General features: G+C 35.9%; 5 protein-coding genes across 9 annotated transcripts; 3 read left to right on the top strand and 2 right to left on the bottom strand.

Moving 5' to 3' along the window:
• The first annotated feature begins 33,927 nt into the window (after positions 1-33,927).
• On the top strand, positions 33,928-34,589 carry LOC141394297 (cuticle protein 7). The gene is made up of 2 exons (XM_073968508.1): positions 33,928-34,044; positions 34,124-34,589. Exons 1-2 carry the CDS (start codon positions 34,033-34,035, stop codon positions 34,463-34,465), a joined length of 354 nt encoding a protein of 117 aa, XP_073824609.1. The 5' UTR covers positions 33,928-34,032; the 3' UTR covers positions 34,466-34,589.
• LOC141394294 (uncharacterized) lies at positions 34,539-67,558 on the bottom strand. 3 transcript variants are annotated; one of them, XM_073968501.1, is made up of 8 exons: positions 66,823-67,558; positions 53,949-54,120; positions 53,716-53,883; positions 53,491-53,657; positions 50,032-50,203; positions 48,701-49,962; positions 44,271-44,504; positions 34,539-35,084 (listed from the first exon to the last, which is right to left on the bottom strand). In XM_073968501.1, exons 2-8 carry the CDS (start codon positions 54,102-54,104, stop codon positions 34,958-34,960), a joined length of 2,286 nt encoding a protein of 761 aa, XP_073824602.1. In that variant the 5' UTR covers positions 54,105-54,120; positions 66,823-67,558; the 3' UTR covers positions 34,539-34,957. The 3 variants fall into 3 exon arrangements, with proteins under 3 accessions (XP_073824602.1, XP_073824603.1, XP_073824604.1); XM_073968502.1 differs by lacking the exon at positions 66,823-67,558 and adding an exon at positions 66,536-66,694; XM_073968503.1 differs by lacking the exon at positions 66,823-67,558 and adding an exon at positions 66,552-66,694.
• On the top strand, positions 67,497-131,819 carry TbCMF46. Of its 3 annotated transcripts, none has more exons than XM_073968505.1 (8): positions 67,497-67,844; positions 67,915-68,023; positions 92,241-92,458; positions 92,527-92,810; positions 105,187-105,365; positions 105,506-106,082; positions 106,805-107,139; positions 131,630-131,819. In XM_073968505.1, exons 3-8 carry the CDS (start codon positions 92,242-92,244, stop codon positions 131,751-131,753), a joined length of 1,716 nt encoding a protein of 571 aa, XP_073824606.1. In that variant the 5' UTR covers positions 67,497-67,844; positions 67,915-68,023; position 92,241; the 3' UTR covers positions 131,754-131,819. The 3 variants fall into 3 exon arrangements, with proteins under 3 accessions (XP_073824606.1, XP_073824605.1, XP_073824607.1); XM_073968504.1 differs by having other exon boundaries at positions 67,534-67,840; XM_073968506.1 differs by having other exon boundaries at positions 67,582-67,840; positions 67,920-68,023.
• Positions 131,750-132,895, bottom strand: LOC141394296 (enoyl-CoA delta isomerase 1, mitochondrial). The gene is made up of 3 exons (XM_073968507.1): positions 132,580-132,895; positions 132,373-132,519; positions 131,750-132,304 (listed from the first exon to the last, which is right to left on the bottom strand). Exons 1-3 carry the CDS (start codon positions 132,817-132,819, stop codon positions 131,840-131,842), a joined length of 852 nt encoding a protein of 283 aa, XP_073824608.1. The 5' UTR covers positions 132,820-132,895; the 3' UTR covers positions 131,750-131,839.
• An 8,512-nt stretch (positions 132,896-141,407) lies between these two features.
• Positions 141,408-142,444, top strand: LOC141392962 (translocon-associated protein subunit gamma). Its single transcript, XM_073965926.1, has 2 exons — positions 141,408-141,706; positions 141,773-142,444. Exons 1-2 carry the CDS (start codon positions 141,553-141,555, stop codon positions 142,195-142,197), a joined length of 579 nt encoding a protein of 192 aa, XP_073822027.1. The 5' UTR covers positions 141,408-141,552; the 3' UTR covers positions 142,198-142,444.
• Positions 142,445-144,179: the final 1,735 nt, after the last annotated feature.

Here is a 144,179-nt window from a genome sequence, read left to right as displayed (position 1 = left end):
CCAGCTTCTATTGTTTAATAAACGAATTATTTGCATTATAATTTTCAAAAATATGCAAAAATCCGATGTCTAATTATATTTAAGTACGGTACCACTTTAGTTCGATTTTCAAAATAAAAAATCAGCTGTATCTCACCCGTACGTACACATCAACAGCGAGACACAATTGTTGAGGCATTTTAATTAAGGGCAATGGTACTAAATTTAGTACAACATGGATTTGGGTGAACAGAGAGAGCTGAAAACCTGAAATTAAGATTACTGTTGGATTGTAGGAGTAAGGTAGTTTTGGAAATTCGTACTTATAGGTACGAAAAGTGCTAAATGGTACTAAACTTGGTACAATTTGGATTTGGGTGATCGGAGAAATTTGGAATTAAGATTACTGTTGGATTGTAGGATAGAGGTAGTCTTGGATATTCGTACTTATAGGTACGAAAAGTACTAAATTTGGTCAAATTTGATTTTTTGGGTGAACGGATAGAATAGGATATCTGAAATGTGGGATCAAGATATAGGTACAATCCTGAAATTTGAAATTCAGGTTACTGTTGGAGTGTAGGATTGAAATATTGAGGTTTGGGAACCCGTACTATTGTGTACTAAATGGTACTAAATTTAGTAAAATGTGGATTTGGGCGAACGGATAGAGCTGGAATTCTGAAATTCGGATGAAGAACAACAAAGAATTACCGTAGGGTTTTTGAAAATTCGAACTATAAATGTACGAAAAGTGGAGTGGATTGAAGTGGATTTTTTTAACTTAAGTTTTTATATCATCTGAGAATTCAAAGTCCAAATTTAAAACAAAAGAAATGGGACATTATAGGTATGTTATATTTTTAAAATTCCCAAAGTCGATATGGAGACATAGAAAACGTGGATTTCTATAGACATTTTGAATACCGACAATTTTACTGACCTATTCGGATTCTTGACGCAACCGCTGAAACTAGAACTTTGAATTTTGAATGTGCGCTCTTGTTGTGAAAGGGTAAGATAAAATTTCTATGGTGAAATATTTTTTCAATATAAAATATTCTTTATTTATATTTTGTTCCCTTTCCGCATACAAGGTAGCAGGTATTTGCTAGTTTACACATAAATATGTACATAAAATCGAATTTCATAAACCTCCTCCTAAAATTTCAAACATCCCTGCTAGCACTTTTACACAATAACAAATAATCCAGACTTAAGCAATCACAATAACAAACTATATATCAAATTCTGTACAATTTATTACTTTTTACAGTATGGATTTCCAAAACCATCTCCATATCTTAACCTCACATACCAACAGTGATTCTAAAACCAGCTCTGTTCCTACACCTGATACAACATTTAGACAGCTTAGGTATTTTTCTTACTATTTGTTGTAGTCAAGCTTAATCTAATATTTGTTGTTTTCAAATTTAAAAAACAACAAGTTTAAAGTGGGAAGTAGTTAAAATTGATTACTTTTGGGGATGGCAGAGAATACTAGTTTCGTCCAACGCCACTTGGACTCATCAGTTCTCTTAGTTCTTTGTATTGAAACAAAGAACCCTTCCCCAATTTTATGACGACTCGAGCTCAACAATAAGTGTGACTGATGAATTCGTTTCAATGCGAATTCAACCGAAAACACCTAAAAACTCTCGTAGCCGCATATGTAAACCAAATTAACTACTCCCACTGTCATGTGTCTCCACATTAAACTTGTTGTTTTTTAAATTTGAAAACAACAAATATGAGAATAAGCTTGACTACAACAAATAGTAAGTAAAACACACATCTCAACAAAACTGCCAAAGTGAATCTAAAAATAGACACAGAGCACCGTGGACGATTGGTTGTTGTTATTTTTCGACAACTATCAAAATAGTTATGTGCATTCTCTGCAATGTGGAGACACATGACAGTGGGAGTAGTTAATTTGGTTTACATATGCGGCTACGAGAGTTTTTAGGTGTTTTCGGTTGAATTCGCATTGAAACGAATTCATCAGTCACACTTATTCTTGAGCTCGAGTCGTCATAAAATTGGGGAAGGGTTCTTTGTTTCAATACAAAGAACTAAGAGAACTGATGAGTCCAAGTGGCGTTGGACGAAACTAGTATTCTTAAATTTGAAAACAACAAATATGAGATTAAGCTTGACTACAACAAATAGTAAGTAAAACACACATCTCAACAAAACTGCCAAAGTGAATTTAGGTATTTTTCTTCAATCTATGGTACGTATTTCTTAAAACACGTCCATATACCAACGTTGCACACGTATACTCACACTAACTCCAAAAAATAAAGGTTGCAGCTCTCTGCCTACACGCAACAGCAAATTGAGTACCATTTACAATACAATTTACAGTAATCTTAATTCCAAATTCTAGGATTCTAGCTCTAATCGTTTTAAGTCCTTTATCCTGTTTTTAAGTCCTTTATCGGTCTGGCGAATGCAAGTCTTGTCTAAATTGCTAAAAACGGTTTAAAAAAGAAAAATTATCATATTCCGTTTATCGGAGTATGCATTATCATAATTAAATTATATAGACCCTTAAAGTCTGAGGGTTGAACAATTGTTTTACATCGAAATATTCTACAGTGTAAATTAACCTGCAATTTGAATTTTAGTATTCGAAGTAACTGGGACTAATAGAGGAATAAATGCATTTTTATAGATAATAGGGAACATCTTCTTTAAGAGAAGCAATTTAATGAGCTTATGATGTCTTCAATAAACGCGGAGACTAATGACCCACAACGTACGTACTAACTCGTACCAAAAATTACAGCCAATCGTAGACGTGATTCTCTAAATACTTCACCGTCAACAATGTCATATATGAGAGAGTATGTGAAAAATCTCCCCACACTCGAATCTCGTTCAAATGAAGATCCCAATAGTACAGTCACCTCACCTGACCAAAATAACGCCTCGGATATGATTCATGAAAATGTCCCATGCCAACATGCAAATTAATTGTGTGATTCGTCAACGAAAAACACATCAAGAGAACAATTTGATTTATCAACGTATGTATACGATTATTTGAAATAAAAATTAAAATCCATCTCACACGCCCCTATGGTGCAGTGACTCAGAAAAAGTTTATCTACCAAACCTAATAGACCTTTAATATTCTCTATTACAGTGTGTTTATGTTTTCCTTGGTGACATATAACGGTGTCGACTATTAAGTCGTAAATTCAAAGTCAATAAAACAAATTCGGGGAATATGTGTGTTTTGATATCTAGAGGAGGAACATATTCAGCTGAGTTGATTTCTACCAGCGGTAAGTCTTCAAAAATAGCTTAATTAGGTTTTATGAAAAATAGATTAATTTACTTTTTAAAAAATCAATTTTGGTACCGATGCAATCATTGATGCAACAAAGCATTACACTTCGGAATCAAATTTGATTTAGAATACTATTTGGGAAGTTTTTAACACAATATATTTCTGTAGATGACAAATTACACCTATTTGAACAAAAACGAATGAAAGAAAGTGTGATTCCACCAGTTGACGCCGAAAGTGTTAAATCGAAGGAAATTTATTCAAAGTCAAGTTTGATGATTTTACCAACTCAGTCCACCGATTCAGAATTGGAGTCAATACCGCTGAAAACACCATCAAGAGAGTTGGATGGTCTAAAATCTGAAGTACCCGGACATCTTCAAGACTTTTCTGTGGATATAAACGCATCAGTTGAGGAAGAAAACATAATCGGGGATACAGAATCAACTTTTTCCACACGGTCAATCCAAGATGCAAATGTGCATATAGTAAACGATTCTAAAAACGCATCAGCAGATAACACGCCACAAAAAAAGGAGATACAGGATCAGATTGTATACTTAATTTGCCACTATTGTCAATACCTAACATATTGGAAGAATCGTCATGGGATGCATTATCCGATAAAAGCTCCAATGACGAATCATTAAACACGCAAACTCTATAATTGAGACTCGGGAAGAAATGTCGACATCAGAATTTTTACCTGACTCTAGCAACAACAATACAACAAATGTGAGCTCCTTCTCGGAAGTTATTGCAAAACCGGTAAAAGTCGATATGTTGAATGTACTTCTGTCGACGCAAAACTCAAAACAACATTTCTGCGTCTTTTGCAGAACGTTGCAATGTAAGATTGCCTGACATTTCTGTCTAAAGCATAAAAACGAGAAAATGGTTAAAATGGCAATGGCGCTGCCAAAGCGAAATACAAAGCGCTTGGAAATAATTAAGAAACTACGAAAAGAAGGCGACTTTATTCATAATACGGCACAGGACCAAAATACAGGCACGCTTATCGTCACAAGACGACCTGAATCATATCACAAAGCAGACCATTACGTGTGCTGCACCAAATGTAAAGGATTTTACAGCATAAGTGCGGCAAGAGCTCACATTCGCAAATGTTCGAAACAAAAAAATAAGCGAAATAACTTCATTGAAAGCAGAAAATACACGCAATATGTACATGAAGTGGCCAGTTCCGAACTGAGGACATCCATATTCCCTGTCTTAAGGAATGACCAAATAACGCAGGCGATTAGGTATGATGAGCTTGTTATCAGTTACGGTAACAGACTTTCGGAAAAACTATCTGATATCCACCACCATGACCAGATTCGTGCGAACATGAGACTTTTGGGCCGTTTTAAACTTGAGTTCATGAAGTTGAAACCAGAAATAACTGAGTTAAAGGACATATTTAAACCGTTTTTGTTAGACACCGCAATTGAGGCACTGCGTAAAACGGCCAAGTGGGAGTTCGGTCGGGGGTTTTCTACACCAGCAGTAGCAACCAATTTATCAAGTCTGATTAAAAAGTGCGCGAAAATACAAGGAAACGAATTCATTAAGGTCTAAAATCATGATATGAAAGCACTTTTAGATGATTTCCTTTCTCTGTGGATAGAGGAGAATCCCACCCAGATAAACAAAAAAGCCATATAAGATAGAGAGAATCATAAACGATTAAAGAAGGTTGAATTGCCAAACAAAACAGATATAAAAAAATTGTATGGTTTTCTCCGATCAAAAATTTTAGAGTACACATCGACTTTATCCAAACGATATACATTTCATGTTTGGAAAGATCTTTTGGAGGTGACTCTCGCATATCTTCTAGTTTTTAATCGGAAACGAGCCGGTGAGATTGAACGTATTACGATTGAAAACTATAATATAAAGGAAAAAATTACGAACCAAATAGAAGCCGGACTTCTTGAAAATATTTCCACAGAATCGATCGAATTTGCAAAACAATATATAAGAATTACCTTACGAGGTAAGTTGGGCCGTACGGTAAGCATACTGCTACATCCTTTGTCTGCGAAGGCTGTTGACCTCATTTTACAACATCGTGATATGGCTGGTATTGAAAAATCCAATCCCTACATATTTAGTGCTTTCGCAAGTCCAGAACCATCGAAACCATATATTCGAGCTTGCCCGCTGTTACGCAAATTTGCGTCAAAGTGCGGTGCTGCTATTCCTCACACACTTACAGAAACTTTGTTACGGAAGCATATAGCAACTTACACGGCATTACTTAATGTTGAGGAAGCCACTGTGGATAGACTTGCAAATTTCCTTGGCCACCACAAGGATATACATATACATACATACATATGTTCCCACAACATCCCCGAAGGGACAAGGGAGACTTCTCTCATATCAATGAGTGCACGCCGATTCATATTGGCTCAATGATATGGGACCTACTTTTTATTGCCCAGTCCGAACGGCGTGTCTTACGACACCTCTTGTAGAGAAGTTCTTCATGGCTTAAATACTCAGGAAATGTCGCCAGCATTACTGAGGGGGAATTTTGCCACCGTTGCAAATTTGATGTTGCTTGGCCTGGGATTCGACCAGACCTTCTGAGTGCAAGGCGGACGTGCTAACCATTGCACCACGGTGGCCTCCACGGATATACATATGTAAGTCTATTTATAGAGTATCGGTACCGGTCACTGAAATTACAACGGTGTCTAAACTATTGATGTCGGCTGCCGGGGAAGATGACAACGAAGATAATATTTCTGAAAACGAATTTTCCGAATATGATTCAACTTCTAATGAATCGGTCGATAATACAATAAGGGCGGAGTTGGTAAAAAAGAAATCTAGTTGTAAGTACAATATTATACAATATATACAATAAGTAGTAAATAAAATACGGTGAAATGTAGACTATAAACTAGAATTTAGTTAATTATAGTTAGATCTATTTTAGAGTTTACAAATGTTAACTGTTTAATTTTTACAGTGTCTAAAGTCGGAAAAACACTAAAATGCCGGTGGACTATTGATGAACAAGAAGCGTTGAGTGCTGAATTTGGGGACATTTCAACAATGGAAAAGTTACCATCCATCAAAGAGTGCGAGAAAGTCATAGCAGAAAATTAATGTATATGTAACAGAACGCCAGCACAAATAAAGACGTTCATTGATAATCAACGAAAGAAAGCCAAACGTGATCCAAAAAAAGCTAAGGTAAATATGAATGAACACCATTATAAACGAAATTCTAATTCATGCAATATTTTAGCATTTTCTACAACGATGACTTTTCAAAAGGAAACTTGGTTTGGGTATCCAAAATCATTTTGGAGTGTGAAATGATAAATCCAATGCTGTTCCATTAATTAAATCTGCACTAATTCTCTCTTTTACTAGTTGTTTAACGTTGTTGACGAAGAATACACACAAAATATGTATCAGGTAGAAAACTGATACTATAAGCTAACTTTACAACCGAATACATTGTATATTCGTTTACAAAGCATACATAAACCTAAATCAAAAATTATAAGAAGCGTTGAGTGCTGAATTTGGGGACATTTCAACAATGGAAAAGTTACCATCCGTCAAAGAGTGCGAGAAAGTCATAGCAGAAAATGAATGTATATGTAACAGAACGCCAGCACAAATAAAGACGTTCATTGATAATCAACGAAAGAAAGCCAAACGTGATCCAAAAAAAGCTAAGGTAAATATGAATGAACACCATTATAAACGAAATTCTAATTCATGCAATATTTTAGCATTTTCTACAACGATGACTTTTCAAAAGGAAACTTGGTTTGGGTATCCAAAATCATTTTGGAGTGTGAAATGATAAATCCAATGCTGTTCCATTAATTAAATCTGCACTAATTCTCTCTTTTACTAGTTGTTTAACGTTGTTGACGAAGAATACACACAAAATATGTATCAGGTAGAAAACTGATACTATAAGCTAACTTTACAACCGAATACATTGTATATTCGTTTACAAAGCATACATAAACCTAAATCAAAAATTATAAGACTGATATATAAAGCTTTTCAATAATATCTAAATATGTAATAAAATGACACTATTGATATTACAGGACAACTACGCCTTTTTCAGATGTAATTCAAATCATTGTAGTTGTAATTTGAGAATTCCATTTGTAATTCGTAACATTTTATTCCATTTGTAATTCAAATTATTCTATTCTTGATTCGAATTATTCCATTTGTAATTAGAATTATTTCCTTTGAAATTCGAGTTATTTTATTTGTAATGCGAATTATATGAAAATTTCGAATTAACAATGGAATTCTCGAAAAAAAATTGCATTGTTTCGAATTACAAATGAAATAATCGCATTAAAAATTAAATGTTACAAATTACCACCTGAATGTTTCGAATTACATCTGAAAAATGTGTATATAAAATAATTCATATTATTTTATATAAAACGTTTTTATACATAAACGTCAAATGTCTTTTTTAGATGAAAAAAGTGTAACGTTTCCTTACTATTTATTAATTGTATTTCATAATTACAATATAAAGTTCTTCAGTACTCGTATTATCAAAGACTGTAATAAAATTACACTTTAATACTTACTGTACAAATATATAAAATATTTCATATTTTATATATTACAAAATACTTTATATATGAGAACGTATAAACATCACAAGTTTAAGTTATATCAAAAAAGTTCAAAGTTTTCCTTCTTATGTGAACATATAAACGAAGTTTATTTTAAATTAAAAAAATAAATAAATATTTAAAATAATTCAATACAAAAAATTTATGTATGTAAACATATAAACAAAGTTTATTTTAAATAAAAAAATAAAATATTGAAAGTTAGTTAGAAAGTTGTATGTGCCTAATTACGTGTTCAGAAAGGCTGACTTCAGTATCGTCAGTTGTTTGGCCAAAGTTGTCCGAATATATCAATATTTGTTATAAGTTAAATTAATTAAACAGTGCAGTAGTATTCGAAATTGTAAAAGTCTACTGTGTATTTCAGTACTTTTATTTTGTTCCTTTATAATTCTTCAGATAACCCAACTGAAGGCCTACTACATAAGGTCCCCAATAAGCCCACCTGAATATTAAATGTGTTGTCAAAAATATACAGTATGCAAAGTTCATATTCGTACAAACTTTAAAAATGAATAAAATCGTTATTAATTCCATATTTTATATTTAAAATTTGATACAATTTATGGGGATTACTATAACGAAGAAAGATTTAAAAATAACAAAACAAATTTTTAATTTATTCCATCATTTAGGTATAGATGGCGCCTGTGTTGGTGGCAAAGTTCGTATTCGTACACCTAGAAGCACTATATATTTGTGGTATTTAAGGATTTTCGAAGCAAAATACCACCAATTTTTGTTGTTTTCTTCTTATAGAGTGCCTTTTCTGTAAAAAAATGTAAAGATAACGATAATTTAATTAAATATTTTGCATGAATAAAAAGTCGGACGAAAATCCGAAATACTTAAGAAAGATGTCATAGATGCAAAGAAACTCAAATCACAATAATGTAAAATCTATTATGTTTGTTGTCAAAAATATTTTGAATGGCCGACCTTGTGTATGCCTTGACCCTTGAGAACTAATCAATTTAATACCAATTGGCAAGAATTCTTATCGATCCTTGCATAATACACGGCAAACGGCAGTCATGAGAACATGATAACTTCAGTTTTTATATTTAAATAAATACTTTTACAAAAACAAAAGCTACCACTTATATATAAATGTTAACAACGGTGGTGAAGAGAAACAAGCTTTTATTTTTACCATTTCGCTAAAAACTCTAATAATACAGTTTTACGCAAGACTAAATATTTGAATGTTTTTGGCTGTTAACAGCTTGAAAAATTGTCGTAGAAAAATTATATACACGAAAATTTTTGTATTTTATAGCATCTTAGATCAATAAAATATATGGGTGAATATTGCGAAAAGACTTGTTTCCGTGTCCCGAAATAAAATATTAAAAAAAAATGTTTTTAGAAACGGGATAAGTAAAACAAAATGTCCTTAAACAAGGCTCGAAAATAAAAATAAAATATTCTACATATTTATATGAAAAAATTGGTCCAAGGTGCAAATAGTCATTACCGTGGCGGGTCCCCAGTCGTTTTGTGCTCAAGTTTTCAAAGCTTTTATGGAATTATATTATATTTTGTACGTAATTTTGAAGATTTCCACATTAAAATCTAAGTATAGTCACGTTTCTATCATTACCGTTCTTATTTTCTATCTACGGTAACATGGCAGAACTACCAGGTAGTGGTATCACACCAGCTGATCGAATATGAAAAGTCAAATCCCTTTATAAAAAAATGATTTTTATTGTAATTTCCCCAACAACATAAAGAAAGTTTTGACATAACATATTCAAAATTTTACGATGCCACTACCTGGGTAATTGTGCCATGTACGATAATAACAAAAAAATGGGCCATCGTTAATTAATGCATAAAATTGTCTTATAAAACAGTATAAGCCGACAAATATTTATTTAAATACATTCTCGCACATTGCCGTTTTCGACCCCAAGACAAGCCTTTTCGCAATATTCACCCATATAAAGAAACGCTTTCATAATTCGAGGGGTGGATTTCTTGGGTTAAATACAACATTTATTTTACGTATGGCGTTGAAATGCAACAAAAGAGTCGTGACCGATTTTGTTAACGACAGCATCAAGGGCGTAGCCAGGATCAAATCTAGGGGGGGGGGGGGGCAACTGATTTTTTTTTGTGATGTGTATAGTTTTTACATACAAAATGTTAAACCCTTTATTTAGGTACATACCTAATGCAAAACAAGTAAAAAGCTTCCACATTAAAATATTCTGAATTTATGTGGAATATATAGATTTCTTTCCGTTATGAAAGTTCTGTTGGCCACGGTTTTAGGTGAATTGCGTAAACCAATTACTTAAAATTTGGCGGTATCGTTGTTTAGGGGTATACCAAAACGTGGACCTATGTCTGCAATTATTAGCGGAGAAGTGTTTTGATCACTACGAACACTTAATGCTAAATTGCACCCAATTTAGAGAAAAAATGGAAATTAAAATAAAAATTTTGAATGGGAGGTACCCGAAGGACTGGATTTATATGGACTATATCCGACTTGATGAAATATTGTAATACGATTTGCAAATTTTGGACCAAATCCATTGCTCCCTTCGAGAGTTTTCGTTCACATGGCATTGTGGTTCGAGGATAGTAATTTCTTAACAGATACATATAGCATACTAAGAATATGTTTATAATATGTAATTTAACGTACACACGAAATCGCTTAAAATGACTTTGTTTATAACGTAATGTCATGGTGAATTATCCAAAAGACGATTCGAATTGAAACACGCTAATAATGCGTGATGTCTCTGTTTATCTGTTTAACCCATTTCGTCGCAATTGGTGTTCGATTTTTCGAACAGTAAAACAATTTTATGGATGAAAAAGGTAAAATTTTAAAGAACTTTTAGTATGTATATTAAGTCTTTCTGTCAGCAAAGAAAAAAATCTTCCCTTGAAAACTTCTCCTCCACCTCGATGGTAGGGGTGCATTTTCGAAGCCTACATTTTTGGATACTTTTTTAAATTAATTTTAAAAAATTAAAAAAAAACATGAAATTTAAAAAGTAATCATGGTGAATTATTACCAATACATAAACCCGTTTCACAAAACATAAAGAAGATGATTTAGATGCACAAGCAGGACTTTACATATGTATGTGCAAAGTTGACTTTCGAAATTGTCATAAATGTCAGCGGCTATATCAAAACGTGGAAATGTATGGACAAATTAGGCGGAAGAGTTATTATTAGGGTGTCCAAAACCGAAACCGGTTAACCGGTTACCCGGTTTTGAGTTACAAAACCGAAACCGGTTTTCTCCAAAAACGTCATTTTCGGTTAACCGAAAAACCGGTTAATTGTGTCGGTTAACCGGTTTCAAAAAATAGTAATATTTTTAATATTAAATTGAAAGTAAACTAAACTTAACTAACACAAGGTATTGGCAATGTTGTAAATATCAGATACCTTTAAATTGGAAAAATATTTTGTGTAAAATGTATAGTTTGCCAATCTAGTTCAATTGAACGATCTATGAAAAAACTGCGTATACGTAATATCACAAGGTAGTTTGAATAACGTTACTCATATGTTTTTAAATTAGTACAGTAAACTAAGAACTTAACGAATTTACGGTTGTAAGGGGTAACGATAACAAAATACATGTTTGATTCCGGCACGATAATTTGAGGTTCTCAACACATGAGGGAGAATCCAGACTTAATAAAATGCAAACTTAATTCTTTTGGTACACAATTTTATATATGTAAGGGTTTTTACAATTTTTAGAGCACAACTTCAGTCTTAATTTTACTGTTCACATTTCGAGGTTGAATGTCAAATAACAGGGATATTATGAGATAATTATATAATGACGAAGTCGTCTTACTTAATTCACCCCTTTCCGCACATTTTTAATCAAATATTTATCAATTATGAGCAATTTTGTACCTATTTTACAAAACCGGTTTAAACCGGTTAACCGGTTTTGAACATTTGTGAAAACCGAAAACCGGTTTTAGAAAAAATTGAAAATTTCGGTTAACCGAAAACCGTTTTGTTTGGAAAACCCGGTTTTTTGGCCACCCTAGTTATTATAGCCCCATAGAAGATGAAATATTAAATTTCAGTCATTTCTGTAGGATAGCGGTACTATCATACAATATCCTGAAAACCTATAAAATAGGGAAGTACCGTTCTAGTTTGTCTGCATAAAGCATGAACCAGTGCTCACAAATTTCTGGATAGAAGTATAGCGGGCCCAAAGAGGACTAAATATGCATTAAATTACTTCCGTTTCTATATGATAATGCAGCTAAACCCCTAAAAAATCGAGCGGTTCCGTTCTATGAGGGGTAATCCAAAACGTGAACCAGCACTGACACATTTCCGGGGGAAAGTTTTGTAGGCCCAAAGAAGACCCTATACTACTCTTTAATCATTTTTTCGTTCACTCTGGTCCATACATTGCACATCGTAGTATTTCTACGCGACATAGATCGTCCGAACATACTTTACATTTTGACATCACAAACAATAAGATGCGGTCTCACATGTATTGAAAGGTGTGCCACAAAATATTTCTAATCGAGCTACCGCCTCGAAATTTTAAATATAGTTTTACAACGAGACAAGATGATAAAAAAAATTAGTTGATGTAGGTCCACATTTAGATATAGCCCCCTTGTAAAGGTAATGGATGATTTTTGGTATTTTGAAGAATTTAGACACAGTTTCCAATTGATTTGGTTGAAATTTCGCATCCTCGCAAATAAATGTTCAATATAGGTCCACGTTTAGGTATAGCCCCCATATAAAGGTGTGTTTTTTAAAAAACACGGAGTCTCCCAAATGCTCCCAACATTAGTAAAACTCAACATAAATTCACTGATTTAAAAAATACCTGAACATTTATTTACAAAGAATTTATTTTTAAGGAAGTTAGAAAACTGTGTATGAATATCTTTTTACGTAAAAACATTGTCAATGCTATCAACTATAATTTTTAAATCTGGAAATTGTACATTTATTTCACTCATAAGCTGCGAATGCTTCTCAAATTTTTCGACTTTTCTTGACATATTACCGCTGTAAATAGGCAAAAATTGTACTGGATATTAACAATTTGATGTGTTTAGGTAATATTTATTTCAATCGGAATCAAATTTGTTGCCATAAATTTTCGATTTTTGTCCACGGGCGGAACCACAGTGCGATATGGCCCTCTGCAAACCAGGGTTTCGGAGTCGGAGTCTACGAGTCGGAGTCGAGCAATTTTGCTGGAGTCGGAGTCTGAGTAGAAAAACATAACTCGACTCCGACTCCGGGCAAAATTTTTTCCACGTTATAGGAATATAACATTAAATTTAGAACAGGAAAATGTTTTTAAAAATCATTATTTATTTTAAAAGAAAGGTATAAGAAAACATATATGCAAACGGTATATTATACTTACCCAGCAAAATGTTCGATGCCAAAGATGACATTCAATCATGGGAGCAAGTGATCTGGCATGTCATCTTTATATGAACGTGGACCCCAAAAGATGCTATTCATTTTTGGATCCAAAGCATGTCATTTACACCAATGCTCTGACATGTCATTTTCACCAATGCTTTGCCATGTCATTTTCACCAACCCTTTGCAATGACATTATCATTACGGCGAGAGTTCTAACAACGTTGGTTGTGATTTCGAGTTGCCGACAACATAAAGCCTATTGTAAATAATTAATCTTATATATTTAGAAAAATGTGTATAAATAATTTAAAAAAATTAAGTTTCAGTGTTTTATTTAGAAATGCACTTAAAACTAAAAAATAATTTGTCGCTAAGCCTCCATATATATATTCTTTCTCCTGATAGAATCTCTCAAATAAAACGCTTGCATTTAAATTATGAATGGTGGCAAAATTAAACGGCAAGCGTTTTATTTGAGAGATTCTATCATGAGAAAGAATATATATATGGAGGCTTAGCGACAAATTATTTTTTAGTTTTAAGTGCATTTCGAAATAAAACACTGAAACTTAATTTTTTTAAATTATTTTTTATTTTTAACTTTTTAGTAAATACAATTTTTGACCACTGAGATCCCCAAATGCCGAATTACAGTCCATTTGAGCAGAAAATGTAGATTAAAATGCTTGAAATTGGGTGGTACAGTTATATGGATGCTATATTAAGCCTTGACCTACGTCCACAATTTTTAGTGGGGAAGTTCCTGGGCTATTGAGAACTCCAAATGCCAAGTTACAGCAAATTCGGGCTAAAAATGAAGACAAAATCCTCAAAATCCTCGGGTGGTACCGTTATATGGAGGCTATACGAAAAAATGGACCCATATTGGTTTCGGTTTCATATTCATGTATTGTCATCTAAATCTGAAAAATGTGCAAAGTTTTAGTTCGATGGGTCAACTGCAACCGTGCTAAAATCAGTTACCAGATTTTAAAAGGGGGTCAAGTTAGACACCGTAATAACACTGTAAGAATGGACCAATATTAGTTTTGATTTCATATTCATGTATTGTCATCCAAATCTGAAAAGTGTGCAAAGTTTAAGTACGATTGGTCTCCTGCAACTGCGTGAAAAACGAGTTGCCAGATTTGAAAAGCAAAATACCGGAAATCGGGTGGTACCGTTATATGGGGGCTATAGGAAACAATGGACCCATATTTGTTTTGGTTTCATATTCATGTATTGTCATCTAAATCTGAAAAGTGTGCAAAGTTTTAGTTCGATTGGTCAACTGCAACCGTGTTAAAGATCAGTTACCACATTTGAAAAGGCGGTCAAGTTAGACACCCTAAAAACACTGTAAGAATGGACCAATATTAGTTTTGATTTCATATTCATGTATTGTCATCCAAATCTAAAAAGTGTGCAATTTTTAAGTTCGATTGGTAAACTGCAACTATGTGAAAAATGAGTTACCAGATTTGAAAAGCAAATTAGATAAAACACTGTAAAACAGTGTAAAAATGGACCAATATTGGATTTGATTTCATATTCGTGTATTGTCATCCAAATCTGAGAAGTGTGCAAAGTTTTAGTTCGATTGGTTAACTGCAACCGTGTTAAAAATGAGTTGCCAGATTTGAACTAAACACACACCAAGGCAAGTTAAATAAAACACTGTAAAAACACAAAATTCATCTCTATTGGATCGATGGAATGGGTTCAAATGCGGGTGAAAAGATCGGATCTGTCACGACTTCCTTTGCATGAGTTCAATTGCTGATGAAAAGATCCGATCTTTCACGACTTCCTTTGCATTGGTTCAAATCCTAATGAAAAGATCGGATCTTTCACGACTTCGTTGGAACCAATGCAAAAGATGCCATGAAATCACGTCATCGCATGGAACTCCTTCCTTCAAATTTTGCTGGGTAGTTAAAGGACAATTAACAGGATATTTACTATCCTCTGAAGCGTAGTCTGTTCATCCCTATTTTGTTGATCCAATTAATTTTTTATATTTTTTCCAACAAATGTAAAGTTCTATGACAATCGAATTAAGATTGAACTTTTAACCTCTTTCGTCAGAAGTCTTACAAAGGTCTATCTATATTCTCATCTTGTTTTTTATGATAAGTCATCCTTGTCTTCTATTAAAGACATTGTGGTCTCTTTGGGAAATCTTGCTGAATACCATGTGACACAAAATGGAAGTCAAGATCTGGGGGTTGAAAAATTCCTTTTCGGAATGAAAACCCCAATTGGAAACCCCAAAGGATCCCATAGCTGAAATTTCTGAGTTATGACATAATGAATTTTTTGATTGACCCCCATCAATCATTGAGAAAATAGCTTTATATCTCTATTTGGAGATATTGTTTCATCATTTGTGGATGCCATGTTTTCAGTTAAATAGCAAGAGGAACCTTTTTGTCGAATATGCTGTCCTTCTAGCTCAGTTCCTCCCATGTCCTTTTTGTTCTTGAACTCAAAAAAAAAAAAACAAAATTAAATTTTCTACAAAAATGTTCCACCGAAAATTATATGTAGGTTTCCCATATCCAAGAAATCGATATTGTCACGTTTTCATTGTCCTTTAAAAGTTTTACCCACTACTTTCTCAAAAAAAAAATCGTATGTTTATGTATTTCGGTAAAGTTCGCATAATCTATTAACTATATATGAAATTCGGATGGTTACGCTTCTGAATTAGGGCATCATAAATTCGTTGTTGGTCAACGACAGATTCATCGCGCCATAACTCAGATGTCTGACAAACGACGAATTTTTCTTCTATACTCAATGACGGCTTTAGATGTATACATTCAAATAACCGGATCTGTCCGCCAGGAACAGATATAGTTCATGTGTATCCGAGTTTCTACACAATCAATAGCTTATACGAAATTCAATGAAATACATAATCATATAGTTTTTCATGAAAAAGGATAGGGTGAAAGTGATAAAGGACAATGCAAATATGACAATATCGATTTCTTGTCCTAGTGGACCGACCACACATAAAATTTTCCTAGGAACATTTTTGTACAATAGTTTCATGCACGAAATCTCATCGTGTGCTAATTTTTCAGTTCCAGAAAACATCCATCTGGCTACGTGCTGGGTGGTGTCCACAATATATCTCAAATATTTCAATAAAATTATCCACTCCACACCAAAGTTCAAAATGTTAGCGCTGAACTTTAGTTTAAGGGTTGATCCCTACTTATAAATTTCAGAAAAAAAGTAGAAAGTATATAGTTCAAATGTTTAAGTCGATCGGAACAATATTGTCTTAGTATGATAGTTGAATGGGAACTATTTATTATATTCTGTATGCAGCATATAAACTGTGTTTTTCTCGAAATCGGCCACAAAATTGTATTTATGAAAGTTGGTTTATTAGTTTTCGAGCTAGAGTTGGCACCGCAAAATGCTTTAAAAAAAACAGGGTTTCGTAGAGTGCCTCAAAACTTCGTAATATTTTTCTCTTTCAGATGAAGAAAGAAATCTGCCAATAAGTTACGTAGTTTTCTCGGAAAAAATCATGAAAAATTGCTTTTATTGAGCTTTACAACTGGGGATCTCATTTTAAGGCTAAGCACACTAAAATGTTGGTTTACATCCAGTTTGAAACTTGGTCATGAATTGCTTATAATTTGTACTGCATGTAGTCCTTATGATTTGTATTGCCCCTTCATTTTCACATATTTTGAAAGCTTAAAGATTTTCTCACGCGGAAGAATTCCGGCCAGAATCTACTCGTCCAAAAAAAGGAAAACCGACAGAAACTTTCGTAAGATTCGTCAGAAACGATATTGATATGATCGAATGTATTCGAACTAATGTCCTTTCTAATTGCTATAAAAGGAAAAACTAACACATTAGCCTATATAGGCCTATATAGTGGTATAGGAATTCACTCTCGGAGTCGGAGTCGAGCCAAAAATACCTCGACTCCGAAACCCTGCTGCAAACATAAACTAATTTTGGACAGATATAATAAAAATTTCTTTATCCTGATAACAAATATGTATACTTTATAGGGTTGCAAATACGTATTTCAATGCGTGACAAACGGAAAAATATACCCTCCATTCTATGGTGGAGGGTATAAAAATTGCATAATAATAATAATTGTTCCAAAAACATGCCAGAAGGGACAAGGGAGACTTCTCTCATATCAATGAGTGCACCCCGATTCATATTAGCTCAATGATATGGGAACTACTGTTTATCGCCGAGTCCGAACGGCGTGTCTAAGACACCACTTGTATAGAAGTTTTAAATTAAAAATTGCATATCTCATGTATTTGTCAACAGAATTCAAAGTTTACTTAGAACTAATAAATTATGTTTGGTATCTACTAAACAGCCTAGAGCAGGAGAAAACACATTTTCCTATTTTTAATGCGTTTTTACACTTCTATGACTATAAACCAAACATTTGTTAACCACCTTTAAAAAAATATAGCTTATTCGAAAAATATTAGTCGTCCATTTGCCGTTATTACATATCAGTTTTTTTTTTTATAATTTTTCAAACTTTTTTGACGGCTCAAGGGGGGGGGGCAGCTGCCCCCCCCCCCCCCTCCTGCGCATAGCTGGCTACGCCCATGGACAGCATGACTGACTTCCGTATCGTCAGTTGCTTTTTAAATGACTGAAAATGTGCAAAGTATTATGTTTCTTAACACTGTTTCAATTAATAACTACGAAGCTAAGTGTTTCAAAACATCAACACTGGGGTAGAAAGCAAACATGTATCCTTTTTATTTCTGATACATTTAGTTGCATTTTCGAAAAACAATGAATGAGTGTGCAACTGAAATATTCAAAATATGACTATTGTATTGGAAAATAACTATAATAAATACAAATTTTACTACTTTTATTCATTTTCGTAAGATGAATTACATATTTTTATAAGATGACAATCTTTCTATTGGGATTTCTTGTTTTATTTTAATTGTGTGTTTGATGTTTAACGTTTAATCATGGGTGACGTATGATTCTTATTACTGAGAAAATTATCCAACGTTAAACAATAAAAATATTAATAAAAAACAAGTAAAAAAGTATCAGTCGACTTTGCCGACAGAGATATACCCTCAGCCTATGTGAATTGAAACTTTAATCTACGGACAGATCGAATGTATTTAGGGTCTCTTCAGAATTTTGTAGCCCTTTTTGGGCATTTGAACTTGCCGATAAAAAGGAGGTACTTGAAAGAATGGACCGGCATAGTCCATTATGGAAGGGAATTATTATAGATTTCGTTGGTTCTAACAAGAATGTTTTATAATATGAAAGTATATTTATTGACAAGAAAAACAGAGAGAAGACTGAATACATATTTCATTAAACATTAGTATATATAATAATAAAATTCATAGGCTGCTATGGTTATTATTAACATGGCCAACTAAATAATAACTACTATGATTGCTTTTCTACAACACCCCTTCTCAATCATATAAGCCAATGCATTTTGATAGTTTTTTTAAATCTATTATTATCCAGGGATTTCGTGAAGATATCGGCCAATTGATCACATGTTCCGATAGGTTCTATCTTGACAATTCCTTTATCGATGTAGTCTCTTATAAAATGATGCTTTATGTCTATGTGCTTTGATTTCTTAGTCTCAACATTTGACGCCATGAATATACATCCCCGATTATCTTCATAAATTGTCACAGGTTAATTTTGAATGACATTTAAATCTTGAAGTAAGCCACGTAACCAGATTGCTTCTGAAACAGCAGAACTCAATGCGACATATTCAGATTCACTCGATGAGGTAGCCACCGTCTGCTGCTTTCTACTTGACCAGGATACGGTACATCCGAATACTTTAAATAGGTAACCACTTACTGACTTTCGGTCAACTTCGTCTCCGGCCCAATCTGCATCGGCAAATCCTACCAAGGGAGGTTCATCCTTTTCTTTTTCATAATTCAATTTTGTTTGCAATGTCCCTTTTATATATCTCAACACCCTTTTAGCTGCTTGCCAATGTGCTTCTGAGGGTTTTTGTTGGAAACGTCCCAAGTAACCGACATGGTAGCATATATCTGGCCTTACACAAAGCATAACGTACATCATACTTCCAAGTAATTCTCTGTATGGTTTATTACATGCCGTTTCGCTTGTGCAAACTTGTAATTTCAAACCTTTTTCCATTGGCGTCTTTACGGGATTACAATCCTGCATAGAGAATTTTTCCAATATTCGGGATAGGTTTGCTTCTTGAGATAACATTATTTTTGATGCGGTCTTTTCTACCTTTATTCCCAAAAAGTACTTCAGTTCTCCAAATTGTGACAACTGAAATTTTCTCTCTACTTGCGCTTTGAACTCTGCAATAAGTTCCATATTACTGGCAGCAATAAGTAGATCGTCCACATATAGTATGACATAAATAACTTCATCGGTCATAAGTTTGGTGTATAGACAATAGTCATGACTTGATCTATTGAATACCAATGTGATAAGGTATTTATTAAGAGTCTCGTTCCAACACTTTGGCGCCTGTTTTAAACCGTAGATAGATTTTAAAAGTCGACATGCCATATCTTTGCTTGCTGAAACCCCCTCTGGTACATGCAAAAAATTTCTTCTTTCAGGTCACCATTCAAGAAGGCAGTCTTTACATCCATTTGATATAAAAATAAATCTTTGTTTGCAGCGATGGCTAATAAAACACGGACAGTAGAAAGCTTAGTCACAGGTGCATAAACCTCATTGTAATCCACACCTTTCCTCTGTAGAAACCCTTTTACAACTAACCGCGCTTTGTACCTTAATGGCTTCCCATCTCCATCGTACTTGATTTTGAAAATCCACTTTGATTTCAATAATTTTACTGTTTTGGGAGGTCGTTCAATTTTCCAAACTTTGTTTGATTCCAATGACTGCAGTTCGTCATTTATTGCTTGAATCCACAAATTTTCATCAGATCTACCAGCTATATTGGAAAATTTTTCTGGAATGTCCATAGGTGTTTGCTCTTTAATGTATGCCGAAAATCCTAATTTAAATCCCATGAATCTGTTGGGAACGTGCTTAGTACGTTGACTTCTTCTGGGCGTATCCTCTACACTGTCACTTGATTCAGTAGTATTTCCATTTGATGTGGTAACTTGTTGTGGTAAATCTACATTATCTTCATCAATAATCTCCACGTCAGGTGTGCTCTCTGTAATGTCGATAGGTGTCGGAGTAACAGGCACGCTATTCTCATCATCCCCTTCTTGCATGTTACTTCTTATAATTTGTGTTTTCAAAGGATTCACTGTGTTGATATCTTCCTTATATGGAAAGCACGTTTCATCAAATTTGACATCTCTGGAAGTGATTATCTTCCTTTCCTGCATATTCCATAACTTGTATCCATTTGGAACATAGCCCAACATAACTAACCTTTGACTTTTCGAATCTAGTTTCTTTCGCTTTTGTTTCGGTACCCAAGCATAAGCTTTGCAACCAAACACCTTGAATTTCCCAACATCTGGCTTGGTGCCGTACCACATTTCTGCTGGAGTTGTATTTATTAAGGATTTTGTTGGACTTCTATTGATTAAGTAAACAGCTGTCAAAGCAGCTTCGTTCCACATATTCTTTGGCACATTTGATTCTAGAAGCATACTTCTTACTTTTTCCATTAGCGACCTATTGAATCTTTCGGCCACCCCGTTCTGCTGAGGGGTGTTGGCAATTGTTTCCTCTACTTGAATTCCCTTCATGGCATACCACTTCCTTTGCTCATGTGAACAATATTCTCGGCCTTGGTCTACTGTTAGTTTTGAAATTGGCACACCAAATTGTGCAACAGCCATGGCTTCATACTCAAAAAATTTTTGAAATACTTCAGACTTTTTGGCGATGGGATATATTACTGTAAAATGGGTATAGTCATCGACGAATGATACAACATACTTGGAACCATTCCAAGCTACAGGATCAATTGGTCCGCATACATCAGAGTGAATTCTTTGTAGTGGACGAGTGGTCTTTTCGCGGGTTTTATTAAAGGGTTCACGACATTGTTTGCCCTCGACACAAACATAACAGAACACGATTTTTTTGGGTTTTTCATCAATGCCCAGTACCATCTTTTTATTTACCAGTTCATTAAAGGAGCTTGATCCAATATGACCATATCTTTTATGCCACAACTGATTCTTTTCGACGTTTGAGTAATTCACCACACGATCGTTAATGTTAAATCTGATCTCATATAAACTTCCACGTAAGTATGCAGTTCCTATGTGGTATTTTCCCTTCATTATATATGCCTTGTCTTTAACAAATCGCACTTCAATGCCGGCTGATGTCATCTTTTTTACAGATAGTAAGTTGTCTCTGAGATCGGGTACATATAATACATCCTTTAGTTCTACATCAAAATCTCGGTTACTCATTCCTTTGATTACGCCTTTATGGTTGGCAATCAGATATTGATCATCTTTAGCGACTTTTATTTCCACGGGAGTTGCCAACATTGACATTGAATCGAAATACCATTTCTCATTCACCAAATGATCGCTTGCACCAGAATCTAGCTTAAATGTTACACAAGACTTACCAACGTTTGAAAAATTTGCATCTGCCATAAAACAAACTGATTTGTTATTCTCCTTTTGTGTAAATTTGCTTCCTTTAGAGGCACTTCTCGCTTCACTTTGGCGACAATCAATTGCTTTATGACCGAATTTGTGGCACTTGTGACATCGACCTTGAAATTTCCTTTTAAAATTCTTTTTACCTTCAAATGCGGTTTTTGCTGGATTTTCGTCTCCTTCTGAACGATGGGTCATTTTTGTTTCTTCCAAGAGTAGTCGCTCTTTTACCACATTGTAGGATAACTGAGATTCGTCCAAATTTTGTAAAGCTGTTATTAATGGATCGAACTTCTCTGGCAATGTCATAAAAAGTTGCGTAATAACGTCACTGACTCCAACTTCAGCCCCAGCCATCTTAAGATTCCTGATTAAATTTTCAAATTTCATTAGGTGTTCCGCTACAGACTCTCCTTCTTTCAAACGTAGGTTCAGAATCTGCTTTCTGGTCAAGACTTGATTTGTTATAGATTTCTTAGCATATACGTTCTTCAGACTCTCCCACATCTCTTTGGCTGTCTTCTTTTCTCGAACGTATCCCAGGCAATCATTGCTAATAAAGGATACCAATTTGTCTCTTGCTTTCTTATCCTTCTTTAAAAATTCTTGCTTTGCAGCATTTTCTGCGGGAGGATTATCCGTTAAAACATCCTCCAGGTTTAAATTCTCAAAATGAATTTGAACTCGAAACTGCCATTCATCATATCCGAATCCATTAAATTGGGGTATACCAACGCTATCCTTTTATTCGCCCATAACCTATTATAGATTTCGTTGGTTCTAACAAGAATGTTTTATAATATGAAAGTATATTTATTGACAAGAAAAACAGAGAGAAGACTGAATACATATTTCATTAAACATTAGTATATATAATAATAAAATTCATAGGCTGCTATGGTTATTATTAACGTGGCCAACTAAATAATAACTACTATGATTGCTTTTCTACAACAGGAATCTTATTTTGGGAGTCATATCTTTTCGTAGATATCGCGCCCACTAGTCATTTCAATGGGTCATCGAATAACTTTCGGACCAGTATGGCAGGAAGCATGGACTTGACCACGGAAAACATAATATCGCTGTAAACAGGATCACAACGAACAGCTTCGGTGTACACTTGAAAGCATCTTCGAACAGACCTTCAACTGCACTTAGACACAAATGTTGAACTTTAGTGGGGAGGTAACCTAAGTAAACTAAATTTGGACAAAATATTAGGAGATTCAAAGTTTGGACCAAATTTTTTCAAGAGATATCGTGCATACCATATACGTGACCTTTTTTAAATCTTCGAACTGAAACTATGACAAAATATGGCGGAGGCCAAATTTAGATCAAATCGTGTTCTCCAGCCACTACATATGGTGCCATAGGAGTGTTTTGCTCCTTTCGGTCTATTTTCTCAAGAAGTATGGACTTGCTCCTGAAAAAAAAACTTTTTGTCTCATCAAAAATCAAAGTGATTCGGGAGCAGGTCTTGAAGTGAACTTACCCGAAATTTTGTGTGATAGGTACCCAAGGAGTGGACTATACCTGGTATATGTTAGGATGTGTAACGTATGGACCAAATCGGTCACTCCCTTCAAGAGTTATCGTGCGCACAATTTTTCCGAACATTTTTGAACTTTTGTGGTGGAGGTACCTAAAGAAGGGGACCGATATAACCCATCTTCGAACGTAAACTAAGCTTGGGCAAAATATTACGAAAGACAAATGTTGAACCAAATCGGCTGATTCGCTCGAGTGTTATCGTGAGTTCCAGCCACTACACATGGTGCTGTAGGGGTTTTTTAAAACTTACGGACTATTTTCTCAGGAAGTACGGGCTTGCCCCTGATGAAACTTAAACCGTCGTATAGGGGGCAGCAAGTACAAGTTGTTACAACAAAAACGAAAAAAGCGATTCCTAAACCGAACTTCTCCGAAATTTCGTGTGGGAGGTACCCGAAGGAGTGGAGCGATAGTGTTTATATAGGAACCTCTTCTAAGTCTGGTAGAAATTTCACGATGTGCAAAGCATGGTTCAAATCGGTTACTCCCTTCAAGAGTTATCGTGCGCACAAATTTTCTGAACATTTTCGAACTTTTGTGGGGGAGGTACCGGAAGGAGTGGACCGATATGGCCCACCTTCGAACTTAAACTAAGTTTGGACAAAATATTACGAAAGCCAAATTTCGGCTCATCCGTTCGAGAGTTATCGTGCGTACCAGGCAGCCAGACAGACGGACGGACATTGCTAAATCGACCCCAAATTGTCTGAAACACATTTCGTCCAAACATACTTGAGGTCTAAAGCCATTATTTCGATGAGGCACATTTTGCCCGTATGAAAGTGTAGGGTATACAAATATTTTCGCCATACGTCATGCAAATTTTTATAGCCTACACTATTATGTTTGGAGGCTATTATAAGTTTGTTTTGGCCAAAAATTTTAACACATCGAAATGTTCGTAGACCCGTACTTATATACCTCAAAAAGGTGAGCAAAGGCTATTGTCGGAACAGGGCCGCATTAGCTTTTTACGGGTAAACATTTGTTTAGGGAAGTTATCAGTCAATAAATGGAGAATTGAGATGAATTAGCGACTATTGTGATATCTCCGTTGTTTGACTACCTTTGCCGATCTACTTTGCATCAGTATATTTTGGTGATAGTCGGACAATTTTCAGGGGTCGGAATGGGCAAAAATATTACCGCTTCTAGTAGGGATATTAAAAAAATAATGCCTGTTAATGGTGGTAAAACAACGGAGATATCGCGATAGTCGCTAATGCATCCCAATTTTTTTGATTTGAATTGTAATGACGAATATCCCAGCTTTGGTTGATGCATTTCAACAATTGTGGCCAGTATTAAAGAAGGCATTCTGATCTTTAAATTGATAACAAACGGTCAAATACAATAGATTTAGAAAAAGGCGCTTGGTATTCCAATTTCTAATTGTGTGCAAATCTCCTCTTTTGTTGGACATATTCCAAAGAAATCCTGATAATAAAAGAAGACCATCTGAGACTTAAATCAATGCGAAATGTGTTGGGATGATTAGATGAAGATTCCGATTGGAACAACATTCGTTTCAAAGAGACCTGAATTAAATAATAATTACAATTAAAGTATTCATTAGGGTTATAACTTTACATCATTTTTGGCAAATATCAAAAAATACCACCACATAGCCGTATAGAGCATGAACAAATATTAAGAATTGCATCATCACAATTATTACCCTACCGTTAAAAAAGTTTCCCCACCGATTGCATACAAGTTTTTCTTATATGTTTTCCATTATTGAATATAATCTTCAATATCGGAAATTTCTACATACGTCCTATGTATTTCGTCAAATCGCGATATTTTGCGTTTATTTTAACATAAATAAAGCCTACATATATACAAATAAATGTTTGTTCAAAAAACTAAAATCAGTAGGCATATTCTGTAACTCTGTAACAATCCGACAATCGACAACGTTGTCGACACTAACTTTCAAAAGCTTTCAATTTTAAATGTATTCCTAAACATACACACAAACCAAATGCAATTCAAACATTGAATATTTTTTGTCGATTTTTAAAATACGACAATTTTGGTGTTGTTTCTATTACGACATTTTTAACAGAAGTTGTTAAAATTTGTTTACAGAATACCAAGGTTATTAATTATGTTGTTAAAATGAGTTTCTCGAAAAAACAACAATATCGACTGTCGTTAAAAATTTGGAGAATAGGCCCACATAATTGTTCTTTATAAAAATGTTCAAAAGGCTTTTAGAAATCTTAGTCGGTGAAGAAACTTTTTTCACTGAATCGAACTAAAACAGGTGTTCTCGTTATCAGGACAATACTCCGCACATGATACTGGCGTGGTATTTTTTTTGGTTATAGCCCTAGAATACATATAACCATATTTTTATATTATGTCTTGCATTTATGCATTTGTTTGCAACATGCAAAAGGAAACGAAATATAGACCCATGGTTTGACTCAGCAGATTTAGGCATTTCCATTAGGGTTATGACTTTTTGACATTTTTCCTCAAAAATGATTTCCTGTAGCAGGGATGAATGAACTTTTGCCTATTAATCACTATGCTATCGTTTATTCCATTGAAATATAAAAAAAAGTTCACGCACAAATCGATTTTAAAAAAACAATTTTTGGAAAAATATATGAAATGAAATGTTCAAAAATTATATTTTTGAATAAAAGCGTTTACGACATTTTTACGATTCTCAGAATTGAAGAAACATAGTGAGAAATAAATTTTATGTCATTTTAATTATCTCATGTGGCTCTAAAGTTTATTTTCAACTATATATCTGTTTTCAGTGGCTTCAAAAAATTTTCCATAATTTTGATAAATTCAAATTTTAAAATCATTTTGTGCGTGAGGTTTTTTTCACAGAATCACCTTGTAATTAAGATTTTATGTAATCTTTTGGCAAAACTCATCACGCTATGATACAGGGATATGAGGTTGTAAAAAAGTCATAACCCTAATGTCCATCTGTCCATGTATTTTTGTACATATCGCACTTATTTTCCGATTCGCATAAAAATTCGGGAAGATCATTTTTGGCCGATTTTAGGTAGTTGATGCACCAAACTCGCTTTGTATGTCCTGTTTTGATGTAATTTGAAATGCGTGACAGGATTTGGTATAGAAAAAAGTTTGCAAAATTACATTGAAATCGATTCAGATTTGGATATTGCTCCCATATATATTTTATCCGATTTGAATTTTCGTAAATTACAGAAAAAGCCACGTACACGTATTTGTAAAACAAATCAAAAATAGAGGACATAGAGTAGGCCCAATGAAAATAGAGGACAAATAGTACTTTACTTACTTAGCTGGCCTTTTACAGAACATTTGTTCCATAAGCCGAACTAAGAAAAAATCTCCAATCCTCTCTGTTTGCTGCTGTATTTTCCCAATCTGGGATATGTAGCTTTGTGATATCTCGTTTCACTTGTTCGCTCCAACGAAGCTTTGGCCTTCCAGATCTGCGAGAACCTCCATGCGGCCCGTATTTATACGCCTTTTTAGCGGGTTCATCATCACTCATTCTTATAACATGGCCTAGCCATCGCAATCGTTGTATCTCGATTCGTTCAACTATATTGATGTCATTGTATAGTTGATACAGCTCGATGTTCATACGACGCCGATATTCGCCGTCAACACAGATTGGCCCGTAGATCTTTCGAAGAATTTTTCTCTTAAACACACAAAGCACTGCCTAATCTGCTTGAGCAAGTACCCATGCTTCGGAACCATACATTAGCACGGGTAGTATCAGTGTTTTGTACAGTGTTATTTTTGTTTGACGAGAGGTGGCTTTATTCCTAAACTGCTTACTCAGCCCAAAGTAGCATCTGTTAGCCAACACTATTCTTCTTCGTATTTCACAACTGATGTTATTTGTGCGGTGCCGAGGTAGACGAAGTCCTTTACTACCTCAAAATTATAGGTACCAACATTCACAGATGGTGCGGTGTTTATGGACATATTACGCGTCGATACCATCAACTTGGTTTTTACGCCGTTTACTGCCAGACCAACTTTAGCAGATTCTCTTTCGACTTTTGCAAAGGTGTCAGTTACTTCCTTTACCGATCGACCCATGATGTCAATGTCGTCGGCATAAGCCAGTAACATGTGGCTGTTCGTGTATATCGTTCCATTTCTTTTGACCTTCGCGTCTCGTATGACCTTTTCCAGCAGGATGTTGAATAGATCACACGACAGGCCGTCTCCTTGTCTGAAACCTCTTTTGGTAGTAAACTCTTCGGAGAGGTTCTTTCCAATTTTAACTGAGGATCTCGTCTCAGTTAATGTCATTCTACAAAGTCGAATGAGCTTTGCAGGAATACCAAAATCAGACATGGCTTGGAACACCTTTGAACGTATAGGGCTGTCGAATGCTGCTTTATAATCGACGAAAAGATGGAAGGTGTCGATCTGCATTTCTTGGGTCTTTTCCAGGATTTGTCTCAAGGTAAATATCTGGTCAATGGTGGATTTGCCAGGTCTAAAGCCGCACTGATAGGGTCCAATAATTTCTTTGACCATAGGCTTTAGTCTCTCACACAATATGCCAGATACTATCTTATATGCAATAGGGAGCAGACTTATGCCCCTATAATTGGAGCACACAGTCTTATCACCCTTCTTGTGGACTGGACATAGGATGCTCACGTTCCAATCGTCGGGTACGCGTTCTTCCTGCCAGATGGTGCTAACTAGCTGATGCATACACCTTATCAGCGTGTCGCCTCCGGTTTTGAACAGCTCGGCTGGTAGGCCATCTGCTCCAGCTGCCTTATTATTCTTCAGCCGGTTTATTGCTGTCCTTACCTCATCTTGGCTGGGCGGTATACATTCAATAACATCATCTGGGATTGGATCTGTGGTATCTTCGCCGTCTTCACTGCTATCGGATACCAACAGTTTGGAAAAATGTTCTTTCCATATCCTGAGCACACTATCTGCATCAGTTACCAAATTACCTTGTTGATCTCTACAGGAGGATATTCCTGTACCAAAGCCATCAGTTTGATGCTTCACTCTTTGGTAGAATTTTCGGACTTCGTTCTGTCTCCTGTACATCTCCATTTGTTCACACTCCCTCTTTTCCATTTCTCTCTTTTTCCTGCGGAAAAGACGTTTCTCCTCTCTCCTTTTCTCCCGATACCTCTCTCGTGCGATACGCGTTGCTACTGATTGTAAAGTAGCCCTATATGCCGCATTTTTTTCTTCGGTAGCAGCACGGCACTCCTGGTCATACCACGGATTCTTTGGTGGAGGTCTCTGGTATCCAAGTACTGATTTTGCGGCTGTTTGCATGGAGTGGGCAATATTTTGCCATTGTGCTGATATGTTGTCGGGACGAGAAGCGCTATCATTAAGCAATTGGGTCAGTTGAGTGGAATATGCTGTGGCTATCTGTTGTGTTTGCAGCTTGGCGATGTCCAACTTTCGTGTTGTGTCTGTCCGTGCTTTATTTGCAACGTTTAGACGGGTACGTACCTTTGCTGCAACGAGGTAATGGTCCGAATCTATGTTTGCTCCTCGGAACGATCGTACATCCAACACGCTCGATGAATGCCTTCCATCTATCACAACGTGATCAATTTGATTTATTGTTCTTTGGTCTGGAGACAGCCAAGTGCCCTTATGAATATCGAGATGCTTAAATCTGGTACTGCTAACTACCATGTTTTTTGCCGCTGCGAAGTCTATCAGCCTCATTCCATTGTCTGATGTTTCACTATGTAGACTGAATTTCCCAACTGTTTATCCAAAGATATTCTCCTTTCCAATTTTGGCATTAAAATCGCCTAGAACAATTTTAATGTCATGGGCAGGACAACGGTCATATGTTTCTTCTAAGCTCTCGTAGAATATATCTTTGGTCTGTTCGTCCTTGTCTTCGGTTGGGGCATGAGCGCAGATAAAGCTGATGTTGAAGAATTTTGCTTTAAATCGAATTGTAGCAAGTCTTTCATTCACTGGGGTGAAGCTGGAGACCAGATGTTTTAACCTCCGACCAACTACAAAACTGCAACCAAACTCATGCTTTGTGTCATGCGTCACCTTTATGTGTTGTTGTGACATCTTTCCCAGTCCATCGTATTTCCTGTATGGCAGTAATATCGGCTTTGTACTTTCCAAGTACGTCTGCCAATGCGAAGACTGCACCTTCTCTATAAAGAGAGCGAACATTCCAGGTGCAGATTCGCAGATCATGGTCCTTCAAACGTTTGCGGGGTTCGTCAACTTTAGAGGGGTTTGTTTTTCTTTCGTTTTTTCATAGTAGGCTGTTTTTTTTCTAGGGGAGGGTTACTAACCCGACGCCCCAACCCAAGTTTTTAACGTTCTTATGGGTGAACGCGCGGCACATGTTAGCTCACTACCTTTAACGGGTGTTAAAGGCAGTTCCCCAGGTGACACCACGGGGAGGTCAGTGTCCACTTGAGATGAAAGAGGGACCAAGATAAATCCTGGGCTTTGCCATGTTAAAACCGGTCAGGACCGTTCCTTGGTATCTTCCATCCCTACGCCACCCAAATAGAATAATTTAAAAAATAGAGCGCGGATACATAGAATAGAGTACTAACTCTATAATAGAGTACGGTTGGTAACCGTATGTATAGTGGCATTGACAACTTTAATGACAAGATTACGGCGAATATATTTGTTAAAAAATATACAAATACAGTAAATTAATCTTTTAAAAGTCTTCACAAGGAGGGGTATCGTAGTACCTTCCAAACTGAGAACCCGCAATACCTCTTCTATGGGGGCTATTTTAAAATGTACATCTATAACCACAATTATCTGTAGAAATTCATATAAATAAACCCATAGCAAATATTTAATACCAAATGTCAGTAATTTCGGTAGGATAATGTGGCTTAAACCTTCAAAATACCAAAAATCGGGAGGTACCTTTCTATGTGGGCTATATAAAACGTTAACCTTTACAGACAATTTTTTGCAGGAATGCTGTATATCGTAGAAGAAGGAAGACTATATACCGAATTTTACCCATTCCTGTAGGATAATGCGGATAATATCTTGAAAATACCGAAAATCGGGCGCTACCGTTCTATGGGACCTATATCAAAACGTTAACCTATAATGACAAATTTTTGGGGGGAAACCCAAAGAAGACCAAATACCAAATTTCATTCCATTTCGATACGATAATGTGGCTAAAATCTTCAAAATACTCAACATCGGAAGGTACCGTTCTATGGTGGCTATTTCAACACATGGAGCTATACTGACAAATTTCGTGAAGAAAGTTTTAAAACCCCAAAGAAGATTATATTTCAGCCATTTTGGTAAGACTATGTGTCTGAAACTTTCAATATACCGAACCAATGTGTTACAAACAGGGGATCACCCCAACTTACCACTTTCAAAAAATCAAAAAAAAAATTGAACTATTTTGAAGTACAGGTAGCACAGAACCGCGTTTTTCTCGAAATTGCATTTTTGAAGTCGGTGCCAACGATAGCTCCGAAACGAATGGACCGACCTTGATATATTTTGGTGAGCTTATTAAATACATAAAAACCTTTTCATTACTCGATATTTTTGGACAAAAACGGAAATTTTTTTTGTGTAAATGTTGTCTTTGACAGTTCACAATTTTTTTAAAACAATTTTTTAAAATTCGTTTTCGCTTAAAGACATGATTATTAGGTTCTTAAAAAATGTAAATGCCCACAAACAATATTGAAAGATAGATCTACTAAAAAATATTGGTAGCTTCTTTGAAAAAAAAAAAAAAAATCATAAAAATGCGTCTGCACAACTAGGTTTAACCACTTAAATTAATACAGATTGTTAATCTTATTATCTGATGTTATTGACCCAGCCCTTGGAGTGTTCCATAGGACACAGCTTCGAAGTAATCGATGTTCATTTATGAAAATACTTTGATATCGAAAATGCAGTAATTATTTTTGTTCAGTTTGTCGGTCCTAAGTCATCTGATAAGAAAGCCAGTGTGGCTGATAACTTTAATATCACCCTAAAAGAAATGTTAGCCCGTGAAAAGCTTGTGCACAGTGGTAGTCGGCCCCGTCTCGACTATAGCCTTTGCTCACATGTTTTCATTTTGAATGTAAACATTGGTGGAAATAAAATTAAATCCTCTTCCTTACAAATACAGATTGAGGACTGTAACCTCAAACATTTTATTGGTTCAGAACTTAAAGCAGTAAAGTCGCATATTTACCATTTTCTGCCATTTTATTGCATCCCAGCCAAAATACTCATTACAAATTGGCCTACTTTCTCATTATTTTAACACGGGCATGTCATAGGGAGTAAGTACTTATTTTTTGGCCACTAAAAATTAGATAAATAAGTAGTTACTCCCTGGTTACTTCAAGTCGTAACTACTTATTTAAGTACTTTTATATTTACTTTTAAGTGCCAAAAAATAAGTACTTACTCCCTATGACATGCCCGTGTTAAAATAATGAGAAAGTAGGCCAATTTGTAATGAGTATTTTTGCTGGGATGTGAATCTATTCTGATGAGCCAAGAAATTCGGCACATTTTTTGTCCATTTACATTTAAAGTTCAGTATAATTTCAAAAAATATGGAAACAATCTGTAGTGGGATTCTCTAACGCATTTTTTGGGTTTCGACAAAAATCGTTAAACTTAAGACGCTTATAATTTCGGTAATTATCGATATTATTCGGTAAGTTAGCGACCAAAAAAAAAAATATTCGCAAAATTCTACCGATAACAACAGTGATGTCAACTTTTATTTGAACTTTTCATTCATAATTTTGCGTTTTAATTTGGCCGATTTTTATCGGTATCCAAAAAATGGAATCCCACTACTTATCATTTTTTTTCGCGTGAAAGCCACCAACTGTCAGGCCCTTCAAAACCCAGTGTAGTGGGATTCTCCAACTCATTTTTTGTTTACCGACACAAATCGCTAAAATTAAAATCGTAATAATGCCGGTAAGTTAGCAATCAAAATAGAGAGTATTGTCAACTTTTATTCCTACTTTTCATTCATAATCTCGCGTTTTAATTTTACCGATTTTTGTCGGTAGCCAAAAAATGCGTTAGAGAATCCCACTACTGGTAAGCGGAAGTATATGTACTTTGACTTCAGAAGTGTGGCTAAAGCATAGTACACACCGACCAACAAAACTGACAGTCACCAAAGTCTATTTCGTTAAAATCAAAGTCTGGCGGAATAATTACTTTCCAAATCTCTAAAAAATACTTTACATATTTTATTTCAAACATTTTTAGCTATACAAAAGTTTTTATTTGCAAGAAAACTGTCGTAAAAGTACGTTGACTGTCAGTTCTGATTGATGGTGTGTACTCCCCTTAACGGGTGAGGTGGTGCGCTTATTTCGGTAAAAATATAATCAAAATTTTCTTAGTGTTTTAGTTCGGTGTAACTTATCAATAAAGTGACATTGCTCTAAGTTCAAAATACCGTTTGAACTCGGCGATAAAATGAGGTGCCATATTACAGAATCGAGCTGCACCCATTTAAATGGAAGAAGTTCTCCCCTTTCATTGGGCACAAATAAACCACATTGAATTTGACGATGTTTGATCCATCGGAAAGTCTTTCTGAGAAGTTGGGCGGTAAGGTATCATCTACAAGTCGCAATAAAATCTTCTCATCTTATTAAAATGTATGAGAAGATGCGTTATCCAAGTTTTTCAGAAATTGTCTTTTAAATTTTTATTATAATACATTACCTTTTTTAACATTCTGAAAGCAAATAATTTTGTTTCCAGGAACCCAGTTTTTTAATTTCTGCGCATAAATACATACAAATGTACATATATGTATATGTGGCTGTTGTGGTTACGCCATGACCTTAGTCCAACGGTCATACAAAGACACAAAATAAATTAATATTGGCGACAAATGTTTAAGGATTAGATTAACACATCTACAAACATGCGTATGTACATAACATACTTTACCAACGTGGTTGTATGCAGAAGCTTTCCACCAATGTGTCAGTGGAAAACTGCAACACCACCACTCCGTGTCATCATGGAAATTCAAGTAGGGTATGTCGGTGAACGAATGTGAGTCACTAGACAACTGATGCAATATAGCAAGCTCTGTGAAGGGCCACTGTATCATATGTAGTTACATACATACCTACTTATGTACATGTATGTATGCCAATAAATACGCAAGTGGTTTCATTCATATGTACGTCTCAGCACTAAACATGTTAGATGATCCAACGACGTCTGTGTCGTCTAACTATGCCCACCAATTTGTAACCGAAATACTTTATTCGATATTGGATATCATTTCCTCTTTGAAGTCAGTTAAAATGATGACAATTGCATAATTTGGCCACACCAAAGAGATGAATAAGTTAGTCTTCAAAGTTAGTCAACTGATTGGCGGCATGGATGGATGGTAGTGGTATATAAGCCCGTCTCTGAACAACCAAATGACATTCTACTTCTTGCATTCTTTTCACTAACAACGATCATCAAAGCTCCATCTCCTCCTAACGTAACAATGAAACTGATTGTAAGCATCCAAGTGGAGTTACAATTGAGAGGTTAATTATCTTAACACCATGGATATCCTTTCTTTTTCATCTTTCTAGTGCATTTCATTTGTTTTGGCTGTGTGCTTGGTGGTAGTCAACGCTGGTCTTATTGGACATCCTACGATTGAAATAAATGCCGACAGTCCACCCCATTACGAATTCCAGTATGCAGTCCATGATGCCCACACTGGCGATATCAAGGATCAATTTGAGCATCGTCGAGGTGAATATGTGACCGGCCGTTATTCGCTCGTTGAACCCGATGGCCAACGCCGCATTGTGGATTATAGCTCTGATCCATTGTTGGGTTTCTCAGCTCAAGTACGTCGAGAATTGGTTGGTGTTCATGCTGCTGCACCTGTGGTCGAAGAGTGGCCAGCACCTGCTCATCGCCGCTAAACTACATAGCTGAACACACACACACGATTGCAACTCTATCACAACATCCATAGATATTCAAAATAATTTCGAATTTTCGAACTTTAACAATAAAATCTTTATTTACATCTTCATATACTAACTACGTTCATAAATAATGTTTGCGTTTTCATTTGCTCTCTCCCTATCTTTGCTCAGCTATCTCTTACAATAAATGTACATACAAATACATACATCATAACTGCATTAGTATGTTTTAACTTAAATGTATCACAGCAATACTTATTTGACTAGATATTTATAATTAAATGTCCTTCTCATCAAATGTCAACGCTTTGCATGGCATGTCAGGTCAGAAATTCGACCTTGCTAACATTGTGACAGTTTGTAAGGGTTTTCAAATTTTCAGGTACCTAGATGTTGTCCTTCAATCAATCTGTACATGTAAAGGCTGCGCAGTCGAACTCTGGCCATAGGATGGCTGCCGCCTTATTGCAGAACGCATACCAATTCCTAAACATTATTAGAATATTTGAGTTTTGCGCTGTCAGATACCATCCAGGCGGTTAGTTTTTCATCTTCAGTTTTGTTGGTTTCATCCCACGGGAATGTTGTGTTAGCATCCGGTTGTACATTTACTCTGTAAATTATAAGAAGAATAGATTAAAAGTTTATATTAAAAAAACGTTATCATTCTTAATATAAATCTCAAATATAAATATCTAAACATTATCCCTACGTCAGATTCTTAATATCTAAAAACTCAAAGCTAGAATGCGTGTCAAAAACAGAACAGCTGAAACTAGCAAACATTTTAATCAATACAGATTTAACAAGTGGCCATAGGCTATCTACCACCACCCCTACCACCACCCCTATGTATCAATCCAACGGCCGCCAAATCTATGCATAAGATTGACTCGGAAGAATCTTCGACCAGGGACCGTACGTTCGTGTATTTTTCCAAAATTGGAACAGCAATTTATCCCGGAATGCCTTTTCCAAGCTCTTTTGGTGCTAGGAAAGAGATGAACCCCGGGTCAGTATGGATCTGTTCCGTTTGCCAGATTCGCATCCACCACACGTCAACAATGGTGAGATCTAATGGATGTAGGGCATGGGTGCACTTCCGAGGGTACTCCGGCCTTAGTCGCAACCAGGATAACTGTGATAGGCATGTTCCAGCTTGCTCCCCCAGAACATCTCCTAGTATGTCCCCAACATCGTCGGAATACGAGACGCCTCCGCAGTCCCTCCAACAACAACAAACGCAGCATCTTCACCACAAGTTGTCGTTCAGTGGCTCGGAAATGCATCATTCATGCAATTCAACTTATAGCGGTCTCCGCAATAAGTTCAGCGAAATTGTGGACTTTATGAGTCAAAAATATATTATGGTCGCTGCGATCCAGAACACAAAGTTCACCGCCACCTGTAGCTTACGATGGTTACAACCTTCTGCGGAAGGATCGCAGAAGAAGCGGAGGAGGAGGACTTCCCTTCCTAATACACCAGTCTGTCCAGTACAGACCTATCTCGCTTGACCCAAACACGCGAAATCATCCAAAGCTTTGGCGCCACAAGCAATAGCAATGGTAATGTTTAAGCAAGTGGATGAACCCGAAGTTGAGTATTAAACAAGTATTCTCAATCTATTCTTACCCAGAAGAAGAAGAAGTTGACTGTTTGGTCCCGCTATCGAAGCCAGGCAAGGAATCCAGCAGAAGAGAATCGTACAGGCCGATCTGTCTCTTGTCGCCAGTAGCATAGATTCTAGAGGGACTGCTCCTTGCCATGATGAGAAACAGTTTCCCAGTTGCCCAACATCAGCATGGATTCCGGAAAATGCGCAGCACCACAAAAGCATTACACGCCATATCCACACATATCAACCGAGGACTGAACCAGAGCAGTTCATGCGACCGAACAGTTATGGTGGCTCTTGACCTATCGAAGACTTTCGATACCATCAACCATACGGGGAAATTCCACATCCTCCAGAGGGTGAAATTCCACATCTTCCTAACGGCATAAAGATCGTAATGGCCGGCAAGTTCAGAGATAACATCTGACAACGGAATAAGGCTGATTTTTTTTTTTTGCAGCGGCAAAGAACATGGTAGTCAAGGGCACCAGGTTCCAACATACAATACATACATTCGACAGTATGTTCTTATCGTCCGCGCATGACGCATCTATCTGCGACAAGCTGAAATGTAGGAACAAGGTCCTCTAGTATCTAGCCGGCAGCACTTGGGGTGTAGATAGGTCGGTCTGCGGTAAGCCAAGCGGCTGCAGTTTGGTCCGCGAATCAAAGTGACACGCGACGGAAAAATATTCAAACTTGCCACCCTGAGAACAGCAGCAGGGTGCCTCCTCATGACTCCAGTGGATCATCTACATGAGGAGGCAAAGACTCTTTCAGTACAGCAACACAATCACATGCTTTTTTGCAGTTCCTGCTCACCATATGCTGGTCAAGAAGAATCTTTATGATCTAGAAAAAGAGGTCCAGCGTAACATGAGAGAACCCCTAGATCAATAAGCATATCAAGCGGGTTTGAATAACATTCATACGCAGTCGCAGATGCCATAAGCAGCTACAGTTAGAATGCGGTCCTGGAAGCACAACCCCCATTTATAGCAGCTGAGGAGCGTCAGCCGCCACGACGAACCACAGTAGTTTTGGCTCAACTACGCTTAGGACACTGCAGTCGCCTACAAATTCTTATAGGGCAAAGATCGATGGCAAAAACATCTGCCCAGCATGCGGCATGGGTCCGCACAATACACTGCACCTTTTCAACTGTCCTGCCCAACCTACTCATCTAACTCCAGTGGATCTGTAGTTACATCCCATCCAAGGCGAAATGCACCATGATCCCATCGAAGCAGCCACATTCTTGGAACAGGAGATAGACCCAGAGCCAGATTGAAAAGAAGAACGAACACACAAAACATACAATAACATGGCACGATACCCAATACATGCCCTGCATGTGGATTGGGAACGCACGACACGGTGCATTTGTTAACCTGCCCAGCTAACCCCACTTTCCAGTCTATTTATTCTTTATAGACGCAGCCAGTCAAGACTACAGAATTTCAAAATCTGAATTCAAAAAAAATGTTTACAAATACATAAAATCAAGAGGAACTGTTTTTTGACTACTGGAAACCTCAAATAGCAGATAAGAGGTAGTTTGATCAAAACATGTAGCTGAGATCTTCAAAATACCTAAAATACCAAAACGTGGACCCGTGGGATGCAGTCGTAGTTTGCCTCCACGTGATGCATCCTAGGTAACGCTAAATGAACGAATCGGAAGTTAAAGAATCAAGTTTTATTCAATAGCAACCGGAGAGAACCTTCTGGCTTAAGAAGAAAAACACACCGAGTTTATAAGAAAGTTTGAATAAACATACGTCTGATATCCATACTGATACCTAGTCAAGGAAATTGCATATACCTAAGCAACAATAAAGAGGATTAAAAGAAACCACTGTCTATGCACACATAAGTGAACAAATGGGAAAATCAAATAAAGCGGTAGGACCACATTGAAGGCATTAGCAATGCTAAGTCAGACTATCTGTCCCGCATACGGACAGATGAAAAAATTGACGTTGTCCTAATACAGGAAACTCACACGAAAATACGGTATCGTACATCTATAACAACATAAGCGGCGCCGAGGTTATCCAACGTTCAGATGAAGGTTATATATCCCTAATCACAACTTTAATTCAAGGTTTGCATATCACTAATATGTACAAACCTCCTGCAACATCCTGGTCTGAAAATGTACTTCACATTTGTCCCCACCCAGCTATTTATTGTGGAGATATTAACAGTCACCATAGCCTGCGGAGGTACACCAACGAAGACGAAAATGGTGAACAACTATCTCATTTGGCCGAAATAAATGATTTGCACCTGCTATTCGACGCAAAAGATCCCCCCCTGGCTTATGTTTGGTATCCTGCGTTACCGGCACACCGCTACATGCATCAACTTCCCCAACTTCACACAAAACATCGGCCAGCTATTGTAAATATCCGTGTTATTATATCATCCATACGGTTCAACCCAAAGCCAAGATGATACTTCAGGAATGGTACTTCGAAATACACAATAAAACTTAACAGCGACATCAGATTCTTCCTTCAGCTGCAAAGATCGACTCATCGGACTTATCATCGCAACAGCTAAAAAATAAAAAGCATTGACGAAGCTAGAAAAAAAGAGTGGGTCAACACCGTCAACTATATGAACTTCAAGCACTCCAGTCGCAAAGCTTGGAGTCTCCTACGAAAGCTCGGAGCTGCTACCCCTCCTCCCTATTCAAAAGCTTCAGTGAATCCAAACGCCATCGCTTCAATATAATAAAACTATATAAAGCCGATCAAGACAAACCATTATCACGCAAAATCAACCTCGAGGTTAAACAACTACGCAACAACACAACCCCAAACGATCTCTATTCACATCCTTTCTCTACGTCTGAAATCGATAAGGCCCTCTCAAAAATAAATTTATTCTACACAGCGGACCACGTATGGAGACATGTCTCGCAAGATTCTTCACAGACATCCTGCACTCTGGCTACCACCCCACTCCTTCAAAAGATCTAAAGTAATAGCGCTATTGAAACCAGGTAAAGATCCGGCGGAAGCATCAAGTTATCAGCCTATTGATCTTTTTTCGGTGCGCTTTAAGCTTTTTGAACGTTTAGTACTGGCCCTCACGAACTACACCGATTATGGTTGGACAGGATGCAGAAAACCGTAGTGTCTTTCAGCAGCCTACGACTCAGTCTGGAAGAAGGGTCTGTTACTAAAACTAAACAAAATAATCCCCTGCAATAGGATATGCAACATTTTTCACGCCATGCTCAGCGACAGACTTTTTACCGTCTACTTAAACGACAGCTCTAGCAGTACAAACAAGAACTCAATAACGGCCTTCCCAGGGTTCAGTCCTTACACCAGCGCTGTTTAATCTTTACATCCACGATCTTCAGAAAACACCTTCCGTAAATTTAATTATGTAGACGAACAGGAACATCGAAATCTTAGAGAAGGTTCTAGAATCAGACGTATGTTTAATTTCATTCTACTGCCACAAATGGAGACTAAAACCTAGCCTCTCAAAAGGAAACTATTAATAATTTTTAAAGGTGCCACCGTCTGTCACAACTTCAATCTGAAATACCTTGGTATAACTCTTAACAGAACCCTATCTTTCAAATCAGCCCAAAAACTCAACATAAGAAACAATTTAATGCAGAAACTGGTGGGAACAACTTGGGGAGCATCCGCCAGCTGCCTTCGTACATCTGCTCTGGCCCTGGTGTACCCGACAGCTCTCCGATCTGGATGAATAGCCCTCACATAACACGCATCGACACACAATTGGATACCTCCATGAGAATCATAACAGGAACTTTAAAGGCCACATCGACCGATTGATTACCAATGTTAACTAATATCCAACCCCCCTCTTTAAGAAGAAGGTAATCTCTGCTCCAATAGTATAGTATAGGAAACCCCAGTATCCCTCTTAATCAAGACTTATCGATAAACTACGCATCGAGACTCACATCAAGAAACCACCTTTGCTGTTACCTAAGCAACTTCATACCGAGAATTACAATATACAGCAAGAACGGTGTAACGATTGCGGCCGTATCAGTCCTCTATTCAATCCTGATAACAGTTCAACCTTGAAATTTTGCCTGTTAGGGCGAAGATCACTTTTAATGTAAATTTCATGAATTTTCTCGTTTAGAGTTAAGCTTTATGATCAATTTTTTTGCAATTGTACTAAACTCTGTACCTATCTGAAAATCCATACCCTAAATAAATTAGTGATTATACATATTAGACGAACAGAGGAAAATGGCTAAATCTATTTAAAATTATACCCTCATAAAAAATATATCAAGAGTCGATTCCGAAAAATACAAAAAAAAATCAGTAAATGGATCCCTATCGATCTGCTTACGAATATTTGAATTCGGCGTTTCGAAAGCCCGGAATGTGTAAATACTCAGACAAATTGTGCAACATTTTGTTCTGTTTCAACATATGTATATCAATGCGATTGTTCTTAAAAAATGGTTAGGTTAGGTTAGGTTAGGTTGAAAAGAGGGGCGAATATAAGAATCGCCACATGCCCGTATGGGGCATACACTTAAGCCAGTATAGGCCTGTTGTGCGCTCTAATTTCGGAAGCCTAAGGGGAATAAATTTTTTATTGCTTAATTTATTGAAAAGAAAATAAATTTATCAGTTAAGAAATTCTGTGCCATTGACATAATCTCTTAAGTTTTTGAACTCGCTTGCCCTAATTTGGTGGAGTTCTGGTATAGTGTTATTTCCTAGAAATTGGTTTCTTAGCGTCGCGAAGGCTGGGCAATGACAGAGATAGTGTTCCAACGTTTCGTCGTCCTCTCCGCATGCTCTGCATTCGCTGCTTTCTGCACAACCGATTTTGTGCAGGTGTGCTTGTAGCCCTAGGTGTCCTGTAAAGATGCCTGTCAGTCTACTAATGTCTTTTTTACTCATTTGAAGGAGTTCCTTTGTTTTATCCTGGTCTGGGTTTCCCCAGAGGATTTTTGTATTTTTCCCTTTCTCTTCAGTATTCCAGAGGGATGTATGGGCGTTTTCTGCCCATGCTTTTAACTCTAGACGCGCCGCTTTTAAAGGCTTAGCATTATCTAGGCTTATCGTAGCTTGCTCTCTGGCTTGCCTTGCCAAGGAGTTGGCTATCTCGTTACCCCTAATCCCTTTATGTCCTGGTACCCATATAATGTTAACAGAACCATGGTGGGAGTAGTCGTTGATTGATTTTTTACACTGCAGGACAGTTTTTGATTTCACCGTCTTGCTTGTTATTGCTTTAATTGCTGCTTTACTGTCCGTTAGGATGTTTACAGTGATTGGCCTTGTGTTAGCTTTAAACCAGTTCAGACACTCTGTGATCGCTCGGATTTCGGCCTGTAGGATCGTATTATGATCCGGCAGTCGAAGGGAGATTCTAGTTTCCTGGTCTTCGATATATAGACCCAGACCCGTTCTCCCCCCTAGAACGGCCCCGTCTGTGAACCCACAGCTTCCAGTTGGCATCCGTTCTAGGGTTCCATCGATCCACATGTCCCTGTCTGGTATTAAAATTTCACACAAGGCGGATTCAATTGTTTCAGGTATACGGTCTGATACAATATGATCTATTGACTCACCCGTTGTAACCTGTAATATGTTTTGGTGGTATGTTTGGTGGTCTCTTACGATCCACTCGCTCATCGACTTAAGTCTTATAGCTGCGATGGCTGCCTCATACCTTACCTGAATTTCTATTGGGTGGACAAATAAAATTGTCTCTAAAGCCCTAGTTGGTGTAGTCCTCATTGCCCCGCTAATACTTAAGCAGCACGTTCTTTGGACTTTTTGCAGTACTTTTACGTTGCATTTCTTGTCCGTAGCTGTCCACCATACCACAGAAGCGTAAGTTAGAATCGGTCTAATTACGCTTCTGTATAACCAGTGTGTCATCCTAGGATTGAAACCCCATTTTGAGCCTATAGCTCTTCTGCAGGTTGACCAACATCTGTGGGCTTTATTAGCCCTTTCCTGAATATGGTCTCTCCATTTAAGTTTCCTGTCTCGAATTACTCCTAGGTACTTAATTGTTGGAGAAATGTTTATCATCTTATCTAGGAAAACGGGTTCTTCGTAAGCTCCTATTTTCGTTTTCCTAGTGAATAGACATAATTCTGTTTTTTCCGGGTTGACATTTAGACCTCTCGGTCTAGCCCAGTTGTATGCTATTTTTAGAGCCGTTTCGGCCCTTCTACAGAGTATATTTGGATTCTTTCCCCTAAGAAGTATTATAACGTCGTCTGCATAGCAGATGGGTTCAAATCCTTCGTCGGTTAAGTTCCTTAGTAGACTATTTATGGTGGTAACCCATAGGAGAGGTGATAGTATTCCTCCCTGTGGCGTCCCCTGACCAACTTTGTCTCTTTTTGTTACGTCTTGTAGCGCGCAGCTTATCCATCTGTTCCTTAGCATGTGGTCTATCCAGTGCCTCAAGGCCCGGTTTACCTGAAACTCGTCTAAGGAGTGGATTAGCGTTTCGGTGCTGACGTTGTTGAACGCTCCTTCGATGTCGATGCAAACTGCGAGAGTATACAATTTCATCTCGAAGGTTCTCTCTATGTGGTGTACTACCTCATGTAATGCGGTTTCCACTGATCTACCTTTTACGTATGCATGTTGTTTGTACTTGAGCATATCGTTAGGGATGTTACTCTTTATCATGGTGTCGACCGTCCGTTCCATTGTTTTGAGTAAGAATGAAGTTAAACTTATCGGACGATAAGATTTTGGTATTGCATAACTTGACTTGCCGGGCTTGGGAATGAATACTACCATTGCCTCTTGCCAGGCCAATGGAGTATACGCAAAGTTTAAGCAAGCATTGAAAATCTCGACCAGATTGGACGAAATATAGTCCACTTCCCTTTAAAGTAAGGCTGGGAAAATCTGGTCTGGTCCCGCTGCTTTGTATGGTGAGAAGCTCATTATTGCTTCTTTAATCATCAAGTTGTTGATTTTTGGTGCTTCTTCTGATGCATAAGCTATCTCCATCGGTGACACTGTATGTGCCGTAGTACTCGACGGGAAGTGCGTTCTCATCAGAAGGCTTAGAGTTTCCTCGGCTGTTTCCATCTTTTTACCCGTCTCATCAACCAGAAGCTCGGGTTGTGAGTGAGTTTTAGATAGAAACTTTTTAATTTTAGAGACGTCATTCACGCTATCTACCTGTTCACAAAAAAGCTTCCAGGAGTTCCGTTTGGCGTTTCTTGTCATTTTGTTGTATTCTTTTAGTTTTGTTGGGTAGTTGTCCCAGAATACAGCTGCTTTTTTACGTTTTGCCCTATTGTAAAGTCTTCGGACCTCTTTGCCTTTGTTACGAATTTCCCCTGTCATCCAGGGTTTTTCGTAGGCAGATTTCCTCTCTCGAAGTGGACAACTTTCTTCGAAAGATTAGAGATAATTATCTCAAAAGTACGAAATGCATTGCGACTCCGACTTCAGCAAAATTTGCTAGACACCGACTTCAGACTCCGACTCCACAGCCCTACAAAGAAATACTTATAACTTTTTTAATATTGGTCCAAATTTTTTGTATTAAACTACGATTAATTACCAAAATTTGAAAATCTATTTGTTTGTGGGATTCAAAGAACTACTATTTTTAATAGTTTTTTGAAAAATTTTAAGACATATATTTATTTTATAATTTATGGGGTCGCAAATGATTATTTCAATGAGCTAAAAACAGAAAAATAAACTTAATATATTCTCCATACTATGGCGGAAGGTATATAAATAGGAATTCAGCAAAATCATGATATAACCGAAACACTTTGAGTACGGTCCTTCACATTGACTAAATATTTTTATATATAAACACAAAAATGATTTGAATACTATACCTTATGGGCCAAAATTGACATTGATCTCCATCGTCTGTGCCCATTTCGTTAGGATATTGCGATGTTAATTCTCTTTACCACATAAAACACATACAGGGACATGATGAAGATGATGATTCGATTGATGATTGGAAGGATGAAAACGGTGAAGAAGAAGCCCATCCACATGAAATATGTACACATGATAATGTTTCATAAAATAAATTATGATGCAATGAGTGAATGAATGTATGAAACAAGTGTCAAAATATGTAACATCTAAAATTATCACTATATACACAACAATACCATTAAGGATGAATTGCATGTTCAATACTTACGGATTTGTAGCAAATGAACCCGTCCGACTGCCGTCGTTCGCCTCAAGGCTACTTAAAACATTGGTATTGCTTTTTCCCGCCATCAGTGCTGCTGATGTGCGATCCGTTAGATTTTGATCCTGAATCTTTGAATCACTTAAGTCGGAATCCATAGATAAATGGCCAAAAAGGTCCTCCAGTAGAATGTTCGATTTGGACGATCTTTGTTTTTTGGCAGAGCTTTTCAATTTTTTCCTGTTAATTCAAAATTTTAATTCTATGTGAATTACACCATGCTTCAAGTGAAATAAGAAAGATTAAATTATTGCAAATTTTCAACCCCTACTCTGAGGTGGGTCGTAAAAAAGTGTTCAGTCAAATCTACACATCTCTCTTCCGTTTCCAAAATAAATTTGAAAAAAAAGTGCAAAATTGATTAACCCGTTGAATTCAATAATGTTGATGAAATAGCCTTATATTTTATAATAACCCCATCCAACAGCTTTGATTTTAAGGGTACAACTGATTTAATGCTAAACTCTGTAAAGACCGACTAACCGACAGCAGCCATAACTGATTGGGATATCGAAATTTCCCAAGATATGAAGGAAGGATGACCTCAAAACTGTGTGAAATATACATAGCAAGATCCTTGTTAAGTACTAGCGCAAAATCAATTAAGCTATAATTTTTGCCAATCAATATCAAACCTGTTCAGATGTACACGTGCGGGCATGTGCCATGGGCATATGTTTTGCACCCATTCATCGATCCTTGCCCTAGAGGAATTAAGACAGCTGGCCCACCCCGAGCGTAGTTGAGCCAAAACTACTCTGGTTTGTCGTGGCAGCTGACGCTCCTCAGCTGCGATAGATGGGGAATGTTCTCGAGGACCGCATTAACACGATAGTTCTTTATGGCAACTACGACTGCATCGGTGGAATGCTATGTTAACCTGCTTGATAGGCTTGCTGATCTAGGAGTTCTCTCTCTCTTTCTAGATCATAAAGATCCCTCCTGACACGACTGGGTAGCGGTAACACCCGAGCAAGTACTGCAACGAAAGCATTTCATTGTGTTCCTGCACTCGAAGAATCGTTGTCTTCTTATGTAGATGATCCACTGAAGACATTAGGAAGCGCCCTGTTGCACCCGCATTCTGACAAGTTTGAATATTTTTCCTTCGCATAGCACTTATATAGCTTACCACAGACCGACCTATCACGTTATATGTGACCGTGAACCAAGAATTTTGGTATAGTTTGTGGTCGGAATTCTTCTAATATCGATCATGGGTTGGGCAGATCTCTGAAGCGCTGATTAGTTAACTCTCTAAAACTCGGCCAATTAGCTTTCCCATGATTGACGAAATTGCGGTGATACAAACATGTGTGTATTACAGTCAGAAGTGTGCTTTGCCGTAGAAACTTTACAAACATTTATTTGCTCAAAACATATTACAAAAAAAAACCAAACTGTTTTGGAGAATATATCGTGGGTTATTTTACCTATCAGAGTTAAATTAAAAACTCATGAATTCCAAACGGGCTCAAAGTTTTGAAATACATTATCCTATATTAAAGTAATACATACAGTGCTGCTCAAAGCATTTGCAACTGAGATGACTATATTAATATCTTTATATTTCTAAAGATATTTATGGATGGAAATGCATATATTTTCTTATGTTGATTGTTTATTGGTCCCTTTTTTTATTTTACAAAATTCTAAAAAAAAACAAACTGGCCCTCCTCAAAACATTTGCAACTGAGAAAATTTGATTCAAAATAATATATTGCTAGTTAATCACTTTATTTATTATTTAGAAGCATTATTAAAGAATCCAGTGAACTTAATAAATGAACATATCCCTTGGATGTGTAATCATCGTAATCAATCACTGTTTTATTTAATCTAAAAATTCTTCTTAACTAAATAATAAATATTTTCCAAAAAGCTGAAAATCTTCAAAAAACGCGCACTCACAGTAGCTACAATGTTGAAAAATATAGTAAACCATATTTTTCCACGCCAAGAAGTAACATCCTGGGAAACATTCGACCCCGGTGGATTTTTAAGATTCCCTGTTACTCTCAGGGAGATAATGACAGCCGTCTCAAAATTAGGGTATTCAAAGGCACCTGGATTAGACAGCATTCCTAATGCTGTAGTTAAAGAAGTTGTTGGATGCTGCGGTGATCAACTTCAATTCCTGTTTGCAATATGGATCTTTCCCATCAATATGGAAAAGCAAAGGTACTATTATTGGTAATACTACCAAATGAAAGAAAGCCACTTGACATACAATAGTCATATCGGTCCCTATGTATGATCGATACAGTTGGGAAACTACTGGAGAGTATTCTACGAAATAGACTGCAAGAACATGTCGAAGCTATACAGTGCTTATCAGAAAGGCAATTCGGCTTCAGGAAGAATAGATCAACGGTGGAGGCTATAAAAACGGTCCTTGACATTGCAAAAGCCTCAATAGAAGGCAAAAGTTGGAAAAATGGTACAAAAGAATACTGCGTGATCATAACCCTCGACGTTAAAAATGCTTTTAATACAGCAAACTGGGAAAGCATCGTGAATGCCCTCATTCACCTCAACACCCCACCTTACCTAGTAGGTATTATTAAAGACTACTTTCGACAAAGAGTTTTAATATACGAATCAGACGAAGTAGTCAAAGAACATGAAATTACGGGAGGAGTTCTACAGGGGTCTGTTCTGGGCTGTTGTAGAACTTCTAAGATTAAGCCTGCCGGAAAAATCAAATATTATCTGTTTTGCGGACGATATAGCTTTGGTGATAGTACCAACGACTATAGAAGAGGCGAAAACAGTGTCCGAAGCCACTATTCACATCGTTAAATCTTGGCTTAACTCAAGGGGATTGCAATTAGCAGAAGTAAAACGGAAGTCATCATTATAACAAGCCGCAAAAATGTGGAGTGCCTTGAACTCCAAACAGGCACCTGTGTAATAAGAACTGCAGAAAGTTTAAAATACCTGGGAGTTATGATGGATAGCCCTCTATACTTCAAGCAACATATCCACTATATAAAGCTGAAGTCGGGTAAAAAATGTCGGCGAATAATGCCAAATACGAGGGGTCCTAAGTACCTGATCAGAAAGATGTTAACAGAAGTAGTCAAAAATATGATTCTTTATGCAGCACCTATATGAGCAAAATCCTTAAGATACAAATCGTAGTGTGAGAAGATAAATTCTGTGTATTGGCTTGTAGCACTTCGTGTATGTTGTGCATACAGATACAGTTGTTGTTGTAACAGTGTTTTATTATTATGTTTGCATGTTCGTTCTCCTGTTCTGGCTCTGGGTCTATCTCCAGTTCCAGGAAGGTGACTACTTCGATGGGATGTAACCACAGATCCACTGGAGTCAGATGAGTAGGCTTGGCGGGGCAGTCTAATATGTGCTTAGTATCGTGCGGGCCCATGCCGCATACTGGGCAGATGTCTTGCACGGTGCGATCGATTCCCGCCCAATAGGAATTTAGGCACCTGCAATGTCCCGAGCGTAATTGAGCCAAAACTACTCTGGTTTGTCGTGGCTCTTCAGCTGCGATAGGTGGGGGATGTACTCCGATGACTGCATTCACACAATATTTTTACGTACGCTGAACAAAGTCCCAATTTACATTGGGCGAGTTTACTTGCGGCAATAGTCATTTTGTAGGAGAGAGAGGTGAGGCATATGGTAACACAATAACCATAGAAAACCAAAACCCAATTGGTTTCTTATGGTTATGGCTATGGCATTATAATATTTTACAACTAATCGAATACATTGATTTCCATAGGTTTGGTTCAATCAGCTGCTTGATATGACCTTATGGCGTTATGGTTATGTCACGTCTAATTCTACCTTAATACCCAATGTTGAAACTTAGTGTAACAGACAACACGGCGATTTAAATTGCCATCTAACCCAATTCTTAAGTTTTAAGTCGTATCTATTCCGCTCAGAAGATGTAGATGATGCCAGCCATGTCTTATTTGTATGTACTAGGTTTACTGGGGAAAGGATTGGCGAATTGGATGTACAATAAGTGTAGAAAACATAATCCAGTTAATGCTAATTTTTTCCCAACGAAAAAAAAACATACATACATATGTATGAACGACGATTCATATTGGCTCAATGATATCGCCGGGTCCAAACGAGGGGAATTTGCCACCGCCGAAAATATTGATGTTCTGGTCAGGGAATGAACCACAGACCTTCTGAGTACAAGGCGGACGTGCGTACCACGGCTCCACATTTATGCCAAATAATGTCCAAAAATCACCATGTTTAATATGTGTATATCCACCTCATTTTGTTCAAATCGCTTAGAACGACTATCGCTTGGTCGGTCCCTTCACCACCATTATAAGCGTTTTCTGGTATATATGTATGTTTAATTATTAGTTATTACTTACCCCAATATAGTATCCAATTCATCATCATTATCGACATTTTTCTCGGCAATATCCGTTTCAATTTGTTTATTTGGCATATTCACTGCTCGATCAGTGGCTCGATTGTTGGCATAAGACCGCGACGAATAAGCATCGTTGTTCGCATAGATTTTACTACCCATTAGATTGGGCCTTTCATAGGAGCTGCTTAGAATCAATTCGGAGGGACCACCCTGTTTACTCATGGCTACCTTCGAAAACATGTTGTACACCTTAGCAGGTTCATAGGCGTAGGTGTCCTGAGAGGGTCTGGTGTAAACATAGTAACCACCAATTTTGGCAGAATTTTTGGCATTTTTTGCAGCAGTCTCATACAGCGCATAGTTGCGTGTTCCATTCATGTAGATGGTGTTGTTGTTACCACGATTGTGATTGTTACCACCACCACCACCAATCATTTGTTGCTTACCACTGTGAAATGATACATTCGGATGATGCTGCTGACTAGGTACCGGTGCTGGCTGTTGGTTATTAATTCCAAAAAGGTGTGATATGTTGCGATTTAGGAATATATCATTTATAGATTCCGTGCGGGCCAAATTGTCTGTGCTCTGGTTGAGGTTGCCGGTGCTGAGGTAAATGTTGCTAGAGGGAGCCAAAATCGTATTGTAACGTATCGTTTCACTTTTCACCGAAGAGCCTTCGTCCATTGGCTTCGTCTGTTTTGTCATTACTCTCATCGAAGGAGGGGCAGGATTCATTAGGTCGTTTGTGTTCATTGTGAGAAAGCTTATTTTAGGAATTTGTACATGGCTGACGTTTTTGGCTTGCTGGACGACAATGTGTCCATTTTTCGAGCTGTTCAGCAAATTGGCCTCTGTTTTATCGTTCCGATTCAGATTATTATTTGTGACGTTTTTGTTATTATTGTTATTGCTACGATGTATCATTTCCGTTAGTGTTTGAAGTTTTTCTTGCACCGGAAGTATATTGTTCGAAAGCTGCTGCGTCACTCCCACATTATTACCGTATTTCGATGTCAACTTTATATTGGCCTTGGCAGCCGCAGCTGGTGATATACGTTTCAGTGCATTGAAATATGGATACTTTAAACTTTGTTGAGCTGTAGGTCTTTTGTCGGGATCATATAGGAGCAAATCTTCGAGAAGATCTAAGCCCGGTTGGCTGCAACGGGTAACAATAGAGTTTAAAGGTACCCTAACACAGTCAGGGTATCGAAAGTGTATGGTTGCAGCTAAACGATATCCATCAGGCCAATCATTCTGGAATTAGAGATGAGTGTAGAATGTTTTAAGATTAATATTTTTGAAAAGATGGTCTTGATGTATTACCTTGTCCGGTGTTCCTAAAACAGAACAAATCTTATAAAGCTGATCCACTTCACTACTACCAGGAAATAGTGGACGAAAAGTATACAGTTCGGCCATAATACAACCCATGGCCCACATATCTATAGAACTTCCATAATTAGTTGAATGTAATAAAACCTCTGGAGCTCTATACCTGCATAAAAAATTAATAAATTGAAATGTTATTGATGTATTCCGTTGGTCTGAATAATAGACTAAAAGTGATAAAATGACGAAATTTTGTTCCCTTGACAATTTTATAACAATGTACATGCCTATAGTAACTATACCTCCGTTCGACTAAATAAGTTTTACTGAGCTTTTGCTGGCTCATTTTTCACCATAAAACTTTGTGAAAGAAAAAAAAACAAGTAAAAAGGCGTTATGTACCAGGCCAGGCCGAACTTTTTATACCCTCCACCATAAAATATTCCGCACTAAAATGGAATAATTAGTTTTCATTCATATCCACAGTTATAGGTGGAGATATTTTGTGACCACGGATACCCCAAATGCCTAAATAAGATCAGAAAATGTATCTAAAAATTTCTTCAATCGGGCGGAACCTTTATATGGGGGCTACCTTTATATAGGTGTGGACCTATGTTGACAGTTTTTGGTGAATAAGTTTTGTGACCACTAGGAGCCTCAAATGTCAAATAACAGATGGTTCGGTTAACAAATACAGCTAAACTCCTCAAAACACCTGAAATCGGAGCTACCGTTATATTGGAGCTATACCAAAACGTGGACCTATCTGGAAATTTTTTGTGGAGATATTTTGTGCCAGTGGTCACAACGTCAAATGTTTAATTACAGGTAATTCTGTCAAAAAATGTAGGTAAGTACTCAAAATACCGAGAATCGGGAGGTACCTTTATATGGGGTCTATACCAAAACGTAGACATATCTAGACAATTTTTTGTGGATATATTTTGTGACCACTGGGAACTTCAAATGTTTTATTACAGGTAGTTCTGTCAAAAAAAATGTAGGTAAAATGATCAAAATACCAAAAATCGGGGGTACCTTTATATGGGGGTCTATACCTAAACGTGGATCTATCTAGACAATTATTTGTGGAGATATTTTGTGACCACTGCGAACTTCAAATGTCAAATTACAGGTAGTTCTGTCAACAATTTGGGTAAGATACTCAAAATATCGGAAATCGGGAGGTACCTTTATATGGTGGCTATACCAAAACGTAGACCTATCTGGAAAATTTCTTGTGGAGATATCACTGTGATCACTAGGATCCTCAATGTTTAATTACAGCTAGTTCTGTCAAAAAAATCTAGGTAAAATACTCTAAATATCGAAAATCGGGAGGTAGCTTTATATGCGGGCTATACCAAAACGTGGACCTATCTAGACAATTTTTTGTGGAAATATTTTGTTATCACTGCGAACCTCAAATGTCAAATTAAAAGTAGTTCTGTCAAAAATAGATAAAATCCTCAAAATTCCGAAAATCGGGAGTTGCCGTTATGGCGGCTATAGCAAAACGTGGACCTACCTTGACAATTCTTGGTGGAGATATTTTGTGGCTACTAGGAATCTCAAATGTTTAATTGCAGGTAAAATACTCAAAATACCGAGAATCGGGAGGTACGTTTATATGGGGTCTATACCAAAACGTGGACCTATGTATCTGGACAATATCTTGTGGACATATTTTGTGATCACTCAAATGTTTAATTACAGGTAGTTCTGTTAATTAAAGGTAGTTCTGTCAAAAAATGTAGGTAAACTACTCAAAACACCGAGAATCGGGAGGTACATTTATATGGAGTCTATACCAAAGCGTGGAGCTACCTTTGCAATTCTTGGTGAAGATATTTTGTGACCACTGGAACCTCAAATGTCAAATTACAGATTACAGGTAAAATCCTCAAAATACTGAAAACAAAAACATTGTGATCTGGCTCAACTATTACGAACGATATAGTAATTACAATGGCTTAAGTGTATGTCCACACGGGCATGTGGCGATTCTTATATCGCCCTTCTTTTCAACCTAACCTAACCTAGTAATTACAACATACGGACTGGTGGACATGGCTAGATCGAAAGAATTTTGTCCTGATCAAGAATATACATATATATTTATAGGGTCGAAAATCATTAGTTCAATGAGTTACAAATAGATAAACAAACGTTATATACCCTCCATACTTTGGTGGAGGGCACAAAAAATAATTTCATACAACTGAAACTGTCTAATGACTTTTGGTTCGAGAAAATAGAAAAAGCCTCAGCTCAGCTTCTGAGCAATAATACATAAAAGTAGGTATGAGAGTTTAAGTGATTAAATTGTAAGAATACTTTCCAATTATTTTCTTTATAATAATTATAAAGAAAATAATTGGAAAGTATTCTTACAATTTAATCACTTAAACTTTCATACCTACTCTTTTTGTAGGCGAGTAGGTTCATGATAGATGTACTTTCAAGCTAATGAGATAGTGACAAATGTTTCCAACTTACGTACTTAAGGGTAGACACAGTGGAGCGACTCTTCCTACAATATACAATTTCACTCACCGTATAGGTGAAAAATGTATGACCAAAAATGTGCTTCATCAACACAAAAGTTTAAAAGATTTAGTCTGCCTGGTGCCCACGATACCTCACGAACTGATCAACGAATTTGGTTTAACTTTTGCACCTCGTTATAATATTATGTCCACACAATAGTTCACAATTTTTCCCCAAAATAGTAACCAATTTGTCCAAACTTGGCACATCATAATATTTCTTTGAGACATAGATCAGTTTCGAATATGGATTATATCGGCCCACTTTTAGGGGATCCTTCTAAACGAAATTCCAAATGTTCGCAAAATTGCATTTTAAGACCAGTAGTGTGATTCTCTAACACATTTTTTGAGTTACTGAAAAAAATCCGTTAAATTAAAATGCTTATAATTTCGGTAATTAACGACATTTTTCGGTAAGTTAGCGACGAATAAAAAGTAGTCGTTAAGTTCTACCGATAGCAAGAGCGTTGTCAACTTTTATTTGAATTTTCTCTCATTATTTTGCATTTTAAAGTTACCGATTTTTGTCGGTGATTTAAAAAATTAGTTAGAGAATCGCACTATAGTTCTCGGAAAGTCGCTAGTTTATATTTCCTAGGATATTTACGTTAAAGCTTTAAAAACCCTACGGCAACCAACTAAAATGTCTAGTGCGCCAGATGACTCTCAAAGGAAGTACCCGATTGGCTTAAAACTTTACACATCGCAATAGTTCATCCAAGCATACTACATCACATTCGAAGTTCTTGCCGGTAGCACCGCCACAAAAGTTTAACCATTTTCGCTTAGGTCCAGAGGCCTTTAGTAAAGAGTTAGGGTGGCAACTGAAGAATTACGAATCCTTACAAAAAATGCATAATGCATAGTACTGCTGCTTTGACGTCAGATTTGAACTCACCATCGAGTAGAAACATAATCCGTAAACGGTGGTCGTGATCGTACTTCTCGTGCTAAACCGAAATCTGCAATTTTTATTAATTCCGGCCCGGAACAAAGTAAATTTTCTGGCTTAAGATCACGATGAAAAAATCCATGTCGGTGCATAAACGCCAAGCCTGTTAAAACCTACAACAAAAAATATATTTAAATAATTCAACAGATGAATCGGAACATAACATTTTACCTGAAACAATATACTCTTAAGTGTCGGTTCAGGCAGGTGGGTTTCACGGTCTTTTATCATTTGGTACAGATTTTCCTTCATATATTCGAATACAAAGTACAATGTGTCATTTTCACGTATCACTTCTTTTAACTTTACGATATTTGGATGTGATAGTTTCTTCAGAGACTGTAATGTTAACAACAACAAAGCTATATATTCAAGTGCAGAAGGAACTCTACTTGAATAATTACCTTTACTTCACGCAAATTCATCGCCTCCTCCCAGGAGTAGTATTTCCTTTTCATTCTCTTGATAGCCACTTTTTCGCCGGTATCCTTTCGTTGACCCAATACGACAGTACCGTATGTGCCATCACCCAATTGGGTCAATGTTATATACCGATTCATAGTGCATTAATATCGGCTAAAATGAAGACAATACATCCATATGTAAATGAAATAATTTCCAAACATAATTTCAGAATCAACTAATTATTGTTTAAATAATTTCAATCCTTTTCAATATTATTCATGAATGAAATATATTTATACCCTATACCACAATGTGGAAAAGGGTATAATAAGTTTGTTTTCCCAAAAATTCATGTAACGCCGCGAAATATTCGTCGTAGACCCCTCATGTGGTATACCAAACTTCATATCTCGACGAGATAAAGCGATTTAGCGATGTGTGTCCGTCCGTCCGTCCGTCCGTCTGTCCGTCCATTAAAAATTGTAATCAAGCTAGAGGCCGCAATTATGGACCGATTGTCACGAAATTTAGTATGGAGGTCGGGTTTGGACCAGAATAGAACTGATTAGTTTTTGGCGATGATCGTGAAATGTTAAAGGGATGAAATGGACCAAAAACAAAATTTTTGCTCGATTTTGTAGCCGCTCTGTAGGTCGCAATAATAGTCCGATCGGCGCGAAATTTTAAACGTAGTTTTGGTTTGAGATGAAGAAGTAGCGTGCAAGTCAACGGTATGATCGGATAATATTTAGCGGGTTAAATTGATCAAAACTTTTGTGTGAAAATTGGTAAAATTTCTAATGCACATCTTATAACAGCTAGCCCGGAAAGCTAGTGCACAGGGATAGTGGTATAGGGTATCACATGGTCGGCCCCGTCCGACTATAGTCTGTTCTTACTTGTTTGTATTAAACAGATTTTACTTTTAACATAAGGTCAGCTACTTAAACCCAAACAAAAACATCGTACAAGATCCGGATAAGGAAATAATTCTCAGATTCATCAAGTATTAAAAACAAAATAATTGGTTGTCTTGCAGATAATGAACTTCGAACGTACATATGTGCATACATAATTAGGGGTCTTCGATATATCCACACATACCTATATATATATATATATATATATATGTATGTACAATAAATAAACTTAATTTGCCTTGTCCTTGAATATTTGTTAAACAAATATTGAGTGTTTGTTTGTGTTGATTATTAATCGAAAACTCATTGCTATTATGCAGTGCCCAACATTTTGTAAATGAACATTAACAAATTGTATTAATGTTCAAAAAAACCAAATTATTTATACATCATTTAGTGAAGGTCAGTGTCGTTGACTCTATTATTAAATTAGGTGTGTAATTATTCGTATTCCATGTATGAGATTGCTTCTGGCGGATATGAGGAAAAATACTGTGAGTCCTGTCTTAATTTTAATTATTTTCTGCTAAACACGAAATACACTTTTTCTAAAGTTTATTAATACGCATATCGTTTGTGCCATCCTTAAATATTATATTTGTGGGTTATAGTAAGTACCAGGGTTCATGAATAAGGTTATCCAGGAGACGAATTCCCCAAAAATTACTGCTCCAAGTGCCATTACCTGCGTACTTGGTAGTAATAAAAATGGAATTGACATTTGGATTAATCCGATTAAGTCCAAACGTGATATAACATATTTATTCCTGAACGTCTAGCAGCAACATCTAATATGTCTGATAATGTCAACCTAACCAGCTAACGAAATTTTTTCAATAGAATCTCCTTAGGTCTTAAAGCTCTATTAATTAAATTAATTAAAAATCTCACAAATAATGGCCTTCGCCTCAAAAAGGCAAAATTTAAAAATAAAAAAACTTATTTATTTAAAAATTTGCCTATTAGGGCGTAGATCATTTTAATATTATTTTTTATTAATTTCTCGTTGGAGTCGACCTTTATGACCTAAGATTTTTTGCAAGTGAAAAAGGAAAGTCGAAAATTCGAACCCACACAACCACCACTATATGACCGGTCTCGATGTTGGTAGCAGCTCTCCAGACATATCGGCTGTGGAGTGCTCCTTTGTCAACGAACTTCTTCCTTTCTCACATGTAAGCTGGTTTTTTACAGTATGGCTGCATGGCTTCCACGACAAGCGCTTTTAGCGCAGCCTAAGGGGGAAATAGCAAAAATTCACACAAAGCTGAATTTTGGTGGAGAGCTAAGGTTGGCCATTACAAGCAACGTCCTAAAAGTCCCCATCGATCCCATGTGTGCAAAACAAGTTATTCGGGGTCAAAGGTCATTTTTCGAGGCATTATTCAGTTTTTTTTAATTTTTCTCAAAAACGGTAAGACTTAGCAAAAGCCCGCTAAAATAAAAGTTGTAGATTCAATAATGGTCTACAAGATTGGTCTTTGTGATTCTTAAAAAAGACTTACCATTTTCGAGATATTTCGAAAATTAGCCGCGTAAGTACATTATGAGGCGAACCGGTTAAAGTAACGACACTATGTGTTAGATACTTCCGTAAGCTTTCAAACGATATCCACTTTGCAGTAATCGGTTCAGTAGAACCGAGTCTAACCCGGTTTTTAAATTTGGCCTTTCGGGTCTAATAACCGGCGAACCGGATCCGCAACCGTTGAAAATTATACATTTCCGTAATCAGCGCAACAAACCTTACCTTCGGACAAAACTTGAAAGAAATCGTAGAGTTTTCGTTGGGGTCGTTCCCGTTGGGCTTTCGATTATACATGTGGGTTAAATGGGCTATTTTTGCATAAAATGACTCTCACATTGAATAACTCTACTAAACACACTCAGATTTTGTTGGATTTTTTTTTTAGAAGATAGCTATAATTTCGCTCTTCAAGAAATTATATATTTTTTGGGGGACAGACCCGATTACTTCGCTTATTTTAGCCGGTTCGTCTGAATATGTGCATATTTCCCTTATAAGTGCATAAAAATCATGTGTTTTTAGAACAGCTATATCTCAAGAATGGTTCCTTCTAAGAATTGTAAGGGTCAAACTTGTAGATAATTTTTCTGTCGACAATATTTACTTTAGTCAATTTTTGATTAGATCAACCGTTTTCAAAAAATAAATCCGAAAACCCAAAAACCCTTAAATTTTGACCTTTGACCCCGAATAATTTTTTTTACACACATGGGATCGATGGGGACTTTTAGGACATTGCTTCTAATGGCAAACCCTAGCTCTCCACCAAAATTCAGCATTGTGGGAATTTTTGCTATTTCAATGTCTATTTTGACCGGACTAAAGTTATGAGTTTGGCTCTGAACGCTAACACGCTGTGATAACACTGTTTCCATGTTTTTCAAGGACGTGGATTCAAACACAAACCAGGCTCAAGCTGATTTTTATTTATTTGAAAATTTTGCATTTTAGAGCGAAGATAAAATGTCAAATTACAGCTACGAGGGCAGTTCGGAAACTTCTTAGCCTAGCACAAAAAGCGCGGTATAAACAGAAAAAAGTTAAGTGTTTAGGAAACTTCCATCTCTGTTATGAACACATGTTAAATTTTGTTTCGATCTGGCAACTCCTTCATATAGAAAAAGGTGTTCAAAAAAGACGCATCCGCAATTTTTTTACAATGGAAAAATTAGAAATGCGTGCTGTCATTAAATATTTACATAAAAAAATGTTTATCGGGACAAGAAATTCATAATGATATGGTGAATGTGTTAGGTGATAGTGCTCCTTCATATGCAACAGTAAAAAATTAGGTTGCTGAATTTAAACGTGGTCGTACAAGCATTGAAGATGAACCACGTAGTGGACGTCCAAAAACAGCAACAACAACAGAAATTGTAGCCAAAGTGCATGATATGGTATTAAATGATCGACGAATAAAAGTGCGTGAAATTGCTAATATTATGGGCATCTCAAATGATCGAGTCCATTTAATTTTGCATGAAGAACTACAGATGAAAAAGCTTTCTGCAAGATGGGTGCCGCATTTGTTAACAGTCGATCAAAAACGCATAAGAATGAACTTTTCTCAAGCTTGTTTGGATCGTTTTAAGCGAATTAAAATGGATTTTAAGCGTCGTTTCATAACTGTTGATGAGACATGGATCCACCACTATACTCCAGTGACAAAAGAACAATCCAAACAATGGACTGAAGCTGGAGGAAGTGCCCCAAAGAAGGCAAAAACAATTCAATCGGCTGGTAAGGTTATGGCAACGGTTTTTTGGGACTTCAAAGGTATTTTATTGATTGACTATCTGCAAAAGGGTAAAACAATAAATTCAGAGTACTATTGCAACCTTTTGGATCAATTAAATGTACAAATTCGAGAAAAACGTCCTGGCTTACAACACAAAAAATAATTTTTCATCAAAACACCAGCGCACACAACGATGGATAAAACCAACGAATTAAAGTACGAGTTGCTTGACCACCCACCTTATTCTCCTGATTTAGCTCTCAGTGACTTTTACTTGTTCCCAAATCTAAAATAAAATAAAAAATAAACCACTATTTTGAAGGAAAACTATTTTAATCAAGGGATAGAATAGCTAGAAAAGCGTTGGACTAAGTGTATTGAAGTTTCAGGAGATTATATTGAAAAATAAAAATATTTTTGAAAAACTAACTATTCTCTTTCATTGATAGGCTAAAAAGTTTCCGAACCGCCCTCGTAGTTCGGTAAACAATCATAGCTAAAATCCTCAAAGTACGGAAAATCGGGAGGTACTGTTATAAGAGGCTATAGGAAACATGGACCTATGTTGGCGATTTTTGGTTGGGAACTTTCGTGACCACTGAGAAATTCAAATGTCAAAAATCCTCAAAATGCCGAAAATTGGGAGGTACCGTTATATGGGGGCTATAACAAAACATGGGTCTATGTAGACGATTTTTAGTGAAGAATTTTCGTGACCACTGAGAACCTCAAATGTCAAATTATTGCTATCCTGGTTCAAATTGTACCCAAAATCCTCAAAATACTGGAAATCGGGAGGTATAACAGTTATATGGGGGCTATAACAAAACAGAGACCTATGTACATATGCACGGTGCGCCTTAACTAATTTTAAATAGAAGGAGCTTACACCTTGGAAGTTTTTGCAGATTCTGAAACTACAATGCTCATAGATGAGAAATATCAAGAAACAAAAAAAATCGCCTGAGGGATTTTCAAATAATTCGCGATTTAAGTCCACATTTTTAGAGGTTCTTTAGGTTTTCAAAATTTTGCTTGGAAACCGCGAGTCCTATGTAAGTTGGCCTAAAGAAAATATTGTAGCTGTGAAAATTTTCCACAAGATTGACCTTTATGATATTTTTGTAGGTTTTACCGTTTTTGAGATATAGAAGTTCAAATTGAAACAATGCAGGGACTGTATCGCCTCCTTATAAAACAATGTCATTACTGCAATTTCCCAAATTAAATTTATATATCTTGAAAGTGGTACAACCTAGAAAAAAATAAATCATCCAGTCTTGTATAGAATTTTCACAGCTTCAACATTTCCAAACAAAATCTTGAAGACTTAAGATAAAAGCCTAAAAATTTGAACTGAACCTCTATACCTCAAAAATGCTAAAACCTACGAAAAACCCTAAAGGTCAGTCTTGGAGTGAATTTTCACAGCTACAACATTTTTTTAGACTCATTTCGATACGACTTGCGGTTTCCAAGCAAAATCGGGAAAACCTAAGAAAACCCTAAAATTGTGAATTTTGATCGCGATTTATTTAAAAATCCTTCCGGCGATTTTTTCCGATTTTTTAATTTTACATATCTATGAACATTGCTGTTCAGAATCCGCGAAATCTTCCCATGTGTAAGCTGTTTTCATCAAAAGTTAGTTAAGGCGCACTGAGCATGATATTGTTTTATAAGGAGGCGAAACAGTCAATGTATTTTCTCAATTTGAACTTCTATATCTCAAAAACGGTAAAATTTTTCACATCTACAACATTTTCTTTAGGACCATTTACAAAGGAACCGCGGTTTCCCAGCAAAATAGTAAAAACCTAAAGAACCTCTAAAAATGTGAACTTAAATCGCGATTTATTTAAAAATCCCTCCGGCGATTTTTTTTGTTTCTTGATATTTCTCATCTATGAGCATTGTAGTTTAAGAATCTGCAAAAACTTCCCAGGTGTAAGGACCTTCCATTTAAATTTGGTTAAAGCATACCTTGTATGTTTCGGAATATAAGTTTCTTGTGTTTTATTTCACAACTAAGGAGAAGCGTTCAACGATGTTTGTATATAATATTTTCTTTTTAAAAGTGTGACTTTTTATAAACTATTTCATTCGGTTTTTTTTATTAAAGTTATTAAAGTCTGATATGTATTTCTTTGGAATTTTTTATGTACCTACATATGTATCTGTTGTTGCTTTTGTTTGGTATTTCTATGCCTTTCAATAAACCACCACCATTTATAAATGTGTGTATATGATAGAGATAGCCAGTGAGTGCTTACTGAGAGCAAGTGCGCATACATTTTAATGTGTTTTACATTGAAATTTACGCTCCCTTGCTCTCAGTAAGCGCCCACTGGTGCATGTGTTTGTTTTTTTGTGGCTTTTGGGTTTGTATTTGTTTGCACCCAAACAAATATCAGTTTGCACCCAAACATATAATTTGTTTGTACCCAAACATATAATTTGTTTGTACCCAAACATATATTTGTTTGCAGGACCCAAACATATTTTATGTTTGGGACTGATTGCAAACAAATATATGTTTGCTGCAAAATAGGTTTGGGACATATGGTAGATTTCCCTTTTTTTCCTCCGGGTACTACATTAATGATCCCACAAATATATGATCGGTATATTCGTTTTCGAGCTAAACTGGGCACCGCAAACTGCTTTAGCAAAAACAGTCGATTTCTTGTAAAAAAAATTATGAAACAACTAAAAAAGTATCAGTCGACAGATATATACCCTCAGCCTGTGTGGATTGAAATACTTTTTCCCCAAAAAACTTATGCATTTAGGGGGGTTTTCGAAATGTTGGACGTATGAACCGACAAAATATGGATAGGATTAAAGCTCAAAAATTTGCGGAAACATAATATCGCTCTAAACAGGGCCACTAGGAAAACCTTCGGTAAAAATGTCCAAAGGACATTAACCACACACAACTTTTGAACATTTGTGTGGGTGGTACCCCAAGGATTGGAAAGATAGGGCAAAATTTTTAACATAAACTAAGTTTCGACAATATTTAAAGATCCAAAGTTTGGACCAATCGGTTGATACGTCTATGAAATATGGCGCGTACCATTTTAGCGAATATTTTCAAACTTTTGTGGGGGAGGTCCTGGAAGGAGTGGACCTATAAGCACCACCTTCGAATCTCATATAATATTCGAAGAAATATTACGATATCCAAAGTGTGGAGAACGCAGTATTGGGTTCGAGCTCTCCTGCCACTACATATGGTGCCATAGGGTTTTATTACAACTTTCGGGCTGTTTTCTCAAGAAGTATGGACTTGCCCCTGAAAAAACTCTTACTGTCGTAATTGAGGCAGCGAATGCAAGTTGCTTCAATAAAAATCAAAGTGATTCGAGAGCAGGTTTTTAAGTGAATTTATCCAAAATTTTGTGTGGGAGGTACCCGAAGGTGTGGACAAATATAGTCCATATTCGAACCTGATCTATATCTGGTAGATATATTCGGATATGTACGATATGGACCAAATCGGTCACTCCATTCAAGAGTTATAGTGCGCACATTTTTTCCGAACATTTTTGAATTTTTGTGGGAGAGGTACCTAAAGGAGTGGTACAATATGGCTTATCTTCGAACTTAAACTAAGTTTGCACAAAATATTACGAAGGCCACATTTTGGACCGAATCGACAGATCCGTTCGAGAGTTATCTTGAGCTGCAACCACTACACACGGTGTCACAGGGTTTTTTGTACCTATTAGGCTATTTTCTCAGGAATTATGGACTTGCCCCTGAAGAAACTTGTACCATCGGGCACATTTTGCCCGTATGAAAGTGTATATCCCTCGTTAGCATAAATGCTGAGAGTATAAAAGGCTTCTTTGGTGTTATAACCACTTTGGTGACTATAACCAATTTAGAAAATATGACCAGAAGAGTGGAACCTTCATCGTACAAGCGAAGCCCAACAAAGCCATTTCTGTGTTCTGTCCTAAGTTGATGTAGCTCAAATACATGATTGGAAAGCTGAGACATTCTCCCTTTAAATTTGCCATAAATAATAGAATAAAGTCTAATGGCAATTCGAAAGCGTATCTACACTATTTTCACGTGTAATTCGAATAATTTCAGTTATAATTTGAAACATTTCACTTTTAATTTGAGAATTATAATTTAAATTCGAATTACTTCATTTATAATAAGAATTTTTTCCATTTACAATTCGAATTATTTCATTTTTAGTTTGAATTTTTCCATTTGTAATTTGAATTTTTGCACTTGAATTTCGAATTATTACATTTGAAACTATTATTCCATTTGTAATTCGAATTACTCCATTTGAAATTCGAAACAAAAAATTACTAAATTTTTGGTTGCAATAGTTTTATGTAAGTTTTTTCGAATTACAAACAAAATGTTTCGAATTACAAATGCAATAACTCGAATGTCAATGAAAAAATTCAAATTACAAATAGAAAATTAAAAACTACAAATGGAACAATTCAAACTACAAATGGAACAATTCGAATTAGAAATGAAAAAATTCAATTTTTAAATGAAATAATTCGAACGTAAATGAAACATTTCGAATTACAAATGGAACAATTCGAATTAAAAATGAAAAAATTCAATTTTTAAATGAAATAATTCGAACGTAAATTAGATTTCTCAAATTACAATTGAAATGTTTCGAATTACAAATGAAATAAACACATATGAAAATGGAGTAGAGTATCGTTTTTATATCGGTAAAATTAAAATGCTTATAATTTCGGTAATGACCGATGTTTTTCTGTAAGTTAGCGACGAATAAAAAACAGTCGTAAAGTTCAACCGATAGCAAGAGTGTTGTCAACTTTTACTTGAACTTTTCATTCATAATTTTGCGTAATAATTTTACCGATTTTTGTCGTTAACTCAAAAAATGAGTTATAGAATCGCACTACTGGGTACATAAGCTGCCTCGCCTGGTTGCCTTGCTTCCCTGCTTCATTTCTGACACAACAAAAATAGAAGAATGAAGAAAAAGAGGGCAACCTAGTTCGAAATTGGCAACTAGTCGAGGCAGCTTATGTACCCAGGCCTTGAAGGCTGATACATACGGCTTCGATACGACCAAAAATGTGGTTCATCGAAATAACGGGTTTAGACCCCAAGTATGTTTGGACGAAATCTGTTTCAGACAACTTGAAGTCGATAGAGCAATGCCCGTCTGTCTGCTTGGCTGGTGCGCAATTAGGCATTCGCAATATTTTGTATAAATTTAGTTCAAGTTTATACATGGGTCATAACGGTCCACTCCTTCCGGTACCTCCCACACAAAAGTTCAAAAATGTTCGCTAAAATGATGCGGTTCAAATATTTACTATATCGGTAAACACCTTCGGGTACCTCCCACACAAAATTCGGAAGAAGAGAAGTTTAAGATCTCCTCTCGGATCGTTTTAGGGGTGACAGAGGGCATCCTTACTTTACTCCCCCGTTGGTTAGAAAAATTTGGCTTATGTTCCCGTTGTGAAGAACTGAAAGTTCTGCATCTTTGTACATCGCTCTTATTACTCGGATTATTTTCTGGAGTATTCCCATTTTTATTTATTGTTGTCTTATTAGGACGAAGGTCATTATTTATGATAGTTTTTAATTAATTGAATTTTAATTGAGCTAACATGACCTAAGAAGTTTGTATTGAAAAAGTGAATTCTATCGAAGTCCCACACACCCAACCAATATGCTACGATCGTTTCGCTGGTGGTTTAATTCAGATATGAGGTTTGAACCTGGGTCCTCTCCAACAAACGGACAATGTTGTCGAGGTCTTAGCGTTCTAAGCCACTGCCAATCTACCATTTCAAACTTCCGAATTGGAAGGCATTACAATTCATGAAGAAAACCCAACTTCGATTGTAAATGTGTATGTATTGAGAAATGATTCTAGACAAGACACTAGGTTGACTTGATAAGAAAAAGGCTTCAAAAATACTTCATATCTGCAAACTTGTAATAATGATTGTATAAACAGATGTTATCAAAATCAACCTTTGTCTTCTAGCCATTCGCATCCGAGTATTCCCATTTTGTTCATATGCCAGTTCGTCTGATGGTGTCAAAGGTTTTATTGAAGTCGATGAACTTTATACACAGGGGTGTGTGTCATTTTATATAGGGCGCTGGCCTGTTCACATAGCTTCTATTTGAGCTTTCATTTTTTCGAATTTTTTGAGTTTCTTCCTCAATTTGGCGAGTTTTTTTTTTAAATCAGGAAGCAGTTTTTCTCTATCAGCTCTTGCTTTTGAGAAACAGTTCAGGCCCCAATTTTACATTACGTTTGTAACTTCTCGAAATTATCATTTTAGATACCACAAAATATATACATACATACATATGTATATTCTTGATCAGCATCGATATACCATGTCCGTCCATCTCTTTGGAAATTACTCTAACGTCCGAACGATTTATAGTAGGTTCATAAAATTTTGGTTAAATGTATTGTACGCAGTGTTGCCGAATTTGACGATTTACCGTCATTTTGACGATTTTATGGCCCAAAATTGAAAAATGAAAAATGATTTGACGATTTAATGGTCCAAAATGACGTTTTTTTCACGTAATCCAGAATTGCATGAAATAAAAGACGATAACTATATTTTGACCAAAAATTCACGAAAGACTTTAAGGATTGTTAATGGATGAAAATCTTCCTTGAAAGGTTTTCGAGATAAAATACTTCCTACCGATGCTCTCTTTAATGACAGTTTTTGCCGATTTCCGTGTGCCCATCAAACAAAATGTACGTGTACTGACAAACATGGACGATCACACTGTCAGGCAAGCGATATTTGAGATAATCTGTCATTCAAAACTGACAATGTGTACCCAGCTTTACCTTGCTGCATTACTGCAAAATCGATAACCACAGGGAAAACTATCATCTTCTGAAAGCTTTTTTATAGCGGTATTTAAGTGAGATTGGGTTAGATTTATTGCTGTGGGTTGTATATTTTATGTCAGTCTCATTGACAAAACTATCAGCAAAAAAACTCACTATAAGGTAACCAAACCTAGTTTTGGATCATGTTGACGATTTTCCAAATTTCGTTGACGATTTGACGATTTCCAACCAAAAACTGTCGGCAACGCTGATTGTACGTCAGTAGAAGTTTTGGTATTGAAAATGTGCTACGCAACTCGCCACCTTGTATGGGGGCTATACCAAACCGTAGACCTATATGGAATAATTCACATAAAAAGTGACCCGTTGACGCTTTAAAGAATTTGTATGGTATTAGTTCAAGTTGCTCTCCGAATTACTTGTAATTTGGGATTTTGTGTTAATGCCTTGTTCATACTGACGGTAATTCGATCTCTATTCGTTGTTCGAGCCCAAATTATGTATTAATTACTTCATTTTCAATACAAAATTCTGAGAACGACGAAAGATGTTTGTACATTGTTCAATTTAAATTACTCTCCGAACGACCATAAAATATGTCTTATCTCTAACAAATGAGAGTATTTATCGAAATAAATTAACTATTGTAGGTAAATACCCACATTTGTCCTATAAGCCGAACTAAGAAAAGATTTCCCTTCCTCTCTACTTGTTGCTTTGCCTTTTCAATTTGTAAAACCGATTATTCCGATCTCGTCTTCCACATGTTTGCTTCATCAAAGCTTTGGCCTTCCAGTTCTGCGTGTACAGCCATGTAGCCCATATTTATACGCCTTTTTAGCGGGTTCATCATCGCTCATTATTATGCCATAGCCTGATTTTTGCTAGACAACGCAGATACATGCCATGGTTCAGATATTCACCGTCAACGCTTATTGGCCCGTAGATCTTTCAAAAAAATCTCTCAAACACACCAAGAACTGCCTTATCTGCTTGCTCAACTAACCAGGCTTCAGAACCATACATTAGCATGAGTAGTATCAGCGTATTGTATAATGTTATTTTTGTTAGACGAGATATGGCTTTGTTTTTAAACTTCTTCAAAAGCATGCGTTTAGCTGCGAATTTGTAGTTGGTCGGAGGTTGAAACATCTGGTCTCCAGCATCAACCCAGTAAATGAAAGACTTGCTACACGGTGCGTCACCTTTACGACTAGTAAGTAGTTAAATAAGTGGTCACTACTTTTAGTAACTTCTTATTTAAGTACTGATTTTAGTGGGGCAAAAATAACCACATGTCATTGTTAAAATAATTTAGTCAGTAATGTGTTTTGTAATGAGCATTTCCTTGGGATGTTAAAGTATCAATGATTTGTGTATACATATTGTTGTCGCGTCATCTAATGCTGTTCTATATAGCAGCCGGTTAATAATAAAAAAATTAAATTCATGCCTTAACATCTGCAGCCAAGTAACTCATTTCAAAAGCAAATTAGTTTTATGCCAACACCACCTTAGAAATCACTTCTACTTACCGACATACATACGTACCTACAGAAGTTCTAAATGGGAGCAGAATATGCAAGTATGTCTTTACTATGTAAGTATGTGTATAACCTTTGAAATCACAAAACTATTAGGTTAAATATTATTGTAGAAAGCTGTGTGTATTTTCTTTGTGCAAAACCCCAATTCTTCGGAAATAAAAAAAAAAAATCTTTTCGAATTATTTATTCGTTTTGCTGGTGCTTATAGGAAAAGGTCTTCTCCTAAATTACTGTAATTAAATGCATGACAAAGACGACGACACAATTCCACTTACACTTGGCAGAAGGAAAGCCACCGAACCGAACCATTAACCACTTAGAATCGATGTATTACTTTTCACTTTGTATGTTTGTTTGTGTACTGTTTGTATTTTTTCGTCAAAGTTTAATTGGTGAAATTATTGATTAAATTTAAGTACGTTTTCTCGTTATGTATTTTTTCTTAGTATAAATATAAAAACATTTTACACAATTTTTCTTTTTATTTTTATTGTTGTTTTATTAATTAAATAGATTTTTTAGATTAGATTTTTTCAATTTTTACAGTATTGGCGATATGAATTCGGTTTTGAAAACAAGTTTCTTCGAGGAGAACAACGTAAAACACCGATACCACAACAACCGCAACCGTTACTAGCACCAGTAAAAACGTTGCCAAGACTTTTTGAACGGATCTAGCCATTAGAACACAATTTCTCAGACTCGGACACGCACACATATACGCAGTCAAACATCGACATTTAAACACACGCAAAGCCAGAGTACTCAGAGCGAAAGGACTACTACGGTTTAAGGACAAACCAAACAACCAGACACTCTATAAAACTGCCAAGGGTTCGAGCGTACTACTTGCCGGACCATCAGCGAAATACTTGCGACAGCCCGTTCTCCACATGACACAAATACTTAATAAAACTGTCGAATCCTGTAAGGAAATAAAATTGCACCTGCTCTTTTAACCGGTTTCATGACAAACAAAAGTGGCAGTCAGTGAACTGTGCGGCCGACAACAAACGTCATACCGTCCGACCAATTTGGGGTGAATATTGCCCATTGTACCCATGGAAACGCGGAAACCTTTCAAATTAAATACATTTATCCACCCGTTATAAAAATAACAAGTATTTGATAGTCGTCGTGTTTTTACCTCAACAATTTTAACTCAAACAAATTGGTTTTAATTGTCAAAACATATTACAAACTGTAAAAGCTAATTCTTACACAACAAAATAAGTGGTAGCAAAATCAAATAATACTTCATCTGTAGACCAAGGCATTGTTCATACAAAGAAGGTAGGTGTGTGTGTTCACATAATAATTAAACATTTTATCTAAAAAGAGTTTCTAAATTTAACGAAATTTTGCAGAAAAGGCATAAACCTCTGATATAATTTGGCTGTGGCGAACGTTTGTATCCTTTCGAGCCCCAATTTCCCTGCTAACCAATCAAATTTTTAACAGTTGTTGTAATTTAAGGTAAGTTGCTGCAATTATATTACAGTTTTGAAAGCATTCACAATCATTTCATATGAACTTCAGATTATAAGATCGACTTTTTCTGTACTTATTGACCGGCAACAATTGAAATGGACTCTCGTAAATGACGGAAATATTGTTTGACCACTCCTGGGACTCCTGGGGCCTCATATGCATGTAATGTCATCGTTAGCATTATAATTACTTTTATACGTTCGCCACAGTTATTGTTGATTTCTTTTAACGGTATCTGGTCCTTGATAGTTCGATGATCCGGACGACTTAAACTTAAATGGTTTAAACGAAACAAGTGAAAAAAGCGGAAATTTCGACCGGCCCGAACTTTTTATACAAAATATAGCTAAAACCTTCAAAATATCCGAAATCGGATGGTTCCTATTATGGGAACTTTTCCAAAACGATAGCATATGTACACAATTTTTGGCGGAGAAGTTTTTGACCCCTTAGAACCATAAATGCTAAATTATAACCAATTTAGGACGAAAATGTAATTAAAAACTTCAATATACTTGAAATCGGGTAGTACTGTTATTTGGGGGCTATATCCAAACGATTTTTTTTAAAAATGTTTTTTTTCCTCCTGAAACACAAAAATTCCCAATTACAACCAATTCGGAGGGTAATATTGCCAAGATCCTCAAAATACGTTAAATCGGCGCGTTGCTTTTATGGGGATTTATACTAAAATGTGGACCTATATAGGGGACATTATGAGTGAAATCGGGCACTTTTGCAATAATTCCTTCATTATTGATTCTTTTTTTTTTTTTGTTGCTGCGTTGCTGCTCCTCGGGATAACATTTCAGTATATTTTTTGACCAAAGGTTCCAAAGATATCGCACATTGAATAAGTCGAATTCTGTAAAAACTGTAGCAAATAAATGAGTATATATAACTTCTTTAATATTGGTGCAAATAGAAAAATTATTATTTTTATTTTTTTTTTTTGGTTTTTTATTAGCTATCTAATAACATAACATAACAATTGCACAGTGGGCTTGGGTGAAATTATCGCGATTTAATATTTAAAATCAATATTTATCAATGGTTGTACTCTTTGATCTTCTTGAAATTCGTTTTTATTAAACATTAATTAATTTTATTCCAATTTGGTAGTGGAATTCGAATAATTACTATTTTTTCAAAATTTTTTGAAAATTTCTCGGTACAATTTTCTTTATACTAGTGTAAAACTTTTGTTAATAAAAAAATAAAATAAATAAATTTATTAATATTTGATTTGTTGTTTATTTAGGCATTTATCTTAAACATCTTAAAAACTGCTTACTTTTTCGATTTTGGATTAGCAATTACTGCACCATCATTAGTGGGTATTACTAAATGATTTTTTTGTGCCCGCGATTGTTTCAACCATTTCATAACTCAAATTCATATCCTCTTTCGTATTAAAATAATCATCTTCTTGAGAAAATTTATTATTATTTATTTCTTTTTTTTTTTTTTTTTTTTTTTTTTGATAAAATAACAAATGTTTCACACAAGGAAAAATTGTATTAACAAATTTAAAAAAAAAAATAAGAAATAAATAAAACAAACGGGGTGAGCTAAATAAAACCATTTAAAAATAGTAACTATTCGAATCCCACTACAAAATATTCCTTAAAAATTTTGTAATTAATCGTAGTAAAAAAAAAACATAAAAAAATCAGAGTAAAATTGACAAAAATTTATTTAAAATATTAAATCGCGAAAATTGCATCCTAGCCCACTGTGCATAATTTTTTTTCTATGTTTTATGAGACAGCTGATAAAAAAATAAAAAAAAAATATTTTTTCTATTTGGACCAATATTAGAAGTTATGGGTATTTTTTGCATATAGTTTTTACAGAATTCGAATGATTCTAGGCGCGATATCTCTGGAACCGTTAATCAAAAAAATCTGAAAATATTCTAAAATGTTTTGCTAAGGAGCAGCATCAATGCAGCAAGAAAAAAGAAATAAAAATAAAGTGCCCGATTTCACTCAGAAATCCCCATAGACAATTTTAGGTAGAAAACTTTTATATTCGTTGGAAACGCAAAATTCTAAATTACAACCAATGCGGAACCGTTAGTCAAAAAAATCTGAAAATATTCTGAAATTTTTTGTTAAGGAGCGGAATCAATGCAGAAAAAAAAATAAATAAATATAAAGTGCCCGATTTCACTCAGAAATCCCCATAGACAACTTTAGGTAGAACACTTTTATATTCGTTGGAAACCCAAAATTCTAAATTACAACCAATTCGATAGGTCAATGTGGTCAAGACCTTCAAAATTCTTGAAATCGATGGGTTGCGCTATATGAGGTGGACCTACATATATAAGCCATTTCAAATACCAAAAGATCTACCGACCTAGAATACATCTTACCCAAGTTGTATCTACAAACTTCAATTTGTTTGGACGCTAGAGTGATTTCTACATGAGGACGGACTTGGCATTGATCAAAAAAATATATATTTTGTGGGATTTAAAATGATTACCAAAAATGAGCTACAAACAGAATGATAAAGTTAATATGCCCTCTATTATATGGTGGAAGGTGTAAAAATACTGAACTGTATTATCGACTATCGCGATACATCCGTTGTTTGACCACCAACGTCAACTACTTTTCATGATAGTAAAGGTGAAATTTTCTTCTTCCATTGACAGTCTTTGCTTATGGAATATCTCTAATAGAAGCGGAGATATTCACAGACAAATAAACGCTTAGTTTTTATTTACATACATTTTTCCCCATGCCAACAACCAAAATCCATAGGCTTCTTCCTGTCCTCAACGCCCACAATTTCATGGCGATCTGATCAAAATTGCGACCTGAAGCGTGATTACAAGGTTTAGATGGACAGACGGACGGATATACTATGCTATTATTTTGCACGCAACTGTACATAAAGTTGGTTCTACGACCATTATTTCGAGGTGTTACAAACTTGTGGTACACTTATGCTGGTGAATAGATTGAAGTAAGAAGATTGATAACTGGATATACTCAGTTTAGCATTTTATGGTGAATACATTCCGCAGCAAATGTTTCAATACTTAGTCCATAGTCATATGATTTTAATTACGCCTCTCACTCATTTAGGCATACTTTCCACAAATTTTTTGATTACATTAGGAATATTTATCCATTCTTGCTGAACTTCGCCATAGCCCGTCAACATTCTTCGGTTTTGCGTGGACTGAGTTAAACATATTGTGGTAGGTTCGGCCTCCACAACATTATTAGATTATTATCATATGATTTGTTGTTGTTTTATATGGCGAACAGAATTAAAATTGGCAATGTATGTACATTACTTACTTACTTAGCTGGCCCATTACAGAACATTTGTTCCATAAGCCGAATTAAGAAAAGATCTCCAAATCTTTCTGTTTGTTGCTTCGCTTTCTGGAATACCGCGCCTCTTCATCTCTTCATCCACTTGTTTGCTCCATCTAAGTTGGCACGTATTTATACGCCTTTTTAACGGGTTCATCATCGCTCATTCTTATGATATGGCCTAGCCAACGCAATCGTATCTCGATACGTTTAACTATACTGATGTCGTCATAGCAGATACAGACATCGATATTCACCGTCAACGCATATTGGCCCGTAGATCTTTCGAAGAATTTTTCTCTCAAACGCACTAAGATCTGCCTTATTTGCTTTCTCAAGTATCCAGGCTTCAGAACCATGGGCACGGGCAGCATCAGTGTTTTGTAAAGCTTTTTTTTTTTTTGACGAGATGTGGCTTTGTTTTTATTTTAAACTTCTTACTTAAGCCAAAGTAGCATCCGTTAGCCAGTACTATTATTCTTATTTCACAACTGATATTGTTTGTTCTGTTTATGGCGGTGTTGAGGTAGACGAAATCTACCACAGTTGCTCCGAGTTATATGGACGCATTGCGCGTCGATACCATCAACTTTGACTCTTCGCCTTTTACTGCCAGACCCACTTTAGCAGATTCGATCTTCTTAAAGGTATCAGTTGCTTCCTTTACTGATCGACCCATGATGTCAATATCGTCAGCATAAGCAAGTAACATGTGGCTATTGGTGTATATTGTGTCCTTTCTTTTAACACCTGCATCTCGTATAACCTTTTGCAGCAGAATGCTGAAAGGCAGTCTCCTTGCCTGAAACCTCTTTTGGTACTAAACTCTTCGGAGAGGTTCTATCCTATTTTGATTGAGGACTGAGTATCACTTAATATCTCTCACAAAGTCGAATAAGCTTCGCTAGGATACCCAATTCAGGCATGGCTTGGAATACAATTGAACGTAGGGGTCAGTCGAAGGCTGCTTTATAATATACATATCTTGGGTCTTCTCCAGGATCTGCCGCAGGATAAATATCTGGTCAATTGTGTGTTTGCCTTCTGCTATACATTCAATACCACCTTTCGGGATTGGATCTGTGGTGTCTTCGGTAGTATTGGATACCAATAGTTTGGAAAAATGTTCTTTCCATATCCTGAGCACTATCTGTATCAGTTACCAAATTACCTTGCTGGTCTCTATAGGAAGATGTGTCTGTACCAAACCCATCACTTTGATGTTTAACTCGTTGGTAGAATTTTCAGACTTCATTCTGGTTCCTGTATGGTAACATGTGGAGGCTTTGCACCGCAGATTTTCTTGAAAACTACAAATGCTACAAAAACCCCGTTAAAAGGAAAATTTTGAGTTTAGTGAAGATCTGTCATATCCCAAAAGCTGGCATTTGTATCAAAGACATAATTGAGGATGCAAGCAGCCTTGTGTTTGTCAGGGTATTGCGAAAAAAGTACATGGAAGGTATATTTTGTTATATCTTGTTTGCCTTTGGTGATATCCAAAATACATTTTATACCGTTTAAAGACAACTTCTAAAGAAAAGAAATCAAAATAATTTGTATTAAAAAAATAATTATAAATGCCAAAATTATTGATATTATGAAATATGTTAGGGGTGGGCACCTATGCGAGAATGGGGTGGGGTGAGTTAATGTGAGAAATTTGTCGGGGTTAACTTATATTGTTTATGGTATAGATATACCACACTGAAGTCAAAATAAAATATTAAATATTATGCTAAACGTATCGTATTGATGTAATCGTGGTACACCCTCCCCATGTTACCATAAATCTCGATTTTTTCACACTCCCGCTTTTCCATTTCTCTATTTTTCCTGCTGGTTGTTACTAATTGTAGAGTAGCCCTATATGCCACATTTTTCTCTTCGGTACCAGCACAACACTCCTGGTCATACCATGGGTTTCATGATGGAGGTCTCTGGTATCCAAGAATGGATTTTGCGTATGTTTGCATGGCTTGGGCAATACTTTGCCATTGTGCTGATATGTTATCGGGACGAGGACAGTTTTTATTAAGCAGTTGGACTAGTTGAGTGAAATATGATGTGGCTATTTGTTGTGATTACAGCTTACCGATGTCCAATTTCCGTGTTGTGTCCATTCATTCTTTATTTGCTACTTTTAATCTGGTACGTACCTTGGCTGCACTGTCGATTAATGTCTTGCATCTAGTACAACGTGATCAATTTAATTTCTTGCTTTTGGTCTGGAGACAGCCAGGTGCCCTTATGAATATTGAGATGCTTAAATCTGGTACTGCTAACTACCATGTTTTTTGCCGCTGCGAAGACTACCAGCCTCATTCCATTGTCAGATGTTTCACTATGAAGACTGAATTTCCCGACTGTTCGGCCAAATATATTTTCCTTTCCAATTTTGGCATTAAAATCGCCTAGAATATTTTTAATGTCATGGGCAGGATAACGGTCAAGCGCTCGTAGAATATATCTTTGGTCTATTCGTCTGGTCTTCTTGTGAAGTAACCTTTAACTGGTGTTAAAGGCAGCTCCCCAGATGAAAGAGGAACCAAGATAGTTCCTGGGCTTTGCACTGTGGCCAATTGTAAGAAAAACCTGGCCAAAACTCTAAAAATTAATGGATTTTGACCTTACCATGGGTTCTTATGTTTTTCGGGCGGCTGGTTTTCATAGTTTTTAACCCTCAGACGGTCATTAAAGGGTTGGTTAAAGGTATTCAATGAAATACAAAGGGTCATTGGGACATTCGGGCTTGTGGAAAATGTAGTATTTATATTATTCGAAGATTGGACTTGAATTAAGAGGAGATTGACACATTTTATGGTGAATATACATATTACAGTTATGAAAATCTCGATTTGTTTTGGCGACTTCGGCGACCCTTATCTCTGGAATGGTTAAAGCTATTTTCCCGAATTATCCATTAAATAAAAGGCCATTCTCTTCTGAACATTTCATGCTGAAAAACAAAATACGCAAGTATTACTGAATTCGAGATAAGAAAGACAATGCCCGAAAAACTTGACTAGGTACGCCTTAGGGCGAATATGGTGTATGGTAACATGGGGCGCCTTCGTATGATAGCGGACGTACGCGGTTTTGTGTTTTCAGGGTATTGGGATAAATAACACTCTGCTACAGTGAAAATTTGCAGGGGTTCTAATGCATAAATTCGGTTTTGTGGGAGTCCACAGAAGACGAAAATACCTTTGGTTTCTTTGGGTCACTTCGGGTTTTGATTTTATAACGGTAAATGTAGTGAAAAATGGGGTTTCTTGCATTTTCAAATTTAAACGGACATTACTCCTTTTTTCCACAACCGATTTGCACACACTGTTTTTCATTATAAAGGGGAGAGTAATGCCTTTCGAACAAGCCATAAATTTTTAAAATCGGTTACCAAATGTCTAAGTAATAGTGGTTTAAGTGTGACAAAAACGCATTAAAAAACAGTAAAATGTTTTTCCTTGTGCTCTAGGCTGCTTAAATGACACCTAACAGTACAATTATTTACAGTTAGCAAATATGAAATTTAGTTGGCTTTCCAAAATGCGAAAAAACAACGAAATCGGTTGAAAAATGAATGCGTTATGGCATTTTTTGTGTTTCAACTTTTCGGTTTTTTTCATATTTTCCTTTATAAAACATTGATACCTTGTGCGTAATTGTTAAGCAGGATAATCACAATTAGAATCATACATGCTAAGATACCCATCTTTTATAAAGGAAAATATGAAAAAAACCAAAAAGTTGAAACACAAAAAATGCCATAACGCATTAATTTTTCAACCGATTTCGTTAGTTTTTCCCATTTTGGAAAGCCAACTAAATTTCCTACTTGTTAACAGTAAATAATTGTACTCTTAGGTGTCGTTTACGCAGCCTAGAGCACAAGGAAAAACATTTTACTGTTTTTAATGCGTTTTTGTCACACTTAAAACACACTTAGCCATTTGTTAACCGATTTTAAAAATCTATGGCTTGTTCGAAAGGCTTTACTCTCCCCTTTATAATGAAAAACAGTGTGTGCAAATCGGTTGTGGAAAAAAGAAGTAATGTCCGTTTAAATTTGAAAATCCAAGAAACCCCATTTTTCACTACATTTACCGTTATAATATCAAAACCCGAAGTGACCCAAAGAAACCAAAGGTATTTTCATCTTCTATGGACTCCCACAAAACCGAATTTGTGCATCAGAAATCCTGCAAAAAAATTTTGTCCACTTTTGTATCACAGTGTAATTATGGTAGGTATTTTTTGTGATATCTTCTTTACCTTTTGTGATATCAAAACCACATTTTATACCGTTAGAAGACAACTACTGAAGAATATAAATCCCAATAATTCGCACGGAAAAAGCAATTGCAAATGTCAATATATTAATATTATGAAATATCTAAGGGGTGTGGCGCCCATATGTAAGGGCGTGGTGGGTTAATGTTAGAAATTTGTCATGTTTAACTTAAATTCTTTATACCATAGATATACCACACTATAATGTGAAGTTAAAATCAAATATTGTCCTAAAAGTATCTTGTTTTAGTTATATTATGATTTTTGTACCTCAATTCAAGGAGCCTACTTCAATTAACCGCTAGAATCGGTTACTTTTTGTGAATTTTAAAATCATTTTTAATTATTCAATATTCATTTTTGCATAATGTTGATATCTAGAATGTTCAATATCGATGGCGAAGCTGTCCCATTGGTTGTAAACTGTGATGAACTCAACTCCTCGATCTGAACAAGTAATCTCACTTTCAATTACGCCAGGTAGACCTTTTAAAATTTGACTTTTATTTACGTTATTTATTGTCATATCTTGATCATCTGAAGATTAAAAAATGCTTTATCAAAAACATATCGTCTGCTCCGTCGGAAAAGGTCGTAAGTCCCTCTCAATAAATTTTTCAGGAGGAAGAAAAAACATTCCAGCGCTTTCTGTATTAAAGATTTTATTATGGCGGTAAAGGCAGACTTCTTCTTTTTTTTATTCCGCTTCAATACCTGTATTTTGTGTGATAAAATTCCGTCGCGTTTGGGAGATAATTGGATGTCTTTGGACTTACGACCTTTTCCTTGTACAGTTTTGTATTTTTGTAGGGACTTACGACCTTTTCCTACAATTTACGGACGTTTTTAAAATAAAATATTTATACTTTACAAAACAATGTGGAAAGGGTATTTATAAGTTTGTTTTGTCCAATATTCGTGTAACATCGCGAAGTATTCGTCGTAGACCCCCTCCCCTTGCCATTTTTTCATATCTTGACGAGAGAAAGTGATCTAGCTATGTGCGTCCGTCCATCCATTAACAATTGTAATAAAACTCCAGGCCTCAATTTTGGACCGATTGTCACGAAATTTTGTGGAGAGGTCGGGTTCCGACCAGAAGTGACCCCATTAGATGTTGGTTATGATCGAAAGGTGTGAAATGGACCAAATCCACAATTTTTTCCCGACTTTGTAGCTGTCCTGTAAATCGCAGTAATATTCCGGTCGGAGCGACCTTTTTAGAATGACTAGAGTTTAAGACAAAGAATAAGCTTGCAATTTAACATGGTGATGAGATAATTATTAGCGGGTTTAATGGACCAAAACTTTTGTGTGAATGTTTGTATGTTCCGCATAGACTAAAAAACGGCTGAACCTATTTTTTGAAAATTTCAGAGAATGTACAAGGAACAACCGAGGTGAAAATAGGCTTTATATTTTTTTGAATTTCGGAGGGGGCGGGTTACACCTGTGCCCTATTTTTAAATGCGCTATATATATAAAACTTACAAACTATTCCGTTTCCCCAATCCTGGGTACATATTTTAGCAATAAGACCCGACCACTCCCACTTTCTTAAATAAGCTACAAATCAATGGAAATACCAGATGTTATGCATAACGATGCTTTGGTCTTATTGGAAAGTAAGTTTTTAGATTAAAGGGCAACATATCGATAGCTATAGTTTCATCAGGTATATAAGATACATTATAAGAAGGTGGACACAGTCGGCATGCCTCAAGTCATCAGTTATTTGGCGTTATGTTAAAATTGCATATCGACACCAACATTTGTGAAGATTTTTATACCCTCCACCATAATATGGAGGGTATAATTAAATATGTCATTCAGTTTCTAACATATCGATATATTCAGCGGAGACCCTATAAATTATAAATATTCTTGATCTGAGTATAACCATGACCATGACCGTCTGTATAATCGGTATAACCATGACCGTCTGTCCGTCTTTTGAAATTAAGATAAAGCTCGCAATTTTTAAGATAGATCTTCGTGATTTAGTATAGAAGTTTCTATTACTTCTAGGATGTTTGGTATTGACGCCTTCATATAGCCCCCATAGAACGGTACCTCTCGATTTCCGGTATTTTGAAGGTGTGGCCTCAATATTCCTCCGAAATGGGTGAAATTTGGTATTTATTCTTCGTTTGGGGTATAAAACTTTCTCCCATAAATTTGTCTATATAGGGTCACGCCTTCATATAGGCCCATAGAACGGTGCCTCCCGAATTTCGGTATTTTGAAGGTTAGCCACATTGTTTTACCGAAATTGCTGAAATTTGATATTTAGTCTACTTCATAAACGAAAGGTAACTAATTGAAGTAAAATTTAATACAACTCATGGTGGAGGGTATAACAAGTTCGGCTTGGCCGAATTTAACGACGTTCTTACTTGTTATTGACAGTCAACTAATCAACTATCCCAACTAATTTGCGATGCAAAAAAATATAATTGACATAAGAAAAGGTAACATAAACTGTTTCAAGGACCACCAACGTGGACCGGTTCGGCTAATATTTAACATAAAACATGACATGTTGTACTTACGACCTTGTATTTTTGCCTATGACCTATTCCTTCAATTAAATTTCATGATTAATTCCGTTAATGTATGTGGTTTCTTAGCTATATTGTAATCCCAAATAGTGTTTTTTTTTGCCTTCCCACGTACATATTTCTGCCCCAACTCCCTGCATCTTTTGTTTTTGTCTGCAAACCATGTAGAATCTTCAGCATTTAATGTCTTCCTACGTTTAGGAAGTTTATCATCAGAGCTTTCAGAATCACCGTGAAAAGCATAGGGAACTAGACCCATGACACAATCGTCTAATTCCATTACAAATTCACACTGCTCTTTGCTAGCAAAAATCATGATGTCTTCTTAGTTTAATAACATTTCAATCAATTATTATTTTAGAATCATTTAATAATATAAACATTGCACTTACCCGTCCGTTAGAAGGTATTACTTTATTGAATTCAGAATACAACAGTGTTCGAAAATAAACACTATGGTATCGTACCGTACCGTTCTGTACCGTACCAAGGTGGATAGGTACACTACGATAGTGTACCGCTCCGGAACACAAACACTAAAAAATATTTTAGTGATACTGTACCGGAACACAACGATAATCGTAGTGCTCCGACTGCGGAGGACTAAAAATCGTAGTGTTCCGACTGCGGAGCACTAAAAATGTTAGTGTTCCGACTGCCGGAGCACTAAAAATTTTAGTGCTCCGACTGCGGAGGACTAAAAATCGTAGTGCTCCGACTGCCGGATCACTAAAAATCGTAGTGTACCACGTGCAATAAAATAAGGTAATGTACCACACATGAGTTTATTAAAATTCGTGAGGAAATTTTAATATTTTATGTTTTTTTTTTAATAAATACAAATTAAGAAATAAAAATTAGTAGGAAATGTGAAAAACATCTGACTGGTTTTTGGACAATGGAGCAGTAACAATTTTACTGTTCGACGTTTACGAGTAGGTAATCATCTGTTTATTATGATTTATGAGAAAAATTAAATATTTGATGGCTTTTGGGTCAAGTAAAAATTAATAAATACAAATTAAGATGAGCATGTTATATCCATGTACTTAAAATTAGTTACAAAATTTGAGAACGTTAGTAGAAAATATAACAAGATGTATGCGGTACAAATTTTTATAAAACAATATTTATTACATTTTTGTTACATACATATAATCTAAAATAGTACACGTTACTGTGGTTGCAGATTTAGACGCTCAGTATATACGTATCAGAATAGCAATACTTAGTGTCATAAAGATGTACATATTCGTATAAAATTTGTCTTCTTGACCTTCATGAATTACTTAATTTTTTTTAAGTGAACAAAAGAAATAAGGAACGGAAAATATTGATAACAACACAATGTTTGCGGAAATTGTACCTGTAACTTTTTATATCAAAAACAAAATTCCTCAGTGAATGCAGTTGAAGAAAGTATGTGGATTTTCCCAAGTAGACTTGTACGTTTGAAGACACTTATTATTTTGGGGAAATTGTACCTGTTGATATTTGTACAACAAACAATATCACTCAATGAGAATGTGCTGATTTTCCGCAAGTAGGATTGTACATTTAAAGTCATCTTTATGATTTCGGGATAAATACAACCACACACTTATTATTTTGGGGAAATTGTACCTGTTGCCATTTGTACAAGAAACAATAGCGGTATTCACTCATGTTGGTAAAGTGGCATTGTAGATCTTGTACATCTTGTTAATATTGTAGATCTACAAGTGTTTACAATACCACAACAACAAAATACATGAACGTTTAATTTACCACAGGGTTGTTAATTTACTCGACCTAAAAGTATTGTAAACATTCCATTGTACTTTTACAAGGGTTAGAACAGCTGATTGTTGTGCCGTCACTTTGTTGTGAGTTTTATTTTATGTCGGAGTTTTGTTTTTTTGGTAGAAAAATGGGAAAAATAAAAAGAATAAAAGAATGGAGGCCAAGAAAAAAACAATTTTTTATGAAAAAAGTGTAATAAAACTGAAGCTAAAAGATAGACTTACAACGACGTTAAGATGCTTTGATTTGTTTACGATACTCACAAAAAAGACATTCACACTTCGTTGTAAAAAACACTGGTACATATAGTACATTAACAAGAGTTGTAAATCTACCACAATGAGTGAATACCGCTAATATTCATCAATTAATGATGATGATTTTTTTTCAAATTTTCTACTAAAGCTCTTAAAGTTTGTAACTAATTTAAAACACGTGAATTTTATTCATTAATTTTTATTTTTAATTTTTACTCGTCCCACAACCTAAAAAAAAACATTGTTCCACAACATCCCATACGGGACAAGGGAGACTTCTCTCATATCAATGAGTGCACCCCGATTCATATTTAGCTCAATGATATGGGACCTACTGTTTATCGCCGAGTCCGAACGGCGTGTCTTAAGACACCACTTGTGAAGAAGTTTTTCAAGGCTAAATTACTCAGGAAATGTCGCCAACATTACTGAGGGGTATTTTGTCACCGTTGAAAAATGTTTGATGTTGCCTGGCCGGGGAATCGAACCCCCGACCTTCTGCGTGCAAGGCGGGCGTGCATACCATTGCACCACGGTGGCACCCGTCCCACAACCTATAAAACCTATAAAATATTTAATTTTCCTCAGAAATTATAATTAACAGCGTTTCGATTTTTAGAGACCCGGCAGTCGGAACACTAAAATTTTTAGTGATCCGGCAGTCGGAACACTACGATTTTTAGTGCTCCGCAGCTGAACACTACGATTTTTATTGTTCCATTGCTTCGATTTTTAGAGATCCGGCAGTCGGAACACTAAAATTTTTAGTGATCCGGCAGTCGATTTTTAGAGTTCCGGCAGTCGGAACACTAAAATTTTTAGTGATCCGGCAGTCGATTTTTAGATTTCCGGCAGTCGGAACACTAAAATTTTTAGTGATCCGGCAGTCGGAACACTACGATTTTTAGTGATCCGGCAGTCGGAACACTACGATTTTTGGTGATCCGATAGTCGATTTTTAGAGTTCCGGCAGTCGGAACACTACGATTTTTAGTGCTCCGCAGCTGAACACTACGATTTTTATTGTTCCATTGCTTCGATTTTTAGAGATCCGGCAGTCGGAACACTAAAATTTTTAGTGATCCGGCAGTCGATTTTTAGAGTTCCGGCAGTCGGAACACTAAAATTTTTAGTGATCCGGCAGTCGGAACACTAAGATTTTTAGTGATCCGGCAGTCGGAACACTACGATTTTTATTGTTCCATTGCTTCGATTTTTAGAGATCCGGCAGTCGGAACACTAAAATTTTTAGTGATCCGGCAGTCGAATTTTAGAGTTCCGCCAGTCGGAACACTAAAATTTTTAGTGATCCGGCAGTCGGAACACTACGATTTTTAGTGATCCGGCAGTCTGAATACTTCGATTTTTAGTGCTCCGCTGCCGAACACTACGAGTTTTATTGATCCATTGTCCAAAAATCAAATCAGGCGTTTTTCACGTGTTCTATTAAATTTCATTTTTTAATTTGTATTTATTAAAAAAAATTATAAAATATTTAATTTTCCTCACAAATCATAATAAACTCATGTATCCACAGTCAGGACACTACAATTTGTAGTGCGCCATTGTACAACAGCCGAATCAATGTTTTTCATATTTTCTACTTAAGTTCCCAACGTTATTCATTAATATGTATACACACATGGGTTTAAGAGGTGTATCTGAGTTTTTATGTCTTAATTTGTGCTTATCTCAAAAATTATAAATATTTAATTTTCCTCGGAAATCATAATAAATTCGTGTGTGGTACATTATCATTACGTTATTTTTTAGTGTTCCGACATGTGGTACACAACGATTTTTTAGTACTCCGACTGCGGAACACTACGATTTTTAGTGTTCCGACTGCGGAGCACTACGATTTTTAGTGTTCCGACTGCGGAGCACTACGATTTTTAGTGCTCCGACTGCGGAGCACTACGATTTTTAGTGTTCCGACTGCGGTACCCAACGTTTTTAGTGTACCAAAATGTGGTACACTACGTTTATCGTTGTGCTCCGGAACAGTATCACTAAAATATTTTTTAGTGTTTGTGTTCCGGAACACTAACGCTAAAAATATTTTAGTGATACTGTTCTCGGAGCGGTACACTATGTTAGTGTACTGTTTATTTTCGAACTCTGGAATACAAACTAATCTCGTTATGTGAATAAATGTCTCTAGAGAAACCACAAATTACCAGTTGATAAAGTTAAGTAAGATATACGACAGTAAAAACAGTAAAAATTTTTATATTTTTTTAAATTTTTCAATATATGAGATATTTGAACACATACAGCATCCCAATTTGTATCAATGAAAAGTCCATCTTTCATAATCAGTTCGCTTATAGGGGAAAAATAGATTTCAAATGTAAATTTTCGTTGCAATATAGAATTTATCACATTTTTGTTGAAAAGTTTGGTCCACAGGCTCCGCCAAATATCATCCGATTATCATCCAAAGGTGTAGGCTAGTTCTTTATATTGTACCCCAACCATGGATGACATTAAGCAATATATCTGAACTACATTAGCTGTAGTATTCTTTTAAAGTATACATTTTCCTGTGGACATTAGGGTTATAACTTTTTGCACTTTTTTGCAAATATCAAAAATACCACCACATAGCCGTGTAGAGCATGGAAAACTATTATGAAATACGGCGTCAATTTGTCTCTATCGCGAAAAAAGTTTCCGCACCAAATGCATTGAAGTTCAGTAATGCATTTTTTAATTTTAGCTGTTATGACAACATATTTGCTTTTAATTAAAATTTTTATTTTTTTGTAATATAATTTGAAATCATTATCAAGGCGTTCTGGACCAATTTGTTCTCAAATCGCGCTATTTCGGAGCATTTTAGGAATTTTTGACACTATTGCAATTTTTGCTTTTTCTTTATAAACTCGCGAATTTTATGTTTATATTTATTGTATCTATTGGACAAGAGAATATGGTGTCATTTGCAACAAATTCGCGAAAGTTACAGACAGTTTTTAATGACTTTGCCTGTGAGAATTGTATTTTTTTCTATGAATATTTATTCAAACAAAGCAAATTTAAAATTATAAGTAGAAAAAATATCAAAAGGATTTTAGTAATTACGGTCGGCGCGGAAACTTTTTTCACCGAATCGATCTTAGAAACGCGTTTTCATTATGAGGACAAAATTCCCCACGTGGTACTGGTGTTGTATTTCTGTAAAAAACATATACGATTCTCACAGGCAAAGTCAACAAAAACAGCCTGTAACTTTCGCGACTTCGTTGCAAATGACCCCATATTCTTTTGTCCGGTAGGTACAATAAATATAAACATAAAATTCGCGAGTTTATAAAGAAAAAGCAAAAATTGCAATAGTGTCAAAAATTCCTAAAATGCTCCGAAATGGCGCGATTTGAGAACAAATTGGTCCAGAACGCCTTGATAATGATTTCAAATTAGATTACAAAAAAATAAAAATTTTAATTAAAAGCAAATATTTTGTCATAACAGCTAAAATTAAAAAATGCATTACTGAACTTCAATGCATTTGGTGCGGAAACTTTTTTCGCGATAGAGAAAAATTGACGCCGTATTTCATAATAGTTTTCAATGCTCTACACGGCTATGTGGTGGTATTTTTTTGGTTATAGCCCTAGTGGACATGCGACCTTTTCGTACTCAAATTTGTACGTTTTGTGGACTTACGACCTTTTCCGACAACGGCAAAACATATAGAAAAACGCGAAATACTACCATTTTCTTTGTATCATACGACGTGTTTTGACTTGTACTATCATCCTGTAACAAAAACGCGATTTCCAAAAAAAGTGGACTTACGACCTTTTCCGACGGAGCAGACGATATACATGTGTTTGAAAAGTGATTATAATTACCCAACCAGCATTTTTTGAAAATTATAATCAAATTCGAGTCTTTTTTGATCCGACTGCACGATTAAAAACCTGGAATATGAGCTCATTTTCTGATCATAAATGACTCCTTTGTCGGGAGGAAAACGTAACCTCAGGCGACTCTTCTAAACAAATCACAAATGAGTCTTCCTCTGCATTAGTTTCGAGTCATTTTTGCCCATTTTCTGATGGTATATAAAGTCTTTTTCGAGTCGTATTTCAATCATTTATTGGTGATTTGTTAATAATTTGGGACTCTTTTTCGAGTCATTTTAGAGTCATGTTTATAATCGTTTATGAGTCTTTAGGGAGTCATTTATGTGTCTTTTTATTAGACGAAATAAATTTCGCGGAAAACCCAGTTTATGGAACAAAACATCATGGTTTTTTAAAGAAATCTTGACGTTTTTCATAATTATTTTGATAATGTTCCGAAGCACTCGATTGTATCCGTTGAGGTTGTCTGTGTCATATTCTATCTTATTGTGAAGAAATATGACAAAACTGCGCGACTCCTATTGATATTCCGAGATGTTTCAAATATCTGTCAATTTAAACCCTTTAACGCTGTTATTTCGGTGCCCGCGGAATAATTTAAAGGTTTCTTTGATAAAAATGATAAGAAAGCCTTGCTTTATCTACTGAAAAAAAATTCGGCTTTAATATCTCAAAAATTCGCGAAAATATAGTGACTGTTCTATCCTGATGACCAAAAATAAATGCCTATTTTTCGTAGCACTATCGGAAAATTGATCAAAGAATCATTTCGCGAAGAGCTAGAAACACATTTTTTTCTGTGTTTGATACGGAACAACATAGCCTTTAAATCCCCACAAAATTAAAAACGCAGATTCATTCGTTTTGGGATAAATAAGCTAACATTAACAAAAACTTAGGTGTTCTATTCTAATGACGTGGAGTGTATTTTATAATTAAATAAAAATTTGAAATACGGGGATTTTAGTCATCTAGATCGTCGTTGACGACAACTTCGCTTACCCTGTCGCCCAAGTTGTCGTGCATGAATACTGGGACACTTGTGTGAAAATGTCGTCAACGATCCCAAAGGGATTTTTTTTTAAATAAAATTCCAACAACATACTCACAGGTAACTGTGCTGATGTTATTTCAACTTAACAGAAATCGATGATTTTTTAGTTGAATCGTGCTGGCAGCTTGCAAATATTTTGTTCTGGTGTTTTTTGGAAAAGCCGAAAAGTGAGCATCATTCTCATTAACATGAGAATACTCGATGCTTAAGAGTTCGGGTTTCCACTAAAAAATCATCATTTCAAAAACTGAAAATCAAATTGATAATTCCCTTCGCCGGGATGAAATCATGATATTGGTAGCGATCAGTAAATTTTGCAAGCTGTCAGTGCGTTTTGTAAACATTACTCTCTGCAAAGAGGGTAGTGATGAAGTTAAGCCAATGGAGGAATACTCCAGACTTAAGGAATCGTTTTGTAGAAAGTGTATATGAGAATTATTTACAACCAAACAAAATAAAACAAAACAATCAGTTTTTAATCACCGAACTGTTCAACATGTGATCTGAAGATATATAATTATAATCACTTTTGAAACACCTGCATGACCCTTTTTTGATTAAGCATTTTTCAATCTTCATGAGGATCAAAATGTGACAATAAATAACGAAAAAGTTGTCACATTTTAAACGCCTCAATGATTTATTTGTGACTAGCAAAGTGTCCGCTACTTCGTATGCGGAAAGGATATAAAAAAACAAATAAACAATATATAATATGGAAATGGCGAACACTGAAAATTTTATTGTACTTATACCAATTTTAATCAATATTTATTGTTATTTTAATGCTGTTCGTACCGCTTTAGTTCGATTTTCAAAAAAATCAACCGTATCTCACCCTTACATGTTAACAGCTAGACCAACATTGTACACCAATACTCACACTAAATCCAAAAAATACAGATTCCAGCACTGTCCCTACACCCAATAGTACGATTTTCCAAAACTTCCTCAATCCTTCACAACACCAGTAACCTTAATTCCAAAAAAACAGGATTCCAGCGCTATCGGTGAACTCAAATTGTACCGTTTGGTATATTTCGTGGCCATAAGTACGAATTTCAAAAACTACCTCCTACACTCCAATCGTAGTCTTACCAAATTCCAGGATTCCAGCTCTATCCGTTCCCCCAAATACCCCCTGGACCAATTTTAGTACCATTTAGTAATTTTCGTACCCATAAGTACGAATTTCCAAAACTACCTTAATCCTATACTCCAACAGTAATCTCAATTCCAAATTTAAGGATTCCAGGTCTAATCGTTCACTCAAATCCAAATTGTACCAAATTTAATACCATTTAATACGTTTCGTACCCATAAGTACGAATTTCCAAAACTACCTCTATCCTGCACTTCAACAATAATCTCAATTCCAAATTTCAGGATTCCAGATTCCAAATCCCAATTGTACCAAATTGAATACTTTTCGTTCCAATAAGTACGAATTTCCAAAACTACCACAATCCTACACTCTAACAGTAATCTCAATTCCACATTACAGGATTCTAGGCCTATCCGTTGACCCAAATCCAAATTATACCAAATTTAGTGCATTCGTATCCATAAGTACGAATTTCCAAACTATCTCCATCCTACACCTTAACATTAATTTCAGTTACGAATTTAAGGGTTCCATTTCTATTCGTTCACCCAAATCCAAACTGTACCAAATTTAGTATTTTTCTTATCCGTAAGAAAGAATTAGCAAAACTAACTCCATCTTACACCCCAACAGCAAGTTTAATTCTAAATTTTATTATTCCAGTTCTGTTCGTTCACCCAAATACAAATTTGGTACTTTTTGTACCCATAAGTACGAATTTTCAAAACTACTTCCCTTTTACACTTCAAATGTAGCCTACGAAGTATGAATTTCCAAATTATCTCAATCCCATACTCTAACATCAATGTTAATTCGAAAAGAGCTACAGCTCTATCCGTTCACACTAAATCTAAATTGTACCAAATTTAGTACCACTTAGTACTTTTCGTACCCATAAGTACGAATTTTCTAAACTACTTCCATTGTACCCTCCAACTGCAACCTTAATTCAAAATTTCATTTCCATTTCCATTCTACAATCCAACAGTAGCCAATCTTATACTCCAGCAGCAAATTTCAGAAATTCAGCTTTATCCGATGACCCAAATCTTAATTGTTCCAAATTTATTACTTTTCGTAACCCATAATTACGAATTTCCAAATTATCTCCAACCCATACTACAGCATCAATCTTAATAAAAATTGCAGAATTCCAGCTCTATCCGTTCAACCTAAATCCAAATTGTATAAAATTTAGTACCATATAGTACATGTCGTACCCCTAAGTACGAATTTTGAAAACTACTTCCATTCTACTCTCTAACAGTATCCTTAATTCAAAATTTCAGGTTTCCAGATCCATCCGCTCAACCTAAATATAAATTGTACAAAATTTAGTACTTGTCGTACCCATAAGTACGAATTTTCAAAACTGCTTCCATTCTACTCTCGAATAGCAACCTTTATTCAATTTTCAGGATTCCAGCTCTATCCGTTCGCCCAAATCGTAATTGTACCAAATTTAGAACCATTTATTACTTTTCGTACCCATAAGTACGAATTTTCAAAACTGTTCCATTCTACTCTCTAACAGCAGCCTTAATTCAAATTTCAGGATTCCAGCTCTTTCCCTTCGCCCAAATCGTAATTGTACCAAATTTAGTACCATTTAGTACTTTTCGTACCCATAAGTACGAGTTTACAAAACTACTTCCATTGTACCCTCCAACTGCAACCTTAATTCAAAATTTCAGGATTCCAGCTCTATCCGCTCAACCTAAATCCAAATTTTACAATATTTAGTACCATTTTGTACTTGTCGTACCCATAAGTACGAATTTTCAAAACTGTTCCATTCTACTCTCTAACAGCAGCCTTAATTCAAATTTCAGGATTCCAGCTCTTTCCCTTCGCCGAAATCGTAATTGTACCAAATTTAGTACCATTTAGTACTTTTCGTACCCATAAGTACGAATTTTGAAAACTACTTCCATTATACTCTCTAACAGTATCCTTAATTCAAAATTTCAGGATTCCAGATCCATCCGCTCAACCTAAATCCAAATTGTACAAAATTTAGTACTTGTCGTACCCATAAGTACGAATTTTCAAAACTGCTTCCATTCTACTCTCGAATAGCAGCCTTTATTCAATTTTCAGGATTCCAGCTCTATCCGTTCGCCCAAATCGTAATTGTACCAAATTTAGTACCATTTAGTAATTTTCGTATCCATAAGTACGAATTTTCAAAACTACTTCCGTTCTACTCTCCAACAGTAGCCTTAGTTCAAAAGTTCAGGATTCCAGCTCCATCCGTTCGCCCAAATCGTAATTGTACCAAATTTAGTACCATTTAGTACTTTTCGTACCCATAAGTACGAGTTTTCAAAATTACTTCCATTCTACCCTCCAACTGCAGCCTTAGTTCAACATTTCAGGACTCCAGCTCTATCCGCACAACCTAAATCCAAAGTGTACAAAATTTAGTACCATTTTGTACTTGTCGTACCCATAAGTACGAATTTTCAAAACTGATTCCATTCTACTCTCTAATTCAAATTTCATGATCCCAGCTCTATCCGTTCGCCCAAATCGTAATTGTACCAAATTTAGTACCCTTTAATACTTTTCGTACCCATAAGTACGAATTTTCAAAGCTACTTTCATTCTACCCTTAATTTACAATTCAGGATTCCAGGTCTATCCGTTCAACTTAAATCCAAATTATACAGAATGTAGTACCATTTAGTACTTCAAAACTACTTCCATTCTAATCTCTAACAGCAGCCTTAATTCAAATTTCATGATTCCAGCTCTATCCGTTTGCCCAAATCGTAATTGTACCAAATTTAATACCATTTAGTACTTTTTGTACCCATAAGTACGAATTTTCAAAACTACTTCCATTCTATTCTCTAACATCAGCCTTAATTAAAATTTTAGGATTCCATCCGTTCGCCCAATCGTAATTTTTCCAAATTTAGTACCATTTAGTAATTTTCTTACCCATAAGTACAAATTTTCAAATCTACTTCCATTCTACCCTCCAACTGTAGCCTTAATTCAAAATTTCAGGATTCCAGCTCCATCCGTTCGCCCAAATCGTAATTGTACCAAATTTAGTACCATTTAGTACTTTTCGTACCGATAAGTACTAATTTTAAAAACTACATCCATTTTACTCTCCAACAGTAGCCTTATTCAAAATTTCAGGATTCCAGCTCTATCCGTTCCCCCAAATCATAAGTGTACCAAATTTAGTACCATTTAGTTCTTTTCGTACCCATAAGTACGAATTTTCAAAACTACATCCATTTTACTCTCCAACAGTAGCCTTATTCAAACTTTCAGGATTCCAGCTCTATCCGTTCGCCCAAATCATAAGTGTACCAAATTAAGTACCATTTAGTTCTTTTCGTACCCATAAGTACGAATTTTCAAAACTACGCCCATTCTACTCTCCAACAGCACCCTTAATACAAAATTTCAGGATTCCAGCTCTATCCGTTCGCCCAAATCATAATAGTACCGAATTTAGTACCATTTAGTACTTTTCATACACATGTGAACCACCTCCATATGTTCACCGTACCTTTTAACCTTGATTCTCACACCAAATTTCAACCTTTATCCGTTCACAAAAAACGAATTGGCACCAAATTTAGTACACTTTAGTACTTTTCGTACACTTATAGTTCGAATTTCTAAAAACCCTTTAGTACATCTTTCTTACACTCCATCAGTGACCTTCATTCCAAATTTCAAAGTTCTCGCTCTACCGGTTCGACAAATACCATTTTTAGTACCTTTTAGTACTTTTCGTACCCTTCCAGTTCGAATTTCCAAAAACCCAGCCTTATCTGACCCCTTCGGACCAAGAGTGATCTACACCCAAAATTTCAGGATTCTAGCTTCAGCCGTTTCGTCTGGGCGTTGATGAATCAATCAGTCAGTCAGTCAATCACTTTACTCTTTTATTAATATAGATTGCTACGCATTTGTTGTTGTATTTTAAATTGAACTCTTTTTAATCATTACATGGATTCACTTTCGAGTGCCTTTCTGATCATACAAGCGACTTAATCAGTTTTTGATCACCAAAAGGACTCTAAAAAGACTCCGCAATGTGATTTTTGAAAAAGCAATCTTCCAAATGCTAGCTGGGTATGTATCTTCTGATCCTATTTTGAACAGATAGGTGATTAAACACTGATTGTTTTATTTTTTTCTGAGCATAATGGTTTGGTTGTATATAGTTCTCATATACATTTTCTACATAACTTTGATATAAATGGCACGTATATTGACAAACACAACACATGTCCAGGATTTGCCAAGTGAAATGAAGAAAGTGAATGAAGAAACAGCGTACTAACCAACCCCAACATAAAGAAATAATTAAAAATCATAACAAAGCAGAAAAGAAAACAAAACGTATAAAAGAAACAAAACAAATAAAAGAAACAAAAAAAGAATAAAAAGAAACTAATTTGATTTTTTCATATTTTCTACTAACGACTCACTAGAGACTCATAAAGGATTATAAACATGACTCAAAAAAGACTAGAAAAGGAAATAAAAATTAAAAATATGATGATGCGTGTGTGAATTTTATGGATTGAGTAATATCAAAATAGTTTTGATCATGGTGCAAGAAAGAAGGTGATACAATAATACCAACTGATGTCTTCATTTGCTGTCCAAACATATTTTAATCAAAAATAAATAACAAATATTCCGCTTCTATAAAGAATTATTAATTATGAATTTATTAAGCTTCGCGAAGAATATTTTACAGTTTGTGGATGTTTCGCGCAAAAATTCGCCTTTTGGACTACCTTGTTAAATTCGCTTTGGTTTTGATTTTCAAAATGAAACCCAGTCAAGTGTCAAATTTCATTTATTTTTAGAGGAACATTTGAAGATTTCGGTTACAGATTGAATGCTTTGCTACACACTTATCAAGCTCACACGTACAGAAGGAGTTCATCGGCTGGACGAGCCAATTTTATAGTGTATGGGCCGCTTAACACTAGGGTCATTATACGAGGGCGGTTCGGAAACTTCTTAGCCTATCAATGAAAGAGAATAGTTAGTTTTTCAAAAATATTTTTATTTTTCAATATAATCTCCTGAAACTTCAATACACAAAAAAACCGTTGACATAACCTTACCAGCCGATTGAATTGTTTTTGCCTTCTTTCGGGCACTTCCTCCAGCTTCAGTCCATTGTTTGGATTGTTCTTTTGTCTCTGAAGTATAGTGGTGGATCCATGTCTCATCAACAGTTATGAAACGACGCTTAAAATCCATTTTATTTCGCTTAAAACGATCCAAACAAGCTTGAGAAATGTTCATTCTTATGCATTTTTGATCGACTGTTAACAAATGCGGCACCCATCTTGCAGAAAGCTTTTTCATCTGTAGTTCTTCATGCTAAATTAAATGGACTCGATCATTTGAGATGCCCATGATATTAGCAATTTCACGCACTTTTATTCGTCGATCATTTAATACCATATCATGCACTTTGGCTACAATTTCTGTTGTTGTTGCTGTTTTTGGACGTCCACTACGTGGTTCATCTTCAATGCTTGTACGACATCGTTTAAATTCAGCAACCCAATTTTTTACTGTTGCATATGAAGGAGCACTTTCACCTAACACATTCACCATATCATTATGAATTTCTTGTCCCGATAAACCTTTTTTATGTAAATATTTAATGACAGCACGCATTTCTAATTTTCCCATTGTAAAAAAATTGCGGATGCGTCCTTTTTGAACACCTGTTTCTATATGAAGGAGTTGCCAGATCGAAACAAAATTTAACATGTGTTCATAATAGAGATGGAAGTTTCCAAAACACTTAACTTTTTTCTGTTTATACCGCGCTTTTTGTGCTAGGCTAAGAAGTTTCCGAACTGCCCTCGTATTTCAGTTATTCCTCCTGAAAAAAATCAAAACATATTAATATCACATATCTCACTATTTCAGAATGATTAAAAATCAAAATGACAGTGCCAAAAAAACAATTACCAATCCGAACCCATTGGAAGAAATTGTATATCCCGAAATAGAACCTGGTATCATTAGCAGAGAAATGATAGAGACAGCCTATTTAGACGAAGGGTACAAAGGAGAAGAATCGAGACTGCATCGCCTTGAACCAATTGTTTACGATAGAATAACGTCACTAAGATTGGATTTTAAAAGTAAACAAGAAACTTCAAATAATTACTATCATATTTTAAATTCAACTGAATTTACCACTGTATTGCAGATATATTAAGAATTGATCACTTATGGATGCTACCAAACCTAACAAAATTGTCTCTAAACTGCAATAAAATCGAAACAATCGAACATCTGGATATGCTTGTGAATCTAAAGGAACTCGATTTAAGTTTTAACTACATAGAACGTATTGAGAATCTGGATAAGCTAGTTAATTTGGAGGTATTGTCGCTGTTCAGTAATCTGATAACAAAGATAGAAAATCTGGATAACTTGGAAAAATTGATTATTCTCAGTATTGGCAATAATCTGATCAACTCGACCGAAGGGGTAAGTATCAAATTTACATTTAGGTCTATACTGAAAAATTCTTTATTATATGGAAAATAACGTATTTATTCGTCGTTGCAAATCGCCACTTCTATCCACCTTCCACAATTATAGATGCATCTCTGTAACGTAGTTTTCGGCTGAGGTAAGTCCAGTCGCGACAGGGTATCTTAATCAGATATTTATTGATCTAAATATACTAGTATGTTCTAATTCAATGAAATGCGATAGCGATAGGCTTGGGGTGTTTGTAGCATGGCCGGTGATAAGGATGATTCGCGGCTTTGTGATAGATGTTCAGGTTTATAATCAAGTTGTACGATGATCGGGAACGACGAAGTTGAGTGACAATCGGTTGTTACGATTTAAGTATGATAGGGAACGTGTTGGTTGATGATCGGGTTTTACGCTTTTCGGGAAGAGGTTCGATTATTTAACGATGATCGGAAACGTGTTGATTGATGGCCATTCGGTTGACGACGTTGTGATGGAGTTCGAAAACTCGGCTGATGATGATCGTAAATTCGGCTGACGATAATCGGGAACGACGGTGTGATGAAGATCGGGAACATGTTGATTGATGACTCCGGCAGCTCGGCTGATGACGATCGGGTGCGACGGTTGTAATAACTAAAAACACTACTATAATAATTGCTTCGATCTCGTACAAACTACTACATACAACCATGAACAGGGAACCGAGGTTCCGGTTGTATGTGGTTAACAAGGTTTCTTTGCCTGCTCCCCAAGTTCGATGGGCTTGTTCCGGCTTCTCATCTTATCACAAATGTGCACCATGGTATCCGCACACGACTTATAAATGCTGTCTATTTTGGCCCCAGGACTTTGGGGTAGATGGTGGTCGGATTTATTGGCCCATCGACCTGCACATTCAACGGGAGCTTCATTTCTGCCGTCCATGTGGTGAATAGTGTGGCTGTTGACTTTTGTGGCGGATATTTTCATATTTCTCGCGTGGAAGAACTCAACAAGATCAATAAGATAGGCGTTTAGTCTGACACACATGTTATCAACGGTGGGACCTGACTCCATGAGTGTACAATCATCCGCGTACGTAATTAACTCAATGCCGTCGGGAGGGCTTGGAATTGCAGAAAGGTAGAGGTTAAATAGTTCCAGAGATATCACCGCTCTTGGAGAACTCCTGTTTCACTCTATGGGGTGTGGACTTCTTGCTTTTGAATTCGACCACACATATATTTGGCCATCCAACGTTTCAAACCAGCATGGCTGACCGTATCAAACGTTTTAGTCAGGTCCAATGTGTGGAAACGACGTCATGTTCTGTTGAGGTACTATGCTGCTTCCGGAACTCGTATTGATGATCCGCAAGTGGATAACACGCTCTGATGCTGGGGAGGAGTAATACCTTAAGTATCTTTGCTACTGGTGACAAAAGTGAGATCGGCCTGTACGATTCAGCTTTGCTGGCATCCTTGCCAGGTTTCAGCAACGGAAGCACCCTTTCAGGCTTCGGGAATTTTAAGGATGACTAACGATGGGTTGAGGACTCAAATACTCGTCTCCTGTTTCATCTAGCTGTTTTAGCATTACCATTGAAATTCCGAAGGTTCAAGGGCTTTGGATGATTTTGCGCCTCGGATAACATCTGCAACATCACCCATCGTAAATTGTGGTGGTTCCTCCTCGGCTGGAAGAGATCGCAAACGGCATAAAATACTTTTCTTCGCGCGGTCGATATCGAGGTACTCAAGAAAGTGTCTGCTAAAATAGCCCGCGCAACTCTTCCGATCTGTCACAACCACGCTAAAAATGACCGATATCCGATCATCCTTTTTACCAGGGTTTGACAACGCCACAATTTACTACTACCGCTCCAATGTTGCAGCATTTCAGATGTTCACTATAAGACCTGGTTCCGAATCGCTTTGATTTTTGTTGCAATCGCTGCCTCAATTGCGACGGTTAAAGTTTTTTTAGGCGCAGGTCCATACTTCTTGAGAAAACAGCTCGCAAGGTGTAAAAACCACGACAACTCTCGAACTGATCAACCGATTTGGTCCAAAATTTGGCCTTCGTTATATTTTATCTAAACTTCAGTTTCAGTTCGAAGATGGACAATACCGGTCCACAGCTTCCTGTACTTCCTCCAATATTTAAAAAATGTCACTAAAATGGTATGCACTATATCTCTTGAACGGATCAACCAATTTGGTCCAAACTTTGGATCTCCTAACATTTTGTCCAAATTTAGCTAATCTTCTAAAATGGCCCATATCGGTCCTCTCCTTAGGATACCTCCCCCACAAAAGTTCAACATTTGTGTCCAAGTACAGTTTAGGGTCTGTTCGAAAATCCTTTGGGAATGCTGGTCGATATGGCCCTGTCTACAGCAATATTATGTTTTCCGTTGACAAGTCCATGCATCCTGGCATACTGGTCCAAAAGTTACACGATGACCCAGTGGGCGCGATATCTATAGAAAAGATATGACTCCAAAAATAAGATCCACTTCGATAATGGACTATGTCGGTCCATTCCTTTAGTTCCTCCTCCGCAACAATTTTAATCCTAATCCACATTTTTGTGTGTTCATACCTTTTTCACCGACTCTGGTCCATATATCCCAGCATGGACCATACAAATACCATCAACACGAAAACATGTGTGAATTTATGAATGAAAAGATCAGCAACCAAATAGTGTTTGTCAGTGGGATCGCTCAAAATAATGCCTTTGAGCATCCCTGATATATACCAAACCGTTCAAAATTCAAGAATACGAAGAACACATTAACTTTCTTGGTATTTACAAATCTAAAGGAATTCTTCTATTTATAGAAGACTCCTTCAGCAGGTCTTCTATTTATAGAAACCCCTTTAAAATGTCTTATATTTATAGAAGATCCCTTATGAGTGTATATATCTATGGAAGACTTCTTTAGCAGGACTTATACATATCTGCAGAAGACCTCTTTAGGAGGTTTTTGTATTAATAAAAACCCCTTTTATTGACAGAAGTCCTCCTATAGATAGAATTCCTGCTAAAGGAGTCCTCTATAGATAGAAATCCTACTAAAAAAATCTTCTATAAATAGAAGATCTCCTAAAGCGGTTTTCTATTTGTAGAAGACCCATTTATAAGAATATCTATCTATGGAAGCCTTTTTTATGAGATCTTCTATTTATAGAAATCCCTTTAGGCGGTATTCTATCTATAGAAGACCTCTTTAGGAGATTATATAAATAGCACCCCGTAAGGAGGTCTTATATCTATAGAAACCCCCTTTAGGAGGTTTTCTGTCTAAAAAGATACACTTAGGAGGACTTCTATCTATAGAAGACAGCTGTGTATAGAAGACCCCTTTAGGATGTATTTTTCCTATAGAAGATCCCATTAGGGGAACTTCTATTTATATAAGACCAATTTATGAGATGTTCTATAGATAGAAAAAAGAGAAAAAAAGAAAAGTAGAAAAAAGGAAGACCTCCTACTTTTTATAGAAGACCTCTTTAGGAGACTTTCCATCCCTAGAAGATGGAGATCTTCTATCTATAGAAGATTCCTTTAGCAGGAGTTCTATCTATAGTAGACCTACTTAAGAGTTGTGAATTTGAACTTAAAGAATCATTCTTAGAATGTTCATATTATCTAGAAAGTTATTTATTGAAATCTTTGGTATGGATCAGAATCGGAGAAAAAATACGAGTATATATTACGCACAGTGTTATGAATTAGTGCCTTCAGCACAATTAGTTTGTTGAAAAAAGTGTTGAGATCGGTATAGAATTCAAAATTATTGCCGTTCAGAGAAGAAATCGGAGTTATTATATCTTCCGGAAAAAATTACTTATTTAAAAAAACGGAACATAAAGGTGTTCTGAAATATGCACATATCGTCTGCTACGCAAGAAAAGGTCGTAAGTCCATTTTTGTATTATAGATTTTATTATGGTGGTAAATGCAGTATTCTTCGGTTATTTTTTCCGATTCAATACCTCTATTTTGTTTGATCAAATTCCATGGCGTTTGGGTGATAATATGACTTTGATTTTTTTGTTTTTGGGACTTTTCAATTTTTGGATTTTTTAAATAAAATATTTATACATTACACAACAATGTGGAATGGGTATTATAAGTTTGTTTTGTCCAATATTCATGTAACATCGCGTAATATTCTTCGCAGAACCCCCTGTCATTTTTCATATATCGACGAGATAAAGTGAACTAACTATGTATGTCCGCCCGTTCATTAAAAATTGTAATAAAAACTCCAGCCCTCAATTATGGAGCGATCGTCACGAAATTTGTGGGGAGGTCAAGTTCCAATCAGAAGAGACCCCATTATTTGTTGGTGATGTTCGTAAGTTTGTCTGATTGGCGCGAAATTTTAAGTGTGGGTTTACGACAAAGTAGAAGCTTGTAATTTAAAATGATGATCAGATAATAATTAGTTAAATGGACCAAAACTTGTGGGTGAAAATTGGTGATTTTTTAATAAGAAGACTATATCTTTATTCCTAGTAGACACGTTCCACCCACGTAAGTTATATTGGAAAGAGAAATTCTTGGTCTTTCCATTGATGATAAATATATTGATGGACATGGTCAGATAACAGAATTTCAGCCAAATATATACCGGGATCCAGAGTTTTAATTGTTTGTAGTGTGACCATAATCACGCTAGAGGACGCATTTATAGTTCAATATTGACAACATTTCCCACGAAGAAAGATGCTAATAATTGTGGAAAATAATCGGATAGAACTTGGCTGGTGAAAATGATCATATGGTGCTAAAAATAGCCATGTTAAATGGCGAATATTTTAATTTATGCAGGACATACATATCTCGGTAATGTAGTGTATGGAAAATAACTTTTGACCTTTCCACTGATCTGAAAAGTTCAGTTGAAACCATTGATCTCAATTTGGCATGCATTTAAAACCGCACAGATCCGTCACTTTTGCATCATCGACCAGATAGCTTAAAAGAATGGAATATTTAAAAATTTAAAAAAAGAAATATTTGATTCAAATCAGGGTTTCAGAGTCGATGTATTTTTGGCTCGACTCCGACTCCAGGCCAGTTTTTTTTCACGAATCCAGCTCCGTCTCCGACTCCGAGGGTAAATTCCTATACCACTAAAAATAAATAAAATGTGTTTAACTTTTTCCTATATTTGGGCCCATATAGGCTAATCTGTTTGTTTTTCCTAACATATTCTTTTGAATGTTCATTAATACTCAACTACAGAACATAAATATGAAGTAACATTATATTATATTATTTCAACTGAATCATATATTGAAAAATAGCAACAATATACAACTTAGAAAGTTTTTGTCAATTTTACCTTTCTCCCGAGTATATTCTGGAAGGAACTTTTCCCGTGAGAAAATCTTTACCCCTTCAAAATATGTGAAAATTAAGGGCAATACAAATCAAAAAACCGCATGGCGTCAAAATTGTAAGCAATTCATGACCAGGTTTTAAAATGGATGTAAGCCAAAATTTTACAGTGCTTCTAGGGCCTTAATGATGACCCCCAGTTGAAAAGCCATTTTTCGTGAAACTTGCGAAACTTACTTACTTAGCTGGCCCATTACAGAACATTTGTTCCATAGGCCGAACTAAGAAAAGATCTCCAATTCTCTCTATTTGTTGCTTCGCACTCTGGAACACCGCGCCTTTTCATCTCATCATCCACTAGTTTGCGCCATCTATTCCTTGGTCTGCCAATTCTGCGTGCACCGCCAAGCGGTCCGTGTTTATACGCCTTTTTAGCGGGTTCATCATCGCTCATTCTTATGATATGGCCTAGCCAACGCAACCGCTGCATCTCGATACGTTTAACAATATTGATGTCGTTGTATAGCAGATACAGTTCGTGGTTCATGCGACGTGGACATTCACCGTCAACGCAGATTGGTTCGTAGATCTTTCGAAGAATTTTTCTCTCAAACACACCAAGCACTGCCATGTCTGCTTGCGCAAGTACCCAGGCTTCGGAGCCATACATCAGCACGGGTAGTATCAGTGTTTTGTAGAGCGTTATTTTTGTTTGACAAGATGTGGCTTTGTTTTTAAACTGCTTACTTAAACCAAAGTAGCATCTGTTGGCCAATACAATTCTTCTTTTTATTTCACAACTGATGTCGTTTGTTGTGTTTACGGAGGTGCCGAGGTAGACGAAGTTTTTTACTACCTCAATATTATAGGAACCAACTTCCATAGTCGGTCCGAGCTCAATGGACGCGTCGACACCATCAACTTGGTCTTCTCACCGTTTACCGCCAGACCCACTTTAGCAGATTCTCCTTCGACCTTCATAAAGGTATCAGTTACTTCTTTTACTGATCGGCCTATGATGTCTATATCATCAGCATAAGCAAGTAACATGTGACTATTGGTGTAGATTGTGCCACTTCTTTTGACGTTTGCCTCTCGTATAACCTTTTCCAGCAGGATGTTAAAGAGATCACACGAAAGGCTGTCTCCTTGTCTGAAACCTCTTTTGGTGCCAAACCCTTCGGAGAGGTTCTTTGCTATTTTAACTGAGGACCTCATGTCAGTTAAAGTCATTTTGCAAAGCCGGATGAGCGTTGCGGGGATACCAAATTCCGACATGGCTTGGAATACCTTTGAACGCAGCGGGCTGTCGAAGGCTGCTTTATAATCGACAAATCGACAATTATCTCGCTTTAGTCGTTCGCACAATATCCCTGACACGATCTTGTAGGCAATAGGGAGTAGACATATGCCCCTATAGTTAGAGCATACAGTCTTATCTCCCTTGTTGTGGACGGGGCACAGGATACTCAGGTTCCAATCGTCGGGTACTCATTCTTCCTGCCAGATGGTGCTAACTAGCTGATGAATACACCTTATCAGCGTGTCGCCTCCGGTTTTGAACAGCTCGGCTGGTAAGCCATCGGCTCCTGCTGCCTTATTATTCTTCAGCGTAATGGCAAATCATTGCCCACTCCATGCAAACAGCCGCAAAATTCATACTTGGATACCAGAGACCTCCACCAAGGAATCCATGGTATGATCAGGAGTGTCGTGCTGCCACCGAAGAGAAAAATTCGACATAAAGGGTACTTTACAATCCGTAGCAACGCGTAGCGCACGAGAGAGATACAGGGAGAAAAGAAGAGAGGAGAAACGTCTTTTCCGCAGGAAAAGAGAGATGAAAAAGCGGGAGTGTGAAAAAATCGAGATGTACAGGAGCCAGAATGAAGTCCGAAAATTCTACCAGAGAGTCAAGCATCAGACTGATGGCTTTGGTACAGGCACATCCCCCTGTAGAGACCAGCAAGGTAATTTGGTAACTGATACAGATAGTGTACTCAGGATATGGAAAGAACATTTTTCAAAACTGTTGGTATCCAATAGCAGCGAAGACGACGAAGATACCACAGTCCCAATCCCAGAAGATGGTATTGAATGTATGAATCGGCTGAAGAAACTTACGAAACTACGAAACTTTTTTTGGTAGATTTTTTCTTCATTTGAAACAGTATGGTTTCTGAATTTTTTGTTGAAAAATATATGCGAAGTTTTTTGACAAATCGCCGTTTACTAAAACCTGTTTTGCGTTTTGTTGTGCTAACCCTAGCTCGAAAACTAATAAACCGTTTGTCATATATTTTGTGGGCTTATCAAGGACATACAAATCTAGTCCCATATGGATCCATTTTGTAACAAGTTTTAGATTTTACTGACTTGGTGGACAGAAAAAATCAAAATATAAATTTTTTGTTTAAAAAACTGGCGTTTTTGATCATAAAGCGGGAAAAAAATTTTAAAAAATAAACTCGATCGACGAGATTCTAGATTTTTATGTCCTTACTAGATTTTTATGGGATCATCTTATAATAAAGATCTTATGTAATCTATTGATACAGGAATATCAGGTTGTAAAAAAATCATAATCATAATAACCATCCGTATTTCAAACGTAGGTAATAACTTATACGAAATGTACCGAAATACATAAACATACGGATTTTTTGAGAAAGGAAGGGGTAAAACTAGTAAAGGACAATGAAAACGTGACAATATCGATTTTTTGGAACCTACATAAAATTCTCGGAGAAACATTTTTATAGATTTTTTTCATGTAGAAAATCCCGTCTTGTTTTTCTTTTTCAGTTCAAGAACAAAACGGACATGGAAGGAACTGAGCTATATGGTCAAAATATTCTACAAAAAGATTCCTCATTCTATTTAACTGAAAACACGTCATCTTTAAATGATGAAACAATATCCTAAAACAAAGCTATAAAGCTTTTTGTTAATTTTCTCGTTTAGAGTTAAGCTTGATGATCTGAAATTATTTGCAAGTGAAAAAGGAAAGCCAAGGACTCGAACCCACATAGTCACCAAATTACGTTACCTGGTTTCATTGGTGGTAAAGCAAATCTTCGGACGTATCGACTATGTAATGGCTTCTCTGTCCTAGAACTTATCGTTTTTCAAATGCAAATGTGTTTTTTGTACATTAACGCGCATACTTGGCCACAGAAATGTATTTTCTTCATGACAAACGCTTTTTGCGCTGACTTTGAAGTTATGAGTTGGCTTTGAACGCTAACACGCCATGACAACATTTTTTGATATGTTTTTCAAGGACGTGGGTTCAAATCCCAGCCGGGCTCAGCCTGTTTTTTATTTTTTGAAATTTTGCCTTTTTAGGGCGAAGATCATTTTTTTAATGATTTTTGTTAATTTTCTCGTTTAGAGTTAAGCTTGATGATCTGAAATTATTTGCAAGTGAAAAAGGAAAGCCAAGGACTCGAACCCACATAGTCACCAAATTACCACCAATGAAACCAGGTAACGTAATTTGGTGACTATGTGGGTTCGAGTCCTTGGCTTTCCTTTTTCACTTGCAAATAATTTCAGATCATCAAGCTTAACTCTAAACGAGAAAATTAACAAAAATCATTAAAAAAATGATCTTCGCCCTAAAAAGGCAAAATTTCAAAAAATAAAAGCTATAAAGCATTTTTTCAGGCGCTATTGGGGGCCAATCAAAAAATCATTACGTCATAACTCAGAAATATCAGCTATAGGTTCTTTTGGGTTACTTCATATACTCAATATTGGCTTTCATTCCCAAAGGGAATTTTTCACTCCTACACCTTGACTTCCATTCGGTGTCACAGTGTAATCTGTAAGATATCCGAAGAGACCACAATGTCTTTCGACGGAGTCCAACAGGTCCTTGAATAGAATACAAGTATGATTTCTGACAAAAGACAAGTTAAAAAAAACCAGTAGACCTTTGTGGGAAGACCAGTAGGTCTTCTGACAGAAGACTTGTAGGACTTATATGGAAGACTTAAAATGTTCAATTATAACTCGATTGTTATTGAACTTTACTTTTGCTTGCAAAAAAAATAAAGGATCAATTGGACCAAAAAATATTTTCCACATGAATTTTGTAATCAAAATAGAGTTGAAAAAGTTTAGTCTTCAAAGGATCGTAAATATCCTGTGAATCGTCCTCTAACTACCGTTTACATGTTTTCTTAAAGATATCTTTTCAATATAATGCTTTTTTGAAAAAAATTGGTGTGCCGAATATAGTGTTATACGTCTATAATGTAGAAAAAATTGCCCGGAGCAGAAGTCGAGTTATTTTTTCGATACAGACTCCGTCTCCGACTCAAAAAAAAATTGCTCGACTCCGACTCGTAGACTCCGACTCCGAAACCCTGATTCAAATACACAAATAGAACAAATAAGGTAAATCAAATACTACAACAAACACAACTCAACAACAACCACATAGAAATTTGTTTTTGTTTGTAATGTTAGGGTCACCTGTATATGTAAACAAAATAAGGAAATATCTATAAATTATTGGAATTTAAAAAACTAATAATTTTTCACATTTGATTAAATAAGTTGGAAAACATGAATGAAAATTCGTTACATTTTCAATTTGAATGTTTCCATATCATTCCACTAAATGTATAATTTCTCACAAATAGTAAAATTCTTGCAAAAATGTTTGGAATTGCTGGAAATTCATTGAAAAAGGAGAAGCTGTTTCATTTTTTTTTTTTTTTTTTTTTTGAAATAAAAGAAGCACATGTTTATTAGGGCTTTATTTTGTTCAAATTTAACAAAATATCACACATATTAACAAACGTTTTACCGCCTCTATAAGCGGTCTTGGAGGAGGTTACATGTCATTGATATGAAGAAGTCTTTATGGGAAATAGTTTTTTTCGGAATGAAATATATATTTTTTTTCTTAAAAATATATGGTAACATGGGGCGCCTTCGCCACGTTTTTTTCAAAATGTTCTGATACCGACACCGTTAAATTTTTTTCAAATATTATTATTGGTACAAATATAAGCATATCTTGACTATAAGTTTTGATATATAAATGGTTATAATTTTGTTTTTAAAATATTATTTTTGAGAATTTACAAAATGTGTAAAAAGTGGCGAAGCCTCCCCACCCATGGGGCAGCTTCGCCATCGATATTAAACATTCTCCAATGGACTCTAAAACTGTTTACCATACTTCTTCCTTAAATATCAACATTATGCAAAACAGGAACATGTTTTCTATTGAATAATCAAAAATTATTTTAAAATTCACAAAAAGTAACCGATTCTAGCGGTTAATTAAGTAGGTGCCTTGAATTTAGGTACAAAAATCATAATAAAACCAAAACAAGATACGTTTAGGATAATATTTGATTTTAACTTCATATTATAGTGTGGTATATCTATGGTATAAAGAATTTAAGTTAAACATGACAAATTTCTAACATTAACCCACCACGCCCCTATCATGGCGTAGGCGCCCCACCCCTTACATATTTCATATTATTGGGATTTATATTCTTCAGTAGTTGTCTTCTTACGGTATAAAATGTGTTTTTGATATCACAAAGGGTAAAGAAGATATCACAAAAAATACCTACCATAATTATTTTTCCCAATACCCTGAAAACACAAAACCGCGTGCGTCCGCTATCATACCTATTACACAACTGCCAACATTTGGGAGATGATAGATCTTCATTAAACTCACAATTTTCCTTTTAACGGATTTTTTCTAGCACTTGTATTTTGCGAGAAAATCGGCGCTGGCGTAGCCGCCCCAGTGGAGAAGGCGCCCCATGTTACCATATATCCCTAATGTACATCGAAAATAGAAATAAATATATTAAATGTCATATGGAATTTGGCACTAAGGTTACAGCCCAGTTCGGTCAGCTGGGCATTGCTGTTACCTTATTTTGTTCTACCATGAATCATACGGCTCGGGATTACGACGAACTGCTTTGCAAAAGCCTATATAATCAGGGGAAACATCAACATTTTAATTTTGCAAAGCACAAAGTACGTATTACATATCGACACCTCCAAATAATAGTATGCTAAGTCTAAAAAGTGAGTTTTGCAGGACAAGCTCTAAAAGTTTGGAAATTTCTTTGACCTTCAGTACTATGCTAAGTAAATATTTGTTTATAACTTCTGTTCGGATTGTCCGATTATTACCAAAATTTGACAGAATTTAAGTTAAAGGACGTTAAATATAAAAATGTAAAGAACTTGGAAACATGCTAAGTCGACTTAGCATACTATTGTTTGGAGGCGTCGATATAAGCACCACATATAATTTAAAAAAAAAATTACAAATTTTCCAATACGCGTGTTATTTGAACACATATGTATGTATATCATCACAATTGGCACCAATGACAAAGAAGAGTCCACTTTTCATAATCAGTGCGCTTATAAAGAAAAATGGCTGTCAAGTATAAATTTTCGTTGCAAAATATAAATTATCAGATTTATATACAAAATGTCGGTCCTTTGGCTCCGCCAAATATGATCCGATTATCATCCAAAGGTGTAGGCTGCTTCTTTGCAATGTACCCCAACTATGGATGGCGTTTATAATTATATCTGAAGGATATTAGATGTAATATTCATTCAATTTATATCATAAAAAACGCGATTTCCAAAAAAAGTGGATTTACGATCTTTTCGTGCGTAGCAGACGATAGATATGCTCAATAAAATGTTGCAAAGAATGAGTGAGCGTTTTTTTTTTGTAAAAATATTGTAACGATCATAATCATGAGAATGAAGAAGGAGACTAGGAAGGATACGATAAAATATTAGCATAAACTGCATACCAATATTTTTAATTATTTTTGGTAAAAGATAAGGAAAGTCAAATTATTTTTTAATTAGATCGTACTTGTTTTACTGTTGACGCTTTCTGTGAGAGTTTCATGTTGCTTAGTTGGTATCATGGCACAATTACCAAGGTAGTGGTATTTACATGTAAATTTTGGCATTATATGTTACATTTGAGTATCAATAAACTTAACCTTAACCTCATTTGCAGATAGAACGTTTTCGGTTTCTACCCAATTTAAAAGTCCTGAATCTCGAAGGGAATCCTCTCGCTCAAGAATCCGAATTTTCTTTATGCGACTATGTAGCTGCTATACTGCCGAATCTTAAGTATTACGAATATGTAGCCATTAAAGAGGAGCAAAGAGAAAGTGCTAGGGCACGCTTTTAGTAAGTAAAGTTTCGTTTTCATATAAATTATTAAACCGGTTTCTAGTGAGCTAAAACATTATCTAAAATTTATCATGTTCAATGTTAATCTTCAAAAAATGTAAAACTCTGTATATATTTATGCACTTTTCAACTTTTAGCCGGGAACTACGTGAAATAGAAACAAACGAAGAAATGGAGTTACAAGCCCGTGCACAGAAACTAAAAGAAGAGGAAGACGCTAAACGATTATCTGTTAGCTTTGTCGAACATTTAAACGAACACCAACTATACGAATCGTTATGGAATGGCGATGAAGACGGTCGAGTTTTAATGATGGTGGGTGAAGCTGCTGCTGACTTGGCGGAAGAATACAACAACGATATATTTGAACTTACTCAAGAGATTTACAAATTAGGCCTTGAAAAATATGAAGAGCGCCAACGAGAAATTGAACAATTTGAGTTGAGCATCAAACAAGGTCACCTAGAAGTTCAGCAAATGGGTCACAATATTCTTGAAGACTTCTTACTATACAAAGATAATTTGTTTGAAGAAGTCACAGCTTGTCACAAATACCTTGAAACTCGATTAATGCGTGGTGAAGATGAGGAAACGGAAGAAGTTATCAAGTACAAGGACAAATTGGATCGCTTGACAATGCAATTCGACGACACTGTCAACAATGTTTGGCAACAATTGATGAGTCAAGAGTTACACCTACACGAGGCAACTGAAGTGAGTTTTCTCCGCGATCTTTTTTTATTTTTGTTACCTACCTATCATTGCAAACGATATAAAGAAAGGTAGTTTTTTTCAAAATAGTAGCTGTTTTCCTTTCCCAAAACACGAAATATGAAACAGTACAGGCATCAATTAAAAATAACAGGTGTCACCGGAAAATTGTTTTTTGGAATCAATGAACATATCGCAATAACATTTCACGTTTTGAGATCAACAATTGGGTACAGCCTAATAGCACGAATTTAGTAAATCTAGTTGATATATATTGCCAATTCCATTGTGTTCTTATATAAACAGGAGTAATACATTATTATCTATTGATTTAAAATGGTCTGTTCCAGAACCTGCTAGAACGTACAATTTTACTATTTTTCGATATTATAAAGGCAGAAATTGTTATCGTAGCAAAACTTGTAAAACTTGATTTTGCAGGTTCTGGAACAGAGCAATAAAGTTGTAGAGCGCAAAAGAAAATTTTTGAATTGTTAAAACGTGCAATTTTATTTCAATAGATTACAACCAAACAAGTAGCAGTTGTGATTTCACAACTACACAACCAACATACAGACATAGAAATTAGTAGTAATTTTTACTACGATAACATAATATCGCAAAAAATAGTAAAAATTCTTGCAGTTCTGGAACATTGTTTATATCAATTGTTGCATTTTTATTGTAGAAGATTTTGAACCTAATCACCAAATTAATTTTTTTAGGAAACCACAATAAATTTCCAACGTAAAATGCAAGAAATGATAGCAAAATTCGTGGAACAAGCCCAAACCTACTTTGGCCAACTGCGTGATGTTGCTGTGCATTTCTCCGAGAATCTGAGTGAAATTGTATCACGTTTTATAGCCACCAAATTGGCAATGCAGGATCTTAATGGTGTACCTGAACCACTTCGAATATGTATCGAAGATCGAGAAGCGATTGGTAATCTAATTGCAGGCATGAAAGATACCCATACACAACGAATTGATGAGCGAGAAGATCGATTAATGCAAAGGAGCAAAGAGTTCGTTGACAATATGATCAGTAAGTTAAACAAGTAAGTATCCAAATCTTTATAAATATAAATCAAATGTCTTTCGTAATTCGTAATTTCATTAATTGAGAACGGCTAGACCAATTTTGATATATATTTTTTTGAAATGTTCATCATAACCCAACTTAGGTTTTTATTGCAAATATGGAAACTATTAAGTAATTAAGTAAATTATCACTTTTCCCCTACCGTTAAGAAGTTCCGGCACCGATTGCATACAAGTTTTTAATTGCAGTTTTTTCTTATATGTTTTCCATTATAATAGCATATCGTTATTAATTTTTTCTTTATACAAATGTTCAAAATACATTAAGAAATCTTAGTCGATGAGGAAACTTTTTTCACAGAAACGAACTAAAACACGATACATTTGCAATACACTGTGCAACATTTTTAAGGCAATCTTGTGCAAACAATTTGAGCTTAGGATTTTTTGAAAGTACAGACCCAAACGACATACCCTTAGTTGGGTTTTATTGTGTCAGATCCAGCTTGGATTTTATGGTCCCCTCTAAACATGGTTAAATGTTGACTTTTTAAAGAAATTTTGGGTTATATCTCTGAAACCTATGTGAATTTTTATCTGACTTCTGAAGCAAATTTGTAGATATGAGAAAGAAAAAAATATTTGGAGAAATAATGAACTCGAAAAACTACATTTACTGTCTCAAATTTTATAAAATATCGAAAAATTCAATAATTTGTAAAGAATTTGCACCATATCCACAAAACCGTTAACATTTTCTTAATGTTTTCTTTTGGAAGAATATTCGCTAGAGTGTAATACACAACTCTTCAAAGCATGTCATTGTTGTTAAATACCTCTATCGCGTTGTTTTCAGCTGTTTAATAAATTTGTCAATAATGTGTTGAAATCCGAAATGCGAGAATAATGTGAACTGTGTTTGAAATACGTGTTGTAAAAGATATGATACAAAATACCACTGAAACAACATGAAGTAAGCATTTAAGAGTTTCAGAATGTTCTGAAGAATTGCTGAGAACTTTATTTGCAAGATTTTTACAAAAGGTTACTTTGTTCAACTCCCAATAGTATAGCTGATACTGACCAGAATTTCAGCAATTATGTAAAAATTTCTATATATTATCGATTTTGATGCCCTACATGGAATTTTTCTTATGTGGTCTGTTCAAAAGATAAGTTCTACTGTAGTTTTAGTCCGGTTTAGATGAGGCCATGAAATCGGAACTGGATCTGACAGGACATAACCCTACTAGGGTTTTTGTAGTCTCAATATGTACTTTCAAAAAATGCACAATAGAAGTTGTTTGCATTTCAGTGTTGCGCAGTGATAATAAAGAATGTATCGGGTTGAAAGTTACGAATTAATCTAGGTACCCGGCCACGCCTACTTTTTTAAATATGTTATATCTCGAAAACTAACTAACCGATTTTCATGACATTTTGTGGAATTTGCCGTGGTAGGTACAATAAAGAAAAACGATATAAATTATGCAAAACTCATATTCGAACAACCTTCATGAAAAAATAAAAAGATATTAGGAGGGTTGGCGTTTTTTGTTTGGGATGACAAAAACAAAACAAACAAAAAACGCCAACCCTCCTAATTGTGAGACCGGGCACCGTCAAAATGTTGTTTATTGCTGTAGTATGCAATACCAACAAATTAGTTATGTGCTTTTTCGTCGAGAATTGACGAACGCATAGCAGTGGGAAAAATTTGGAATTGTTTGCAAGTGAAGTTGCTAGAGTTTAGGTAGTGCCAAAGAAATTCTCGATCAGAGTGTTTCTTTGCGCACGTATCTATTTGAGCTAGCAATTGACACTTGGGTATAAAGAGTTTCTTGTTGAAAAACAAGAAATAAGGGAACTGATGAAGATCTGTGGCGAGATCTGAAACTATAGTATTCCCTGCCTTACCCCTTGGTAAACATCGCCAATTTTTTCCCGCTAATAAATTAAAGTTGTTTTAATAAAATATTAAAACAACGACTATGGGATTAAGCCTGACTATTTTGAAAAATAAAAAGATATACATATGTAAGTCTCAAAAAGCCGGAAAATTCGACTTTACCATTTTTTTTAACTTTAATAATTATATTCCGACAAAGTTTGTAGGACAAAAAGGTTACAGACAAAATCCATTGATAAATTCAAAATCCTCATTGAATGACTCGGTTTGATAATGCACCCGAAGAAATGAGGTCGAAAATACCTATTTTTGAATTGTAAAGCATAAAGGCTATAAAAAGTTGTCATTAAAACTCAATACCACGGGCCAGCAATGCGGACCCGGGTCTGCTAGTATATAATAGTGTTTGCTTGATATTACCACACTTTAAGCCCTTCTAAATAATCACAGTCGAACTTCTCTATAAAGACCGTAATCTTTAATATCTATGTCAAGGCAAATTTATATAAGGTAGAAGTGACAATCAGCGGTATTTTTACTTTTTTGTAAATTTGGTTTTCAAAATGTAATAGGGTCTACTCATGAAATTTGAAAATTCGAAATTTGCTACCATAAAATAGTTCTTTTCATCGTAAGCGTGTAACATTTTGATTCAAATTTGTTTTTTTTTTTTTTGAAAATGTATTTATGTTTTTTCAAAATGTATCAATATTTTCTTTGACATTAAATTTTCTATAACAACAATGTTGTTTCTGTAACATGTTAATCTGTTAGCGTAAACCGAATTCAGAAGCCGAAAAAAAAAACATTTTTTTGGATTTTTTCAATTCAATTTTTTGTAGTCTAAATGTAGTCTTCTTACTCCCACTCTCATTCATGGCGGAATAAGAAGGTGTTACATTAGTTGCTCAAAATCAGTCTAAACGTAAACATTTGCTCACAATAACGCATTACTGTGAATTGCTTGTTTACGTTTTGTATGCGATTATATTCACAATAATACATTTTGACAACTAGTTTGATAATGACAACTAGTTTTGCCGTTGTACCTGTATTATTGTGCCATGGTGTGGTACCTGTATTATTATGTCATGCTCATATGCTAAAAATCATCGCAATGGAACTACAATTGCTACCTTCAGAGCGGTTATGGTATTCTACAAAAAACTACAACAGTGCCAGTCTTGCATATTTCGGCTTTAGATCAGGTCTGTAAGATAACCCAAAAGTTTGTACAAATTTGCAGGGTAAGTGCTACTAATAAGTCTGTCTGGTTACTTTCCCAGCAAGAATTGTCCAGCAAGAACTTTCTCAGAGAGTAAGGGGTTTTTATTCTCTTTTGCCAGAAAATTTTAAAAAGTAAACAGACACCTTCCCAGCAAAAACCAGCAAGCAATCAGCTGACATGCCAAAACAGAACAATTTGTCCGCCAACAAAGGAAGCAAAACACGTTGTATTTTATTAAAAATAAACAAGAACATGAAACAAAAAAGTATTTTTCCACTTTACAAATTTGATCTCCATAAAACAATACAATTAGACTATGTTATTTCCACAATAAAATTGTTTTTAATGTTCACAAACATAAATCAACAAAAAACTAAAAACAGCTGATTGATTGTTTTCAGGAAGAAGAAGAGCTTGCAAGTGCTTGCTAGAAGAAATTTGTCCAGCAAGAATTTGCAAGCTCTCAGTGAAAGAACTGTCAAAATGTCTCTCTCGAATCGCTCTCTTTTGCTGGTTTTTTGTGTTAACAGACGGCTTCCAGCAACAATTGGTACAAATTGTTACAAATTTTAGGGTAACCAGACACAGCTAATGTCAGCATGTCCCAATAGTCGGCACTTTTTGAATTTGAATTCAAATATTTAAAAATTAAGAAAACAAAATACGAAAATAATAAAATGCTTAAACAATATTGTCAGCTAACTTTGTGTAAAATTTCATTGAGCTAGGACCAATTATTATATCGAAATTTAAGTATTTATCAGTGAGGGTTTTTCAACACAACCGAAAATGCAAGTTTCTTAGGAAAAAATTATAGAGATGTTAACCTTAGTAAAAGAGAAGTAGTTGCAAAAACTTGCCAATATATTGAAAGCCCTTGGTGAGTATGTTAAGAACCCAAAAGGAAATTTTTACCATAGGTCAAGTTTCTGAGATATCGCGTGACGCATTTTTTTATTTTTCCCCTATAATAGTTGCGAAAATAGCTTCATATCTCTATGGTGTTATTGTAGCTTCGTTTTGGGATTACATGTCCCCAGTCAAATCGATTGGCGAATCTTTTTGTAGAACATTTCACTCTTCTAACTCAATTCCTTTTATATCCTTTTCGTCCTTTATTTCTTGAACCGTAGTAGAAGTACCACAAGATGAGATTTTTCAACATCCAAATATTCTAAAAAAATGTTGCTCAGAAGATTTTAGGTACGGTTCTCTTTGGCAACTAATCAATATTGCACCGTTTTCATTGTCCTTTTTGATGTTTAATCGGTCTTGGTTCAGAAAAAACTATGTTTAATATTTCTGTATATTCGACATTGGTTATTTATTGGTATGTAGACTTACCAAGTGGTTATTGCTTATGTAGACATCTGGGGTGCTTCTGAAATATTTACCACAAAAAGCTCCTGTAATGAAGAACACGTTAATAACAAATTTTAATGGAGGACAGATCCGGTTTTCTCAATTTTTTAACCGGATATTCCGACATTAAAACCGGGTTTGAACCGGTTTTAAATAATCGATTAAGCTTATGTGCAACCATTACAAAGCTTATATAGTTGTCAATCAAATGAAATTAACTCGCTGATTAAAACTTTGTTAGTTGCAGTGCTAGAACAAAACAAAAAAACCGTTTTCTTGAACCGATTTTAAGGAAAACAAGTAAAAAAGTATTAGTCGACTTTGCCGACAGATATATACCCTCAGCCTGTGTGGATTGAAATACTTTTTGCGGGGGTATCGATGGATAGGGCTCTTTTATCACACTAGCCTACGAAAAACATAATATCGCTGTAAACAGGGCCACTAGGAAAACCATCAGTAAAAATGTCCAAAGGATCCTCGAGCCACAACAATAATGTTCAACATTTGTGTGGGTGGTACCACAAGGATTGGACAGATAGGGCCCAAATTGGAACATAAACTAAGTTTCGACAATATTTAGAGATCAAAAGTTTGGAACAAATCGGTTGCTACGAGAATCGGGAATACAATTTTAGCGAATATTTTCGAACTTTTGTGGGGGAGGTACCGGAAGGAGTGGACCTTTAAGCACCACCTTCGAATTTCATCTAATATTTCAAGAAATATTACAATATCCAAAGTGTGGACGAATACAGATTCGGTTAGATCTCTAGCCACTACATATGCCGCCATAGGATTTTTTTACAACTTTCGGGCTGATTTCTCAAGAAGTATGGACTTGCCCCTGAAAAAACTGCCGTAATTGAGGCAGTGAATGCAAGTTGCTTCAACAAAAATCAAAGTGATTTGGGAGCAGGTCTTAATGTGAATTTATCCTGAATTGTGTGTGGGAGGTACCCGAAGGAGTGGACAAATATGGTCCATATTCGAACTTGATCTATGTCTGGTATATATATTAGGCTGTGTAAAGTATGGACCAAATCGGTCACTCCCATCAAGAGTTATCGTGCGCACAATTTTTCCGAACATTTTTGAAGTTTTGTGGGGGAGGTACCTGAGGGAGTGGACCGATATGGCTAATCTTCGAACTTAAACTAAGTTTGCACAAAATATTACGAAGGCCACATTTTGGACCGAATCGGCAGATCCGTTCGAGAGTTATCTTGCGCTCCAACCACTACACACGGTGTCATAGGGATTTTTTGTAACTTTCAGGAAGTATGTACTTGCCCCAGGAAGTATGGACTTGCCCCAGATGAAACGTATACCGTCGTATGGGGGGCAGTGAATACAAGTTGCTACAGCAAAAATCAAACCGATTCGAGAGCAGGTCCTAAACTGAACTTTTCCGAAATGTTGTGTGGGAAGTACCCGATTGAGTCCATATTGGAACCTCATCTAAGTCTAGTAGAAATTTCACGATGTGCAAAGTATGGACCAAATCGGTTACTTCCTTCAAAAGTTATCGTGCGCACAAATTTTCCGAACATTTCCGAACTTTTTTGGGGGAGGTACCGGAAGGAGTGGACCGATATAACCCATCTTCGAACTTAAACTAAGTTTGGACAAAATATTACGAAAGCCAAATTTTGGACCGAATCGGTTGATCCGTTCGAGAGTTATCGTGCGCACCAGCCAGCCAGATAGACAGACAGACGGACGGACATTGCTAAATCAACTCCAAAAACCATTATTTCGATGAGGCACATTTTGCCCGTATGAAAGTGTATATACCCTCGTTAGCATAAATGCTGAGGGTATAAATATCACCACGCGCATATATTTTCTTTTGGCGATGAAAGTCGATTAGGCCTATTCTGTAACATATTAACAATCCGACAATCGACAACGTTGTCGACACTAAAACTTGTTTGCAGTAACTATTGTGCTATTTTGTAAAAATGTAGACAAATTGTTTATAAACTTTCAAAAGCTTTCAATTTTGAATGTATTCATAAACAAAACATTTACACAAACCTAAGGCAAATTCAATATTGAACATTATTGTCGATTTTTTAACAACGGTGTTGGTGTTGTTTTTATAACGACATTTTTAACAAAAGTTGTTAAAATTTGTTCACAGGATACAAAGGTTTTTAATTATGTTGTTAAAATGAGTTTCTCGAAAAAATAACAATATTGACTGTCGCCTATTCTGTACCTTTTTAACAACTTTACTCATTGTTTATTTTACAACAATTTCATTTGTTTGTTTTGTAGTTGTAACGAAAACAAAAGAAATTTTAACAATATCGATAGTTGTTAAAAGTTACAGAAAGTTGTGTACTACTTTACAAATCGACAAAAATGTTCAATATTGTATTTGCCTTTGTTTGCGTGTATGTTTTGTTTAGAAATACATTCAAAATTTAAAGCTTTTGAAAGTTTATCGAGAATTTATCTACATTTTTACAGAATAGAACAATCGTTACTGTCGATAACGTTGTCGATTGTCGGATTGTTAAAAAGATACAGAATAGGCCTATAGGAGGCAGGTGAGTGGGTTTAGCTGGGCAGCTAAACAAATGCAGTGTATCGTGTGGTCCCAATCCACATCCTGGGCATGTGTTGGGTATCGTGGCGTCAATTCGCGCCCAATACAAATTGAGGCGGCTGCATTGTCCGGATCATAATTGTTCGTGTTTGCCTTGGCAGCTGGCGTTCTTCAGCTGCGATAGATGTGGCATGCGCGGACGACTTAAACAAGTTATCGAACGTTACACCCAGTATTTTGGGGTAGTCAGTGGTCGGAATCAGTGCACCATCGACCAATATTTGCAGTGGGAGCCTCATTTCAGCAGTGGATTTAGCGGCGGGTATTTCCATATTCCTCAGATGGAAGAACTGCACTAGGTCAGCTATGTAGACATTTAATCGCATATGTCATCGACGAGAGGATCAGGCGCCAAGATCGTACAATCATCCGCATAAATCACGAACTCTATGCCGTCTGGAGGGTGTACAATTTCAGAAAGGTAGAGGTTAAATAGTTCCAGAGATATCACCCCTCTTTGGGGAACTCCCTGTTTCACTTAACGGGTTTTGCATTTCTTGTTTCTGATTTCCACGAACGACTGGCGTCCGCACAGTTTCAAACATGGCTGCAGAGTAGTCTTCTCTATATCCACGAACAGCTTGACGGTATCGAAAGCCTGCTATAGGTCAAGAGCCACCATTACTGTACGGTCGCACGGCCGTTTCTGGTTCAGTATTCTACTGATATGTGTGGATATGGCTTATAATGCTGTTGTAGTACTATGCATTTCCCGAAATCCATGTTGATGTTGGGCAACTGGAAAACACCTTCTCATCGTGGAGAGGAGTAGTGCCTCTAGGATCTTTGCTACTGGCGACAGGAACGAAATCGGCCTGTAGGATACACCTCTGCTGGCATCCTTGCCAGGCTTCAGTAGCGGGACAACCCTGACAACTTTCCAGGCTTCTGGTATAATATGGGTGGCTAACGATAGGTTGAGGACACTTGTTAAATACTCAACTCCAGGTTCATCCAGTTGCTTAAGCATTACCATCGATATTCGGCGTGAGCCAAACGTTTTGGATGAAAGGGCGTAGCACACTTCTCTTCGCCCTATCACTCTCGGGGTGCTCTATGAACTGCCGGTTAAAATAACACGTGGACCTCTTTGGGTCAGTTACTGTCACGCCGGTGAAAGTAACTGCCGTTCTGTCATCCTTCTTTTCCGGATTCGAGAGTGATTTGACGGTTGCCCACAATTTACTTAATCCAAAACAAATGTTGGGGGTCTAGCCACTTTTTCCGCCACTAACCTGTTCGCCTACTAACCTGTTGACTTCATGAGTAAGCTCTCTAACTCTTGGGTCTTCAGGATTCGTACGACGAAGCTCATCATGCACATTTGCTAGTCCCGTCGGCTCTGCTGGGAAATTTGGTCTAATTTTGGGTATTCGACTAGTAGGTATGTAATGAGCGGCTGCTGCAGTGATGACGTCCCGGAAAGTTCTCTCAGCTACCCGAAGATCTCTCTGAAGCGGTGATTAGTAAATTCTCTGAACCCTTGCCAATCAACTTTCCCATGGTTCAGGAAAGTACGGCGTTCAGAGGTTATGAAATCGGGTGGTCTGTTTGCGGAGACGATGATAGGGAGGTGGTCTGAGCTAAGGGAAATGACGGATTGCCAGGATACGTCATTTATCAGACCTGGTGCCACAATGGCAATTTGCTCAGCCAGCGCTGTACCCCTCGGTCATTACCTGGGACGGAATGCCAAAGCTCGTGATAGCATTGAAGTCCCCTAGCACCAGACGGTTATAGCTCTCTAAAAGCGAACTAATATCGGGCACAGCTATTCATCGGCGGTATGTACACATTAAGCAGCTCTACCTCGGCAGTACCACACTTTACTGCTCAAGCGGGATAGGTCTGTACTGGACAGACTGATGTATTAGGAAGGTAAGTCCTCCTCCTCCGCTTCTTGTGCGATCCTTCTGCAAAACCTTGTAACCATCACAACGCAAGCTACAGGTGGCGGTGAGCTTTGTTTCTTCGATCGCGGCGACCATGATGTTTTCCAACTCATAAATTCCACAATTTCGTTGACCTTATTGCGGAGACCGTTGCAACTGAATTGCAGGAATGATGCATTTCCGGGCCGTTGGACAACAACTTGCGGTGTTAGATGCTGCATTTGTTGTTGTTGGGGAAATTGCGGAGGCGTCTCGTATTCCGACGATGTTGGGGACATACTAGGAGATGATCTGGCGCAGCAAGATGGAACATACCTATCACAGTAATCCTGGGTGCGACTAAGGCCAGAGCTCCCACGAAAATGCACCCATTCCATACATCCATTAGATCTCACCATTGTTGACGTGCGGTGGATGCGGATCTGGCAAATGGAACAGATCCATACAGACCCGGGGTTCATCTCTTTCCTACCACCGAAAGAGCTTGGAACAGGCATTCCGGGATAAACTGCCGTTCCAACGTTGAAAAAATATACGAACACAAACACATAATTGTTGAGATGACGGCCCTGGTCAAATATTCCTCGGAGTCAATCCGGTGCATACAATCGGCCGCCGCACAGTGGTTCAGAATCGTTTTTTCCTGGTCAAAATTCTGTAACTTTTGAACGGATAGAGATATTTTCATAATTCTTTTTTTGTTAGACAGATAATACAATCAATCAGAAGAATTATAAGCGGAGAAATTCTGGTCTGATAGTTGCAGAGAAATTCAAGGTCAAAGTTGTACTTTTGAGTTTTTTAACTATTTTTTTCATCAAAATATGAGTATTTTTGTGGTTTTTATATCTTCCTATGTATTAAAGATGGTCAAACACCAACAAATAAACAATAAAATTAACAAAAAAGCTAAAAGAAATTCGAATTTTTTTTTCAAAAATTTTTAAAAAAAATTTAAATTTTTTCACACATTTTTACCCATGTAATTTCAATAAATTGGAAAAAGTGTTAAACGGAAAAAGTTAAAATACTCCTTGGGTTTTCATAAAACGTTTGTAATTCGTATAAAAACTAATATACTCAAAAAAATGTTAGTTTGTGTCAAAAAGCTGTAATTCATATAGAACCAGTATAGAAAAACACACATTTTTACCCATGTAATTTCAATAAATTGAAAAAAGTGTTAAACGGATGGAACGGGACGGCTACAAAAATATATATGGACTGAAAGAGGAGACTCTCTGGCATCTTTCTGTGAAAATAGAACTTTGTTCCATGTTGTTCCACAAAAGTTCTAGCCCACTAAATTTCGAATTTCATAAAATTTAGTACATGAGGAAAAATAAAATAGCTCATGTTGTGTAAACGCTACGGCTATTTACAAAAACGATTTTTAAAAATCCAACCTACCTTACAAAAAAAAACAATGAGCAAAATATCTGTTATAGTTTCCGAGAAATAGCTACCAGAAATTTGCAAAAATTACGTATTTCCCAAAAATGGGGAAAATGTTCGTCTTTAGTGGCACGCCCACACCTTCCAATATTTTGACTTAATTTTTTGGTTTCCTTAGTTTCAATATGTTTACTATCGAATCCCGTATAAAAACCAGTAAGGAAAGGATCAAAGTCGGGCTGGGCCGACTATATGATACCCTACACCACTGTGAATATGTAAAATATAAATCGGAGCTATATCCAGATCTAAACCGATTTTGATATCGGACTTATATAGCGTGTTTGGAGCAGCAAATACGCGAAATCGGCCGAAAATATATATGGGAGCTATATCCAAATCTGAACCGATTTCGATATAATTTGGCACATTTATTTTTAGACCAAATTCAGTCACGCATTTCATATTTCATCGAAATCGGACATATATAGCGTGTGTGGTACAGAAAATACGTGAAATCGGCCGAAAATATATATGGGAGCTATATCGAAATCTGACCCGATTTCTATATAATTTAGCACACTCATTTGTAAACCGAATTCAGTCACACATTCAAAATTTCATCAAAATTGGACGTATATAGCGTGTTTGGTGCAGCAAATACGTGAAATCGGGCGAAAATATATATGGGAGCTATATCCAAATCTGAACCGATTTTCTCCAAAAGCAATAGCGTTCTTCTTATGGCTAAAAAAGTTGTAGTCCCCAATTTTCAGCTGAATCGGACAAAAAATGCGACCTGTACGTTGCGAACAAAAATACATGGACAGACGAACAGACAGACAGACGGACGGACATGCATAAATCGACTCAGAAAGTGATTATATGTATACCCCCAAAAGGAACTATGGGTCTATTTCGTTTCCTTTTGTATGTTACATACAAATGCACAAAGACATAATACCCCTTACCACTGTGTGGTGTAGGGTATAATTAACAGCCTGTTCATGTATGTAGCACGGAAACCCGTACGAAAGGAAAGCAGTCACTCACTTCCGGCGTTCATGTATTTCGCAAAGTATCGTGCGACTGCCGTTACGTATCCTATGCGAAATACTACTAATTTGAATGTACAGTTTGACAACAAATGTATTGCAAAGGCCAAAATTGTAAAAAAATCATATTAATTGTTCGTTTATGGCAACATATTATATAAAAACTATACGGTTTTTTGTTCAAATCTCTTACTATTGGTCCCCAAAAAAATATTTTATTAAAATACGCAAAGTTTATTTGCGATTTGCGATAAAAATACGGTCAAAAATAAGAATTAACTTCTATTTGAGGGTGACAATAAATGTATTGCAACGGGAAAATCAGTATTATAAAACTAATCATTTTTGCGAATTTTCGTAGTTATTAAGAATTTTTATGACTTTTGCGGCTAATAATGGACTAACAGTATTGAATGTGATAAAGTTCAGTGATAATTAAAGCCGTCATGGAGGGTCTTCAGACAGGTAAAAAAACGCATGAGACCATATTAACAATAAACAATGACGAATCGGCCACAGCCACGTATGCAAAGAATGAATATTGGACTCAATATGTATTTTCCAATGCAAAACAGTCCAATTTTGGCTTTGAAAACATCAACATACCTCTGGAAGGTATGGGGGAAAAATATACCCTTACTGTAGTATTTTGAAACGACCTACAACAGAGCTCTATTTCAAGGGCGTAGCCAGGATCAAATCTAGGGGGGGCAACTTTTTTTTTTGGTACATACCTAATAAAAAACAAGTAAAAAGCTTACACATTAAAATATTCTGAATTTATGTGGAATATTTAGTTTTCTTTCCGTTATGAAAGTTCTGTTGGGCACGATTGTAGGTGAATTGCGTAAACCAATTACTTGAAATTTGGCGGTATCGTTGTTTAGGCGTATACCAAAACGTGGACCTATGTCTGCAACTATTGGCGGAGAAGTGTTTTGATCACTACGAACACTTAATGCCAAATTGCACCCAATTTAGAGAGAAAATGTAAATAAAAATAAAAATTTTGAATGAAGGACTGAAGGACTGGATTTATATGGACTATATTCGATTTGATGAAATATTGTAATACGATTTGCAAATTTTGGACCAAATCCATTGCTCCCTTCGAGAGTTTTCGTTCACACGGCATTGGATGCACATCCTCTTGTGGTTCGAGCATAGTAATTTCTTAACAGATACATATAGCATACCAAGAATATGTTAATAATATGTAATTAACGTACACACGAAATCGCTAAAAACGACATTGTTTATAACGTAATGTCATGGTGACTTATCCGAAAGACGATTTGTATATTAAGTCTTCTCTGTCGGCAAATAAAAAAATTCTTCCCTTGAAAACTTCCCCTCCTCCTCGATGGTAGGGGTGCATTTTCGAAGCCTATATTTTTGGATACTTTTTAAAAATAGTTTTAAAAAATTAAAAAAACATGAAATTTATAAAGTAATCATGGTGAATTATTGCAAATACATAAAACCGTTTCACAAAACATAAAGAAAATGATTTAGATGCACAAGCAGGACTTTACTCGTACATATGTATGTGCAAAGTTGACTGTTCATAAATGTCAGTGGCTATATCAAAACGTGGAAATGTGTGGGCAAATTAGGGGGAAGAGTTATTATAGCCCCATGGAAGACTAAATATTAAATTTCAGCCATTTCTGTAGGATAGCCGTACTATTCTACAATATCCTGAAAACCCCTAAAATCGGGAGGTACCGTCCAAGTTTGGCTACATAAAACATGAACCAGTGCTCACAAATTTCTGGATAGAAGTTTAGTAGGCCCAAAGAAGACTAAATATGTATTAAATTATTTCCGTTTCTATATGATAATGCAGCTAAACCTCTGAAAACTCGAGCAATACCGTTCTATGAGGGATAATCCAAAGGCCCAAAGAAGACTCTATACTACTCTTTAATCATTTTTTCGTTCACTCTGGTCCATACTTTGCACATCGTAATATTTCTACCCTACATAGATCGTCCAAACATACTTTACATTTTGACATCACAAACAGCTACCGCCTGGAAGTTTTAAACATAGTTTTACAACGAGGCAAGATGACGTTTAGGTAGAGCCCCCTTATTAAGGTGTATTTAAAAAAACGGAGTCTCCCATGTACCCCCAACATTAGTAAAACTCAACATAAATTTATAGTACTGATTTTAAAAGTACCAGAAAATTTATTTACAAAGAATTTAGTTTTAAGGAAGTTAGAAAACTGTGTATGAATATCTTTTTACGTAAAAACATTGTCAATGTTATCAACTACGGGTTTAAATTTGGAAATTGTACATTTACCTCTTTATTTACATAACTCATATGCTGCGAATGCTTTTCAACTTTTTCGACTTTTCTTGACATATTACCGCTGTAAATTGGCAAAAATTGTACTGGATATTAACAATTTGATGTGTTTAGGTAATATTTGTTTCAATCGGAATCAAATTTGTTGAAATACATTTTCGATTTTTGTCCGAGGGCGGAACCACAGTGCGATATGGCCCTCTTCGAACATTATTTATTTATTTAAATATTTATTACAATTAAAAATTATAATAAACTTATAGCTAAAAGCACTAGCGACTACGGCTATCGGCTCTCTTCGAACATAAACTAAGTTTGGACCGATATAACAAAAACTTTTTTAAAAAAAATTTAATTTTGATAGACTATATCAGTCAATCAGAGTATCGAGATCGACTCATAATTTTATACTGATAACAAATATGTATACTTTATAGGGTTGCAAATAAGTATTTCAATGCGTTACAAACGGAAAAATATGCCCTCCATTCTATGGTGGAGGGTATAAAAATTGCATAATAATAATAATAATTGTTCCAAAAAAATGCCAGAAGGGACAAGGGAGACTTCTCTCATATCAATGAGTGCACCCCGATTCATATTAGCTCAATGATATGGGACCAACTGTTTATCGCCGAGTCCGAACGTAGAAATAATAAATTATGTTTGGTATCTTCTAAGCAGCCTAGAGCAGGAGGAAAAGCATTTTCCTATATTTAATGCGTTTTTACACTTCTATGACTATAAAACAAACATTTTAAAAAAATATAGCTTATTCGAAAGATATTAGTCGTCCATTTGCCGTTGTTTAATTTAAAAATAGAATATCAGAACAACTGCAGTTTTTTGTCGGCTCTAGGGGGGGACAGCTGCCCCCCCTGCCCATAGCTGGCTACACCCATGCTCTATTTCCTCCCTCAATAGTATTATAATGACTTTATTTTTACTAAATGGATAGATATTATCTTCTGCTATCATAATAAATCGCAAAAGTGCGACAAATGCAATAAAACCCATCAAATATGGAGATTAACTATACTATATACTTTACCAAGGAAAAAAGAATGCAAAATCGGGTTCACGGACATAATAATGACTGGGAAGAGATCCCCACTGGCAACATTAGGAAATACTTAATAGTCATTGTTCTGAAAGCCAGTAAAAGGGATCCAATAGCAAGAGATTTGCAACCGTATAGTTTTTACATAATTTGTTGGTCTTTGCAATACATTTGTTGTCTAACTGTATATTTGTACAACTATTTTCTATAAATGAGAGCCAACCCAGCTCGCACATTACCCGAAGCAGTCACTCCCAGGCGATAGAAACACACATCCGCAATCTCGCATTCTAATCGATGAAGTCTAACCGTTCGGGAAGAAATGAACCACGTCCACGATACTACTTGCGAATGCCGCTTTCGAGACTTTCTAGAAGTTCTTTTACCGATAAAATTGGTTGGACGAAAAAAAATATTTTTTATTTTGTTTTTTATTTTTCTTTGTTGTTATTCCTTTAGTTTTTTTATCATTTAAATTATTTTTCCAAGTACATACGTTTTTAAAGAACTCTTCTTAAGGCCTGGGTACATATGCCGCTCGGCTTTCTTGCTTAATTCATTTCTGGTAAAAGACCAAAGACCAAGTTTGGCCTAATTGAAATGTGGTTCTGACATTTCTTTACTTCTTTATCAGAAATTAATTAAGCAAGAAAGCCTAGCGGCTTTTGTACCCAGGCCTTTAGTTCATTTTAAAAATGTGATATTGCCTTGGCATGGGAATCAAACCCATGACATTAAGAATGCAAAGCGAACATCAGATAGACTAATGTCTTATATTAGTTCAAGGTTGTGCATGCCTTAATTGAATGTAAACAATCGAAGTGTTTGCATAGGCCAGAGAATGTGTCTGCCCACGCGACACACAGACGTTGATTTTGGCTGGGTTATTTGCAGAGCTCCGAAATACTAGCTCGAATTCTACTCGCGAGTGAAATTCGAGCGAGTTCGAGCGGGAGTACTCGCGCGAGTAGAAAAAATAAAACGAGTATACTCTATTTTTACTCGTCACTCGCGAAGCATATTTCAGACTTCCTCGTTTCTACTCGCGAGTGAAACATGAAGAGTACGAGTTTTGCAAGAAAAAAACGAGTGGGAGTGAAAATGAGGGGGGGGGGGGGGGGTGGGGGAAGTTGAGGGGGGGTGGGGGAAGTTGAGGGGGGGCAAGTTGAGGTGGGGCAAGTTGAGGTGGGGCAAGTTCAGGGGGGGCAAGTTGAGGGCGGGCAAGTTGAGGGCGGGCAAGTTGAGGGCGGGCAAGTTGTGGGAGGGGAAGTTGAGGGGGGGCAACCCCTCAATTTGCCCCCCCCCCCCCCCCTCAACTTAAACCCCCTCAACTTGCCCCCCCCCCCACTCTACTTCCCCGCCCTCAACTTCCCCGCCCTCAACTTGCCCCCACTCAACTTCACCGCCCTCAACTTGCCCCCCCCTCAACTTGCCCCCCCTCAACTTCCCCGCCCTCAACTTGCCCTCCCTCAACTTGCCCCCCCTCAACTTCCCCGCCCTCAACTTGCCCCCCCCCCCGCTAAACTTCCCCCCCATAAATTTCCCACCAGCATTACACAAAAATTTTTCCAAAAATATATCAATTCATTTTTACTCGATTTTACTCTTCGAGTGAACTCGTACTCTATTCCGTGTATTTTCACTTCCACTCTTATTTTTAAACCCCGAGTACTCGCGAGTGCTCTCAAATAAAACAAAAGAGTGGAGAGTAAACTTCTTTTAAAACTCGCACTCTTCGAGTACTCCCACTCGCTGGTACTTTTCACTCGCGAGTAAAAACGAGCAAATCGGACTTCTTACTCCCACTCTTCGAGTACTCCCACTCGCGAGTACTTTTCACTCGCGAGTAAAAACGAGCAAATCGGAGCTCTGGTTATTTGTTTCATGAAATCTATAATTCCTATACATGTTAGATGTGTTCGTTTACTCAATAATTTGTAGAAATTTGTACAAGTCCAGTAACTTCTTGCAATCGACTAAGCTCTTTTGCATTGTACAACATCCATTAACAATTTGTACATATTTTGAGTAAACGAACACACATATTTTCGTGACTTTTGCACATGTTTTCAACTACACTCGACAAAATATTAATAAATGAACAAAATTTCTGTTTATTTCTGCCGTTTTCATAATGAAATGTAACAGGTTTTCCCTTTTCTAGGATAGCGTTTTTCCTTGGCGCCTAATTATAATAATTTTGGTATAAAATGTATTATTTTTGCACGCAGGAACACATGTTAATTAGACTGTATGCTAATATTTCGGAAAAAGATCGATAATAACCTGTTATTTAACAAAATATTTAAAAAAGTTAAAAAAAACCGACTATTTTCTACGCATCGAAAACAGGGTTAACAAACTTTTATTTATTATTCTAGGTTATAGGGTTGCCGTGGATCCATTTTATTCACATTTTTTAATTGCCACAGGACCAACATAATTTTTAGTATTTGGTTTTTTTGTTATTGGGCAGGTGTTTCTAAAATACCGAGGTGTTATTTTTGGTATAACTGAAAACCGAATATTTTTGACACTCACTGTATTATTCGCCTGCACTTACAACAGCGAAACATAATAAAAATTCGCGAAAAGATCGCCGAGAAGCATAGCAGAAGATTCGTCGTAGCGATTGATTGATTATAAACAATATTTTTTGAGAATCGTCTACGAATGGCAAATTACTCGCGTGGATTAATTTTATATACAAATTCCCTAAAATAAGCTAAAAGAAAGAAGCGCAAAAGAATAATCTGATCAAAAAATCCGTCCAACAATCTTTCAAATGTTTTCAGGGTTGTTTTGTTTGATAAAATAAAATGTGTCGGTATTTTGAATTACACTTAGCAACATTTTCAAGATAATTTTGTGCAAACAACTTCTACCGTACAGATTCAATCGACAAAAACCAGTTTTGGATTTTATGTTGTTAGATCGGGTTTAGATTATAAGCCTTTATCTAAACATAGCTAAATATTGACTTATTAGAGCAAATCGAGGCATTATTCCTGAAACCAATTCGAATCTTGTTTAAACCTCTGAAGCAAACTAGTAGATAAGAGCATGACTTGAATATTTAGAGAAATAATCAATTCGAAAAACTGCATTTATTGCCTCAAAATGCATGCTATACAACTCCATTATTCGTTGACTTATCTTTGGAAAAATTACCCACTGGAATGTAATTCACAAGTCTTCAGAACATTCCATTCTTGTAAAAAGCCTCTATCATCCTGTTTCTAGCTAATTTTTCAAAGACAATTTGATAAGTCTATGACCAATGCATTGAAATCCCAAAAATGAAAATAAACAGCCCGTATGAACATTGTAGAAAGTGTGATAACGCTGCAGTTACACATGCCAGTAAATTGGTACCATGTATTATACTCGAAAATGCCGAAAAAGTGTTCGACTGGCATGTAGTTTTCTATATTTTCATGATAAACATCAAAGTTATGTCTTTATTTACCACTAATATATTGCAGCTACCGAGATGTATTATTTGTATTTCATAACATTTTTGAAAATATGCATTAAATCTTTGCGTTCTTAAAAGAAACAAAAATGTACATGAATTCAAAAATGGTCTCGGCAACTCTTTTTTCATTTTCGACATATCACTGGCAGCCAGTTCAAAATTTTGCTGGCATGAAAAATCTAGTGCCAGTGGAGTCGACAATTCAAAAAATGTAATTGTGGTAGTAAAATATTGTGTATGTATTGAATTTTTCGAACTGTCACTAGCATGTGTAAACGCTGGGTAAGAAATACCGCCTAAACAACATGAAAAAAGTAGTTCAGAGTTTCAGAATGTTTTGAAGAATTGCTGAGCACATTATTTGGAAAACGTTTGTGGAAGGTTACTTGGTTCAACTCCCAATAGTTTAACTGCTACTGACCATAATTCCAGAAATTATGTAAACTTTCACATATTTTATTAATTTTGATGCGCTAGATGTAGTTTTCCCTAGCTCTTCTGTTTGACGCGTATTTTCTACTACCTTAGGGCTACAATATTGCTAAAGACCGGAAAGCACAATTCTTTTTAGTTTCTGAGATAAAGCCCCGATCAGCTTGGTTTAGATGAGGCTTTAAAATCCAAACCCGATCTAACAACACGAAACCCAACTATTGATTGATTATAAACATTGATTGATTATAAACAATATTTTTTGAGAATCGTCTACGAATGGCAAATTACTCGCGTGGATTAATTTTATATACAAATTCCCTAAAATAAGCTAAAAGAAAGAAGCGCAAAAGAATAATCTGATCAAAAAATCCGTCCAACAATCTTTCAAATGTTTTCAGGGTTGTTTTGTTTGATAAAATAAAATGTGTCGGTATTTTGAATTACACTTAGCAACATTTTCAAGATAATTTTGTGCAAACAACTTCTACCGTACAGATTCAATCGACAAAAACCAGTTTTGGATTTTATGTTGTTAGATCGGGTTTAGATTATAAGCCTTTATCTAAACATAGCTAAATATTGACTTATTAGAGCAAATCGAGGCATTATTCCTGAAACCAATTCGAATCTTGTTTAAACCTCTGAAGCAAACTAGTAGATAAGAGCATGACTTGAATATTTAGAGAAATAATCAATTCGAAAAACTGCATTTATTGCCTCAAAATGCATGCTATACAACTCCATTATTCGTTGACTTATCTTTGGAAAAATTACCCACTGGAATGTAATTCACAAGTCTTCAGAACATTCCATTCTTGTAAAAAGCCTCTATCATCCTGTTTCTAGCTAATTTTTCAAAGACAATTTGATAAGTCTATGACCAATGCATTGAAATCCCAAAACTGAAAATAAACAGCCCGTATGAACATTGTAGAAAGTGTGATAACGCTGCAGTTACACATGCCAGTAAATTGGTACCATGTATTATACTCGAAAATGCCGAAAAAGTGTTCGACTGGCATGTAGTTTTCTTGTGTGTTTACACATGCCAGTGCAAGTTTAATTTCAAAATTATTTTAAGCTGCATATAACACACAAAATTGCATTATATTTCAGATTTAAAATACAATCCACAACATATTTTATTATTTTTATTTTATTTCGTTTTAAAAAGATTGGTTTCAATCATAAACATAATGAATCTGGTATTGCCGACTTTTCAATATTGTATAATCCCAGAGGGGAAATTTTTTATCAACCTATATTTTCATGATAAACATCAAAGTTATGTCTTTATTTACCACTAATATATTGCAGCTACCGAGATGTATTATTTGTATTTCATAACATTTTTGAAAATATGCATTAAATCTTTGCGTTCTTAAAAGAAACAAAAATGTACATGAATTCAAAAATGGTCTCGGCAACTCTTTTTTCATTTTCGACATATCACTGGCAGCCAGTTCAAAATTTTGCTGGCATGAAAAATCTAGTGCCAGTGGAGTCGACAATTCAAAAAATGTAATTGTGGTAGTAAAATATTGTGTATGTATTGAATTTTTCGAACTGTCACTAGCATGTGTAAACGCTGGGTAAGAAATACCGCCTAAACAACATGAAAAAAGTAGTTCAGAGTTTCAGAATGTTTTGAAGAATTGCTGAGCACATTATTTGGAAAACGTTTGTGGAAGGTTACTTGGTTCAACTCCCAATAGTTTAACTGCTACTGACCATAATTCCAGAAATTATGTAAACTTTCACATATTTTATTAATTTTGATGCGCTAGATGTAGTTTTCCCTAGCTCTTCTGTTTGACGCGTATTTTCTACTACCTTAGGGCTACAATATTGCTAAAGACCGGAAAGCACAATTCTTTTTAGTTTCTGAGATAAAGCCCCGATCAGCTTGGTTTAGATGAGGCTTTAAAATCCAAACCCGATCTAACAACACGAAACCCAACTATTGATTGATTATAAACATTGATTGATTATAAACAATATTTTTTGAGAATCGTCTACGAATGGCAAATTACTCGCGTGGATTAATTTTATATACAAATTCCCTAAAATAAGCTAAAAGAAAGAAGCGCAAAAGAATAATCTGATCAAAAAATCCGTCCAACAATCTTTCAAATGTTTTCAGGGTTGTTTTGTTTGATAAAATAAAATGTGTCGGTATTTTGAATTACACTTAGCAACATTTTCAAGATAATTTTGTGCAAACAACTTCTACCGTACAGATTCAATCGACAAAAACCAGTTTTGGATTTTATGTTGTTAGATCGGGTTTAGATTATAAGCCTTTATCTAAACATAGCTAAATATTGACTTATTAGAGCAAATCGAGGCATTATTCCTGAAACCAATTCGAATCTTGTTTAAACCTCTGAAGCAAACTAGTAGATAAGAGCATGACTTGAATATTTAGAGAAATAATCAATTCGAAAAACTGCATTTATTGCCTCAAAATGCATGCTATACAACTCCATTATTCGTTGACTTATCTTTGGAAAAATTACCCACTGGAATGTAATTCACAAGTCTTCAGAACATTCCATTCTTGTAAAAAGCCTCTATCATCCTGTTTCTAGCTAATTTTTCAAAGACAATTTGATAAGTCTATGACCAATGCATTGAAATCCCAAAAATGAAAATAAACAGCCCGTATGAACATTGTAGAAAGTGTGATAACGCTGCAGTTACACATGCCAGTAAATTGGTACCATGTATTATACTCGAAAATGCCGAAAAAGTGTTCGACTGGCATGTAGTTTTCTTGTGTGTTTACACATGCCAGTGCAAGTTTAATTTCAAAATTATTTTAAGCTGCATATAACACACAAAATTGCATTATATTTCAGATTTAAAATACAATCCACAACATATTTTATTATTTTTATTTTATTTCGTTTTAAAAAGATTGGTTTCAATCATAAACATAATGAATCTGGTATTGCCGACTTTTCAATATTGTATAATCCCAGAGGGGAAATTTTTTATCAACCTATATTTTCATGATAAACATCAAAGTTATGTCTTTATTTACCACTAATATATTGCAGCTACCGAGATGTATTATTTGTATTTCATAACATTTTTGAAAATATGCATTAAATCTTTGCGTTCTTAAAAGAAACAAAAATGTACATGAATTCAAAAATGGTCTCGGCAACTCTTTTTTCATTTTCGACATATCACTGGCAGCCAGTTCAAAATTTTGCTGGCATGAAAAATCTAGTGCCAGTGGAGTCGACAATTCAAAAAATGTAATTGTGGTAGTAAAATATTGTGTATGTATTGAATTTTTCGAACTGTCACTAGCATGTGTAAACGCTGGGTAAGAAATACCGCCTAAACAACATGAAAAAAGTAGTTCAGAGTTTCAGAATGTTTTGAAGAATTGCTGAGCACATTATTTGGAAAACGTTTGTGGAAGGTTACTTGGTTCAACTCCCAATAGTTTAACTGCTACTGACCATAATTCCAGAAATTATGTAAACTTTCACATATTTTATTAATTTTGATGCGCTAGATGTAGTTTTCCCTAGCTCTTCTGTTTGACGCGTATTTTCTACTACCTTAGGGCTACAATATTGCTAAAGACCGGAAAGCACAATTCTTTTTAGTTTCTGAGATAAAGCCCCGATCAGCTTGGTTTAGATGAGGCTTTAAAATCCAAACCCGATCTAACAACACGAAACCCAACTATTCTCAGCATGTACTTTCAGAAAATGCCCGTTTGAAGTTTTTTGCATTTTCAGTGTTGCACAGTGTTATTTTATTTAATTAATTTCTTCAAAATAATGAGTTACATAAATTTGTTTTAAGATTTTCGGTGTTATTCCCGAGTTTGCATTCTACTCGACAGCTGCAAAGCAAGTGAGTGATTTTGAAGCTGAAAACACATCCTGAACCATTGTGCGCCGTGGGATGTGGTGTATGTAGACTTTTTTGGTTGACTGTATTTAAAAAAGTGGGCGTGGTGGGTATGTGTAAAGATTTGTGTTAGGCGTTGAAAAAAAAACAACAACAAGGCGACGCCGACACCAAAGTCCAGCGTTGATCTGTTTGCCGGCATATATGTACATTAGGCCGGGGCGATTTGAAAACCTTAATGGGCCCTTCGCGTTTCTGAGAACTGAGCAAAAAAGTACACTAGAGCATAGGTGAAAATCGAGCCTCCCGATTTTGACTAAGTTTTTTGTCCACGTTTTTAGACATTTTAACCTAAACCATTGAGTTTTCGATCGAATACAAGGACAAAAATTGTAGCCAAGACAGTAATTAAGAATTCGCTAATACATCGGAAAAGCTTTGGAACGCTCCTTCAGACAGTTTTGGCCTTGAGAAGGTGCAAACTTTTCGAAAAATGTCGATAAACGGCACTGTGCTACAAAAGTTGACCAGAAAAATATTCAAGCGTTCTGATGCAAAATTATATCGTGTTGAGATCCATGCACAACGACAATGCCTTTAGTTCGTGTGTGTCACTTCGTTTTATTTTTTTATAACGGTAAAAGTAGTGAAAATCTGGGTTTCTTACATTTTCAAATTTAAGCGGACATATCTTCTTTTTTACAACGGATTTCTATTGATCCTTCTTCCTTTTAAAGGGGTGAATAATATATTTCGAACAAGTTAATATTTTTTCTAAATCGGTTAACAAATGGCTAAGTTATAGTGGTTTAAGTCTGAAACCCCCCACAAAAAAACTATAACTTTTTTTCTTTCCATATAAATCGCCCCGGCCTAATGTACATATTTCAAATGAATTTGCATTTTTCGGCATCCTGCGCAACAGTGTAAAAACGGCCAAAACTACCCAAACATTGGATGTGTTTCTAGCTTGACTCTTTCTATAAAAGACAGTACTTTCGAAATTCATAAACCCAAATTTACATGGAAAAGTCTACGTGGGATGTGGTGTATGCAAACTTTTTTGGTTGACTGTATTTAAAAAAGTGGGCGTGGTGGGTATTTTGGCTCAAATAAGTACCTAGGGTCGGAACACAACCCCACTGTCTCGCAAAGTTAATGCACAAACCGGTATAATTAATAAATTTTGTAGGCGACCTAACTTAAAGCCCAAAGCCACCGACATAAAGCCCAAAATTAATTTGGGCATTATGCCCCTTTTCTTAAATTGAAGATTTTAGCAGTTCATTTATTTCAAAATACAATTAGGGGTAGGTTGGCTTTCATCCTTCTCATTGATTATCATCTCATTGGTTCTTATTGTAATTGTGTGTTTATTCGAAAGTTGTATTGCAAAGATTTTGCTTTTTCATTTTATCTCGATTTTTTGTGGTATTGATATTTGACTGACTTCCGTAACGTCATTTGCTTTGTTAATGTCTGTAAATGTCTTAAGCATCCTATCCATATCGCTGTGCTAAGTATTGCAATCCAAAACGTCACTGATACGCATTTGAAACGCTGATACGCATTTGAAAACACAAAATAAGCATCAGATAGAAAACTAATGCATTAGGTAAATTTTGCAACGGGGTTTTTTTTAACTACTTTTACAGTGCACGAGCAATAATTGAAATAAACCAGTTTTATGACGTTTCGGAGGTCAGCCTTTCTTCAACGCCAACCAAAATTGTAAATTAAAAATTTAGTACATACATATGCACCTACATATATATTTTATAAACATTTTCTTGCAAGCCACTACCCGTAACAATTAATGCATTACAATTATCTGCGAATCATGCTAATAAACAATAAAACTTACTTATTTAATATTTTCAGAGACGAACTGGAAAGAAATCGTGCAAAGATCTTGGAAATCAACACTTTTTTGGATCTTGTTACCGAAAATTTACAGAACCTTCAACAAGAAGTTCGGGATGAGTTGCAAAATAACGAGAATTAATGTAAATCTTTATGCCTATTTATTTAGAAGATATATAAATAAATGCAAAAAAAATCTGCCAACAAACATTATATGGTACTGAAAAATTATTTAGATTTAGCTTTTAGACCTTCTAAGTAAATACCCAAGCCTTTCTGGACACTGGGTTGATTAACGAAGAATAAAAATGCCTCGAGGTCCTGAGCTCTTTCATCTTCCAGTTGCTGCAAGTCCTTGGACCTAAATTGCTGTTTTGTCATTGCCCGAGCAAAAGGATTGGTTTTAGCAAATGTTGCAAAGAACTCTTCACATTTTTCTATAGACTCTTCCTTTGTTTGAGCCAATTCGTCGACTAGGCCGGCTTTTAAAGCTTCTTCACTGCTAAACATTTTACCCTGTGTAAGTGCCATTTCAGCAACACGGCGGGGTAGAACGTTACAAAATGTGGACATAAACCATTTGGGTGCAACAATTCCCAGTTTTGTCTCATTCAATCCTATTGTAAACTTAGGCAGCATAACTCGATATTCACAACTTGTGGCAAGAAGACAGCCGCCAGCAGGAGAGTGGCCCTAAAATAAAAACATGTATCAGGTGTGCATGAAACTCAAAGTGCAACAGTATGGGAATCAATTCTTACATTTATAGCTGCTGCCGTTGGAACACTAGATCCATACAACGCAAGCCATGTATCCTGCAATGTGGTCCAGAAATCTTTAAGTCTCTCTTGGTTAGGCTTATACATTTCCATGATGTCTAAACCGGCTGAAAAAACACTATTTGAAGACTTTAAAAAAATCCTCCAATCAGTTTAATGCTACGCTACGATGTCTTCATATAACATTACCGAAGTCAAAATTAAACCGCGGCATTTGTTACTCTCTATTTCATCTATTGAAGTATGAATATCACGTAGAAGTTCCAGATTCAAACCATTAACCGGTGGACGGTTCATAGTGAGAACAGCAACCCCGCTTTTATCATTAACTTCCACTGTAGTAAGCTTGCCGCTCGACATGCATCGGTACCCTCCATTCTTAATGGGTAAAGTATATTTGGTTAGAATGTTCCTTGTAAAAGATAGCATATTTCTGTTAAAAAAAACTACACAATACAATAGCGGACTTTGACCGGCATTTACCAGGCAGAGACCTGCGCCGATCGGCTCACAGCCGGCTAAGCCGAGCCGCCGAAAATATTTTAAAGCTGCCGCCGCCGACAATTTTGTCGACTGCGCTGTTTAATGTTTGGAATAATAATAAAACTTCGACAAATATGAAAATATTAATATATAATGTTTAAATGTTAACAACTTGCCATTAAAAATGAATTTAAAAAATATATTTTTGTATATTTACTTGCTGTTGTCTTAAAACCTCTACTTTTTATACCCTCCACCATAGGATGGGGGTATATTAAGTTTGTCACTACGTTTGTAACTACTCGAAATAATCATTGTAGACCCCACAAAGTATATATATTCTTGATCAGCGTGCAATTCTACATCGATATAGCCATGTCCGTCCGTCTGTCCGTCTGTCTGTCTGTCCGTCTGTCCGTCTGTGGAAATCACTCTAGCGTCCGAACGGATTGACGTAGGTTGATGAAATTTTGGGAAAATATGTTATATTTACGTAGGACTTTTGGTATTGAAAGCGGGCTATGTAGGTCCACGCTTTCGTATAGCCCCCATACAAAATGACGCGTGACGCGTCGTCGTTTTAAGGAATTTTTAAGATATTTGGCCCATTTTACCACCGAATTGGTTGTAATTTGGTGCTTTGTGTCTCCAGAGGCCAAAAAATATTCCTACCAAAGTTGGGTTATATAGGTCCACGTTTTGGTATAGCCCCCATATAAGGCCCCATATAAAGTACGCGTCATTTTAATAGATTTTGAATGTATTAGACTCATTTGACCACAGAGTTGGTTGTAATTTGGTGCTTTGTGTCTCCAGAGGCCAAAAAATATTCCTACCAAAGTTGGGTTATATAGGTCCACGTTTTGGTATAGCCCCCATATAAGGCCCCATATAAAGTACGCGTCATTTTAATAGATTTTGAATGTATTAGACCCATTTGACTTTGTATTTTGTGTTTCCAGAGGCTAAGAAACATTTCTACCATAAAATGTTTATATAGGTCCACGTGTTGATATAGCCCCCATAATACAAATCTCCCGATTTTCGATATCACGCCGATATGGCTGAAATTTGGTATTTAGTCTTCTTTAGGCGTATAAAACTTTCCCCCAGAAATTTGTAGGTATAGATCCACGCCATCATATAGCCCCCATAGAACGGTACCTTCCGAATTTCGGTATTTTGAAGGTTGTGGCCACATCAATCCACCGAAATGGCTGAAATTTGTGGTGGAGGGTATAAAAAGTTCGGCCCGACCGAACTTAACGCTTTTCTTACTTGTTTATTTTTGCAATGTGGTAACACTGAAACAACTTTAGGCATAAGTTGAATGTTTTCATTAAGCTCGGATCGGGACCAAATTTTTGTCAAAGGTACGTCTCGTCACCCTGATCACAAATATATATAACATTTATTGCGGAAGTCCATACTTCCCGAGATATGGGCCTCCGAAGTTCCGAAAATTCCCTTGTTAAATGTCGGCTACTTAGAGAAAAATGTTAATTTAAAAGAAAATGTTGTTCCCGTTCTCTAGATTGGCTCCTGTCCATAGCAGAAAGTCTTAAATCCCCGGCCGAAGGCCGGCTATATAGAAAAAATTATAATTTTATCCGAGCTTAATGCTTAAACTCAACTTGCTCCCAACTTTACTGTTTTTTGCGAATGGGGTAACACTTTTAGAACTGTGTTACCATCATGGTACAATAATACAGGTAGCATTATCATGCCAGCTGATGGTAACATAATGTGTCATCTGCATTGAATTGATGTCAAATTTTGACACCTTATGTTACCAACAATTGCAGATGCGGCTACCTGTGTATTTGTACCATGGTTACCATTTTTGCCATTTGTTATAGCCCGTTTCCACGGTACGTCGTTCGTTCTCTATTCGTTGTTCGACCCATAACTACGAATAAATTACTTGATTCCCCACACAAAATTCTATGAACGAACGACGATTTTTCTATGTCGTTCGATTAGAAATACTCTCCGAACGACGAATAAGTATGTCCCATCCCTAACAAATGAGAGAATTTATCGAAAAAATAAATTATGACATGTATAAATTCAAAATTGAAAAATTTTTTGAAAACACAAAAATTTTTAGAAAAAAGGAAAAAGATGAATGAAAATTAATGGACTAAACATTTTATATAGATGCAAAAGGAAGATGGTTGCGTTTCCTTCTTAATTCCACACACATTTCTTGTCCATTAGTTCAAAATCGAGTAAAAAATCAGAAACAAAACAAATTACTGAAAGTCTGTATACACAAACATTGTTTTGACATGTCTCTCTCTCTCTCTCTCTTTAATTTTGAAAATAGAAACATATAAAAATATATTGAAAAAACAAAACTATTCAGAATTTATGGAAAAAATGAATGAAATGTGTGTAGTTAAATATAGAAGATACATTTGAAGGAAAGTCTATTGCTTTTCCTATTCATTTAATGAATATTTTATGTGTTTTCGGTTCAAATTTTCGTGAAAACAAGGAAACAAAAATGAAGGAAATTTTGTTTATGTTTCTGTTAATTACGAATGGTGTCGTGGAAACGGGTTAATTCGTGTTCGTCGTTCGACAGGCAAACAACGTAATTAAAACGCTCGTGTGAACATGATATTACCATTTAGCCGCCGCCGATTAGTCTGTGTTTAGACACACAAATTTCTCGGGAAAGTAAATTGAGTTTTTGGGAGAGAGCGGAGAGGAAAGAGCTCCTCAATACTCTTTCCTACCCCCTATTGCCTAAAAACTGAATTTACTTTCCCGTGTGTCTAAACACGGACTTACATCGGCTCAGATCGGCTAAAAATCGCCGCCGTCAACTCAAATGGGGATGGGTGCGCCGATATTTTTTCAAATTTTTCTGCCGCGATTTCGCTGTATCGAACAAAATCGACAATTATTATGGAAAATGCATGGATGGGGTTACGAATTGCCGCCGCATTCACCATGTTCTCCAGATTTAGCCCACAGTGATCATTTCCATTATTCAAAGCTAAAGTATCGCTCGGTGCAAAGAGATTTTGCTCAAACAATGAAATTATTGATCACAAATTCATATTTAATGGGCCTCAAAAATCCTATGTTTAGGAATTGAACTTAATGACGAAACTCATTGAAAATTTAACTGGGAAAAATATATTTCATATGATTGTGCTGGAAGTTGGAGAAGTAACGCAATTGTTGATCCACCTCCTCATATTTTCATAAATAAAAACTTCTATAAAATTAAAATTGTCTTTCTTGTGTGTCGAGTGCTCCTATCAACATTTTCCCTGTACAAGAAAATGTTGTGGATTTATCTTATATCCAAATCTTTTTAATTTCCTATTTATGTAAAATCATAATCGGATTCAGTCTACCATTTATTGATTTATTCATACATTCCCGATTTCCCGGGAATTATGATTTTGTTTCCCTGGAAAATCCCGTAGCTAAAGTACCGAGAAATCCCGGGAATTCCCAGTGCGGGAAATTCCTACACAAAACCCTAAGCATAAGGGAACCTTTACCTAGCACGGTGACATATAGACAAATCTAGAAATCACAGATATTATTAATTCCTCACTTTGAAATTTTATATATCGTAAAAATTCTTGCAAACATACAAGTACCAAGATTTCACAAGGTACCTACCTCATTCACAAAAGTTCAACATTTTTGTTTAAGTACATTTTAGAGATATGTTCGCTTTTATATATTTACAACGGCTTTAAGTCCATACTGACTGAGATAATTGCCCCAAAGTTGTAGAAATCCGACGGCCACAACTTTGGCACTTAAAAGGTGTCGTCGTTTTGGTCCAATAATTGCATAACGTAATCGTTCTTCCAAGCTTACTAACAATTTTACTACTTTTAAGCGGCCCATACACTATCAAAAATGTACACATACACATATTGACATCAACATTTGATAATGTATGGACCGCTTAAAAAATTGTTCTTGTATAAATTTATAAAAGTAATAAAATGTTAAGATTATTGGATAGTACAACAACAACTTCAAGAGTATTTCCACTCCACGATCTCTCAAAAACCAACTTTTCTTTACGGAAAATTTTGTACTACAAAATATACCAAAATTAGCCGCCAGTCGGTAAACTAATCGGCGCGCCGCCGCCGATTGTCTGTCAAATGTACTGAGCGAGCGAGTCGAAAAACTGGGTCGGCTTCGTCGTCTGCATGAGGGGAAGTGTTGAAGTTTTTAATTTAATTTTGTTGGGGTGGACGCACAGAATAAATGGCGTTACACTGCGTTTACAAATGACAGGACAGTTGACTTCATGTATTGATTGTCAAAATCCCACAACTTGCCTGTGTGACGTAGGCGTCCAGACAACTGCGAAAACAGTTGTAAAATTATGAATGAAAATCACCGATTTCTTTTTGTTTTCCGTTCACATATTTTGTTTTGTACATATTCTTTTGTTTTCAGCGCATTTGAATTATCATCTCACTTCTTTTTCACAAAAATTTCAAAAATTTGTCGACCCGGCTGTCTGTGAAAAACTGATGGACAGCTGAGAGACAAACGACAAATGTATGCATGTGTTAGTAAATCAGAGTTGTATTTGAAGACAAACTGTCTGGTGTAAACGCCTAGTAAGGAAAATCTCCAATATTCCACATATTAGTGAATATTTAACGATGGAAAATTTCATGTCATATGACATTTACATATAAGCTTCGTTCCCGTACTTTTTAATAGTAAAACTCGTAAAAGAGAGAACTGCAAAAAATTTGTTGTCACACACAAGTTTTTTGAAATAGTTCGGGAACGGAAAAATGGAAAATACGTCAAAAAACTGGAACAAATGTCAAAGTCGGCGTTTCAGCCAATCAGACGCCGGCAACCATGTTAGTATTTTTTTACTCGCCCAAATTTGTCGTGTAAAAAGTTTTTAAAGAGAGCGTCATTCAGCGCCATTTTTGTTTAAAGAGAAGTGAACATTTTACAACTTTTTGGTGTACGGGAACGGTGTTTGGAGTAAAATGTGTAAAAGTCGTAAAAATTGTAAAAACTTTTTAGTTCTGGAACACAGCTATAGTGTAAACTACCCCTTAGTCGATGGTCAGACTAGCACGATTTCAACATGGCGACGTCAAGTTTATTGGCGAGGGGTATGAAGTAGTGAAACCCATGTACATGGTTTTCTGTGTTTGTTGTGTTGCCTCTTCTTGTTGTTCGTTGCAAGATTTTTTCTTCCATTTTCTTTCATTGTGATTTTCTCAAGCCAACGTTAACAACGAAACAAGCATAAAAAAAATTAACAAAAACATTTTATTAATGAAATAGACAAAATTTAGCTATTACTATTAATTTAATTATTAATGTTAATTATTTTGTGTTGTTGTTTAGTTTATTTATATATGTTTGCTTTGTTTTTTGGTATGAGAAACACAACAAATGCGAATAGTAAAATAAAGGGACACGAAAAAATCTTAAATTTCACGTTAACGTGTGTGGACACTAACGAAACTTGAAAAGAAACTTTAACGAAATTGGTTTCAACAAACCTTGCTAGTCTGACCATCGACTTACAGCAATACCTAATTTAAGTCGTGACCATGGCAGAACTACCAGGTAGTGGTATCACACCAGCTGATCGAATATGAAAAGTCAAATCCCTTTATAAAAAAATTATTTTTGTTGTAATTTCCCCAACAACATAAAGAAAGTTTTGACATAACATATTCAAAATTTTACGATGCCACTACCTGGGTAATTGTGCCATGGTCGTGACATACAAAAAATATTCACTACCTATAACAACAACGCTTTCTGAGCGTCCGTATTACCCAAATACGTTGAATCCGAAATCCCATTTAAAACACAAAAACCGCGACTGAATCTTTATTAAATGATTTCATTCGTAAAACAAACATTTTTCCTTTGAAATAAATTGTATTTCATGTTTTGTTGGGCTTTTGTTTTCAAAATACAAAACACACACATACATACATTCAATAACATATCGTACGTTCTGTCAAAGTTGAAAATGTTCAACTTACAAAAAGTATACGCTCGACGTATTTCGGTAGTTCTCATAAGAATACATGTGTTCTACTTTTTTCACCACACACGCCCTGGGAATACGGTCGTATTTAGGCATAGCAGTTAGTGTTATGTTTTGTTACCCAGCAAAAAAGTTTGGAAGTAGTGCAATGCAGAGTTATGATTTCAATACATCTTTCCATGCAGTCCACACTGAGTTATGAAAAATGCACTACGCTCGATACATTTTAGAAGCACTCGCTTATAGATCCCTAGCCAAGCAAGCCAATTTTTTGATCCCTACAGCCGCAGTCTTTTTTCTAAACACAAGAAAGAGTGTCTAAAATTATAAGAATTTGTTTAAAAAAATAAAGAAATACAAACTAAAGATTGCTGTAATTCAAGAGACGCAAATTATTTTTGGAGTGGAGTTAATTTTGGAAATCTGAACTGGAGTTGGAGGAAAAATGAAAAACCATTTGGATGATGAAACAATATCAGTTGCGGTGGCACAAAAAGCAGAGCAGAGGAAGTAAACTCTGTTATGATCAAATTAAATGGAGAGTTTTTATAATTTGTATTAGTGTAATAAAGTTAATATTTTTGTTTACACGAATAAGCAATGTATTTTATTTATTTTGGGATATTTGCAATGGCTTGCATTTTATAGCATCTTTAGACGGCATTTAAATTCAATCCTAAACACTACATCAAAAGCTGTGATTTGGATTGAAAATGGAGTGCATCCTAGCTGTGTGCCGTGGAAGCAAAATGGAGTGCATCCTAGCTGCGCGCTCTCTCGTATAATTCATAGGAAAAGATGTACACCAGCGGCAATTGTTCTAGTGATTTAACTGCATCTGCGGATGCAAACTTTTTGCTGGGTACCATTATATAAATGTCATGGTACAATAATACAGGTAGCATTATCATGCCAGCTGATGGTAACATAATGTGTCAATTGCATTGAATTAATGTCAAATTTTGACATCTTATGTTGCCAACAATTGCCGATGCGGCTACCTGTGTACTTGTACCATGATAAATGTACTTTGTAATATCGAACTAGTTTGTTATAATAGTAATCATGTAGACATTTGTATTTTCATGTACATATATTTCAAATTCCTACAATTTGTATTACTTCACTTCAATAAAAACAATTACTATAATATATTTATGTGGATTTATTTGACGTATACGCAATGGAATTGACGTTTGAAACCCAGTGTGTTTGGTAAATCCTATTGAAATGACATTTGAAATCGAGTGTTTTTTAATCTTACTAGGCGTTTACACCAGACAGTTTGTCTTCAAATACAACTCTGATTTACTAACCCATACATACATTTGTAGTTTGTGTCCCAGCTGTCCATCATTTTTGCACAGACAGTAGGGAAGACAAATTTTTGACATTTTTTAAAAATAAGTGAGATAATAATTGAAATGTGTTGAAAACTAAAGAACATGAACAAAAACAAAATATGTGAACGGAAAACAAAAAGAAATCGACGATTTTCATTCAAAATTTTACAACTGTTTTTGCAGTTGTCGGGACGCCTACGTCACACAGGCAATTTGTGGGATTTTGACAATCAATACATGAAGTCAACTGTCCTGTCATTTGTAAACGCAGGGTTTACGTACCCAATTGTTTCTTAATAATGCGGGGCATACACTATACTGCCAAACTGCACTGCCAAATGAACCCTTGTGTACGTGTGTGATTGAATAGTATGTGGCATTCCTTCAATCCATATTCCAAAAATGAAGAATTTTTTTGAAGTTTTCCAATTTTTTTAATTTCCTAACAAATAATATTTGTTGTTTTGAAAAATTATTTGTTGGTTACTTGGAAAATAAAAAAAATTCATCGGATCGAAAGGGGTTCATTTACAATATCAAAACTATTTTGATTTCAATCCTGCCAAAACTACTCCCAAATACATTGACAAAAACTTCAAAATTTACTAATACTATTACAAATGCTGTCCTGCATGCCCATAGTGTATGCCCGGCATAAAAAATTACTGCAGCAAAAAGTAACACAAAACAATTTTTTTTAAATATGTACGTCACCCTTCAAGGTATCGGCTTATTTTTGGCCTGTTCCCGTACTTTACAAAGTGGTAAAAGTCGTAAAAGTTGTAAAAGTCGTAAACGATTTTCATATACATTTTGTGTACGGGAACGCAAAATGTGTAAAAGTGGTAAAAATATGCTCTGTTCCTTTACGTTCCTGAGGTTACCATTTCTTACCATTTTTAACCAGCAAAGCGTTCCTTTAGTTTAAAAAGCATACAATTTATATGAGACCAGTTCACCACTTTTACCATTTTTTGCTACTGTTACCATTTTTAAAAGTAAAGGAACAGACCAATTGTAAAAACTTTTTAGTTCTGGAACAGAGCTTTTATATCAATGTCATTCTGACAAATAATTTTACCACTAGATGTCTCTGTCATCAATAAGTTCGACTTGGCAATCTTTCATCAATAAGGTTGGCAATCCTGCTTACACGTCACATCAATTTTTTGACAGACAGTTGCTTTCGTGTTTTCATTCGTCGTTTGTCAACTATCAACTGCATAACACGCTCGCGCTTTCACTTCGGGCTGGTCTGCGTTAAGTTTTAAAAGTTTGTTTTTCACTTTTTATAAATAACAGAAAATGGGTTCATCCGATAAGAAGCAACAAAAAGTCCAATCCTCCGGATTCACCAAGGAAGAAGAGTTGCTGCTCCAAGATTTCAGCCGTAATGTGAGCACCAAATCGTCAGCACTTTTCTACGGCAATGCCTTCATCATCTCCGCTATTCCTATATGTAAGTATATGACACGTCGACTGAATGAATGTGGTGGGGCCAAATTTACATTTACTTGTTTTACAGGGCTTTTCTGGCGCGTCCACAACATGGACTTGTTGTCCAGTGCTATCTTCTTCATTCTTATGACTGCTGCCAGCACTTACTTAATGGCCATGGCCTACAAAAACATCAAATTCCAGTTGAAGCACAAGATTGCCGTACGTCGTGAAGCCGCTGTTACCCGTGAAGTTAACCGTCAAATGGGTGATGATAAGAAGGTTACTCGCAAGGAAAAGGAAGAGCGTATTTTGTGGAAGAAAAACGAAGTAGCTGATTATGAAGCTACCACTTATTCCATTTTCTATAACAATGCTTTGTTCTTGGCCATCACAATCTTCATTAGCTTCTTCTTGTTGAAGAACTCAGCTCCCCTGGTCAACTACTTCTTCTCCATTGGTTTGGCTAGTGGTGCTCTGGCACTTTTCTCCACCAGCACGCAAACTAATTAAGCGACGTGTCAATGTAGACTTAGTTTTATTTTTAATATGTAGAGATTGTCATGCTGATGTTTGATCTTTTTATACCATTTCCTTGTTGCTTTTAAATTAAATCATTCATTCTGTGTATTACGAGGCATGTATTTTCATAAAAAAATAATAATTCCATGTTTTTGCCTGTGGCAAGAACCAGTGAACTGTACTGAAATATTTCTTCTAAGGAGAACGCGAATAAAATAAACATGATAAAAAAATTAAATTTAGCAGTTTTCACTTGCCATACTAATCTGGTATAAAAATGTACCTTTTTTAAGTTGTGGAACTGAGATTTTTAGATATACCCATTTAAAGGTATTGCCTGCGAGACTCAATAACCGTGGTACATTTGTAATCGCCTTATATCGCCATTGAAAACGAAATTTTTTGATGGTTTTCTGTTCGAAGCTAATTTTAATATAGAACTTTTAAAAGCAATTAGTGGCTGAATTCCGTATCATCATTTGCATTGTGTTGTTTAAACTTCGTCAAAATATTTCAGATGCACACTCATGCATTGTTCGTCGAAAATGTAACTAAATCCATAAGAAATAAAAATGATACATGTTGCTTTTTTAGCCTATTTCAATTTTATTCTTGTTTGATGAAAATTTGGAATGAAAAATATTTTCTTTATAATTTTTTCATTTGACATTTATTTCCTTTATAAGCTATACCTAACTCTCAGCGACGTACAAAAATTATTCACCAACCTACCAAATCGAACCTACCATCGAATATCACTTGGTTTAGTCTAACGACGCCTACCAAGCTGCGCATCATTCACCGCGCATCTACATACTTTGCTAATCTGATCGTCAGTAGCCTAAAGTCTTCTATTGGCATTGCTGCCGCCCTAATGCATTCCGAATAGTGCCCCCAGTTCGCGTCATTATCTCGCCATCTGCGAGACTGTTCGGGTACCCTTCGTCCGTCTTTGGAGAGTTACAACAAGGCTAATCGGCCGATGATCACTCACCCCCCAACTGTCATCAATGTCCCACCTAAAGTCAAAAGCAGTCGTTGCAGCGGTTACGTCAATGTCACTTGCTCCATTGGGCCCATCAAAAGTAAACAAATGACTGGGTTCATTCAGAACACCAAGTTCCACCGACAGCAGCCAGTCACTAAGCAATTGGCCTCTTTCGGAATTCCTACAACTGGCCGAACGACCAATCTCCTTGGAATGCCACATAGGCGAACATGCATTAGCATCTAGAGCTACAACAAATGGACTACTACCACATAGTGGCAGCAGAGCATTCAAATACTACTGAAGAAGAGCCACTGACGCCCTAGTGTTGCAAAGCATCTGCCCCAACTCATACATCACCGATCTAGACCATAGCCGACCAAGAAGAGCGAGCGCTTAAATTGTTTATGTGTGGGTAAAATTACACTGACAGAACAGAACAGGGTGATGATTTTCATTTTGAGTATGAAATGAAAAACACAGGAAAAAAGTTGTCACGGCGTGTTAGCGTTCAGAGCCAAACATAGTGGTCGGTGTGTGGGTTCGAATCGTCGGCTTTCCTTTTTCATTTGCATTATAGATCATAAAAAAGCTCGATTAATAAATTAAAAAAAAATATAATACTAAAAATGATCTTCGCCTAAAAAGGCAAAATTTTCAAATAGAAAAAATATATTGTTGGCGCGTTCGCTTTGTATGACTAAAATTAAAAATAATATACAGTGAATCACAGTCAAAAGTATCCACTTCAGTTTCTTTTATTAAAACTGCGATTTCTAAGAGTTAATGAATGATAGCGATTTCGTTCTTTTTTCATTTTTACATTAGGGTCAACTTTAAAATTTCTTCAAATGCATTGAACAAATTGTCTACGGTTCTAATATAAATTAGCATTTGACTTGTGTCCCTTATATCAGTGCTTTCATCAAAGCAAACAGATACATATACCGCATTTCGAATCCTCTTCTTTGTTTCATGTTCTATG

Source organism: Musca autumnalis, unplaced genomic scaffold (assembly GCF_047663935.1).
Source record: "Musca autumnalis isolate F117 unplaced genomic scaffold, ASM4766393v1 scaffold_2, whole genome shotgun sequence".
Classification (NCBI taxonomy): Eukaryota; Metazoa; Arthropoda; class Insecta; order Diptera; family Muscidae; genus Musca; species Musca autumnalis.
The sequence above is the reverse complement of the archived record's forward strand: the minus strand, read 5'-3'. Positions and strand labels throughout refer to the sequence as shown.

Excerpts from the sequence above, each read along its gene's own strand:
- LOC141394294 (XM_073968501.1), bottom strand. The coding sequence starts at position 54,104 with ATGAATCGGTATATAACATTGACCCAATTGGGTGATGGCACATACGGT. Across the intron at positions 50,204-53,490 it reads GATTATGTTTCTACTCGATG|GTATAGAGCTCCAGAGGTTT; the intron begins GTGAGTTCAAAT and ends TTTTTTATGCAG. Across the intron at positions 35,085-44,270 it reads GGTTCATTTGCTACAAATCC|AGTAAATGTACAACCGGATG; the intron begins GTAAGTATTGAA and ends TATAATTTACAG.
- TbCMF46 (XM_073968505.1), top strand. The coding sequence starts at position 92,242 with ATGATTAAAAATCAAAATGACAGTGCCAAAAAAACAATTACCAATCCG. Across the intron at positions 92,459-92,526 it reads ACTAAGATTGGATTTTAAAA|ATATATTAAGAATTGATCAC; the intron begins GTAAACAAGAAA and ends ACTGTATTGCAG. Across the intron at positions 92,811-105,186 it reads TGATCAACTCGACCGAAGGG|ATAGAACGTTTTCGGTTTCT; the intron begins GTAAGTATCAAA and ends CCTCATTTGCAG.
- LOC141394296 (XM_073968507.1), bottom strand. The coding sequence starts at position 132,819 with ATGCTATCTTTTACAAGGAACATTCTAACCAAATATACTTTACCCATT. Across the intron at positions 132,520-132,579 it reads GCGGTTTAATTTTGACTTCG|TCTTCAAATAGTGTTTTTTC; the intron begins GTAATGTTATAT and ends ATTTTTTTAAAG. Across the intron at positions 132,305-132,372 it reads CAACGGCAGCAGCTATAAAT|GGCCACTCTCCTGCTGGCGG; the intron begins GTAAGAATTGAT and ends TTTTTATTTTAG.
- LOC141392962 (XM_073965926.1), top strand. The coding sequence starts at position 141,553 with ATGGGTTCATCCGATAAGAAGCAACAAAAAGTCCAATCCTCCGGATTC. Across the intron at positions 141,707-141,772 it reads CATCTCCGCTATTCCTATAT|GGCTTTTCTGGCGCGTCCAC; the intron begins GTAAGTATATGA and ends CTTGTTTTACAG.